Source organism: Pseudorca crassidens, chromosome 11, assembly GCF_039906515.1.
Source record: "Pseudorca crassidens isolate mPseCra1 chromosome 11, mPseCra1.hap1, whole genome shotgun sequence".
Classification (NCBI taxonomy): Eukaryota; Metazoa; Chordata; class Mammalia; order Artiodactyla; family Delphinidae; genus Pseudorca; species Pseudorca crassidens.
Window position 1 is genome coordinate 101420946 of NC_090306.1, and position 138107 is coordinate 101559052.

General features: G+C 55.6%; 1 protein-coding gene and 1 long non-coding RNA gene across 6 annotated transcripts; both read left to right on the plus strand.

The window, feature by feature from the left end:
- Window positions 1-34782: 34782 nt before the first annotated feature.
- On the plus strand, window positions 34783-86059 carry PRR5 (proline rich 5). Of its 5 annotated transcripts, XM_067698350.1 has the most exons (9): window positions 34783-34904; window positions 60504-60623; window positions 70425-70505; window positions 72938-72986; window positions 74490-74547; window positions 79246-79337; window positions 79759-79899; window positions 83387-83522; window positions 85098-86059. In XM_067698350.1, exons 2-9 carry the CDS (start codon window positions 60514-60516, stop codon window positions 85571-85573), a joined length of 1143 nt encoding a protein of 380 aa, XP_067554451.1. In that variant the 5' UTR covers window positions 34783-34904; window positions 60504-60513; the 3' UTR covers window positions 85574-86059. The 5 variants fall into 5 exon arrangements, with proteins under 5 accessions (XP_067554451.1, XP_067554450.1, XP_067554453.1 ...); XM_067698349.1 differs by lacking the exon at window positions 34783-34904 and having other exon boundaries at window positions 60218-60623; XM_067698352.1 differs by lacking the exons at window positions 34783-34904; window positions 79759-79899 and having other exon boundaries at window positions 60218-60623.
- A 9359-nt stretch (window positions 86060-95418) lies between these two features.
- LOC137202587 (uncharacterized) lies at window positions 95419-116654 on the plus strand. Its single transcript, XR_010932694.1, has 3 exons — window positions 95419-95498; window positions 110413-110992; window positions 112841-116654. It is a non-coding gene; the product is annotated as an uncharacterized lncRNA (long non-coding RNA).
- The last annotated feature ends 21453 nt before the right edge of the window (window positions 116655-138107 follow it).

Consider the following 138107-nt stretch of genomic DNA (forward strand, 5'->3'; position numbering starts at 1 on the left):
CCAGAACTGAAAACAAGCCCAATGTCCATCAAGGGGAGAGGGATAAATAATTATGGTATATTCATGCCATAGAATACTACAGCAAAAGGGAAAAAAAGAACTTCTAGGTGAAAGAAAAAGGGTGGCCCTTTTGAACATAGTGATGAACAAAAGAATTCACACAGAAATAACTCTGCTGTGTGATTCCAGTTCTATGAAGCAGGAACAGGCAAAGCTTTCTATGGTGGTAGAAGCTGTGGGACATCACCTGTGCAGGAAAGGTACTGAGGGGGAAGGAGAGATTCGGGCAGTTTGGGTTATAATGAAATAAGAAAGGAATAAATAAGTGAAAATAAATTTAAAAGAAAAGACCACACGTGTTATGGATTGAATGTACATGTCTCTGCAAAATTCATGTGCTGAATCCCTTACTCCCAGTGTGATGATTTTAGGAGCTGGGGGTCTCTAGGAGGTGATTAGGTTTAGATGAGGTCGTGAGGGTGGGGTCCCCATGATGGGATCGGTGTCCTTAAAAGAAGAGAAAGATCAGACCTCTCTCTGTCTCTCCCTCTCCCTCTCTCTCATGTGAGGACACTGAGGAGGTGGCTGTCTGCAACTCAAGGGGGGGCTCCTCACCAGAACCCCACCATGCTGGCACCCTGATCTCAGACTTCCAGCCTCCAGAACTGTAAGAAAATAAAGGTCTGCTGTGTAATCCACCCAGCCTATGGTGTTTTGTCATAGCAGTCCACGTAGACTGAGACCTAAGACAACTGCATTAGTCAGGGCTTTCCTGAGAAACAGAACCAATAGGAAAATATATGTATTGATATGTACCATCTGATATACATTCATGATATACTATGAGGAATTGGCTGTGTCGTCATGGAGACTGAGAAGGGCCACGGTCTGCAGGCTGGAGGTCCAGAGCCCAGAGGCCTGAGGCCCAAGGCACCCTGTCTGAGCGCGGAAGATGGATCTGCTCTCGGGGGAGGGGAGGGGTCTCTCCTTAAGACTTAAAGTCCCTCGGACCTCCAGCCTCCCCCTCCCAGGCAGGACTCCTTGTCCCCCATGTGTAACCTCAGCCCTCCCTCGCAGGCTGGCCGATGGCTTCACTAAAGGGAGGATGGAGAAGACAGCCCAGGTGCAGAGAGGAGCACGTTCAGGGCTGCAGAAATAGCAGCAGTTGGGCTGGACATGGATGGAGGTGGGTCCCCACGGCTGTCAAACACATTGCAGGGAGCCTGACCTGTCCCCAGGGACACCCGGGGTCCTGCTTCCCGAGCCCACCAGCCACAAGAGCACACCCCGGCCACCTCCAAGCCTTCGCCACACCCACCCTGTTGCACGGGCCAAGAAATGGGAAGAGGAAAGAGTGGCCAGGAAAGGCTCTGACCTCTGATTCTAGAATCTTCCACTGCCCCACAGACTCACCCGTCACATGGGAAATGGAAATCAGGACAGGAAGCACCCAGGCTCGGTTGGGGTCAGGGGGAGGCAGTGTTCCCCAGGGGGCCCTGTCCACACGGCCACTTCCTGTCCCCACAGGCCTCGACCTGTGCATCTCCCTTCCACATCTGACGCCACACTCCATGCACATGCACACGTGTGCACACGTGCACACTTGCCAAATATACACACGCACCACACAGGCGTGTATGTGCTCACATGCACACGCCATACTGAGACACAGACACCTTCCCATGTTCACACCCACTCTCACCCCAGATGCACAGAAAACACACGCGCTCACCCCAGGCTTTGGGGGGCAGCAGGAGGAGGTGTCTGCAGCTCTGCAGGGCCGACGACTGAGATCACGCTGCCGGGAGGCCGCTCTTTACAAAAGCCCTGGAGGAAGCTCTGTCCTTCCAGCCAGCCTGGGCCAGCGCCCCCAGGTCTCTGTGCTGTCTCCCTTCCCCAGCGTCCCCAGGCAGGCCCAGGCCTTAGGCCAACCCAGCGTCTGGGGCTTCCCAGTGTCCAGCCCCCCAAGCCCTCTCTGGGCCACCTGCTCCCTTGGGTCCGTGGGGAGGGGGGCAGGCCAGACGCGAGCCCACCGCTGGGTGCAGGGGCAGGAGAGGCCACAGCCAGGGTGGGGTTCTGGTTCCCTGGGGGGCAGAGGGGCCGTTCAGGACCAGAGGAGGGGCTCCCGTGTGGAAGTGGGGTGAGGACGTGGGAGAGGGGTGCCGAGGGGGGCCGCTCTCCGGATGGTTTCAGAGGACTGGGGGACTCCAATGGGCTGATGCCCCTTTGAGGCAGGGTGCCCACAAGTCCCCTTAAATGCTGGAATCCCAGGCTGGGGGAGGGGACTGTAAGAGTGGGTGTCTGTGTAAGTCTATAGTGTGTGTGTGTCTATATGCTTGCATGTGTCCGTGTGTGTCTGTGTGAGGTTGCATTTCTGTGGGCTGTGTGTGTGTGTGCGCGCGTGTGTGTGTGTGTGTGTGTACACAGGGACCACCTCCTCACAACACCCAATGGAAAAGTTCATGGAGATGGAGCCGGGCTGGGGGTGAACACAGGGTAGGGGGGAGGAACGGTGGGTCCTGGGAGGGAATCTGCTTCTCACGACCCATGTCCTCGTCCACAAGCCTCATGACGTTCAATAAACACCAAATGGCAGGAAACAGGCTTCACACTACCAGGCAGGGGTCGGGCAGGGGTCAAGCAAGACCACAGGCCCATCCTGCGGAAATGGAGGTTCCCACGACCCTCCGAGCTGCTACATGTGAGAGGTCTCACGCAGCACAGCAACAGGGCAATGCTGTTATTTAAAATGAAGTAAACGGAGGGCAGACCAGATGGCCCCAGCGGTCCCTGTCCTCGGCCTGACCCTCAGCTGCCCAAGTGACCCTGGCTGACCCTGGTGACAGGCGCGCTGTGCTGCTGGAGGGACCCGTGCACGTGGCCTGTTTGAGTGGTTGCTGGGAGGTTTCCATGGCAACTGATAGGGGCTGAGGGAAGCCTGGCAGCTTCACACAACCTTCTCCGCTGGTGGGAGCTGGGTCCCAGCAGCCCCTCCTGGAATCAGCCACCCAAGAGGGGCTGGGGGTGGCCGGACCCCCGCAGACCCATCATGCAGCCAGCACGCTGGGAGCCCTGGGGGAGCTGGAGCAGAACGGGCTGAGGCTGGAGAGCTAGCAAAGTGGGACAGGGGCTGCGGGAAGGGCGTGGGGGCCAGGCAGTGGTCAGGGCGCTGAGCCCCCCAGGAGGACACCTGCCCCAGTGAGGGGTCACCACATGCCGGCACTGCACGTCAGCTGGTCTAGCCACCCCTTGATCTTGTGACAAGGAGGCTGATCTTCCCTCAGGCCACACATAAGGAAACCGAGGCTGCGAGGGGAGAAGGGGCCTGACCCCAAACAGAGCTCCTTGGTTTGCCACCAGTGTGCCCAGTGCTGGCTGGGCCAGGCACCCCTTATGCCGACCACTTGTCCTCCAGGAGTGTGCTCTGACCACCCCCATCTGATGCCAGGAGATAGAAGCACAGAGAGGCCAAGGGCCTGGTCCCAGGTCACACAGCACGGTGTGCAGGGAGTGGGGAAGCTGTCAGGGCATGACCACCTGGTCCTGAGACACAGTTCAGGGGACACACTGACTTCGATGGGGGTGATGGAAAGTCATGTAATTAAACACCTAGGAAACAAAGCTGGGGAAGGGGGAGCCTAACGCAGGGGAAGAGGCAGCCATGCAAAAGAGGCGGAGAGAGCTGAGCCCGTCCTCAGTCCCTGGGGTGTAGGCTGTGCCTCCCATGCTCCCCACATGGTCACAGACCATCTCTTTGCTGTCTCAAAGCAGACTTGGAGGAGGCAAGCAAAGGAGGCCTGCACCCCATCACACAGGGAAACTGAGGACCAAAGAGGCTAAGGGACTGGCTGAGGTCACCCAGCTTGAGTGGCAGAACTGGCCCCCAACCCAGCTCTCCTGCCTCACGGCCCCACGAGTTTCCACGACACCCTCGTAACTCGTCCCCAAACCCCTGGTTGTGTGCCTAGCACCATGCCAGGCAGGAGAGGGATGGTCGGCCAAGAGTAGGTCTGGACGGGGCAGACACTTGTCAATGGGAAGGAAGGGCAGTGTCACCATCGCATTTGGCAGACGGTAAACCGAGACTCAGGGCGGGGGCACAAGGGAGTCGGTGGAGGAGGGAGCAGGGGGGCAGATCCCAGGGCCCCTCGCCTCACAGCCTAGGGCTCATCCCACAGCCCCCACCCAGAGAGAGGAAGAGCTCAGGAGAGCAAAGGCAAAGCAAAGCCCCAGGAGATGGCCTGCCAGTTGGTCAGGGCAGAGCCCCCGCCACTGCCTTCCCCTCCCCTCTTCTGCAGGTGGGGTGGTTGAGGTTTCTGCTCCCTCCAAGGAGATAGTGTTGCTATGGTGACCACCGTTACCTAGCAACCAAGTTGCATTGTCCTGGGCACCTACTGTCTCTCCTCCAGCTCTGTGGACACACGTGTGTCCAGAAGCCCCCTTGTCTCAGAAAACCCACCTGTGGGGACAAGCCAGGTAGGCCGGGGCAGGAGGGGACATGCAGAGACCCTCCTTGGTCTGCGAAAATCAGAAGTGGAACCATCTCGAACAAGGCTTTGGTTTTTTTCAAAACTGGGGATAATTGTATTGATTTATGGAATAGTAATAACATTGTAAAAAAAATTTAGCAATCCAGAAAAGTGTCCAAACGAAGTAAGATTCACCATCATCTGATTTTGGTGTCATCTCCAGGACATCCGTCTCCGCCAGCTGTACTGGGGGAAAAGGTCGATGTGGATCTAAGAAGGGACCACGCACTGCACAGCTCACCCCGCACGCCCACTTAGCACCTCGCTGGATGCGTTCCGGGGTCAGATGCTGCTGGGGTGCCTGCCCAGAAGTCCCGCTCAGGGCCCAGGCTGGGTACTGGGCTCCCGAGTTCTGAGTCCCTGTGCCTGGGGTGGGGGGGGCATGCAGGCTCTGGGCAGGGAGAGCTGTGACCAGCACACCCACAACCCCAACATGAGGAAGGGAGTACCCCACCCCATGAGAAGGGTCAGGCTCCACGGTGCCAGGCTCAAAGGGGAGAGAAAGCATACTCCACCAGGAAATTAGGGCAGGCTTCCTGTAAGAGGCCCCCTTTTGGCTGAAATTAGGAAGATGAAAGGGATTAGGAAATGGAAATAAAGTAGGAAGAGAAGAAGAAGGGAACACAAGCAAGAAAAGACTGCACGGGCAAAGGCATGGAGGTGGGCCCGTGCTGGCCACCAACAGAGTCCTACTGAGTGCCCTGACCTGCCCTTCTCATGGAAGCCTGGAGGGAGGGAATCAGGAGGGTCTGGGAGGGGAAGACAGGGCGCTGAGAGGTGGGGGTGAGGGAGGGAGAAGGGAGAGGGAAGACGGAAGAAGAATTGGGAACAGCTGATGTGTGGGGGATTTCCTGCTTACTGTCCCATTTTACAGTGCGTCAAACTGAGGGTCTGAAATTTCAGAAAAGCTTTCCAAATACAATGGCCAATGTGTGGTGGCACCCTCTCTGACTTCGGTCCCCAGAGCCCACTCTGGCCACTAGCTCAGGGCTGCCCTGCCCTGCCCCATTTGTCTCAGAAATATACCTACTGGGGCCCCAGGCATGCCAGCTCTCTCAGGACTGATTGTGCTTTGTAGCCGGGGACCTCTCTTAGGGACGTTTCCTTTTTTTTTTTTTAATTTTATTATTATTATCATTTTTGACTGCGTTGGGCCTTCGTTGCTGCGCGCGGGCTTTCTCTAGTTGCGCTGAGAGGGGACTACTTTTCGTTGCGGTGCGCGGGCTTCTCATTGCAGTGGCTTGTCTTGTTGCGGAGCACAGGTTCTAGGCGTGCGGGCTTCAGTAGTTGTGGCTCGCGGGCTCTAGAGCGCAGGCTCAGTAGTCATGCCACACGGGCTTAGTTGCTCCGCGGCATGTGGGATCTTCCTGGACCAGGGATCGAACCCGTGTCCCCTGCACTGGCAGGCGGATTCTTAACCACTGCACCACCAGAGAAGTCCTGGGACATTTGCTTTGTATCGGGGCCTGGGCTGACCACCTGATGCCCAGGACACAACTGATAGAGTGGGCTTGCCCCCCAGAGGTGATGGGCGGGAGGTGGCTTTAAGGGCAGGAGGTGGTCCGCACACAGAGGGAGGCCCTTCAGCGTGACAGATGCGAGAGCCATCCTGCAGCCTGACATCCATCACAGGCAAGAAACCTGGATGGCCAGCCTCCTTCCACTCCTTACGTTTAAATGAACATTTAGATTTAACCCATTTAAATGAGCACATAGTAGGTACCAGACTCTGGTGCGCTCAGTTCTCTTCAAAGAAGGGTTTCCTAAACCTCCCCTCCTCCTGCCCCCAGAGAATTGCCCACTGCCCTCTCCTGCCCACCCTGGGCTCTGCACACACATCTACCTGTGACTCTTGCAGCAATTTGCTCCCGCACTGAGCCATGAGCTCCCCTAGGGCACTATGACAGACAGGCACTGGGACTGTGGGAGCACAAGAAGGGCACCTACCACATTCTGGGCATCAGGGAAGGCTTCCTGGAGGAGGCCATCCATCTAAGCCCTTTCTGTTGAGTAGGAGTTGGCCAAGGATGGAGGAAGACAATCCTCACAGCAGGAATGAGGGAACAGCAGGTATAAAGCCCAGAGGCAAGAGAGGTCATTTCAAGAAACTCAGATGGTTCCAAAAGTCTGGGGTGTTGGGCGTGAGAGAAACAGCCCAACCGGAGGCTGAGTGGTCAACAGGCGCCCGGTCGCCAGGAGCCGAGCCACGGAGCTCAGACCCTCCATCGAGTGGCTGGAGGTTATGGGCAGACAGTGAAGCCGCGGGAGACCTCTCAGGGCTGCGGCACCCTGACCTGTCTTCGTGGTGAAACCGCAAAGTGAGTCCAGCTTCCAGAGGGACTGGAGGGCCCTCGTAGCCCCACCTGCCCAATCTGTGCAGGAGGGGAGGGGCCGGATGGGGCCGTCCCTCCAGCTGCTGGGCCGTCCCGGCGGGATGAAGGGCCCTAGCCAGCACGACTGCATGGCTCCTGGTCCAGGGGCTCTGATCCAAGGACCACTGGGGTCCACTCTCTCCATTAGCCCTGACCAGGGCCACAGTGGGGCTCCACGTGGAACCCTCCAAGTCTTCCACCTCCCCAGCCTTGGGGCTCTCTCAGGATGAACCGGGCCCCCCAAAGCCCAGAGGCTCCCACCGCTCAGCCCTGCACGTGCTGGTTGGAGTCAGGGAGGGGCCCGGAGCCCACCCCCATCTCTCCCCACACCCCACAGGTGCCTTCTTCCCATTGGCCCAGCTTCCTGGCCACGTGGGGTTTTTTCCATTAACAGACATCCCCCCACCTGGACCCTGTTTGAGATGGTAGTCACGGAGGCCAGCATGGAGGTGTCCCGAGCCCACCCAGTGCACTCCTCCTAGGAGAAGCGGTGCATGTAGGGGTGGGTTTGGCCAGGAGCTCCCACGGTGAGCGTGCCCCCTGCCCTGGGGCGCATCAGAGGTCTACATGGAGGGGGGCTAGGATCACCAGTGGGGAGCTCAGGCCCTCCTGGGGCGATGCCCACTGCCCCCTCTCATCTCCCGGCACAAACACACAGGCGTGACCGGGGAGATGGTGTAAAGCCCCGCTCACAGGCTCCTGAGGGAGGCCCAGCCACTGCGTCTTCCCACTTTCAGCCCCACCTGCAGGCCCCCATTTGATCTGATGAAGCATTCAGTAGGGAACGTTTCTGTTCCAGCCCAGAGAGGCTCTCCCTTCCCTTCCCTTCCCTTCCGGGGCCAACTGCCAACATCCCCGCAGGCAGCCTCAGGCAGCAGGGAGGCTGTGGCCCACGTCACCCTCCAATCCTCATGGCGAAATGGGGGCTTCGGTCTGGCAGGAAGCAGGCTGCCCAGAAGAGGAGGCAGGGGGCCAGCGGTGGGCTCACCCCCCCAGGACTTGGTTCACCGTTCAATCCTTTGGCATCCTCTGGGCATCTCCCCAAGGCCAGCAGCATGGAGGCCAGCCTCCTGCCTGGGGGAACACCCTGTCTGAAGGAGTGCTCAGGGCTGGAGAGAGGAAGCACCTGGGGGCCTGAGAGGGCTTCTAGGAGGAGGCAGTGCGGAAACCAGGCCTTCGTGACAAGCAGAGACAGGCAAAGGGGAGAATGGTACTAGTCTGTCTGTGGGTTCCCTAAGCAGGCTTTCTGCTGTGCCAGGCCTGGGCTGGTGAAGGGCACCAGAGCCCGCCCACAGACCCTCGGAGTGGGGAGGGGACTCCAGAGAACAGGCTGGGATGGAAAGCTGCCAATGCTGTTGGGGTGTGATGGACAGAGGCCCCTGCACAGCTGGCCAGGTGGGACCCAGGAGCATGTAGCCCTGGGCTGGGCCAGGTTCCTGGGTTCGGGCCAGCTCTGCCCTGACCAGTTTGGGGATTGTAATGGGTTGAGGTCTGCTTGGAGCTTGCAGGTAGGATGCCCACATCCTCAACCCAAGAACTTGTGACTGTGACCTTATTGGGAAAGTGCTTGTAAATTGGATTATCTGGTGGGGCCTGAATCCCAGGACAAGTGTCCCTGGAAGAGAGAAGACACAGAGGAGGGGCCGTGTGAAGGCGGAGGCGGAGGCCAGACAATTCAGCCCTGAGCCAAGGAGCACCCGGGGCCACCAGGAAGAGGCAGGAGGGACCCTCCCCTGGAGCCTCGGGAGGGGGCGGGGTCCTGATGACACCTTGATTTGGGGCTTCTGACAACCGGTCCCCCAGAGAATGCACTTCTATTGCTTTAAGCCACCCGGTTTGTGGCAATGTGTCACGGCAGCCCCAGGACAACCAACACAGCGACCTTGGGCGGCAGCAGCCTCTGTCCAGGTACCAGCCCTGGGAACAGCAGGAAGGTGACGGGTGGGTGAAGGCGGGCGAGAGGGGGTGCCCAGCCTGGCCGGCAGTGGCACAAGGAGAGCTCGACTCGACTCTAGAACAAACGCTCCTGCTGCCCGAGCCCTGCACACAGCCGCCACCAGGGCCGACACCCTCCGGCGCCGCCAGCTCATCCCGAGGTGTCACCCAGAAGGCCAGGCCCACGGAAACCACAGATGAGCCCGACTCGACGCCTCCAAGGACCCTTTCAGGCCTGGCCACTCTCGGGCCAACTGTGGGGAAAGTGGAGGCCCAAGGAAGCCGCGGGGGGCGGGGGCAGCGGAAGGGCCGTGGCCTGGAGTCTGGTATCGAGGCTCCCAACCCTCCGATGGGACAGAGGCGCCCCCTGCTGGCCACAGCGCCCTTCACGTATCCGGCGGGAACCCAGGACCCCAGTTACTGCGTCAGCCAGGATCCTGGGCCATCCAGGTTCTCAGCGTGTTACGGACCAGCACAGTTACCGTGTGTTTAAACAGCCACGTCACTGTGCGTCTCGTCCTCAGTATCTGCTGCACATTCGAGTGCAAGCACCTTCCTTGCCTTATCCGTGAATCCTCCCCACCCCACGGAAACAGGGATCTGGGGGCGGGGGGTGGGCCTGCCTGGGCCTGTTTCCTCATCTGTGAAATGGGCATCTGGACAGCCCCCGTCTTTCCCCGTACCCCCATTAGGGGGTGCTGTGAGCACGCTGAAGGCGTGGTAGGCGGGTGCTCTGCACACAGTCTCCTTACGGGGCAGGGGTGGGAGCGGGCCACCTTCTGGTTGTGCAGCCTGGGCAGTCACGCAGGTCCCCGTGCTCAGAAGGGCCAGAACGTGGTTTATGCTCTGCTGCCACCACCTTTAAATTTAACCATTTTTGAACAAGAAGCCCTCCCAGCCACGTGGCACCGTGCCCCACAGATCACGTCCTGGCCCTGAGTGTAGGAACCACCATTTGGAGCTCTTGAGCTGATAGATGCACCCCTCCAGCCCAGACTGCCGGGTGAGCTGGGGCTGCCCGCTGCCCCCTGTGCTCCCCGGCAGGTGGAGGCTGTCCCACTGCCTCCTGTCCATGGCACTGTGTCCAAGCAGCTGGGAAGCCTTCCCGGATCTCCAGGCTGGCAAGACGCCTCCCCTAGGCTCACTCACCCTGCGCCTCCCTGGGCGGGGTGCCAAGAGGGTGCAGGTGGGTGTCCAACTCTGCCCCCAAAGGGCCTAAACCGGGGGGTTCATCCTCCAGACCTGGATGGTGCCCGCCCAGGCCCAGGTCCTGAGGAGCCCCCGAGAGGGGCGGTCAGCTCTCAGGTCACCCAGCCACAAGGCGGCTCAAGATGAGATCTATAGCGCTCTGCTGCCATCTCGCGGCTGATTGGGGAAAGACCGCAGACCCACCTGGGAAGGTGGCAGGTGGGTGGGGCCGGCAACGGAGGCGGAGACCGGGACACCAGGTCGGGAGGGCCACCAAGATAGGGATGCGAGTTCCAGGGGGACGCTGTCCCTGTCCCAGCACCATTCTCCAAGTCACTGCTCTGTCTGCTCGCCCGGTAGACAAGGGACCAAGGGGAAGTGAACATGGCCATGACACTGGTGTGTAGCCGGGACCCCCGGGACTCCCAGGTGGGTGTCCATAAACCAAGCCCCAAGCCCCGCTATGGACAGGTGACAGGCTGCTCAGAGGACATTTGGGGTTTGGGGCCCCAGCCTCTCCATCAGGTCCTTCCTCCAAGCGGATGGTCCTCTCCTCTTTCCAGGTCTTCAAACGCAGCTTCCAATCCTCTTTCCTACCGGCCGACCCTCCTGCGTAACAGACAGGAGCCGCCATGGGAAGAGATCCCAGTTTTGCCCTCATGGATGCCCACGGGTGTCCAGGGGACTTGAGAAGTGAAAATAGACCTCTAATCCCACCTATTCAATGTACAGATGGCGAATGACGTGAGGGGGAAGGAGGAGGACAGGGGGATCAATGCTTAAGAAGAAGCATTTTGCCCTCAGACCCAGATTCAGATCCCAGCCTGGCCACCTACCCACCTTGTGATGGATTTCATCCACCTGCCTGAGCCTCCGTGCTCACGCCTGTAAGACAGGTGGAGGGTCTTACCTCCTAGGCCGACCTGGAGGATTAAACAACGTAATATTTATAGACTGCTTGGCCAAAGCTCAGGGTCAAAGACAAGCTCCACAGACCCCGCCGAGCACCTACCATGCATCTGGCTACGTAGCAGTCTGCTGGGGGCGAGGGTGGATGCCCACAGCACCCTCTCTGCCCCCAAGTGACACCCAAGTGAATGCCCCCCAAAGGCAGGGGTGTCGATGGGGTGCCAGGGAATACCTGAGACCAGCATCCACAATCCACAGGTTCACCCTGGAGATGCCGCTAAGCCCCCGTGGCCCCTGGGGGCCGCCTCCTGAACCACTGCTCAGGACAGGGCAGGTCCCGTCTTCCTCCCCTCATCTCCCAGAGCCCCTCCCAAGGTCAGATCATCTCCATCTCCGACGTGAATTTTAAACCATAAATCAGAGTCTGGGCTCCCTGCTTAAACACCCCGCGGTCGCTTCCCCTGTCCTGAGATAGACCCTAAACCCCTCTCTGGGCTCCAAAGCCCTGGACATTCTCTCTCCCCATCCGGGTCCTCTGCTCCAGACCCTCTGAGCTGTGCTGGGTCCCTCTCCGGGCCTTTGCATGGGCTGTGCCTCTGCAGGAGTGGTCTTCTCCCCGTGCACCATCACCTTCCCCCGGCCTCAGCAGAGCCTCTGTGACCCCCAGCCCTGCCTCCTCCCAACACTGCAGGCCAGCCCCCCAGGGCACAGCCGCCAGCTTCCCGGGGAGAGGTGTCCTGCTGGCATTTGCCCAGGGGTGCCCGGGTGGTCCCCCTTACCTGCCTTTTCTCAGCCATTCTCAGTGACAGCCCCACCTGTGACCCCTGCTCTGGGCTCCCCAGTCCTGCTGAGGGCTTCAGGGTTCATGCAGGAAGCCTGACTCTGGGTCCATTCCCTTGTCACCTCCACGTACATGTGCCGAATAACCCAGGACCACAGAGATGTCTCCTCTCCAGAGCCTCCAGGAGAAAAGACTCGTACCCAATGAACTGTATTAAAAGGCAGACCAACCAGAGGCAACCAAGACATCCCTCAGCAGGTGGCTGGATAAGTAAACTGTGGTGCATCCTGACCACGGACGATTACTCGGTAATAAAAACGGATGAGCTATCAAACCGTGAAAAGACATGCAGGAACCTTAAATGGATATTAGCAAGTGAACGAAGCCAACCTGAACAGCCTCCAGACTCTATGATTCCAACTCTATGACATTCTAGGAAAGGCAGCACTATGGAGACCTGTGGTTGCCAGGGGTTGATGAATAGGGGGAACACAGAGGATTTTTAGGGAGTGAAAACACCCTGAATGATACCACGATGGTGGATGCATGTCATCATACATTTGCCCAAACCCACAGAATGTCCAACACCAAGAGTGAACCCTAATGTCCACTATGGGCTCTGGGTGACAGGGGTGTGTCAGTGCAGGTTCACCGATGGTAACAAATGTACCACCTGATGGGGAATGCTGATATTGCGAGAGACTGTGCACGTTTGGGGGCAGGGGTGTATGGGAAATCTCTGTACCTTCCACCAATTTTACCGTGAGCCCACAACTGCTCTAAAAACTACAGTCTATCGATTACAAGAGTTTTAAGTCAGATTGAGAAGTACCATAAAGGAGGCGCAGAAGTCGGGGCCCAAGGGTGTGCGAGGGACCCCATCCCACCTGGTGGAGCCAGGAATCACCAGATGATCTATGGAGCCAGCAAAGCCAAGTTCAGTGTCTGCATTGTAAGGTGGGGACACCCCGGGATGGAGTCGCAGGAGTGTCTTGGAAAGGGGAGGTCAAGGGCGGGCCTTTGCAGGGTTGGGGGCTGGATTCGAGGGGAGACCGGCTGGGGCAGGGCCACGTTCCTGCCGTGGCAGGTTGGGGTTGGTGGATGCAGCAAGGGGCGGCTTTCCGAGCGCTTTTTGGCAAGCGGGCAGTCACTTCAGGATGAGGAATTTGCCCAGAGTTCAGATAAATGGATTTTCAGGAAGTTCCCCAAACAATAAAGTGCTTTGCAATTTCATCTTCCTGGGCAAGAACTTTCTGGAATGGTCATATTAACATCTTAGTTCTCTGTCCAATGAGACATGTGCTTGCAGACAGTTTGTTCTCAGACCCAGGGAAAGGGCCAGGGACCGACCAACAAGAGCAAAAGCTGAGCTGTGAAGTGCAGAACTCGTGGGGGTGGGTCACATGAGGCCTCAGCTTTCCCATCTGCAAAGTGGAGTGTGGGCCTGCATGGATTCACAAGGCCCTTCCAGCTCTACTGGGTGGGCCGGTTTGAAGCTGGGGCAGGGGGAGCCTGGGAAACTGCTCATGGGAGGCCACGGTGGGAGAGCAACAGGGGCAGAGTTGAATCCAGGTGTCCCAGCACCCAGTCCAGTCCCCTCCCTGTGCCACCACCCCCACCAAGAACCAGTGCTGAGAAGGGAAGGAGGTCAGGAAACCAGGGGCAGGGCTGGGGACTGGGGGCTGGGTCTGCTAGAGAGGTGACCTCCTCTCCCTCTCCTTTCACAGCTAACCAGTCCCAGGCCCTGACCCCTCGGCAGCCCCTCCATGGCATCTTGTCCCTCAGTCCCTCAGCCGCCCCCTGTCCCCATCTCCTCTCCTTACATCTCCTTGGATGGACCTAACCCACCTCCTCAAATCCCTTCTCCACGCTGAGATCAGTCTTCCCAAAATCCAAGTCTGCCCTTGTCACTCACCCACTCAAAACTCCCCCATGGCTTTCCGTGGCCCTCCAGATAAAGGACCCACCCTATCCAAATCCTAGCTCCCTGTTTTGCAGAAGTTGATCCCAAAATTCATATGAAAAAGGAAGGGACCCTAAAAAGCCAAATAATCTTGGAAAAGAAGAACAAAGTTGGAGGATTCCCACTTCCCAATTTCAAAACTTACTACAAAGCTATAGGTATTAAGACAGTATGGCACTGGCATAAGGAAAGTTGTATAGGCCAATGGAATGCAATGAGAGCCCAGAAACAAACCCACACGTTTATGGTCAACTGATATTCAACAAGGGGGCCACTGACAATCAGTGAAGAAGAACAGTCTTTTCAACAAATGGTGCTGGGCAACTGCACATCCACATGCATAGGAATGAAGTTGGATGCCTATCTCACACCATATACAAACATTAACTCAAACTAGATCAAAGACCTAAATGTAAGAGGTACAAATCTTTGTGACCTTGGATCAGGCAACAGTTTCTTAGGTACGACACCAAAAGCGCAAGCAACCAAAAAACAAAAAACAGAGATACTGGACTTCATCAAAATTAAAGCCTCTTGTGCTTCAAAGGATATAAAGAACTACTACAAGTCAACAATTAAAGAAAACAAATAGCACAATTTTAAAATGATCAAAGGATTTGAAGAGACACTTGTCCAAAGAACCGATACAGGTGGGCGACAAGCACTTGAAAAAATGCTCAACATCCTTAGTCATTAGGGAAATGCAGAGATACCACTTCACACCCACAAGGTTGACTTTACTAAAAAGAAAAAGAAAGAAAGCAGACAATGGCAGGTGTTGGCAAGGGTGTGGAGAAATTAGAACCCTGATCATTGTTGGGGCGAGATAAAATGGTGCAGTCATTTTGAAGAACGGCCTTGCGGTTTCTCAAAAAGTCAAACGTAGAGTTACAGTATGACCCAGCAATTCCACCCCTCAGTACACGCTCAAGAGAATAGAAAACACATGTCCACACAGAAATTTGTAGCCGCATTATTCACAGTAGCCAAAAAGCAGAAACAATCCAAATGTCCATCAGCTGATGAGTGGGTAAGAAAACGTGGTGTATCCCTCCCATGGACTATTATTCAACCATAAAAAGGAATGAAATACTAATATATGCTACTTCCTGGATCAACCTCTAAAACATGCTGAGTGAAAGAAGGCAGACACAAAAGGCCACACCTTATACGTTTCCATTTATATGAAATGTCCCGAGTAGGCAAGTCCACAGAGACAGAAAGCAGATCGGTGGTTACCAGGGCCTGGAGGGAGGAGAGAATGGGGAGTGACACAGCTTCTTTGGGGGGAGATAAAGGTGAGAATTAGATAGTGTTGATGGTTGCACAACCTTGCCAATATACTTAAAACCACATTGTTAAAAAAAACAGAGACTTCTCTGGTGGCGCAGTGGTTGGGGGTCCACCTGCCAATGTGGGGAACACGGGTTCGAGCCCTGGTCCAGGAGGATCCCACATGCCGTGGAGCAGCTAGGCCCGTGCACCACAACTACTGAGCCTGTGCTCTAGAGCCCACAAGCCACAACTACGGAGCCCACGTGCCACAACTACTGGAGCCCGAGCATGTAGAGCCTGTGCTACGCAACAGAGAAACGCCACCGCAGTGAGAGGCCTGCACACCGCAATGAGGAGTGGCCCCGGCTCGCCGCAATTAGAGAAAGCCCATGTGCAGCAATGAAGACCCAACGCAGCCAATAATTAATTAATTCATTACCCAAAAAAGCACACATTGTACACTTAAAGAAGGTGAATTTTGTGGTACGTGAATTGATTTCAGGGTTTTTTTTAAAGACCTCCCCAAACTCCTTATCCAGCATCTGGGACCCTCCAGGGCAGCCCCCATATATCTCCCACTTGAATCCCCCAGTCAACCTCCACAACCATAGAAAGTCCAGGAAGTCACATCCCAGCCTCACTGGGTACCCCTTGTCACAGCACTCATCACCTGGCATTGAGGTGGCCCCCGTATGCCTCCATCTCCCCCATCCCGATGTGAGTTCCCCAAGGTTGGGGACGAGAGGATACCCCTATGTACACAGCACCCAGCAGGTGCTCCACAGGGCAGGCTTCAGACAAGGAGCAGTGATGGGTGGATGGATGAATGGATAGACAGAGGGATTATGGATGGCTGGATGGACAGGCAGACTGATAGGTGGATGGGTGAACTACGGATGGATATGTGAATTGATGGGTGGATGGGTGTGTGAATGGATGGATAGATGGGTGTGTGAATGGATGGATAGATGGGTGTGTGAGTGGATGAATGGATGGATGGTTGGGTGTGTGAATGGATGGATGGATGGATGGATGCGTGTGTGAATGGATGGATGGATGTGTGTGTGAATGGATGGATGGATGGGTGGATGGGTTTTCAAGAGCCTAGAAAGTCTATCCAGTGACCCTGTTTGGGGACAAGGGAATGGCCACCATTCACTCCTGGGTCCTCTCTCTCCCTGCTGGTTCCAGTGGCTCCAGGCTGGACAAAGGTGGTGGGAGGAGATGGTCAAGCCAAATGAGCTAAGTTAAGGGGGGTAAGAGTCAGAGCCACTCTGCCCTGGATTTCACAGCCCAGCCAAACCTCCCCTGCTACGGGCACAGGCAGTGAGAGCAGGACCCATGGGAGCACCCTCAGGGCAGACAGGCCAACCCTGCTCTGAGCCAAGTGGAACAAGGGCCCTGGCTGAGCCGGGGAAGGCGCAGACTCAGAGTCACGAGCAGGAGAGAAGACAGACGCACCCCAAACTGGGCCTTAGCTGCCTAGATCCTCATAGATGCCCCCGCCTCCCCACACAGACACACACGTCCCATCCAGCCAAAGGACACTCTGGAGGGATCAGCTCCAAACCACCCCACCTCTACTCTCAGACTAGACCCCCACTACCTTCTGAGGTAGATGTGAGATCATAGAAAACATACATCCGTCTCTGCTCCCCGGTTCCTGGTACAGAGCTCCTGAACCCCCTGTAAATTCCTAAGTGATAAGAATACTAGGGGCGTCTCTTGTTCTGGGTGGACTCCTGGATGGAGGCTGGTCACCAGAAAGACCAGCCATGAATAGAAGCTTGGAAATTTCAGGTCCACCCCCCATTCTCCAGAGGGGGGAGAAGGGCTAGAAAAGGAGCTGATAATTGCTAACGCCCACGAGAGGAAGCCCCCATAAAATCCCAAAGGTAGGGAGTTCAGGAAGCTTCCAGGTGGGCGAACACATCCACGTACCGCGAAGGTGATGCACCCCAACTCCAAGGGGACAGAAGCTTCCAGACGGCGCCCTGTGCATCTCTTCACCGGCTGTTCATCTGTATCCTTGACCATATCCTTTAATAAACTGGTAAACGTGTTTCCCTGAGTTCTGTGAGCTGCTCTAGCAAATGATCAAATCGAAGGGGGAGGAGGTCACAGCAACCTCTCAGTTTATAGATCGGTAGCCAAGTCAGACACAGGTTGTGGGGAACCTGGGGACTGACTTCTTGTGATTGGCGTCTGAAGTGCAGGGGAGGCAGTCTCGTGGGGCTGAGCCCTCGACCTGTGGGGTCTGACGCCATCTCCAGGTAGTGTCAGAATCAAGTTAAATCGTAGGACACCCAGGTGGAGTCACAGAAATACTGGGTGTGGGGAAAACCCACCCACGCCCACACACAGTGTCAGAAGCGCTGTGAATGTGGCAGTGGTGTGAGCGTAAAGGGAAGACACAGGAGGAAGACTGTAGGTGAGGCAGGGTTCATGGTGCCCATTTCACAGAAAGGCAAACTGAGGTCCCACAAAATGAGTGGCTCCGTCTGGACTCCCACTCACTCATCTACATAAACCAAGGACCCCTTCAAAGGGAGCCCTGCAGGCATCTCCATCCCTGGGTGCAACCTCATCCATCCATCAGTGGCAGCAAAACTCATTTGCAGTGTGTTCCCAGGGCTCATCCTGCAGATGTTTCCTGAGCACCTACCATGTGCCCGGCACCTCGTCCCACACTGAAGGTCCAAGGAGCAAGAAAACCCACGCCGTGGGCTTGGGTTCCCTTGCGGTTTCCTTCTCACCGCAAGGCCACCATGGGGATGGGTAGGGCTTCCTACAGGAGGTGTTTTTCCATGTGAAACCCAGAAGGAAAAAGGGAGGCATCCAGCTAAGTGGAGCAGGGACGTGGTAGGGAAAGCGAGGAGAGGGTTGTCCTCAGAAGGAACAGCACGTGCTAGAAACCTGGAGTAGGTGAGGAAAGAAGGGCTGAGATTAAGGCGGGGTCGAGCGGGGGCAGGTCTTAGCATCCACACGAGATGAGGGCCCTAGAAGGAACCGCTGTAAAGCCTGGCTTTTAGGGATCAGAGCGTTTTCTTAAATGTTTTTAAAGATTCCACGTGACCAGGGTTTAAAAGCAAAATACACACGGCTATTATAATTGTTTGCAATTTGCTCACCTTCCCCCCCAGATGTCTAAGCTTCCTCAGCAGCAGAATCTGTGAAATGGGCTAACAGAGACAGAAGCCAGAGAGGTTGGGTTGATTTGAACTGAGCGGACCCAGCGGGGGAAGCCCAGAAGGGGCTCAGACCAGGGAGCTGGAGATTTGAGGAGAAAAAGAGGAAGAGTCTTGGAGCTGCTGAGATGGCAGCAGATCCTGGGCATGGGAGCGATGGGGAGACAATGTTTAAACGTTCAGCTGTGAGTGTGGTTCTCCATCCTCATTACGGCGCTTTGGCAGGAGACCGCAGCGGACGACTTGCTTCTCTGTTACTCTGGATATGATGCAAGACGGGTGGTTCTTTTCATCTGTGGCGTGGACTCTCCCGGTCCACAGAGTAACTGCACTTACACGTTCTGCCACAATCAAAATCATTCATATTTCTTACCAGATGTTGGGAACATGCTAATTTGGAAAACTAGCAAGAACGGAAACTTTCCATATTGTCAGGATCCAAAGGTCGCCACGGATAGCAACAGAGCGTGTGGCTTTGGGACCTTTTCTTCATCTCTGCATTTTGCTCCCTCTTGACGATAGCCCATGTGATATTTTGAATCTTAGTGGGGTTTCATTTAATATGATCGCATAAGCATTATCCCATGTCTTTAAAAGCCGTAAACCTAATTCTAATGGATGCAGCATATTCCAGAGGAAGGATGTGTAGTCACTTCATGATTCATTTTTGCTGGGCATTGACATGGCACCTGTCTTCTTCTTCTACAGATAATGCTCTGACAAAGAGTGGGAAGGTTTTCCTAAGTTCTGGAATACTTCCTTAGCATGGGTTTCCAGATGCGGAATTATTGAGTCAGCTCACTTTCTGAAATAAACAGGCAGATTGGGCTCCAGCAAGTTTGTAGACGTTTATCAATACATTCCCCCCAGAGGTACCACGCTTCCCCTGCCAGCATCTCTCATACACACGTGTTATCACCTGTGATGTTGCCGACGTGAACCTGGAAGGTGCTCCCCCAGCCCGAGAGCCATCCTCCGACCACCCTCAAGGATAAGAGTGTGTCTCTCGCCAGATGTTCCTGGTGCCCAGGGCATCGTCTGCTCCAGGCATCACTGCTCCGGGCCTGGCTGGGGTCAGGGGGTTAAGGGACTGCGGGTGGACACTGCTTGCTTTGAGAAGCCCACAGATCCAGGTCTATGGCCTTAGGCAGTGGCACCCTAACCTGTAAATGGGGACACTGGGAGGGTCACAGGAGGGCACGTGCACGGCGGGCACAGACGCTGAGAGGCCACTGCGTTATTGCCTCTCGCAGCCTGTCCCCTTGCAGGCCCGCTTCGGGGGGACGCACCATTCCCTGGTCCAAAGCCACTCTTGCCTCTTCCCAGAACAGCAGCAGATCAAATGCACGCACGGGGCTCCTGGACTTCATTAGTCTTCATTAGACTTCTTATTTATTTCTCTTTGCCTGGCAGAAGTTTCCATTTAACAAGAGAAACCTTTTTTAAATTACACGTCCCTTCCACCAGCCACGCGGCTTGGAGGCTGAGACAGATGGGGTTTGTCAAGATCTGCAGGTCTCAGAACCTCTTCCTACTTCGGAGGTCCAGGGCCCCGTTTTGGGGATGCCCACCCCCGCTTCCAGAAGCTTCCCCCAGCCCGGCTGCAGAGCCGGGGGCCCGGCTCAGGGAGGCCCCAGCCACTCATCTGCTCACTCATTGACCCTCTTTCCTCATGTCCTCAGCAGTGGGGCTGGCCTGGGGCTGGGGATGGAGAAATAAGTCAGACCAAGCCCTCTTGCCAAGTGACCGTCAGGCTCTAGAGGAGAGATGGGCGCCGGAACATGTGATTACACTCAGACCGTTGTTGAAAATCTATTTTCTGAGCACTTATGGGAGAGCCGCATTGTAAGAATTCTGTGAGCTGGGGACTGAATTTGTCCCAGGTCCTTGCTGGCAGAGACAGATAAACGTCCAGTGAGGGCCAGGGCTCACCCAGGGTCAGACCCAAGCCACCAGCAGGAGCCCAAGACCAGCCTCTCTGGCTCCCCGATGTTCCAGTGGGGCCGGCAGGGAGGCCAGGATGTTTCTGCTTCCAGGCTTCCCTGAGGGTCACCGACAAGGGCCCCCGAGCCCCTGGGGCAGGGTCAACCTGGAGAACATGTGACAGCACCTGTCCTGGGGGAGACGGGGAAGGCTGGGTTTCTACAGGCAGCCCTGGCAGGAAGCAGCTGTGGGAAGCTGGGAGGGGGTGGGGCTGCGATCACCTCCACAGCCCACCCTCTGCTGGGGAGAACCCAGGGCAGAGACTCTGCTGCCGTGTGGAAACACAGTGGCTGAGGCCCAGCCCGGCTCCAGGACCTGACGGTCCCCGCTGGTCAGTCACTGCCCCATTCTTGACCTGCTCCAACCCAGTGGCCACAAGAGGTGACAGCTGGTGGACACGGAGGCTGTGAGCCCCTCTCAGAAGTGGCTGTGTACCTGTGTCCGGTCCTGGAGGACGAGATGGAGATTTCTAGGGAGACAGGGTGCAGGATACAAAAAGACAAGCCCACCACAGAAATACCAAGGCCAGCTTTTAAAGAAAATGGAGTAAGAGGGAATTCCCTGGCAGTCCAGGGGTTAGGACTCTGCACTTTCACTGCCGAGGGCCCGGGTTCAATCCCTGATCCAGGAACTAAGACCTCACAAGCCGCGTGGCACCGCCAAAAGAAAAGAAAAGAAAGAAAAGAAAATGGAGTAAGAATTGGCAGGGTTTCTTCCCTAACTGACTTCCGTGTGTGCCAGACCCATCTTCCTGCCTTAATTCTGTTCCCAACTGAGGCGCCAGCCTCCAGCCCCCAGGAACCCAGTCCCTAGGTGGAGGGCCCAGCTGAGACAGCAGAGGAAGACAAGAAAGGTGGGCAAGAAAGCTCCTTTTCCAACCTGAACCCCACAATGAGAGCTCAAGCGACAGTTGAGTGTAGTGAGCCCACCATCTCTAGAAGCAATCAAGCTGCTCCTAGACGCTCAGGGGCCAGAAAGCCAAGGAAGGCACCTATAAGTATGGGGGCAGTGTGTGTGACAAGGTATCAAGGGGTTCCCTGTGGGCAGTACTGTGTGCGGGGACCAGAGTCCTCTAGATAGACCAGGTGAGGACCCCAGGAGCCCACCCAGGCACCGGAAACAGCAATAAAGGGTGAGCAACTGCCACAGGCCTGATGCTACGGCAGCCAGGAGTTCTGCTGTCATCTAAAACCATGTCAACACTTGCAGAGCATGGATTACTCTCCCCACTTAACAGATGAGGAAATCGAGGACCAAGGAGGTGTCGACTAAAAAATTATTCACAACCTAAAGTTGAGAGTTATGTTTTATTCGGTGGGAATTTTTTAGGACTTCAAGCCTGGGAGGAAGCATCTCAAGTAACCCTGAGAGAACCGCTCCAGGGAGGCAAGGGGGGAGCCAGGATATATAGGAGTTTTGCAACAAAGGGCAGGTAGTCTGAACATCAAAAGATTATTGTTAATTAAAGAAAACCAGATATGTCAAGTGAAGGAATGTAGTGCTTTTCTGTGTATGCGAAGATGGGAGAGTCTGGGCTCACTGAAATCATTCCTTTGATATGCACCTCAGCTATCTGGGGCCAGTATCCTGTGTTTTCACATCCTGAGTTTCCTCAGGGCTCACCAGCTCATAATCGATGGCTACAATCGATGATGACTGTGACATCCTTTGTTTACTGATAAGGCAGGAAGTATTCCATTTATCAGAGGTAAATGAGTTTCTCTAGATCACACAGCCCTCTGGGGGCAGAGCCAGGATGTGGACCCAGGTCTGGCTGACCCAGCGCTGGGCGGAGCCCTCCTCTTGCAGCCATCATTCAATTGAGAAATCTTCGTGGAGCGGCTGCCCAGTGCTGGGTCCCAGGAGGACGTGCGTCCGTGAGGGAACCAACCAGGTGAGGCTCTTCCTCCTGTCCATGAGCCAGGCTCTCTCTTCACTGACTTTGCCAAAGCATTTCACATGTTTGCCTAGGTTGCTGATGTCTTTACGTTTTCTTGTATTCAACAAACTTTGACCAGAATATTCAGTCCATTTCTCTCCTCTTTCCTAAATTGCATTCGTTCCGTCACTGACCCAGGCCCAGGGGTGAGGGCTAGGAGTTGACCAGCAGCTAAATCAGATCCTGGGACCACAGCCCCAGAGGAGTGATGATGCTGGGCTCCAGTGAAGAGGGGGCCCGAGAAGGGCCTGCCAGGACTGGTGCCAAGATTGGAGCACGCAGCAGCCCTATAGAAACCCCGGCACCCCGGACGGGCTCCACGCCCAAGTTGGGGGGATTGTTACCCCATTCTACAGCTGAGAAAAGTGAGGCATCAGTTTTTCATCTTCTGCATTGAATGTTTGTCAAAGCATTTCACACCCAATAACCAGTCAGGGACCAACAACAGCTATATGGAGTCAGTAAGGAAGCAAGAGGGAGGCTTTGGGCAAGGGCTGGCTCCACAGTAGGTAATCATTCCTGTCCCCAGGAGATATTTTGCTCAAAACTCAGAACATCAGAATCAGACAGAGGCCATTGGGTCCAAATAATACCCCTGGAGCTCTGGGGGTCCCAAAGGTGGAGGAAGCAGGCAGGGGGTTCTTGGGTCCCTCTTATAGCGAAACAGCTCCTCTGGGCCATGTCACATGTAAGCCAGAGGCCAGCTCTTCCCAGGTCCTCCAGCTTTGGGGGGCTCACCCTATGCCCACGTCCACCTGGAAGCAGATTCTAGCCCCTTCTCAGGCTCGCTGCCCTCCCTTCCCCCCACCCCAACCCACTCTGTCCACCTGCACACTAACACTAGTGAGGGTGAGAGCTTGACTGAGACCTGGGGATGCCAGCAGGGGCTTTGCATTGCCTGCCACTCAGCTACGGGGCTGCCTCCTTGGGCACCTGGCCCCCCAGGCCCTCCTGGGCAGATCTTCACAGGGGCATCCTCTTCTCCTTTCTCCTCCCAGGCCTCACCTTGCTGCATCTTCTACTCTCTTCCTTGATTCTCACCGCACGATTTGCACACCCCCTTCCTCTGTATTATGCTGAGCCATTCACTCAGCTGGAAGTTCCACCCCGTCAGGAACTGGGACAGTTGGAGATTTACCCTACTTGCAAGCTGACAAGTGAGCCGCCACAGTTCCATGGAGGCTGGAAAAGACGTGAGATGCCTGGATCAGAAGCAAAGGATGGTTTGCGACTCACGGCAGCAGCCAGAGCCAGCTATCAGCATTGTCACGGGCCTGGTCCCCAAGCTCTGAACCCCACGGAGGGTCAGACGGCACCTGCGTACTCAGTGGTTGTGTTACAGGAGAGGAACCCTGACCTCAGGGACCCTGAATCTTTCCTGGGAGGCAGTAAGCATGCCTGCCTCTCGCTCTGGAGGGAGAAAGGAGCTCTATATTTCCAGGCTGCTCACTTACACTATGTTGAATAGCATCTTTCCAGAATTCATGTCCATCAGGAAACTGTGAACCTGTTCTTATTTGGAAATAGGGTCGTTGCAGATGAAATCAAGTTACCATGAGATCATACTGGACTAGGGTGGGGCCTTAATCCAATATGATTGGTGTCCTTGTAAGAAGAAGGAAGTTTGGACATAGACACAGAGAGGGAAGGCAGCCATGTGAAGACGGAGGCAGAAATTGAAGGGATGGTGCCACAAACCAAGGAGTACCAAGGACTGCTAGCCATCACCAGAAGCTGGAAGAGGCCAGGAGGATTCTTCTCTAGAGCTTTCAGAAGGAATGTGGCCCTGCTGTCACCTCGATTTGGGACTTCTGGCTTCCAGAACTCTGAAAGAATAAATTTCTGTTGTTTTTAATCCACCCAGTTTGTGGTAATTTATTACAGGAACCATGGGAACAAATACATCACTGCCCAAAAGCCTTGAAAAGATGGTCAGGAACAAAGGGCAGTGGTGTCTTGACCACAACACACACAGAACCGTGGGGAACCCACAGAGGGTCGTCTCTAAGGCCCGTGATGCTTTTGATCATCAGAACCGAAGACCCACCTACCTTTTCTTGCCCTTGGCGGGGGTCTCACCTCTGTCCCAACTGTTCACCGTGGCATTCCCGCCTCCTTGTAAAGGAAATTTTTTACCAGCTAATAAGAAAAATTTTAAATGCTTATATCGTATCATTGCTACATATGGGATTTCCACCGAAGATTGTTTGAAGAAAAGCTTCTGTGGATTTCAAAATTTTTAAAGCTGGAAAGACTGGGCCCAGCCCTCTCAGCTGGCAGCTCAGAGAAGGGCAGGGGCTTCCCCAAGGCCAAGAGTGAGTCAGAAGCAGGGTTAGTCAGTTTGCCGAACTGCAGCCCTAGGCACGGCCTCCGGAGTTCGGCCCCAGTTTCCGCTGATCAAAGAGAGGTCAGAGCAGAAGAGAGAGAGGTTGGGCAGAGCAGGAAACGTGGACGTTGCTGGGGCCCAGAGGGGTCTGGCAGGGCTCACGCCCCTGCTGCCGGGGACAAAAAGCGTGTTGTTCACAGGCAGCTTCCTTCGACCATCTCCTCCCGTCGTCTCCTGTCTGACGGCGGAAAACTCAGCCACATTTGTAACACCGTCCCTCCTATCCACACCACTTCCCTCAAGAGCTCCACCATCGTCTTAAGAGCTGTCGGGCCAACACGTTACCTAAACAATCCTGTTGAAAAGGGGCCACCCCTTCGGTGGGAAGGCAGGGATCTCATCCGTCTTGCTCCCCAGGCTGGCAGGTACAACACAGGATGTGTGTGTGACGGCTGTGCTGGTGCCGGGGACCACCAGCTCCACTCAGCCGACCCACCCACTCGTCCCACACGCTCGAGGCCCTCACCAGGTGCCAGACACACTGCACCAAAGGCTCTGCAGCCGGGATCTGGGTTAATCCCCATGACAAGGTGACATCTGCCCATTTTGCACGTAAGGAGCCAGAGGCTCAGAGAGGCAGATCTACAGCTCGAAAGTAGCCAAGCAGGTAAAATGGGGGTGGTATCAGGGCGGGGTGGGGGGAGTGGGAATCACTAGATGCCCTTTCAAGAGATGGCTCGGTATATTCTAGGCACACTAGCTAATCCTATAAGCGTCTGTATCTTTCATTTCTTGGAGCAAGTTCACAACTCTGTAAGTTGTAAAAAACTGATAGTAACGCCAAGATTTTTATCCATAAAGATGCAAATGAATTTCATCAGGTGGAGGGATGCTGGGTCCCCTACCCCACGGAAGTAGCCAACTTTGCATCTGTTAGCAAATTCAATTCTGCCTTCCTGATTTCCTACACACGTGTCTGCTCTTGGCTTTTTCCTCTGAATTGATTGTAACACCTTACTGGTCTCCTCACTAATTAATGAGCTAAATACAATCTTTGGCGCATGTTCATTTAATATTTGTATGAGAGTCGTGTGTTTACCCTTCAACCCAGGGGCCCCCTATCTAGCTCCAGGCACCACCTCAAACTGCAAGTGTGCCTCGGAATCCCCTGAAGGCAGGGCCCCTTACCACCCAGACTGTGGCCCTACCGGACACTTCTGATTCAGAAAGCTGGGTGGGGCCTGAGAGTCTGCATTTCTTTTTTTTTTGGCCGCACTACACGGCATGTGGAATCTTAGTTCCCTGACCAGGGGTCGAACCCGTGCCCCCTGCAGTGGAAGCACGGAGCCCTAACCACTGGACCGCCAGGGAAGGCCCAAGAGTCTGCATTTCTAACAAGGTCCCGGGACTGGGGCTGCAGACATTGAGGACCACACCTCTCCCCTGAGCTCACCCTGCTTCCTCCATCTGACCCACCCTGTCCTGCCCTCTCCTCTGGGGTAAACCCCTCAGCCCTCTGGCAGAGAGGATTCTGAGTCCTGTCGTCCCCCCCCTCCCCGCAGAGGCCCTCTGGGATAGACAGAGCCCCAAGCCTGGTGTTGGTCCTCACATCCAGGGGCTCACTCTGTCTTGGGGTTGGGGTATGGCTCAGAGGCAGGGCTCCTGTCTAGGGATGGGAGACCAGCAGAGGTGGCCCAGGGGGAGGCCCAGGCAAGCAGAGCCAGGGCGTGAAGGACAGGAGCCTCACCCGACCTCCCTGCAGCTGTTCCCATGGCCCCAGCATGGCAGCGCTAACCCTCCTGAGCTCCCTGAGCCTTCAAACCTGACTCCCAGGACTGGCTTGGAGGGGCCAGCCCCGCCCCCTGCCCATCTAGGTAGGGGTCGGGGCCCCGGAACTCAAGCTGCATTGCCCTCTTAAAATTCTCCCGATTGGCTTCTGCTGGTGGCTACGAGGATGTTTCCACCTGAGTCTACTTTTCCAGCTCCTGTGCACCAGGGAAGGACATGGGGGGCCCCAACATCCAGCCCCTGCAGGCTGAGTCTGGGTGGCTCAGTGGGGAGTCTCTGCCCGGGGTCTGGCTCTCCGCCCAGTTCTCCCAGGTTCCTCCCATCCCACAGGCAGGGAGACCCCCTCCTCGAGAGGCAAGCGACTTGCCCCTGACCACACTGAGGAATTCTGGCAGAGGTGACATGGGTGCCCACTAGTCTCCTGACTTCTCCTTCTGGACTTGACTACACCGCCTGGGCTTCTTGGTAGATAACCAGGCGTGTGTGAGGGGGGTTGCCAGGAGCTGCAGTGACACATGCCAGCAGACAGATGGGCACAATGAATGTGCAAAGCCTCTGACAGCCCAGGCACAGAGCACCCCGATAAAGCTGCTGGGTTCACCCCTCCCTTCTCCAGGAGAGCTCGTGTCCATTGCTTGGGGACAGGAGCTGGGCCAGGAGGACGGTGGAGAGACTGGAGCCAGGAGAAAATGGAGGCAGAAAAGGAAGGTCCCTGGAGAGAAACGCTGCCCACATAAAGCCACATAAAGTCTTTCAAGTGCTAAATAAGAAGATGCCTGTTATTTGAATTAGAAATAGAATATGTAAACCTCTACTTAGGCGTTAAAAATACAATAACGCTAAATAAAATAACGTAAGATAAAATGAGGAAAGCATTAGAAGTGTCGCTGGCTGGTTTTCCATACGGACATTTTTATCCACCTTGAATAAATTCAAGCCCCTCCCCATCCACTATGGACATCTAAGAAAATGGGGCTCTGAGGGTGGGCATATCAGAAAAGACCCTGGACTCCAGCTCTGGCAGCTAGCGCTCACACCACACCAGGCCCACACTCAGGTGCAAAAAAAGGGACACCTCACGATGCCTCTGTGTCTCACAGATTATTTTTTGCATTTCAGGTAAGTGTATTAGGGGCTTGATATCCATCAGAAAGGGTGGAAGATTCATCTAAGGAAACGATTCTTGTCTAGGGTTTGATTTAGGGTTTTTGGTAGGTTGTTGATGTCGTTTTGGTTTTGCACTTATTTATACTTTTTTAAAAAGTATTTTAACAAGTTAGAGTTACACTGATAACAAAACGTGGCAAGGACCTTATAAGAAAATTACAGACCAGTATCACTTATGAACATATATGCAAAATCCTCAACACAAGTTTAGCAAATCGAATCTAGCAATATACACAAAGGATAATGAAAGTGACAAAGTGGGCTTTTCTTCACAAATGCAAGGTTCGTTCAATACTCAAAATCAATGGGGGCTTCCCTGGTGGCGCAGTGGTTAAGAATCCGCCTGCCAATGCAGGGGATGTGGGTTTGAGCCCCGGTCCGGGAAGATCCCACATGCCGCGGAGCAACTAAGCCCATGCGCCACAACTATTGAGCCTGCGCGCTAGAGCCCACGAGCCACAACTACTGAGCCTGTGTGCCACAACTACTAAAGCTGTGCGCCTAGAGCCTGTGCTCTGCAACAAGAGAAGCCACCACAATAAGAAGCCTGCGTACTGCAACAAAGAGTAGCCCCCGCTCGCCTCAACCAGAGAAGAGCCCGCACACAGCAACGAAGACCCAACAGTCAAAAATAAAATAAATTAAATAAATTTTTAAAAAAAACAAAAACAAAATCAATGGGCTTCCCTGGTGGTGCAGTGGTTAAGAATCCGCCTGCCAGTGCAGCAGACACGGGTTCAAGCCCTGGTCCAGGAAGGTTCCACATGCCGTGGAACAACTAAGCCTGTGCGCCACAGCTGCTGAGCCTGCGCTCTAGAGCCCGCGAGCCACAACTACTAAGCCCACGCGCCTAGAGCCCGTGCTCCGCAACGAGAGAACCCACCGCAATGAGAAGCCCACGCACCGTAACAAAGAGTAGCCCCCGCTCGCCCCAACTAGAGAAAGCCTGTGTGCAGCAACGAAGACCCAACGCAGCCACAAATAAATAAATAAATAATGATTCACGTAATTCACAGAATAAAGGATTTAAAACATCATATGATTTCAATAGATGCAAAAATCACATGATCAAACTCATTCATGCTGAAAAGATGTTTTTAATTTTCATCAATGCAGGAATAGGAGGGAACTTCACCAACCGGATAAAGAAACTGCAAGAAAAACTACCCCTAACATCACAGGGGAAGCGGAGAGACTGAGGCTTTTCTCAAAAGACCAGGAGGGAGACAGGATGTCCACTGTCCCCACTTCCATCCAGCTTGGCCCATGGTCACAGCCCACCTCTGTGTACCAGCAACATGGTAGTCCACACTGAAAACCCTGCAGAATCCACAAAAGGCCTCTCCCCGGTGAGGGAGGTCCAGTCCTTGCATTGAGTCGGGGGAACCCGGGAAGACTGAAGCTGGGGAGAGGGCCGCAGGCGCCTTTTCTGCTGAGTTATTTCAAGGCAACTTGGGCCTGCGTTTCCTGCGGAGGCCAGGCTTGCTCTCTCTGGGAAATCCGAAAGCAGCAATTGAAGACAGATTCTTGGCGGGACTGCGGGGTTGCACTAATTCTGCTCGCCAGCCCCGGGTGCTTCGGCCGCGCGCAGGGGGCTGGCTGCCAGCTTCTCAGAGTGTGCATTGGAGGAGTGGGGTTTTGACAGCTGGCTGCGTGTGAAAGGCCTCAGCCCAGACCCTTTCATCGGCAAGTTATCCCCGCCCAGGGAGGGAGTGTCAGTTGTGTGGTCAGAGCTGTTCCCAGAGGGAGGGGTGAGAGAGAGGGTCTCTGGAGGAGGAATCTGGCCCACAGGGCTGGCAGGCTGGGTCCTCCGAGCCCACCCTCTCAGGCACCCCTGCCTTGGCTCAGCGCCTGGACCTGAGCCCTAGACCGTCACAGGCAGGATCAGGCCTGTGGGGTGTTCAGGTGGCAGCCTGCAGGACGCACATTCATCCCAGAGTCCCGAGCCGGGCTCTGCCCTTGGTGGGTGGGAAGCTTCCACTCAACTCCCAGGAGGGGGCGCGGGGGGTACCTCCAGTTCCAGCTCCCAAGACCCTTTCTGGGCTTCCAGTACTACAGTCCTCGGCCACCACCTGGCAGAATTGGTTTCCGGCTCTGGTTCCCCTGCCTCCACCTCGGAGCTCCCCAGGGCTCCCATGTACAGCCGGGCCCAAACGCAGGGCCTAGCACGGATGAGACACGTGGAAACACTCCTTGAACTGAACCGGACTCGGGGCACAAACCCGCGTCCCCAATATCGGCAGGTGGACTCTCAACCACTGCCCCACCAGGGAAGCCCCGGAAGCCTCGTTTTTGATCAGCTCTGTCTGGTGTTCTGTGCAAATGCTTATGTTCCATGGGAGCACACGCTGTTTGTTCTGGAGAGGGAGGGCTCCCCAGGGAAGGGGGAGGACTGTGTGGAGCAAAAGTCCCCTTAAATGTTCAGGAAAGTTCCTGAAGGCCCCTCATGCTGGGGTGGGAGGGCTCAGGTGTAGGTGAGGCAGAGGGGCCAAGCCCTGCACTGATGTCTCCCAGGGCCCCTGGATCTCCTGTAGGGCTCGGGAGCCAGGAAAAGGGACTGCCAGGCAGTGTAGCAGCCGCCCGGAAGCCCCAGGGACCCTGGGTGGACAGGCCAAGAGGCAGGACTGGGCATTCCCAAGCTGAGAGGTCCGAGGTTCGGTCACTAGGAAATAGCCTCTTGACACAAGCTTGTCAGGGTGGGTTCCATTCGGACCATGAGCCCTGGGATGGAGCCGGCACTTCCAGAGTCCAAAGGAAGAGTCTGGAACCTTCTAAGAGAGACACAGTCAAGGGTGAAGCCTGGGCTGCGGAGAAGAGTGTCAGGTCCTCAGGCCTGACTGAGTCTGGGTCCTTCCTACTTGCCAGCCTGTGCCTGGTACACAGGTGTGATGCCCAGATGTAGGGCCCAGGTGAGGCATGCATTTACCAAAACGTCTCTTGGGTGCCGACTTTGCCCCGCTCTCTGCAAGGTACAGCCATCATTTGCCATTCACTGAGCACTTACGATGGGCCAAGCCCTGCACTGCACCCTAGGGACCCAGAGTTGAAGGCCAGGCTCCCTGCTTTCGAAAACTTTCCAGTCCAGGGACGAGGAGGAGGTAAGGAAGGGACCCCAACAGTTACTCCTGTTTATCAAGGCTGCTCGGCCACGCCAGCTCCGTAGCGAACAGGCGTCTACCTAGGGGACAGGAGGATCCGCGTGCTCCCGCAATGCCATCAACGCAAGACCCAAGACAAAAGGTCAAGTCTGAGAAGCTAAAATGCAAGGTGAGGGCTTCCCTGGTGGCGCAGTGGTTGAGAGTCCGCCTGCCGATGCAGGGGACGCGGGTTCGAGCCCCGGTCCGGGAGGATCCCACATGCCGCGGAGCGGCTGGGCCCGTGAGCCATGGCCGCTGTGCCTGCACGTCCGGAGCCTGTGCTCCGCAACAGGAGAGGCCACAACGGTGAGAGGCCCACGTACTGCAAAAAAAAAATTCCTTTTGCCATGAAAGGTAATATCCACAGGCTCCGGGGCTTAGGACGTGGACGTCTCTGGGGAGCCATTACAAGCCTGGCACACAGGGAGACCTGAGGCAAGTCACTGCACATTGCTGGCCTCCGTCTCCCTGTGGGCAGTCACTGGGTAGATGTCTCCAAGGGTCTTCCCCATGGAGTAGAGGCTCAGTGAGCCCTTGGAATCTTTGGGCTATTACCCCATCCCACAAGGGCACCAGAGCCCCTCTTGGCCAAGTGGGGTGTAGGAGACCCCAGAAGGGACCCCAGATCCACAGGGGCAGTGTTAGAAATAGGCAGACTCACCCGTCAGAGAACTGAGCTTGGCCCAGGGCCTTAGATTTGCAAAGCGCTTTTCTTACATGCCGGGCAATGAGCAAAAGCTCACTAAATAATGTTCAGTGACTCAACCAATGAATAAATAAATAAAAGAACAAACTTGTGAAACTGGCAGGTATGACCATCCCCACTGTACGGACAAGGAGCTGAGGCCCAGAATGGATGGGTCACTTGACAAGGGACTCAGCCTCGGTCTGCTAGCTGCAGAGCCTGTGCCCTTCCATGCTGGGACAGTCCTGGCACACAGTGGGGCTGCCCTCCACCAGGGCGCAGGGAAGGAAATAGGAAGTTGGCTGCCACTGCGGGGCTGGGGCCTCCCCTGAACCTCCCACAGTTTCCCACAGTCTCTCGTGACCCGCAGAGCGGCTCGGAGGTGACACATGTGCGTGCTGGGGTTTCCTGCCAGGCCCGGGGACACACTCAGTTCTCACCCGGTTGCTTGGAGGATGTGGATGGGGCTCTAGGGTTCAGTTGCCTCTGCATCACCTGCATCCCCTTCACGTTTACCCCACCGTCCTGGGCCCCTCAGAGGAGAAGAGCTCAAAATCCCCCAAAAGCCAGATATAGACTTTAAACCAGGGGTCTTGGGTTGGGACACTGGCTCTGTCGTTCCTCACTGTGTGGTCCTGGACATTTTTTTAAGACTTTATGTTTTTGGAAGAGTTTTAGGTTTCCAACCAAATTAAGAGGGAGGTACAGAAATTTCCCATATACACCCTCCCCCCCCACAATGCATAGCGCCCTCCCCCACTATCGATACCAGATGCCTCCTTGTGGCACATTTGTTACAACTGGTGAACCTACACTGACACGTAGTTGACATTAGGGTTCACTCTTGGTGTTGGACATTCTATGGGTTTGGAGTAATGTATAATGACATGTATCTACCATTACAATATCATAGAGAAGTTTCACGACCCTAAAAATCCCGTCTCCACCTATTCACCCCTCCCTCCCTCCACCCCAACCCTTGGCAACCTCTGATCTTACTGACCCCATAGTTTTGCCTTTTCCAAATGCCATAGGGTTGGAATCATACAATGTATAGCCTTTTCAGACTGGCTGCTTTCACTTAGTGACCTGCACTTACTTTCCTCTGTCTCGATGGCTTAATGGCTCACTTCTCTTTAGCGCTGAATAGTATTCCATTGTATGGCTATACCACAGTTTTTCCACTCACTTACTGAGGGACACCTTTGCTGCTTCCAACTTTTGGCAAATATGAATAAAGCTGCGATAAACATTTGTATGCAGGTTGTGCATGGAAATAAGTTTCAACTCCTTTGGGTAAATACCAAGGAGAGTGATTGCTGGATCGTACATATGGTAAGAGTATGTTTAGTTTTGTAAGAAACTGCTAAGCTGTCTTCCAAAATGGCGGCATCATTCTGCACCCCCGCCTGCCGTGAAGGAGAGTTCCTGTTGCTCCACATCCTCGCCAGCATTTGGTGATGTCAGTGTCCTGGATTTCGGCCATTCTAATAGGTGTATAATAGTATCGCATTGTTGTTTTAACTTGCATTTCCCCAATAACGTTAGATGCAAGGTATCTTTTCATATGCTTCTTTGCCATTTGTATATCTTCTTTGGTGAGGTGTCTATTAAGATCTCTGGCTCGGCATGTTTTATAACCTCTCCATGCCTCCGTTTCCAATTCTGTAAAGTGGCAAAAATCATATCTATCTGTTTCAGTCACGGTCCAGCAGAAGACAGAATTTACCCCAGGTGGTCCAAATAAGGCACGTGACCAAAGGGACTGCTTACAGAGGTGCGGGCAGGTTCAGGAGCACCCAGAGACTGGCAATGGCGGGAAGATGCTACCATCCCTGGGGCTGGAGGAACTAGCAGAGGAGATGATGCTTCCAGCGGAAGCTGGTGGGAGCTAGAGTCACAGAGGGCCTCCCGGCAGGAGCTGTGGTCATAGAGAGGTGAAGCCGCATCCAGCCTCTGTCCCCAGACACCGAATTAAATCTCGGAGACAGAGTTTTGGGTGAAGTAGAAAAGAACAGCTTTATTGCTTTGCCAGGCAAAGGGGGCCATAGCGGACTAACGCCCTCAAAACTGTGTGTCCCACCTTGGAGAGGGTAGTGAAAAGTTTTATAGTAATGGTTCAAAGAGGGTGTGATCCGCCTGTGGACATTCTTCTGATTGGTTGGTGGTGAGGTAAGTCGGAGTCAGCATCATCAACCTTCAGGTTCCAACTGGTCTGGGGTCTACTTGCTTGTGGGCAGCATACCTTGGTCAATTGTTCACTTTTCCCACCTGGAAGGGGTTTCAGTATCCGCAAAACAGCTCAAAGATATTGTATGCATATGTTGATGGGGACCCAGGACCTTGCCCCAAGGCTGCCCTATTGTTTTCCTTGACCGTTTGTTTCTCCCTTGTCTCCCATCCCTTCCCTTTGGCTCCCCGTCGGGAAATCGAACCCCGGTCTCCTGCGTGACAGGTGGGGAGCTCTCTTTGAACCATTACTATTAAACTTCTCACTACCCTCTCCAAGGTGGGACACACAGTTTTGAGGGCAGGAGCCCGCTTGGCCCCTTTTGCCTGGCAAAGCAATAAAGCCGTTCTTTTCTACTTCACCCAAAACTCTGTCTCTGAGATTTAATTCGGTGTCGGTGGACGGAGGCTGGATTCGGCTTCAGGGGCACCGACAGTGTCAGTGTACAGCACATGGCAGTGGGAGGAAATGCCCCATCCTCTCTCCCTCTGATCTCCAGCTGTTGCCCCCACTGGCCAGACCCAACCACGCACCAGTGGGGGATGCAGCCCACCAGGGTCGGCGCAGAGCCAGCAGCGGATGGATCTGGGGGGCAGGGGATGCCACAAGTGAAAAGTGACCAGCGCTGCTCAAGATGGGGCCATTCATCCACGTGTTCTTTCAACAGACAAACACTGTCTTAACCACTGGGGACCCTCTGGGGGAAGAAAAGCAACAAATCCCCCACCTCAGGGAATTGACATCCTACTATGGGTGTGGGGCATGGGGTGTGGGCTATTTCCACCAGAGCAGAACTTCTCAAACTTCACGGGAGCTTGGGAATCACCAGGAGGGCTTGTTAAAACCTAGATTCCCAGGCCCCATCCCCAGTTTCTGTAGGTCTGGGGAGGCCCGAAAATTTCCATCCTACCAAGTTCCAGGGTGCTGCCCATGGAGCAGTCGCGCCACCCTTTGACAACCATGGCCCTGGGATATTCAGATGCTGGAAGCGTTTGTTTGTCCCATCCCTGATCCCTCGGCCTCCCTCAAGACCCCAAGCCCCAGGGCAGGGACTGAATCTGAGTGTCTGATTTTTCCTCCGGGCTACCGGCGACCCCCACAGGCTGGGGCTTGGGGAAGGGGCGCTCCGTGGGCGTTAGAGGGCCGCGGAGGAATGCTTACTGGCCGGAGAGCCGATCTGGGCCGCCAGGGTGGCCGGGGACACCCCCTTCCCCGGCGGGCACCGCCCACAGCCGGCGCAGTACACCCGGGTGGGGGGACCCCGGGAGGGCGCCCCCGGCCCCCGGCTCCCAGCTCGGCCGGGCCCCGGTGGGTGGGCGTACCCGCGACCCAGGTGGCTACCTGCCGCGCGTCTCCAGCAGCCCAGGAGTCCGGTGGCTCCGGCCGCGTCGGGCGCCCTACGCGGGCCCGGGGGGCGGGGCGGGGCGGGGCCTCCGAGGCCCCCTCCCCCGGCCCCGGGCTCCGGCTCTGCGCGGTGGCAGCGGCGGCGGAGGTGGCGCGGGGACCAAGGTGAGTGGCGGGGACGGGTCCCGGAGGCCCCGTCGGAGGAGGGGTCCGGGTGGGCAGAGGGCGGCACGCGCGCCCCTCGGAGGGCGGGAGCCCGGGCGGCGCCGGCGGAGTGGCGTGTGTGCGCGCGCGCGCGCGCGTGTCCCCGCCGAGTGCGGGGACATGGGTTGGGCGGGGGTCGGGCCTTCCCCTTGGTTGGGGGTCCAGCCCCTCCCACCCCCGTCTCCTGGGACCTCCGGAGCGCATCCTCTCTCGCAGTCTCTCTCTCGCCCACGCCCCGCCCCCCCCGCCCCCCCTTCTCTTCTCTGTCTCTGAGTTTTTCTCTGTCTCCGTGGGTGGGTCTCTGCGTGTACGTCCGGCCGCTTGTCCAGCTGCCTTGTTTCCTGATCTTCCCCTCCCCCGACACTGCCCCTCCCCATCGCAGCTCCCCCCTGTCTTTCCACTGCCCCCCCCAATAGAGCGAACAAAGATGGTCAGAAGGGAGACACCTCCTTTCTGAGCCCTGTCCTGGCTCGGCGTGCGGCCCCACCCCTCTGGCCTCTGGCCTGGGCCGCCCGCCACCTTCCTGCAGGGAGCTGGCCCTGCAGAGCTGTGCGGGTGCGTTTGGGGCAGCAGGCACAGCTGAGGGCAGAGGCAGAGCCTGTAGAGGTTCGTGCCCTCAACCTGGTGGGCCCCCTCCCATCCCTTGAGAGGTGGCACACGGGGCAGGTCTGCCCGGTCCGGGGTGTGGGCTTCTGGCAAAACCTCATCATGCAGAGAGCCCGTTCACATGAGCAGCGCCTGACGCTTTCTAAGGTTTTCTCTGATGGAGCCAAGGTAGGGGAGAACTTGCTGGGCTGGGGGAGGGTCCCTGGCCCGAAGGTCGCAGGGTGTGGTCTCAGCCCTGCTCGGCCAGGCCACTTCCTGAGGGCGAGCTCCATTTTCCCGTCCGTGGCTCAGGGCAGCCCTGAGAGCTGTGTGCAGCTGCTGTGAGAACCCAGCGTGTCCAGGTGATCAGCGATGCTCTTGGCTAGAGCGTGGCTGTGCCTGAGTTCCCCGGGATCCCAAAGGCCGGTCCCTGGACTGCATCTGGAGGGGGAGGGCGAGCTCTCTGTGGCCTCTCAGACCTGCTGCACCAGGCCCAACCCAAGACCCTCCCTGGAGGGGTAAGCTGGGGGCTCTGGGAGAAGAGCCTGGGACCACCAGACTGTCCTCTTTAATGACAGGGCTTGATACAATGCCGATTCCTGGACTCCTATCCTGACCTCTGATGGGGCACCAGGAATCTACATTTTATCACTCTCCCCCCCTTCTGGTGCTCATTCAAGCGTGAGTGCCGCTGGCTGGTGGCATTGGGTGATCGGACAAGGTCATATTAGCTCCCTCTGGCTGGCAGGCAGTGAAGCGGACCCAAGAGGAGTCCATCCTGGGTGCATGGCCTTGCTGTGTCCCTGGGCAAGCCACTTCCCCTCTCTGAGCCCACGTCCCCGTCAGTCAGAGGAGATTAGGGCCTCCCTAGGGTCTTTCCTGCCAAACGGTCTGGGATTCTGAGCCATTTGTTTAAATGGTGGTAAGGGGTGGGTGAGGGCTAGAGAAAAGCTGACCTGGGTTAGCACCTGGGTCAGCATCCACCACTGGCTGGCTGTGTGGCCCTGGGCAAGTCACTGCTTCTCTGGGCCTCAGTTTCCTTATCTGAAAACTGGGAACCTTAAAATTACGAACTCCTTGTGGGTAGTCAGGATCCAAAGAGGCACAACGCCCAACATATCACAAGCTCACCGCAAACTGGCGGTGGGGGTGGGTACCCGTTTTGAGAGTGGATGGCACTCCGTGTGTCTCGACTGTTTTAACTCTCTGGTGATGGGGACAGTCACATGAACTTAATTTCTCATCAGCAGGGAAAGTGGTCTGTGCAGAAACATTTGGTAGCTGACGGATGTTTTGTTTCTAATGGGTGGCTTAAAAGGCCTGAGGACGGGCACGTGGAATTGCCTCGCAGCCTCAGGCGGCATTTCGTGGCATCCGGCTGTGCGCCAGTGCCAGCTCTCTTGCTCAAGGCAGGCACTGGGAGACGACACCCTTGTTCCCCGGCGACTCCCGGCAGATTCTGGAGAGGCTGGGATGGGAGAAGGAAGGCGAAAGCCCCGGGCCCTCACCAGGTTCCCCAAATTGTGGACATTCATGGACGTGAACAAAATCATCTTCTGGGACATCTGTAAGGAGAGCAGAGCTCTCGTGACGCCCAGAGAGGAACGGGAAAGTCATTCATTCATTCATTCATTCGCTCACTCACTCGTTCCCCCAGGCCTTCTTCAGGCCTGGAGGATGGCAAGCGTCCCCAGGGAGGCAGAGGGACCCACGCAGAAAGGGGGAGGCCACAGAAGCAACCTGGATGGGGAGCTGTTGGGTCAGACGTGCTGTCAGTGGTCCTCCAGGTCAAAAGCGGAGTCAGGACGTCCTGCTGCGGGACTCACCCCATAGCCCAGGGTGGCCCTCGGGGGTACATTTGCTGAGGAGGACCAGAGTTAGGGTCGGGAGGAATGAATTAGGACCGTGGGCTGTGATGAAGACATGGGAGAGTGAGACAAGGAGGTGACTTCCTGGTGACAGTATAACCTTCTTTTTTTTTCTTTTAACCACATCCCTCTTTTATGTCTCAAAATCGAACCTCAGTGGGGGAGCACCTAGAGGCACAGGGACTTTGAAACTCTGTGTGAGCAGAGTTCTAGTGACTCAGGAATCCAGATGTCTCGGGGGAGCAGCCCGGGTGCCGCTGCATAGAGTACTTGGCTCTAACCTCAGACCCTGGACTCTGGGTGGCCTGGAAGGGGAGCCAGCAGGGGCCAGGGAGGGGCCGCAAAGGCTGGAGAGCCCAGAGTCAGGTCCACCTGCTGAGCTTCAGTGCTCTCATGTGTATAGAGTGGATTGGAAAACACACTTAGGTGATTAAGACCTGGGTTCTGAAGCCAGGCTATTTGGGTTCGAATTTCAGCCCCACCTCTCACCAGCTATGTGGTGTTGGCAAGTCACCAACGTCTGTGTGCACCTCGGTTTCTTCATCTATGACGTGGTGATTATCGTAGCACCTACCACATAGGGTGCTTGTGAGGACAACGTGGCTTCATGGGAGGTTTCCAGAAGGACGGTGCCCTGTGTTGGTGTGGTAGAGTGGTCGTGCAGTGACGTGTGGTCTTGCAGTGACAGTGGCTTGCGGTCAGGCTGACCTGGCACCGGCCCTGGAGTTCTTATCAGTATTAGCGTTAATGTTGTTGTTGGAAACTCACTTGTGGGGTCACGTGATGACTGGGTGAAGCCATGTACAGGGCCCCTCGGTGCACAAGGAAGCCCTCAGGTGATGCTGGCGCCCATCTGTACCCTCTAGGGAGAGCAGAGGACAGAGGTGACATTTGTTACTGCATTACCACGTACTACACCCAGGCGCAAGTGGGGAGGGGCCAGGGCCAGCTCCTTTCTGAAAAGATTTTCAGGAAAATCTATGTAGTTCATTGCAGCGGGGAGTACTGCTCTCCTCGGTTCTGACTCCAAAGCCTGGATTTACCTCTGGAAGGAAGCAGGGGACAGCCATTTCCTGAGCACCTACTGTGTGCCAGGCCCTGTGTGAAGTCTTCCCCAGGCACCGTCCCACTTACTCCTCCCAGCAGCCCAGAAGGTGATCGTGGCCATGCCCAGTTAACAGATGGGCAAACTGAGGCCTGGAGAGGCCAAGGGCTGCCCAGAGACACAGGGCGGCAAGGAGCAGGGTTGGGGCTCAAACACCAGGGTCTCTGGCATGAGGTGTGCGCGCCCACTTTCCACAATGCTACATGCCTTAAGGTGAGGGAATGTCACCAAGATGCCTCACTGTCAGGAACTGCCACCGTGGGCTCCTCTGACCCCAGCAGAAGTCCTGCTCACTTTCTGGAAGGTTCTTAAGGTTTTGCTTTCTGTGCCATCAGCTGGGCTGGCTAAAGGCCTTCTTTGTGTTGCCAAAGCAGTTTCTCCAGCAAAAACAATCAGCTTGGAGTCACTTGCATCCCTTTGAGTCTGAGGGGGGTGACTCTCTGTGCTTCAGTTTTCAAGTCTGTGAAATAGGAATTTTTATTTCTGTCCCACTTAGCTCCCACAAGTGGGTAGGTAAAGCTGTGAAATAATAATAGTCCTGGATAGGCACCTGGAAGGCATCTTACATATTTGCTCTCAGTTAACCCTCTGAGGCCTTATGAGGTCATTGTATGATCCCATTGTACAGATGAGGAGGGCAAGGCACAGAGAGGTCAGTATCTTGTCACACAGCTGGTAAGACTTTGGGTCTCATTAAGATGGACTGAAAGACAGCCATTGAGGCCACGTCTTGGTGGAGAGACATGACGCTCCTTGCTTGGTTATTCCCATGACAGGGAGCTCACTACCTCGTGAGCCCCTGTGATTGTGAGTCTAGGACTTGAGTAGGTGGTGGTGGTGGTGATCCCTGGTACAGTTGACTTAACGTGGGAGAACATCCTGAGCCTGGCTTTGGCTGTGCTGGGTTTGAGCTGCTGACAGGCCCAGTCATGGAGAGATGGGGAGGGTGGCCCCAAGTTCTTTGTTACTTACAATGGTGTCCATCTCATTCCTCCCACTGACTAGATCTGAGGCTGAGAGAGGAGAAAACTCTCAGCAAGGGAGGGCAGATACTAGGTGCTCAATAAATCCTTGTGGTGGACCAATCCTACTTCTTTTTTAAAAAAAATTATTTATTTTATTTATTTTTATTTTTGGCTGCGTTGTATCTTCCTTGCTGCACGCAGGCTTTCTCTAGTTGCAGCAAGCGGGGGCGACTCTTCGTTGCGGTGCGCGGGCTTCTCCTTGCGGTGGCTTCTCTTGTTGCGGAGCACGGGCTCTAGGTGCACAGGCTTCAGTAGTTGTGGCTCACAGGCTCTAGAGTGCACAGCAGGCTCTAGCTGGGCCGCATGGCCTTAGTTGCTCCGCGGCATGTGGGATCTTCCCGGACCAGGGATCGAACCATGTCCCCCGCGTTGGCAGGCGGATTCTTAACCACTGCACCACCAGGGAAGCCCCCCAATCCTATGTCTAAGGAAAATTTCAAATTATAAAACCGACATAGCCACGTTGTACAAAGTCTGGAAAATAGGCTCCGATTTTACCCGTAACCTCAGCCTCTGAACATTATCATCTTGTGTATCATTTCCAGTCTTTTTTGAATCACTACATCTTGATGTAGAACTATTTTCACAGGATGTCATCACAGCACACGCAGTTCCGTATCCTCTTCCTTTCCACTTGCTGTAATACTGCTAGCATTTCCCCTGTTCCCTCAATAGTCCACTAGCTCCTAAAGAGCAGTGACGATTTTTCACTGGCTGCACCGTATCCTGTGCATCTTCATCATTTGACTTGGACCATCCCCCTCTCAGTGGAGCCCCCACGTGGACAAGGATGTGAAAAGCAGGTGTTGACCCCGAGGGCACGCCCCAGAGGTCCAGCAGGACAGCTGGTCAGCCCCCCCAAGCTGTGTGACCTCAGGCAGGGTCCTACCCCTCTCTGAGTCTCAGGTTCCTGCCGTGCTGTGAAATGAGGGTGGGAACCTCATATCACAGGGCTGCTGGGAGGAGTAGACAAGGGGATGTGATGTCAATTATCTGGCAGTAGTGGGGGCTTGAAATGTGGTAGCTGTTATTACTGTTGCTGTTATTATTATTAGTAGTATTATTATTATTATTTATTATTTATCTCTCCACAGTTAAATTGTGGAGCCCTGCAAGCAGGAGCCAGGCTCTATATATTCCTGTGTCCCACCCCTAGACATGCCCTATGATATTTAATGATTTGATTCCAAATGTTCAGGTCCCTCCAAAAAGAATGAGTCCATGTGGGCAAGGAGCTGGGAGATCCTGTGTTTATACAGTCTCATCTGTTCCACCATGAGTGGGGACCACCAGCCCCATTTTAGAAACAGGCTCAGAGAGTGTGATGGGCCTGCCCAAGGTCACACAGTGGGAAGGAAAAAGCCAGGAATACTTCCTGGAGGAGGTGGCAGTGCTCTGGGCCAACAGGAAGGGGTGTCTGACCAGGCCAAGGTGCAGAGTGCTGGTGTTCTGGGGGCAGTGCAGAGGAGCCTGGGAGCTGTCCAGGGCAGAGTGGAGCCCAGGACCCGCACAGTGCAAGGCAGATTGTGGCTGAGGCTCAGGGGCGTTTGCTGGGCTGAGCTGACCTGAAGTGACAGCAGGGCAGGAATGAGCTAGCTGTCTGGGCTCCTGACCCCACCGGCACCCCACCCAGCCACTTCCTTCTGTCCAGGCAGGAAGGGGTGCTCTGTGGGAGCAGAGGCTGCAGGCACCTTCCTGGGGCCTGCCTGCTCTGTGAGCAGTGATAAAATATTTATCAGAGATGCCGGCAGCCGGGCTTCCCTGCACAGCGTATGGCTGGGGGCACTTCCCACCCCAGACCTGCAGCCTTGACAAGTTCCGCTGAGTCACGCGCGAGCCCGAGCCCTCCTCAGCCCCTCTGCCCTTTGGCCACGTGGATGCCTCGTAATATGTAAGCCATTCGGCTGCACACGGGGCCAGGACATCCAGCTTGGTCAGTGCTGAGGGTTTCAGAGCTCATTCGGCGGCCAAGGTCATAGGCAGAGGAGGCCAGAGGGACGGGATCTCCCCCGCACCCACCCCCGCGGGGTCCCAGCTCCTTAGTCCTCACTGCACCCACCCAGCAGGGTAGGTCCTCAGCACCTCCGTTTAGTGACGGAGACACCGAGGCTCAGAGCAGGGGCACGACGGGTCCAGTCTCACGCTGTTAGTGGCCGAGCGGAGATTTGGTCCTCAGCCGTCTGACCCCTCCGCCGAGGTGCTGGACTCTGTTCTAGTCCGGGGTCAGGGGCTGGGGGTCCTGCCCGCCCCGAAGCGACACAGCTGTGAATTCAGGTTTGTGCGTTTGATTTTCAGAGTGACAGCAACAACAAAACACAGTAGCAGACGGCTCCTTCCTGCTGCCGGAGGTGTGGGTGGAAGGACAGGGCTTTCGGATTCTTTCGTTCACTCATTCATAAAATACATTCTGGGTGCGCTGGCCAGGGCCAGCGTTCCAGGCCCTGGGGACCAATGGGGGACACTTAGGCCGTGGCTGGGGGCGCCCTCGGAGCCAGAGAGGGCTGGCCTCTGCGCCCGAGCCCGCTTACTGCTTGCGTCCGTGCTCTGTGACCTCTGGGGGGTTGGTCTCCAGTTTGTGAATGGGGGCGTAGAATCTGCTTTCTCAAGTGAGGATCACACCTGTGTCCTTGTTCTCCGTCACATCTTCACGTTGGCCTGACGGACATCGATTGGCCTTTGGGACAGGTCTGGTTTCCAGAGAGATCCCAGCAGGCCTTGAGGTTGGCTCTCCCAGGAAATAACCCGGAACCACTGCCCCAGGAGCCTTGCAGGTCTGATGGTTGAAGGTGGAAGTTTTTGCCAAGCTTGGTTCTGAAGGGAACTGGCCTCTGGAGCCGCACTGGCTGCCCACAGCTGTGAGAGGGAGCCCTGTGGGTGGCCCGGGTCATCTCCCCGCTCACTGCCTGCAGGTCATCTCATATTCCTGCTTGCTGTCCGCCTTTCCCTCCTCTGGACCCTCCTCCTGCCATTCCTCTATCTGGAATTCTTTTCTTCCCTTCCTCACTGGGGGCTTTTGTTGGTTCTTCAAGCCCCCGCTGGAAGATACCCTCCTCTTCCAGGAAGCCCTCCTGGCTGCCCTGTGTCCCCCCCAGGCAGCGTGGGTAGGCGCCCCTCCCGTGCCCTTTACCCTGGAATCTTTGCTCATATCTTTGATCCAGTACTGGATCAGCTCCCCGGTCTCCTCCCCTCCAGCCTGGGGCTCCAAGGGTGGAATTCTGCTCTATTCATCTCTGGGTCCCAGGGCTCAGCTCAGGGTTGGCACAGAGTGGAGCCCCAAGGATGTCTGAGGAACGAGAGAGAATGTCGGACATGAGGGCGGGGCTGGGGTTTTAGGAACGTGTGGTAAGGGGCAGCCGCAAACCTGTGAGGTATGCTCCACGTGTGAACTCCCTGTGTTTCTGTGAGGGACCCCTGTTTTCTTGGTCTTCACAGACAATGGACGTTCAGCTAGACAGCGGGAAATAAGGGCTTCTGGGGCTGAGACTCTTGTGGGGCAGGGGGTGCTGAGTCCTGGGGGTCGGGAGGGCTGGGCCCCTCCTCTTGGAACTGCATGACCCCAAGCGACTCAGCCCCTCTGTCAGGCCTCACTCCCATTCTGCAAACCCAGCATTTATTTGTGGAAGAGAAGCGGACAGGCGGCAGGCTTGCGTTCATGGTGCTCACGGGGATGTCCGACGAACACTCACAACTGGCACAGAAAAACGGCTGGAGGGAAGTGCACCAAGATGGTAGCAAGAACTTTCTCTGGTGGTTTGTTTCCTCTTCCAACTTTTTTGTGTTTTTCCAATTTTCTCAAGTTCATTCAGTGACTTTGCATGGGTGTTGAGAGCCTTGCGCTGAACCCTATGAGGCAACAGAGCCCGTGCTGCTGGAACGCTCAGTCTGATAGAGAGGTAGCCCCTCTCCAACAGACTGACCCTACATGGTCTGATGGACCCATGGTGTGATGGAGCTGTCCTGGTGGGAAGCCCGGAGGAGGCCCCTGGCCCAGCCTGCAGGCTTGTGAAGTTGGGACCTTGCTGGGGAGTAGGGGAGGGCGGGGGGTGTGCAGGGGGTGGGTTGCTAGGGAGGCCGGTGTGCTGGGACTGGGGAGTGGTCTTTGGCTGGAGACCTGGATGACGGTGAGGTGAGGATGGTGAGAGACCCTGCAAGGAGAGGGTCTGGACCAGATCCTGAGGGATGGGGGGAGGGGGTGCTTCTGTTAGAATCACAATGGCTGCATCCCCTGAGGGTCCACCCACCAGCCTTTGGGGGGTGGGGGGAGGCACTGTGCTCTAAGGAGCCCAGGCAACCCTTACCCCTATAGGGACCCTATGGGACTGGCACTGCTGTATCCCCACTTTACAGAATGGGGAAACTGAGGCCAAGTACAGTGAGTGACCAAGCTGCACTTCAGATCCAGGTGTGTTTGTCCCCAGAGCCCAACCGGGACCATCTGGCCTCTCCTGCAGCCCTTGCTTGTCGCTGAGCCTTGGGGCCTCTGTTTTGTCATCCGTAGAGTGGGGATTAGAACCTGACATCTTAGACCAAATGAGCACCCTTCCTATAACTGTCAGGTCCACCCCTTGAATATTTGCTGAGTTCATGATTTCTGTCATCTATGGTTAGAGCATCGCCCAGGGTGGCAGGTTAGGGGGACGAGACACAAGCGCAGGAGGCGCCTTGGGGACAGGGCTCTGAGGAGAACCCACAGAAATGGGAAATGAGTTTGATTTCACAAGACCAACCGGAAGGAACTTCAAGCAGCCAAAAGGAGGTCAACGTGGACAGTCCCAGGACCGGCCCCGGGGGAGTGTGGGCCGCGGGCCCCGGGGGTGGCAGAAACAAAGCAGGCCGGTGGCGAGGGAGCCGGTTCAGAATGCTCTGGGCCGGGCCAGCTGAGGACTCAGAGGCAGGTGGGGAACACAGCTGCCCACAGAGGGGGCAGCCCCCGTGCAGGTAAGGTGTCCTTTGCTTTACCTGAAGCTGCAGAGAAGAACCAGCCAGCGAAGGGAAAAGGCCTCCGTGCTGATGGTCAAGGTCACCGGCCATCACCTTGGTCTGTGGGCTGCTGGCCTTGGTGCTGGGCGAGGTGTAGGGGGGATGTCACGAGCTCAGATGGGTTTCCTCCCTGCATGTATGCTAATACAGCGGGCTCTGACGGGTGCTGTAGGCAGTAGGTGGGCGAGAGGGGAGGAGGGGGGAGGGAGAAGCCCGCCCAGGCCCCAGCCAGGGCCCACCATTCTCTTCCCTTTGCTTCACCAGCAGAGGGTGAGGGGCCCCTGCTCTCTGTGGGTTTCAGCTGGGTGGGCAAGGTGGGCAGAGAAGGCAGTGTGCGGTGGCCCCCCAGGGGCCTGGACGTGTGCCCAGTGTGGGCCTCTGTCCCCCGCTGGAAAAATGAGGACAGCCCCCTCCCTCCCCCACATTCTAGCTTGCTTCCAGAGCAGTTATGAGGCCAGACAGACACTGAGGCTGCCATAGGGTAGAAGATTTGGCCAAGGTCAGGTTCAAATCCAGCGCTTAGCTCAGGGCCTGGTACATATTAGATTCGCATGAAATACTTCCTGGAGAGAAAGTGCACATGGCTTTTGGCAAATTGTGTGGCCCTCTGAGTCCCTGTGTCCTCAGGGAAGGGGGCTGCCGAGGCCCACGCCACCCAGGAATGTTGTGCAGACAGGCCTGGTGCGGAGGGGAGTACTAAGCTGCTAGCCAGGTTAGGACCACAGGAGCCAGCTGAGGAAAGAGACAGGAGCATGTCCTTAATAGTGAGGGATCTCACTCTCTGAGCTTCCTGGGGGAAAGTGCCACTGCAGCAGGTGGCCTGGGCAGTACTGTCCTCCAAATGCACGGGTATGTGTGGTCGGGTGGGGCTTATGGAGAAGGCTTAGGTGGGTGACGTCACCCTGAGCAGGGTTTTGCAGGATGAATAGGAGTTGGCCAAGCAGCCCAGGCTTAGGGAAAGGTTATCCCAGACGGTGGGACAAGGGCAAGCATGTGGACGTGAACTGGGCCTGGCCTCCAAGGACTGCACCTTCCACCAAGAAGCTGACTTCTGCTTTCATTTGTTTGGGAGGCTTCAGGAAGGCTATTGGCTCCCTTTCGTCTCCCTTCAGACAACCCATGAGCTGACGGCCTCCCTGTAAGGGGCTGGGAGCTTGTGACTGACTGCTTACCCTCTGTCTCATCCCTGCGGCAAAGCCCAGGAGACCCCGCTCCTGTCACCTGCCCCCGAGTCTGGGGAAGTCCCGTGGGCCCGACCAGTGCAGGAGGTACCATGCAGCTTTACAGTGGAGCTGGCGGCCTCAGCTCCCAGGCAGACTTCTCACCTCGGTCCCCCCCCCGCATCTGCCACCCACACCAGCAACCACAGAGAAAGAGCCCAGGCCTCCATGACTCAAAAACAGAAACTGCTGAGACCTGAGCTGCTTGGGGGTCAGGCCGGGGACTGGGCAGGGCCGCCCTCCCACGCCCAGCACCCCAGAGGGGGGCTCCAGGGAGAACAGGTGCCAGGACGCTGTGTCCCCGTGCCAGCTCCTGGCCCTGGCCCTGTCAGGCCATTGATCTGCCCAGGCTCTGTCACTTGGGTGACTTATGGGCCCGCGGGGAGTCCCTTCTCTGAGCCCATCCAGCCGCGCCCCAGGACCCCTGAAGGCACAGTTTCGATACACTCACACAAAGAAAGCAAAGTCACAAGAGTCACTACTTACAGATCCCAGAAATGGGGCTGGGGGAGCATAATGAGGGGGGGAAGGGGGAAGGGCAGCCCGTCCCAGGTCACCAGCAAGAAGGACACGTGGAGAGCAGGGCGGCAGCCTCCGTGACTTAGAAGGCGTCTGGGGCGGAGGCCACTGGCTCTTCTCGGCCTCAACTCTAAGCGCCGCGGGGAAAGCAGAGCCCCTGGAAAAGCAGAGCGGGAACTCCGGGCGGAATCCTAAGCTCAGGCCCTTCCTTATCTACTGTCCGATCTCTGGGCGCGAGCCGGGTGGTCACACTGTAAAATCCCTGGGCGGCAACTCGGACTCGTCACGGGGTCTTCCTGAAACCTTTCCCCCCAAACCCCCTCATGCACCCCGAGGCGGCATCGTGGCACCCACTGTCCTCCCAGCCTTTGGGGCCTGCCTGGTGGCCTCACACCCTTCACAGCCCCTGGAGCTCTGGCTCCCGCCTCCCCGGGCTGCATCTCCCGCCTCTGCTCTGTGTGTGCTCTGCCCTCCCTCTGTGGTGCCCTCCCCTTCGGCCTGGAGAGAGACCTGGCCCATCTGAGCACCAGCCATGGCCCATCCCCAGACGCCCCCCACCCAGATGCCCCGGGCAGGTCAGGGGCCTGCAGCTGCAGGGGGCTGAGGAGTGCTGAGGAGAGAAGGGGAGGCCAGAGGGCCACCTCCTGCCTTTGCCCTGACCGTCCCCTCCAGAGCCCAGAGTCTCTCCCGGGGACCGCTGAGTGCAGGGCCTGTCCTCTATTGATGGCTCAGCCCGTGTCCTCATCGATGCTGCGGTCCGTCCAATTCCTGCCACCAGGTCTGCAGCCCGCCCCGGCCCTGCTGGGCGAGGCCATCCTTCCAGGCTCGTATGAAATGTCACTGCCTCTGGAAGCACTTCGGAGCTCCCCAGGGCAGTTGGTGTCCTCGGGGTTCCCATAACCCTCCACCCATTGCCTCCTCTGTTCCTGGCCTCCTGCGACTCCAGGGAAGGGGAAACGTGGCCTCCCCTGGGGACAGGTTCCAGCCTGCAGCAGGTGCTCACAATCACTAATGACTTGATGGGGGCAGAGGGGGTCCCCCGGAGTGACAGCGTGTAGTGCAGGCCCTCCAGGTTGGACCTGGGCTCGATCTCAGCACTGCCGTGCAACAGGGTAGGTCAGTTCCCTCAGAACCTCAGTTTCCTCCTGAGAAAAATGTGGGTGGAAATTCTGACCTGGCTGCCCCAGGAGGGAGGGAGTGGGGGGGTCCCAGCACCCAGTAGGACCTCAGTATTTGCTCTTTTCACCACACATTAGGACAGTCCTGCTCTGTGTGTGACCCTGAATGTCCCACCCCTGCTCCCGGCCTCCGTCTTTCTGTCTGTAAAATGGACAGCTGAGCTACATGAACTCCGGGGGCCTTTGGACCTGGCCTCCTGTGGGAGAGAGTGGGGTGCAGAGGGCCTGGGAAGCGGCATCATAGCCAGGCCATCCCCTTCTCTTCCTTCCCCCTGCGTTTATTGTATTGACCGGCCTTTCTTGTAGGAAAGGAGGGCCAGATGGCTTTTGTTAAATGCTCTTTCTTAGCTGCTTGTGTCAGTTACCAAACTTAAACCACATTCACGGCCAAGAAAGTGTAGGAACTGCAGACTCAGGTGTGTGAGGAGGGGAGAGTAACGGAGGGCTGGAGGGTCCGAGACTCCAGGGTCCTGGGTCCCTTCCCTCCAGACACCTCTAGGAGTGGAATCCTCCCAGTCTCCTACTCCCCCTACCCCCAGTCCACCCCTGCCCCCAGCCCCTCCCGAGACAGCGGAACCTGATTGCTGCTGCTACCCTGCTATGCAGGCTGCCCAGGGAAATGCCCTGTCTGAGGCTCCACTGCTCTGATCTCACCCTCCAGGTGCCGCGGGAACATCACCGCCCCTCCTGCAGCTTCATTAGCCCTGTCTGCAGAAGCGGGAATGGCGATACCCGTGTGAGAGGGTATTGGGACTGTATGATTGTATGGTACACCCTTCAGGCCTGTGCTTGGCTATTAGGAAATGCTTATAATGTAATAACTATGGTTGTGTTATTGCTATAATCATTATCAAGATGTTCCTGGATTTTAAAAAACAAAACATGCTAGGAGATCTAGTACATGTGTGAGATATGGACTGATTTTTTTTACTCTGAGCTTCCTGGCAACAAAAGCAAAGAGGGAAAGTGGCTCACTCACTAGATTCATAATGCCCTTAAGATGAAAACACAGCCTTTCCTGGGAATGAAATCCAAGGGATGATCCTCCTAGGTGCCCTCCTAAAGGGCTCCCTGTGTGATGTGGTGAACAACACCCTGGCTTGATCCAAGGACCTAGTATCTGGAGCAGGACCCTCAGGCTTTCCTAACTGCAGGGAAGATGGAGAGGGGCATCCTCAGGTGGTCTGCAAGGGGGACCCAGTGAGGCCCATAACCTTGAGATGACTGAAGCTTCATGTGTTATCTTCAAAATCCGTGAGGATTTCACCTCAGTCTATAATTAAGGCATCTGTATTAACTCTAAAAATAATGTTTTCCCTCCTTTATTCAAAATCTTTGGGTACCACAGACGTTCCCTACAGATGGGCCATGCTCATTCCTTGGCTTTGCCGTAAGGTGGGGTCCCAGCCCTTTTAGGGAAGCCCATGAAAGCCACACTCCTCTCCCCAACAAAAGGCACACTCACATTCAGGAGCTATGCAGACAATTTCAGGGTTTCACAGATCCTGAAAAACTCCCAGGCCTCCAGGACCCTGGCTTGACAGGCTCTGATCTGGGGTGACAGGGGTAAGTGCATATCTTCTGAACCAAGCTCATGAGAATTTTTTCTCCCAGGTGGGCTTCTGTTAGACATGGAGCAGCAGAAATCTCCAATTGATCTTGAGGCTGTCTACTCTGTACAGAGCCAGATGTTTTCACTGTGGCCCAAACAGGAGTAGACCTGGTGCCTAACAGCCTCCTGGACACGCCAGGCACTTGAGTCAGTGAGGACTTTTGCACTGACTGCAGAACACCAGGGAAGGACAGGGAAATCAACGCTGAGACTGCGTACGATGCTCCCTTGTCCTGGGTCCCATCCCCTTTTTTTTTCTTTTTTTTTTTTTTTGCGGTATGCGGGCCTCTCACTGTCGTGGCCTCTCCCGTTGCGGAGCACAGGCTCCGGACGCGCAGGCTCAGCGGCCATGGCTCACGGGACCAGCCTCTCTGCGGCATGTGGGATCTTCCCAGACCGGGTCACGAACCCGTGTCCCCTGCATCGGCAGGCGGACTCTCAACCACTGCGCCACCAGGGAAGCCCCCCATCCCCTTTTACACCTGGGTGGGTGCCCAGTAAGCTGGTACCTGGCTTTTATAGCATCTTGTTATATTCATGCTTTCTTTTCTCTTTGAACTTGATTAAGCAAGTTCACTTTACAGTCTCTTTCCAATAGTTTCGTGGCTGAAGTTTTAGGAATGTCATCCTGACATTTGTAGCGTTTGCTCTCCTTTCCCGCATAGCGGCTGTTTCTCCGTGTGTCGCATAATTTGAGATCATGAGTTTATTTCCAGCCAGGCTTTATCTGTGGAAACCCCAGGAGGCCTGGCTTGTGCGCTTACCCTCCAGAGCATCTCTGTGGTCGCTCTGCTTGGCAGCCTAGGGCTGTCACAGCCCGGGGCCACGTCTATGTTAATCAGTTTAGGCTCTCTCCACCCTAACCCAGCAGCCTGTGAAGGTAGGCTCTTGGCTACCGATTTTCAGGAGCCCTGCATGCTTTTTCCTACCTCGAGTTCAGGTGGTCAGAGACAAGTTTTCTTGTCATCTCTGTCAATGGGGAGATCTTTCTCCCGGCTACCCATTTATTAGGGGTGCAGCCCCTCGAGACCCCTGGCTTTCTGTGAAGAGCTCAGTTGCATCTCCCATCGTCCTGCTTGCTGGTGTCTTATCTCCCGACTGCTGGGTTTAACCTCTCTGTCTCGATATCCCTCTCCCTACCCTACAAGACACCTTCATTTAACGTCTGGGTTTTTAGTTCACAGTATTTTCCTGTGACTTAAATGTTATGCTAATTAGAGTACAGCTAGTAGAGTGTAATAGTTAAGAATACAGACTCTGGAGCTGGACTGCCTGGGCTTGAATCCCCGCTCCACCAGCATGAGATGTGCTCAGTTTCTTCATCTGTGAAATGGGAATAGCAGTAGTTGGGGTTGCTGCAAGCGCTAGAGGGCGTTGACGGAAAACAGTAAAACACCTGTTATTTTACCAGCAAAAATGGGTTTATTCGGGAACGGCAAAGAATTGCAATTCGGGATGCACAACCTATAGTGAACCACAGGCGAGTCCAGGGTACCATTCTTTTATAAGAGAGAAGGGGAGCTGGGAGGGGCTGTTATAAACAAAGAGTCCATTGGAGGAAACTGGGAGTTTGAAGTGTAATGGCTTTTCATTGGCTGAATTGTACCAGTCTCTCATTGGCTGGGCTGTTGCCAGGCGAGGAGAAATTCTTCCTTCCTCCTGCTGGCAAGGAAAGTAGTAACCTTCTTCCTGTTGGAGCTGCAAAGGTATGTCTCTTCCTGTTGGGTCTGTAGTTGACCAGGAGTGATGGGGTGTGAGAGCTCCCCCTTCTGGCCTCCCAAATCCATTTTAAATGAGGTTTCTGTTTATTAATTTTCACAAGGGCTTGATACATTAAGACAATTGAGAACATCGCTCCTTATTGAATTATTGCATATTGCAAGCATTATACTGGCCTTCAGTAAAATTAATATTAAATATGACATAAGTATACTGATAAGATTATCTTAATGATAATCCTAATATTATTCTGGCCCCGGTGATCATCCTCATTTTCTTACTAGCTCAGTTATGCATTGAGATGTGTGTAATTTTTTTATCCAGCATTTCTAGGCGCTGTGTAGGAAAGAGCTTTCAGGTTGTGTCGTTCTCTAAATTGACCTTTCAGTGGTTAATGCAACATAATGATCATACTCTCCAGGTATTACTACTTCTTACCAAGCACTTTCAGAGCCTGTAGATACCTGTCTAATTCTCCTAGTAAGTTGCAGGCCACCTTTGGAGTCCGGTGGAATCCAGCTCAGCCGCATACCTGCCAGCTCTGTGACACATCTGTGACACATCTTGGGGTCTGTGCAAATCTTCCATCCTTTATCCGACCGACACCCCCAGGGCCAGATGTGACTTTGGAATTCCTACTGTTTTTGAATGATAATACAGTCTGTTGCTGCCCTGTAGAAGGGATCAGGGAGGCATCCTGGGGAAAGTATTGCACAGGATCTCCACTAAGTAGGGTAGACAGAGACTCTAAGTAGCCTCACTTCTGGTCAGGTCAGGTTTTGTGGCCGAATGAGCCCTGAAAAATCTGAGTTTTCAGAGCTCTTTGCATTTCTGAATCACAGATGGAGTCTTGCAGTCGGGGCGGGGGATTGGACTTGACTGTCACTCCAACAAGGAGAAGTGGGGATTTATAGCCAAGGAGCGGGGCGGGGGTCAGTGGATGGGAAAGTAGGAAGAGGAAACATCTGGGGAAGGAGGATTCTTGCTGACCCACTTAGCCAAATCCTTGCTCAAGGCGAGCCAGGGTGGTGAGACGGCGGGGGGGGTGGGGGGGCAACGAGGGGGGTCTGACAGTGGCGGGTGGAGGATTTTCACTAAACTGACTTAGGATTCTCACAGTGGATCCTACAAGGACAGAGAGGGAAGCCCAAGGTCAGGCCTCGTCCAGCAGAGGCTCCAAGGAGACTGGTTACAGTTAGGTCAAGAAGAAAGTTTTTGTCCGTGTCCGCTGGGCGTTTGCCTCTCACCTCAGCTTGCAGAAGCCTCGGCCTCCGAGAGCATCTGATGGAGAAGGTAGTCCCGAGATCCTAACGCAAGACAGAGGGAGGACGGCCTGGGGGTTGTTGGCTGAGCTGGGTCGAGGGGAGAAAGGTCTGCATCACTGGGGTGGGGACCCAGTGCCCAGGGGAAGCCAGAGGACTGGGAGTGGAGAGCGGGAGGCCAGCTGGTGGTAATGGCTAAGGCTGCTGAGGACCTACTGTGTGCCAGGCCCATCCTAAGCACTGGACGTCTCTGAATACATTTACAGCCTTGAGATCTCCCAGGGAGGAAGGTGTTATTCTGACTCTCATCTTACAGATGAGGAAACTGAGGCACAATTCAACAGAAGTACTCAGCCCCAGGTGGTCAGCTGTCCACTAGTGAAGGCACGTTCCAGCCCAGGCCATCTGGCTCCAGAGCCCATGCCCCGAATCACAATTCTTTACTGCCTTTTACTACTAATACAATCCCTGAAAAAGAAACTAGTTGGAGGGAAGGGAGGAAGGGCACCCAGGCAGAGGGCAGAGGCTGGGTAAAGGCCCGGAGGTGGGAAGCAGGCAGGAGGGCTGTAGGACAGTGGTTGCTTTGTCTCCTCGGGGGCTGGGGGTGGCAGGACGGGGCCTGGAGGGGCTTCGTGGGAGACGCAGCAGAGATGGGAGGATGAGTGCCGCGCTCAGGCTGCGGAGGTCTTGGACACCTTGCCGGAACCGTGGAGTTCATCCTGCAGGCGAGGGGCCCCGGCTGAAGCCGCTGGGCAGACGGACAGGTCACACCTGGGTGGCAGAGTGAGCGTGCCAGCAGCAGGGTGGAGCCCCGTAGGCTGTGAGGCCAGGAGGCCGTGTCTGGGGCAGGGGAGGTGGTGAAGTCTGGAGCCTTCGAGGCCCAGAGGTGGGCAGGCTCCAGGGACAGGGACGGGGCCTACGCTAGCTGGCCCTGCAGGGGCTGGGGGACAGCAAGGGGGTGCTACCTGCCCAGGCTTCGGGCGGGGAAGGCCCCAGTCTCCTCCAGGAGCAGGCCTGGGTTCAGCCCACGGCCCACCATGGAAGAAGCCCGGGGACTGGAATAGGGACCCCTGCATCTATGCTGGCCCTGCCTCTCTCAGCCTGTGACCTGGTAGGTGACACAGGATCTGTGGCCTCGACGTCCGTCTGCAGTGGAGGAAGAGGCAACCCAGCTGGCAGGGTTACCGTGGGGACCATGGGCCAGGCTGGCCGGGGTGAGCGCTCAGTAAGGGGTACCTCTCACCCCTAGGAGGAGACGCGCCCCCCCGCCCCCAAACCTTACAGCAAATCTCCGCAACCGTTTCTCCTGCATTAAATGCATCCCTTCGTGGACTGTGAACTTCGTCCTTGGAGAAGCGGGAGGATGGCGACTGGAGCGCCGTCCTGGGGGGACGCCCCTCCCCTGGGAGCGAAGCCTGAGCAGAGCCCAGCTGACCCCGCATCACCTCCCCTCTGGGCTCTTTGGGCTTTGTTTACAAGGTCAAGAACACAGCCACCCACCCCCCACCGGAGCTACTCATTCCTGCCTCACGGGGCCGTTTGGAAGAATACGTGAAGCGGCACTTCCAAAGCTCCCACGGCCACCAACCTGGTCCACGAGCTCAGGCTCCTTCTCCTGGGGCTTTTCATCATCAGTGTGAGCTCTGCTGTCCTGAGCGGTACTTTTCTTTCCAAGGATTCTTCTAAGAAAAGGCTGCTGGCCAGGAAAGTGCCTAGGGAGGATATAAAGCTGGACATCAAGCCCAGTCCGCCCAGCTCTGCCCTGTGTGCCCTCAGTCCACCTATCTGCACAGTGGGGATGGTGGCAGGGCCGCCTTGCGGGGCAGCTGCATTTATCCAGGGCAGGAAAGGCAGATGCGGACCCGGCTCTGCTATCGTGCAGGGCCACACCACGATGCCTTCGCCAGAAGTAACCTGTCACCGCCCGTCTCCCGGAGTTTGCGTGCTCCTGTTAAAGAAATCGGGAGTAGGGGGATGAGGGTGCCTCCGGTGTGCTGAGCTTTGGGGCCTGGCCTTTCCACGTTTGGATGTGGGAGTTTTCTGGACGTGGAGGTCAAAGCCGGAGTCTGGGGGCGTGCAGGCCCTGTGTGGGGAAAGGCAGTATACTGGTGTCTTAGGACTGCTTTCACCAGTCGCCACAAACTGGGTGACTTAAAACAGAAGTTGATTTTCTCACAGTTCTGGAGGCTGGAAGTCTGACATCAAGGTGTCAGCAGGTCAAGGGTCGCTCCTCGTCTCTTCCAGCCTCTGCTGGTAGCTGCCACCACGTCGCTGTCTTCCCTCTGTGCCTGGATCTCTGTGTCTTCAGGTGGCCTTCTCATAAGGACAACAGTCACTGGCTGCAGGGCCCACCCGACTCCGGTATGATCTTATCTCAGCTTGAGCACAGCTGCAAAGACCTACACCCAAATGAGTTCACAGGCACCCGGGGTTAGGACTCCAGCGTGTCTTTTGGGGGCAACGACAACGGGTGAGCAGTCTGGGTACCCCAGGACTCAGCCCAGCGGGCAGATTGCTTCTCCTGTCTTCAAGTTGATGGTGCAGAGCTGGACGGGGCAGGTGGGGTCCTTTTCCGAACAGGAGGCACCTGGGTGGTGGTGGCCCCCCTGCGTCAGTGTTGCCTCTTCTCGTGACGTCGCTGAAAGGAAGGAAGTAGTGGCTGCTGCTTTCTCGGGGCCTGCTCCGCGCTGGGTCCCAGGCAGACATGCACATCCTCATGAGTGTAGGAGGTCACTGAGCAAACGTCCAGACGCCGAAGCCAGCTGGTTTGAATCCCTGGCCAGGCCGCGTGACCTTGGACCCATCGCTTTTTCCAGGGGCGCCCCTGGCTCACCTGTAAACTGGGTTGATGAGAGCAGCTCCCTCCCGGTGGAACTGCTATGGAAATTGAAGGGCGGGTGCCGCTCACGCTAGGAGGGACATTCTGCAGAGGAGTCCAAGGCTCAGGGGGCTAAGGAGCTTGCAGGGGAGGTGGCCGAGCAGGGAGCAGACCCGGTTCGGGGGCCCGTGGAGCCTGGCATCTCTGCTGTGCTCTACTCCCCTCACTGTGCCACGGGGCACCTATTTATAGACCAGAATCAGGGTTACACAACACCCGCCCGGGAGGGGCCTTGAGGACTGATTGTTTGAGACCTCGTTTACAGATGGGAAACTGAGGCTTGGAGAGTCTCCTGTGGATGCCCTGTGGGATCTAAGAACAGGGACCTCTGCTGATCCGAGCCCCCTGACCCACCCCAGGAGTGGGATCCAGAGTGAAAGGAAAGGGGAGTGTTCTGAGAGCAGAGGACAGAGACCACTAGTGTGGGGAAGGGACTCCAGGAGGGGTCCTGGTGGCCGTGGGGTGGGAGTCGGGGCTCAGCTGGTAGAGAGAATACTTGAGGGGACCATGAACATGTCAGGAGGTGTCGGATGACAGAGCTAGGATGGGACGGCGAGCTCACCCCATGACGGCAGAGACCCTGTCTTTCCTGTCCCCTGCTGTATTCCCGACACCGAGAACAGCGCCAGGCATGTAGTAGGTTCTCAGCGTTTATTAAAGCACTGGGGAGGTGGGCTTCGTCCCCCAGCAGCACAGTGTCCCCACTCCCGCACTTTCTAGCTGACAGCTCGAGCAGGTAGCTTAACCCCACTCAGCTTCACTGTCCCCATCTGTGAAATCGGGGTGATAACGGTTGGCACTGGCTCTGAAGCCACTGGAAGGGACTTTTCCTCCGGAGCACCGTGAGGGTAGGACCCACCCACCTTTGGTGTTGGTGCCCCCAACCCAGGCTTGGCACGGGGAGCATCTATAAGTCCCCCCAGTCACGAAATGCCACACATGTTGCTTCTGGTGGGCCGACGCCCATCCAGCCTTGGAGGAGGACCGGCCGTGCAGCCTTGGGACGGAACCGGCGCGTTGCAAAGCGTTCGGAGATGACCAGGCTGGAGTCACCGAAGGTGACGTGGGCTTAGCCCTGACTCAGGAAGCTCTTTCTGCAGTGCGACCGTCACAGTCGGCAGTAAGCAAGCCCTTGGCGTGCACCCCACGACTACGTGAATGGTCTCGTCCCACCTCGGCCCATCGTGGGGCAGGTGTGTCCCCATCCCTGTCCATCCCAGAGAAGGGAGGGATGGGCCGAGCACTCCCCGCATGGCTCCCTGCCCCCGGCATATTGCCAAGCCCTTGCCTGGGTGTCCAGGCCCTGGGGGTCCCCAACCAGGAGGAGGGACTTTCCCAGGCAGCTGTGGGGAGCACCAGCCTTCGCCACCAGGGGGCGCACGTGCCCCTCAGAGTGGGCAGGCCTGGGGCGGGCAGGGAGCGGCCGGCTGAAGTCAGCACCCGAGAGAGGGACAAGAAGGTGACAGAGCTGGCGGCTGTCTCTTCCCCGCTCGTGTCCTCACCCCGGTGGCCTAGAGGTCTGAAGGCCTGGGTTCCAGAGCTGCACGGACTTAACGGCAGTCCTGTCCCCAGGCGTCAGGCCGTCCATCCGTGACGTGAGGGGCTGAGCCAGGCTCAGGGGTTTGCAGACCCCACGGAATCACGCAAGAGTCCCCGAGGTGCTCCTGAGAAATCCCAGGTCCCACTCCCAAAGGTCCTGACTGGGGTTTTGTCCCAGCCCCAGGGGACTTCCTGATGCAAAGTCCCAGTGCCTTGAGCCCATCCTAAAGGTCACTGCCAGTCCTAGAGCGGTGCCCGTGAAGACAAAACCTCTGGCCAGCTCCTCAGCACAGTCATACTTCAGGGACCAAAGACACCTAGGTCACCATCTCCTGCCACATCTACGGGGAGCACGTGGCCTCTGAAAGGCTTTATGGGGTCTCATTTCCCCTGTCCCTCGACCCTCAACCCCATGCATCTTACAGATGGGCAGACCGAGGCCCTAGAGGTCATTTGACTTGGTGGCAGGGCCAGTGGACCCCAGTTCTGGCCCCCCAACCGAGGGCTCCCTCTCCCAGCAGAAGGAAGAGCCCTGCGGGGGGCGGTCCCGCTTAGCGACCAGGGTCCTGTACCAGCTCCCGACACCCCACTGGTCGGGGAGGGGTTGGAATGAAGTTTGGATCCTGAAGGAGAGGACATGGTTGATGCTGTCAGGCCTGGCACGGTTCTCGGGGCAGGGCTACTCTGGCAGCTTTGGGGGTGCATCATGGGTACCCCCGTCTCCCATTCCCTTGAGTGGAGGGCACTTCCCATCCCTGAGTGCCAGACACACACGGGCCCAGCGCAGCACCCCCTCCCCCCGTACGGTTGCTCGATCCCCAGCCCCCTGTCTGGCCTGCAAGGCTCTGTGAGTGAGTGGGGGCCCGCGCCTGCCCGCGGGGCAGCAGCTCAGCCAGGGCGGTCACGCGGGGCCTCAGGCCCCGGAGGCCTGGTCATCTGAGGCTTCCCAGGAAGCCAGAAATCAGGGTTTCTATGTCAGCCTCTCCGTTGTAAAACCTTGGCTGCATGCAGTTGGGGTTTTTTGCTTTCTTTCCCCGCACTGCCGGCTGTGCGGAACACGTTTAAGGGCTGGACTTGGCCATCGGCCACCCAGTTGCCCCCTGCTTTGGGGGGTGGGAGGGTTTGTCTCCTCCTGGCCTCGGCCTCAGATTCTGGCCCTGGGGGCTGGCTGCTCCCCTGGCTGTCCAGCCCCCCTCCCCGCCCCGTGCCCCTCCCTGCCTGTCGCCAGCCCAAACACAGGGCGGCGGCACCTTTGCCTGGGTCTCCACTACACCCCCAGTACTGGGCTGTTGGGTGCAGACGGATCTTACAGAAGTCTGCGGCGGGCTTCAGGGGGCAGCTAAAGCTAATTCCTTAACACTGAGTGTGCATGGCTTTTAAATCCCTCAGCCGTCCCCACCTCTGGCATTTCTTGCTGGCCTCTTCTCCCAGCCCCTCCTCTTCTTGTCTTCTCCTGCCCTCCCACCGTGGGCTGCCCTTACCACGCACCTCCATTTTTCCCTTGATTCCCCATCCAGAGCAGTCCAGCCTCCCTCCGCACTCAGCTGGCCGCTCTGGCCAGCAAGGGCCTCCCGGTGGTTGAGTGTTTCGCACCCGAGGGTGCCAAGCAAACGCAGCCAGCCCCTCCCCCGCGAGTCTGCCTCCAGTTCGGGAAACCATCCTTCATCCCGTCCACCCGGGGTCTGAGCCAGTCCCGGGGGTTCTCTGCTGCATTTGCACCAGAGGCAGTTACAGTGGTTCTATCTCTGTCCAGTGTGGTACCTTTTACAAAGCATTGAATCCCTTCCTGCCTGTGAGACAGATGCTTATCCGTCCATTTGACCAAATATTTACTGCGTGTCTACTGCATGCTGGGCTCAGGAATGTAGTGGTGAACCAGTTAGTACAGTCCCAGCCCTCCTGGCTTATGGCATCGCATGGAAAACTCACCAGATGACCAGAGGGCAACCCTTTAGCCTAACCCAGGGTGAAGGCGGTCAGAAGGGGGAGCCAGGAGAGGCAGGGAAGGCCCTCCAAGCTCTGGCTCTGGACTCCAGGCTCTGGACCTGATTCTCGGGGCAGTGGGAACACGCAGGAGCTCTAAGCACAGGGGCGTGTGAGTGTGCACTCCAGCCACCACCCAGAGGATGGGCTTGTCCGGTGACCTGTGTGGCCCCGGGGAGAGAGGTCAGGGAGTGTCTGTTGTCCTGGCCTGGGAAGGTGACAGTGGAAGTGGAAGGAGTAGACGGGGTCCACAGAAGTTTCTAAAAGGGCGAGAAACCACCAGGGGCTTCACTGAGAGTTCAGTCCTTCCTGGTCTGTCACTCACACCGGGTCACGCAGGTCTCGGCCTTGGGCATTATGGGTTCTGGGGGAGTCAAAGGTCTCTGTTCCCTCGATTTGGAGCTCAGGGTCAGGGGGTTTGCCGGGCATGACTCTGCCCCCCTAGGATGATGGTAATGTCTGGCACGCAGTAGGTGCTCGGAAAATGCTGGTTGATTTCACTGGACGTCTCCTCACCAGGGTCTCATACACCTTATATGAGGTTCTCCTGGTTCCTGGAGCCACAAAACAGGCTCATTGGCTGCTCGGCCTGGCCTTGGCAACCCACCCTGCCTGGGGCATTCGGCAGAAAGAGCCCCAGCCGGGGGGGCTGAGGCAGGCCCCCTGCACCACCTCCTCCACACCGAGGAGCAGATCCCTGTCTCTGAGTGGGGACGATAACGTCGACCTATGCTGTGTCAGACTGAATTAGCAAGCCCCACAAGGCCCGGGGGGCAGGTGCTTTGATTCTGCCCTTGGGGAGGAGCATCTCATGCACACACCCTGGCATAGAGGACCCCGGGAACCCAGTGGCCTCTGGGCCTCCGTTCCCTCTTCTGTACAGCATGGTTGGGGGGCCTCTGAGCACACGTCCCATGCTGAGGTTCTAGGATTGGCCCCTCCTCTCCCCCTCTGATTCACGCAGGAAGCATTTATAGGAAGACATGAGGCCCGTGCTCTGGTGACACAGGCATTGCTTCAGGAAAGAAATGAAGGAAGTAGGGGAGGGCGGCAACACTGTCTTGCTCTGTCTGATGGAGGGGGGAGGGGGGAGGGAGCCCCACGGGGACCCCGGAAGCTGGAGGAGTCCCCTGCCGTGTGCTCAGGAGGCCTGAGTTAGGCCCAGCCTTGCCATTGGTCGATTGCATGACGTTGGGCACGTTCTTTCACCCTCTGAGCTTCAGTTTCCTCAACTGGAAAATGGGCTGAAGACCTCGACCCAGTCTTCATGATAACCACGGAGGAGTCTGTGTCCACGTGGCGGGGTCCTGAGGGATCTGTGTGGGCACAGCCTTTGTGGAGAGGGATGGCAAGAAGGGGAAAGATATCCACTGCACTAGGGGTCTGGGAGCGGGCGCGAAGCTGAGCACCGTGTGGGTGTGGCCGCAGGAGCCGGCGCTGGGTGGGTGCTTGGGGTTGGATTGTGCGGTCGTCCGTGTTGATTTCCTGTGGGCACTGGTGGCCCTTGGAAGGACAGAGGGGGCCAGAGTGCGACCCCAGGAGGGCGGACTCGGGTTGCCTGGGGGAGGGGCGGGGCGAGTGGGATGCGGTGGCCGAGGCCGCGGAGGCCCCGGCCCCGCCCCCAGCTCGTGGCCCCGCCCCCAGCTCGTGGCCCCGCCCAGCTTGGTCCCGCCTCTGCGCACGCCCTCTTTCTTGAGGCCCCGCCTCGGCTCCGCCCCTCTCCTGCTCCGCCCCCGGGGCCTACCATGCTCCGCCTCCAGCCCTGAACCCCGCCTCCAGCCCTGAACCCCGCCCCCGGGCCCGTTTAGCGCTGAGTCCGCGCTACTGGCAGCGCTCTGGGAGCTCCACGTTGCGGCCGCTCCGAGCAATGATTAACCTGGCGGGGCGGCCGGCGCGGGGCCCGGGGCGGAGGCGTGGGGCCGGGGCGGGACCCTGGAGGGCCGCTCGGCTTCCTGCTTTTGCCCAAGTCTCCTCGTAGAGGGCGCCGCAACGGCCGGGGCCCGCGGCGCGGCGTGGCGCAGGGCGAGGTGCCGGGCGCGCGTGGGCGCGGAGCCTGTCGCCGGGGTCACCATGAGGACTCTCCGCAGGTTGAAGTTCATGAGTTCGCCCAGCCTCAGTGACCTGGGCAAGAGAGAGCCGGCCGCCGCCGCCGCGGACGAGCGGGGCACGCAGCAGCGCCGGGCCTGCGCCAACGCCACCTGGAACAGGTAAGGCCGCGCCCTCCCGGCCGGCCCGCGGGCCGCTGGCCCCGGGTGCCAGAGCCAGGGAAGGGGGAGCCCTGGAGCAGGTCCGCGGGCGAGGGCCGGCCCCCAGCGAGGAACTGTGCTGGGGGGCAGCGCGGCACTTTACAGTTTGTAGAGAACTTGCTCCGCCGGAGTTGTGCGGACGGGAAGGGAAGTTTAGTGCAACGTGTTTCTAGAACGGAGGGACGAGACCGCAGACCCGGGGCTGGTCCCAACGCGCCCAGCTGGTGGGTGGTGGGCCGGGCCTGGATCCCGAGAGCCAGCCTCCCCCGCCCTCCCCCCGGGGTCTTCCCACGTCTTCGCTCCAGTGCTCATGGCAACCTGGGAGGTAAATAGAGCAGGAAGTATTTATCCCATTTCGCAGATAAACCTCGCGGGCGCAGTCGGTGGGTTGCCGCTGCGCTTCCTGTTCTGCGTTTAGGTCCCTTTGGTCGGCAGTGGGCGGGTGGCTTTCCCTTGAGCGGCCCCCTGCCCTCCCAGCTGTCAGCAGGGGTGCAGCAGCTGCCCGGCATTCTTTAGACGACCTTCCCCCCGCGGGCCCTTCCCAGACAAGCAGGGGCGTGGGAAGTCCCACCACTCCCTCCCACTTGGTTTGAAGAGCAAGGCTGGGATCTCCGGAAAAGAGACGATTTATTTAGTGGGATTCCCCACCGTGTTTGCTCATGAGCCCTTTTCAACAATAGATATTTCCACCAAAGGGAAAATGGGAGGGCAGGAGAAGAGAGTAGGGCAGGCTATCCAGGGGGCTGTGCCCCCGTCACCGCACACACCCGGCAGTGAAACCCTGCCAGATGCTCCACCGTCTGTGGTCTTGGCCATCGGAAAACCAGCTGTCAGTGTGGACACTCATTTATTCTGTCCATCAGTCGTTTCATGAGCGTCATGGTGGGCACAGGGCTTCCAGCCCGAGACCCTCCTCTGTGCACTAGGCAGGACGCCGTCGTCCAGTCGCGTGCTTGTCTTCTGCCCCCTGCCAAGTTGCGAATTGCTTGAGTGCTGGGACGAGCCTGCCTCAGTTTCCCTATCGGTCAGCGGGCGTACACATTCCTTCTTACAGGACCGGTGTGGGGACAGAGAAGGAAGGACTCTCGCTGGGTAATATCATCAGCTCAGTGACTGCACACTGCCTTCAGAGGCGTTTCCTCCTCTCGCAGAATTGCGGAGAGAAGCGGTCTCCCTCCTCGTTTCTCTGCCGTGGTTTAGCGCAAGGAGCCAAACAGACTTAGTTCAAATCCCAGCTCTGCCTCTTCCCTGCTGCGTGTGCTTGAGCAAGCTGTTTAGCCTCCCTGGTCCTTAATTTCCTTTTCTGTAAAATGGGCCATTGTGGGGATTAAATGTGAAGATCTGTATTGAAGTCCTCAGCACGTGCCTGGCATGTGGTAGGGCCCCGTAACTTATATTTCAAGCTCCAACTCGTGCTGGGGACAAACTCGTGTCAGGGAGGGCCTGTAGGGACAGGGTTTGGGGGGGCCCTCAGGCGTCTGCTGGTCCCTGAGCTTTCACCACCAGCAGCTTTCTCCTGCTGAGGGGTTCTCCAGGCAGAGGTGGGGGCACCCTGGAGTAGGCTCGGAGTCTTCTGGAGCTCAGGGAGGTGCCTGTAGGGAGAGGCCGCCTGGGTCCCCCCCACTGCTTCTCACTTAAAGGAACTTTCAAACTTCAGTGCCATCCTGTGCCTCGGCCGGGCAGACTGCAGGGCAGCGGCCCGGCCCACAGCCAGCGTCTCTAAGGCCCCGAGCCGCCCAGCCCTTGGACCCACGAGCCCCGCTTGCCATGCGGCACTCCTGCGTGCCGGGCCCCTTCACGGCCCTTGGTGCCCTTCGTAGCCCAGGGAGGGAGTTATGACTACCACGCCCCATATAGAGGTGCAGAGGGGGACGCAGAGAGGACCAGGAAGCCTGCCCGTGTGGACGCCGCAGAGCGGAGCCACCGCTCTCCCTGGGCAGAGGGGGCCCTGAGCCAGGGAGGGGCAGTGCCTTCCCCGCCAGCGTTCCGCAGGTACCACGGGGAGGTCGGGGCCTCTTCTGGTCGCTGCCTAGCTGCCCAGCCCCGATCCTCGCAGTCCTCCCTGCCGGGGCCCCCCAGGACACAGCCTTGGGGGGCGGGACAGTACAGGTCCTGCCTTGCTAGGTTGTAGACTCCTTATTTTGAGTCCAAGATGAACCCCCTTTTTCCACGTGACCACGTTAGCTTCCTGGGGCAACCGTAACAAATTGTCACAAACTTGTAGCTTAAAACCACAGAGGTTCGTTCTCTCACAGCGCTGGAGGCCGGAAGCCCCACATCAGGGTGTCGCCAGGGCCTCGCTCCCTCTGGAGGTTCCAGGGAAGGCTCCTTCCTGCCTCTTCCAGCTCCCAGTGGCTCCTTGGCCTGTGGCTGCATCACCCCGTTCTCCGATTCTCTCTTCATCTGGCCACCTTCTCTGTGTCCAACCCTCCCTCTCCTTTCTCTTAGAAAGTCATTGGGCCCCCTAATGTAGCGGCTACCCCAAATCCAGGATGACTTGGTCTCAAGATTCTTAACTAATTACATCTGCAAAGACCCTGTTTCCACATAAGCTCTGGGGTAGCAGGTGGACATGAATTTCTAGGGGACACTGTTCAACCCACTACAGTGGACCCTGGGTCCATCCCCTAAATTCCTTGTGCCTCTGTTTCCTCATCTGGACATGGGGCAAAATACGTAGCTTGCTCCCGTGATAGTGGAATCCGTGCACTCACCTAGCCACTCGCTCATTCGTTCATTCATTCACTCTCCGGCACTGGTCCGAGCGGGTGGTGTTGAGCGCTGAGGGGAGGATTAGCTGGGGGACCGCGGGTGCTGACCACACACAGAGGGGGCCCGGGCTCCCTTCCGCACGTGCGCAGGGCAGGTCTGAGTGCTGGGTGCCGGGCTGCCGGCCGGCTGGGCCACACTCACAAACCGGAAACTAGAACAGAACCGTCAGAAGCTGTTTCCTAAGCCCCTGCTGCTGCTTTACGGGGCGGGTTTGCCCCCTGTGCCTGGCCCAGGGCACTGCAGGGGAGGGCACAGGGCTGGCTTAGAAGGCTAACCTGTCACTCCCACCTGGAGCCCCTGATCCCCTCCCTCCCGAAGGGCCCGGGCATGGCATGTTGTGTCCCTGTCTGTCCCTGTGTTGGCCCCAGTTAGCTCCTCGCCGGGTGTGCACCCCACGCGTGTGCAAGGCCTCCAGCTGCACGAAGGTCACTGAGCTGAGGGGCCCGCTGGGGGGCGGGCAGGAGTCCCATGTACCCGCGTTTGGGCCAGAGGGTGTACACCATTATGGAGCCCTACTCCTTGCCAGGCCTGGATCTGCCCGAATGCCTGGGGCTTGGTGAGCCTGGCGCCCACCCGCCTTCTGGCTGTGAGAGCAGAGGCCCTGCGCAGGTGGAGCGCGCGCCCTCTCGTTCCCACGGGACCACCTCCGAGGCTGGGCTGATGGTCCTTAGCATCCAGATAGAGAAACTGAGGCCAGAGAAGGAGAGGGACTTGGCCAAGAGCCCCTGCTCACGTTGAGTCTGAACCCTGGCCTGACTTGAAGCCGCTGCCCAGGGACACGTGTGAGTTGGTGTCTGCTGGGGCCGGGCGAGGCGGGGGTTGGTGGTGAGAGCCCGAGGTGCAGCCCTCCCTCCTCATCTGCTCGTCCCTGGTCCTGGACGGGGCCACTGCTGGCCAAAGCCCACAGGGCGTCCTGCACCGGGCCTGTGATTGCTCTATCCCCTGGACGGCGGTGCCCACCAACCCTGACCTGTGCCGGGCCCTGTCCCAACCCCAGGCGTGGAGAAGCTGCTTTCATCCCTGCAACGGCCTTCAAGGTGGGACTTGTTGCCCCCATCTTGCAGATGGGGATACTGAGGTCCAGAGGTGTGGGCACTGCCCAGGTCTAAGTCCAGAGCTTCTGCCACCGCCTCATGGGGTCTCAGGGGCCGGAGGAGGTGGGCTGAAGCCCTCAGGGTGACCGGTTGGTTGGGAGTTGGGGGGTGGAGGCCAGTGGGGGGCCGGTGCTTGGCTTCCCGGCCAACCCTCACGGACAACTTGCTCTGAGTCGGGCCTGGGTCCTGAGCCCCCTGCCGCTCTGAGGCGGTCTGGGAGTGGCCAGCAGAGTCACGGCCCTCGAAGATGTCTGGGAATCTGTGAATACGTTCCCTTACACGGCAAGAGGGACTTGTCAGATGTAATTAAGTAAATGACCCTCAGATGGGGAGATGGTCCAGGTGGACCCAGTGTCACCACAAGGGTGCTAATGGGAGGGAGGCCCAGGGGTCAGAGTTCAAGAAGGAGACGCGAGGATGGGAACCGAGAGGCTGAGGACACCGCACTGCTGGCTGTAAGGATGGAGGGAGGAGTCCTGACCAAGCTGGGAAAGGCCAGGAAGCAGACTCTCGCCCGGAGCGTGAAGGAGGCGCACCTTGATGCCAGCCCTGTGGCACTGACACAGCTTCCGGCTGCAGAGCTGTCAAAAGCCAGCCTTTGGCTGCCTTGCAGCCGCTGTGTGTGGGCCTTGGTTACAGCAGCCAGAGGACACTCGTGTGCTGGGCTTCCCTCCCTCCCCGCCCTGGGCCCTGGGCCCTCACTTCTCCCAGCAGTCGGGGCTCAGGGCCATCCGCTCTCCACCTCCCGGCCCCCAGCCCAGCGTCCAGAACCTGCCCTCCAGCTGGACGGGTGGGACTGTGCGGCCAGGCAGCCATGGGGGCGGCGTGGGCACCCTGCTGTCCCCCTGCAGCCTGTCGGGACGGGGGGTCAGCGCAGTCAGGCGTCTGCCTCCCTGGGCAGGTGGGGCTCTGGAGAAAAGCTCTGAGTTCTTGCCTGGAGCCCAGTGAGGAGCAGGGCTGGGAACTGGGGGCCGTGTAAACCAGGGCCAGGGCACTGAAAGCAGGGTGAGCGTGGGAACGGCCCGCAGGCCTGAGAGTGGTGCCCTCAGTACCCGCATCTGCCAGAGGGTCACCTTGAGGCCCGGAGGGGGTCGGATTGGGTTCCGAGTTGCCTGCCTCCCCTGTGCCTTCACTGGGCGTGAAGAGGAGGCCCGTGGGTGTTTCCCCCGGGGCGACCGGGGCAGAGCGAAGCAGGGCTTCCTCTCTCAGGGCTGGCCTTGGGCCCCTGGGATAATGATGAGGATGTTGGAGGCCCCGGGCCCGAGTTGCACTTCTGTCTGGGGGGATACGTCACATGAGGGCCTCTCCTCTGCCCACCCCACCTCCCCCCTCTCCGGCGGCTCACAGCAGGGCTTTTTATCGACCCAAGGGTTGATCACCCTTGGATGGACAGAGCAGAGGGGGGACTAGAGCCTGGGCTGTCCGGGGTGGGAGCCCAGGCGGGCACACCGGTGGAGCCCAGCGCCTCCGCCCACCCTCGCCCACCCGCGCCCACAGGCCAGCTCCTGAGAAAGAGCCAGGCCTCGACAGCAGGGGGAGGGGCTCGAGGAAGCGCTAACCCCTCTCGGGGTCCGGGTCGCCCTTCTGGGGACACCAAGTGAGAGGGTGAGGCGGGCACCTGGCGGAGGCCTGCCCCCCTCTCTGATTTCTGAGGCTCCAGAGGCAGCGCCAGAGCAGGGTGGGGCCTGAGAAAGGGCAGAGCTCCACCTCTAGGCCTCTCCGCCTCTCCGAGGGTTCCCGGAGGTGTGTTGTCTGTCCCCCCAGAGGCCAGGCTTTGGGGTCCCCCACGCACTCTCTGCCGGACCTTCCTGTGTGGGCAGGTGGGCAACACTGAGACCGGTGACGGTGGGCCAGGGACCCGCCCCGCTGGGGTCCCACCGGCTCGCAGCACCACACCGGCCCCAGCCGAGCCGGGGCTGCTACAGGCGGGTCCCCCCAGAGGCCTCACCATCAGCCCTTCCCCCCCAAGCCTGACCACAGGGCCCCCGGCCCCCCTGGTGGCAGCAGGCCTTGGCACCGTCCTGCATGCCGTGGGTCCCCACTAAGGGTTCTGGCATCTCCCCTCAGCCCGTGCTCAGGTGACAGATGCTGAGACTTGTCACTGCCCTCCTGTCTCCCTACATGGGCAGAGCGACAGGCCCGGAGAGAGGAGGTGATGGGTCAGCTGCTGCTCGGCCCTCACCCAGAAGTGCCCCGGAGCGCCTGCCGTTTCCAGGGGGCTGCTCCCAGTGCCCCCGGCTGGGCCTCGGTGTGGGAGGCCCCGGGCCGGAGTTTCACTTCTGTCTGGGGGGATAAGTCACATGAGGGCCTCTCCTCTCCCCACCCCTCCTCCTCTCTCTCCCACGGCTCACAGCAGGGCTTTGTTATTGACCCAACTTGGACTTTGGAAAGAAGGCTGCAGAGAAACGGGAAGGAGCGGGGCCTTGCCTGTCCACCAAGCCCAGGTTGAGCAGCTGTGGGGGGCAGGAGGACGGTGGGCCCCGGGCTCCCTTCTGGCCCTGCCGGGCATCGAGCTGTGTGACTCTGGGCCGTCCGCTGGCTTCTCTGAGCCTCAGTGTTTCCTTCTGCAGCCTGGGCTGTCACAGTCCCCACCTCATGGTGTGGTTAGAAGGAGATGGAGGAACCCCGGGGCAGATGGTTGGGCCGTGGGATGCTTCCGGGGGCACATATCCTGCCCCCCCACAGTCACTGCTGATGATGCCGTGGCACACGGAACCCCACAAGGGCTGCGATTGAGTCCCATTGTATGGAGGGGGAAGCTGAGGCACTCACGGTCCAGTCTCCAGAGGCGGGCAGCAGGGAAGCCCAGAGCTGGGATTCAACCCCAGGTCCGCACCTGAACGAGCCTCGGGGCTGGAGGTGGGAAAGGCAGGGGCAGGGTCCACCAGGGTGGAGGCCGGGCTGGGTGGGGGTGTGGATAGGAGAACTCAAGGGTGACCCTAGGGCTGGCCGGGGCGCTGCTCAGATACACGTAGGGTGGTGCGAGACCCGGGCTGTGGGGAGCCAGGCCTAAGTGGTAAACCAAATAGACCTCCCCTCCCCGCGAAGGAGCTGGGATCAAATGCTGTCTGCACACAGGTGTGAGCAGGGAGGGACCTGACGTCACAGTGAGCCTCAGGGAGAGGGAACAGCAAGGATGATGGCCCTGAGGCAGAAGGAGGCCAGCACTGCTCAGACCCAGGGGTGGGCGGTTCAAGTGACACAGATGGCGATGGGCCCCTGAGGGCCTCGGGGAAAGACTTGTCCAAAGAGCCCGTCTTCCCATCCAAAACTGTGGGTTAAGGTGCCTCCGGGCCGGGGACCAGAGTGGGCTGCGCTCCCTCCGGAAGGCTTACTGGAGGAGGAGGGAGAAGGGACTTGGAAAGGCTGGTGAGAAGAGCAGGGCCAGGCCTGGGAGGCTGACGAGGGTCCCCCACGCTGTCCCCTCGGCCTGGTGGAGACCTGGTCCCCAGGGAGGACTTGGCAAGGCCCCTCTGAGCCTCAGGAGGGGCCGGGCCCCCGGGGCCATGCTCAGGACGCCCCATTTGCCAGCTCCCAGGCTCCTGCAGGTTTGGGAGGGTCTGACCTCTGCCCCCAGCAGCCCCCAGGCTGGGCACGAGTCCGCATCTGTTAGGATTTCAGGGTGGCAGCCATTAGACTTCCCGTCAGACTGTAAATGGGGAACAGCCTTACTGTAGCTGTTCGCCGGAGCCCACCAGGCACTTTTTTTTTTTTTTTTTTTTTTTGTGGTACGCGGGCCTCTCACTGTTGTGGCCTCTCCCGTTGCGGAGCACAGGCTCCGGACGCGCAGGCTCAGCAGCCATGGCTCACGGGCCCAGCCGCTCCGCGGCATGTGGGATCTTCCCGGACCGGGGCACGAACCCGCGTCCCCTGCATCGGCAGGCGGACTCTCAACCACTGCGCCACCAGGGAAGCCCTCACCAGGCACTTCTGACAGAGCCGAGCACAGCCCCGGCCGTGACCACACCAAGGCTCGGCGCCGGCCGGGCTTTCGTCCTGACAGCAACCTGGGGGCGGGCACATTCGCGGCCTCCATTTCACAGGCAGGAAACAGAAGTTAGAGGGCATGTGTGCCTGGACATGCGAATAAGCAACATTTCAACACCAGGTGCCTGGGTAGTCAGGCGTCGTCGGGTCAGGTGACAAGGCCTCTGGCCTGGCCTGGTCGGGACCAGCTGTGGACCCCTGGGGCGCGTCCCTGCACTGCTCAGAGCTGCCTTCACCCACCTGGGGTGCGGGGCCCTGCCCCTGCCCTGCCCCTTCCAGGGTGCGGAACTGGAAGCCCTGCCCACACCTGGCTCCGTGGGGAGAGGGGGCAGCGGTTGGGTGAGCTATGTGGCCTCCCAGAGCTTGGTCCCTCTGAGCCTCAGTTTCCTCATCTGCAAAGTGGGCGGCCAGTCCACATTGCTGGGAAGGGTGGAGCTGGTGAGAGCAGACAGGGGCAGCAGGAGCTTGGGGGCCCCCACCTACTCCATGATGTGAACGGCAGCACGTGTCCAGCTGTCCCTCTACACCAAGAACCACACAGCTCGTCTGCAGTGGTGAGTTTAGAGCAGCAACCCAGTCCTGAGTGGAGGGCGGTGGAGCCCCCCAGACCTGGTTCTCCCCCTTGGGAGCTTATGGCCGGTGGTGAGGGCTAACATGAAAGTAAATCGGCAGAGTGCCGGGACCTAAGTCTGCACGGGGAAGGGAGGCGGTCAGGAGGGCTTCTGGAGGCAGTGGCCTCTGAGCCAGGGCTCCAGTATGAATAGCTCCTTGCCTAGTAGATAGCATAAGGCCCCCCCACCCCGCCCCAGGTAGGAAGGGCAGTGGGTACAGAGACCCTGAGCTGTGGCTCCCCTGGCGGCTCCAGTACTCTGTGAGCATTGGGTGCCCAAGAATGCGGGGAGGGGCCATTCCAGACGAGCCTTGAATGCCACATTCAGGCCTTGGGCTGTACCTGCAGGGCCCAGGGCAGGGGGCACTGAGTGCATGAGGAGGTGCCTGTGCGATCAGAGGCCAGGCGAGCATGGAGGAGAGAGAAGCGTGCGGCAGAGCTCTAGCGGGTAGAGATTGTTGGGGCTTCAGGGTCTGTAGGACCTGGAGGGCCAGGGAGAGTCAGGGTGCATTTCACCAGATAACTACCAGGCTGCTCCTTTGAGCCAGGTGAGAGCACACAGTCATAGACGGCACAGGGCCCTGTGCGCCGAGGTTTACAGATGGCCGTGGGAACCAATCAGTCAAACGAGTCCCGGATAAACATGTAGGTGCACACTGACAAGTGCTGTAAACGCTGTGACCTCTTGTGACCTGAAGGAAGGATCCACGTAGACAGGCGTGGGGGGTGAGGGTGGGGACCAAGCAGAAGAAAGGACATGTGCAAAGGTCCTGTGGTGAGGGCAGCTTCCCCAGTGGGGCCAGGTGCAGATAACACAGGTACCCAGTTCAGTGAGGCAGGCGCTGGCTCACAGGCACCTGGAAGCACAGGGTGAGAAAGCCAGTTGGACTTGGTTATGTGTGGGGGTGCGAGAGACCATCAGAGGGTGTCCCCTAGTTTCCAGCCTGGAGGCAGAGGGTTCAAGAACATGGGAAGGGAGGCAGAGTGTGTGGAAGGTAACCCAGTGACAGCCTGGAGAGGTGACCGGTGGCAGGCCTGGGGCTCCAGGGAGGCTGGGGCTGGGAGCCCAGGATCTGGCGCTCAAGATGGGAATTGAGGCTCTGGGGCGGATGGGGTCCGATGGGGCGGCCAGTCCCTGTGCTCCAGGCCTGCCTTCGAAGCGCAAGGACTGGCGCCCTGCTTCTGACCGGGCCCCTTCTGTTCCTCGAGGAGAGCGGGAGGGGCTCAGTGGGAGGGGGAAGGAGGGGAGGAGTCTTAGGGCGTCTGGACAGCAGCGCTCGTCTTCCGTCCCCCACGCAGCATCCACAACGGGGTGATTGCCGTCTTCCAGCGCAAGGGGCTGCCCGACCAGGAGCTTTTCAGCCTCAACGAGGGCGTCCGGTGAGTGGTCGTTTGTCCCATCCAGGCCTGGGTCTGTAAGTGGTGGGAGGGCTGTGCCAGGTGGGAGGCCTGCCCCCCCCACCCCGTGGGTCCACCAGCCTCAGGTTCTGCCTTTGGAGCCCAGGTGGGCAGTGACCACCACGTGGACCTTGACCCCAGGCCCTGTCCTGTGGCCTTCACCCCCACCCTCCTGAAGACTCCTTTTCAGGGGAAACAGGGAGGGACTGGGACAGTGGCTCAAGATAACGCCCACATGCCCCGCTGGTGTTAAGCATCACAAAGCGTATTTGTTCTGTTAAAAGAGGAAGGACTGGAACTTCACTGGTGGCACAGTGGTTAAGAATCCGCCTGCCAACGCAGGGGACACGGGTTCGAGCCCTGGCCCGGGGAAGATCCCACGTGCCACGGAGCAACTAAGGCCGTGCGCCACAACTACTGAGCCTGCGCTCTAGAGCCCACGAGCCACAACTGCTGAGTCCGTGAGCCACGACTACTGAAGCCCACGCACCTAGAGCCCGTGCTTCTCAACAAGAGAAGCCACCGCAATGAGAAGCCCGTGCACTGCATCAAAGAGTAGCCCCCGCTCGCCACAACTAGAGAAAGCCCGCGCGCAGCAACGAAGACCCAACGCAGCCAAAAATAAATAAAGTTAAAAAAAAAAAAAAGAGGAAGGACCCACCTGCCTAATGATGGGAGTGTTGTTCCCAGAAAAGCAATCACAGCCCCGCCGAGTACCCCTCATTTCCTGTGAATAGCTGAGAATTGAGCGCTTGTGAAGGGGCCCAGCATGGACCAGCTTTGAGGGAATCTGCGGAGCCGAGGCATTAGTCCTGCGTTTTAGTGGAGGAGGCTGGAGCTCAGAGAGGTCGAGAGACTTGCCCGGGGTCACAGCTGCCGCAAGGAGGCATTTCCCACCTCTGTGCTCTTTCCCTCACGCCCTGGCCTGTGCCACCCTGTCCCTACAGCAAAAGAATATGCAAACCTCCTCATCAGCTTGGGGCAGGGTCCCCCCACTCCAACCCTAAATGGCCCTTACAGACAGATAAACCGAGGCCCAGGGAGGGAAAGGGGCTGCCTGCGGTCACAGCAGGGGCTTGTAGCCTCTCCCAGGCCTGATGTGTGTGACCGTTGCAGGGGGTCCTGCTTTTTTTGGGCTCATGTGGCCACTCAGGGGTGGGGCCCCAGGAACCCCATTTTCCTAATATGCCTCTGCATCCCTCGGCTTTGCCCAGCCATGAGAAGGGCCGGGGATGGTGCAGGGTAACAAGGCTCTGATGTCTGGCCATCATTCTTGTTTTCTGCCATTTTATACGCGTGTGTGTGTGTGAGTGTGTGTGTGTGTGTGGTTTCGTGTATTCACAAGTTGTGCAACTGTCGTTAATTCCAGGGCTTTTTCATCACCTCAGAAGGATACCCCATATTTATAGACAGGTAGTCCCCATTCTCCTCTCCCCCCAGCCCCAGGCCACCACCAAATAGGCATAGCTTTTGTTTTTTTAAGATACAGGTTGTCCTTTTACAATGTACAGTTCAGTGGTTTTTAGTACATTCACAAGCTGGTATAACTCTCACTATTTAATTCCAGAACATTTTCCTCACCCGCCCCAAAAAAAGCCTGTACTCCTTAACGGTCTCTCCCGGTTACCCGACCTCCCCCAGCAGCCTCTGGCCGACACCAGTCAACTTTGTCTCCATGGATTTGCATATCCTGGACATTTCATATAAATGGAGTCGTGCTACGTACGTGTGGCCTTTTGCATCTAGCTTCTTTCACAGCGTGATGGTCCTCCACACTCGGGGGTCATCCAGGCTGGGGCAGGTGTCAGCGCTTCGTTTCTTTTTATGGCCAGAGAATACCCCGTTGTGTGAAAAACACCACTGTGTTTATCCAGTCATCTGTTGATGGACATTTGGGTCGTTTCCACCTTTTGGCTGTTGTGAGCAGCGCCGCTGGGAGCATCTGTGTAGGAGACCTTGTGTGGATCCGTGTTTCCACTGCTCTTGGGTCCGCACCTGGGGCGGAATGACTGGGTCATATATCGGCTCTACCTGTAATCTTTTGAGGAACCGCCCAGCTGTTGTGCACAGAGACTGCACCATTTTACGTTCCCACTAGCTGTGAGTGAGGGTTCGATTTCCCCACTTTCTCACCGACACTTGTTACTGCCCGGCTTTTTTCTTTTCCGCCTGGGGTTTTGATTCTAACAGCACTAGTGCAGGTGAAGTACCATCTCGGGGTTTGGGTTCGTGTCCCCCTGGTTACTCACGATGGGGCATCTTCCCACACGCTTATTGGCCATTTGTGTATCTTCAGAGAAATATCTAGTCACGTCCTCACGTCACTGGGCTAAGGGGGCGGGTCTCCCGCTGCAGGCGGCCCCCAGCCCTCACTGGCACCGTGGGGTCTTTGACTCCTGCCCTCCCGCCCACAGGCAGCTGCTGAAGACGGAGCTGGGGTCCTTCTTCACGGAGTACCTACAGGTGGGTGCTCTGTGCTCTCCTGAGGGGTTGCTTCCTGAGCTGGCCAGAAAGGGCGGGGGTAGGGGCCACTGGCTCCCGGTGGGTACGTGGAGCTCTGGGTTCAAGGTCTCCGCCTGGCCATGACTCAGTTTCCCCCGTCTAGCCAGTGTGGGTTGTTGGGTAAGTTATACGGTGAGATGCAGGTGAGGACTCACCACCCTGCCTGGCACGTGGCGCGGCTCGAGGTCAGTTTTGTGATTAGTTGTCCACCTCCTCCTGGAGCATCGGGGTGGGTCCCCAGAGCCCACGGGTGGCTCATCTGCAAACCCCAGGGCCCTGAGCCGCGTGGTGATGATGTTAGCGTGGCACCAGTGTCGCCGAGGCTGAGCTGTCCTAGGCGCTGCGGCCGCAGGCTTGCAAAGTGGATGAACACATGGAACCCTGGGGCTCGGGGAAGGGAGAGGACCCCCGAGGTCGCACAGGCAGGAAGGCAGAGATGCTGCAGGCAGGGGCGTCCTCACGCAGCCTCGGAGTATCGTGCCCGCCCTCCCGGGGGAGGGCGAAGTGAGGACCAGCCTGCGGCTCCTCCCATCCTGTGGGTTTAGGGTTGGTTTTTTTTTAATTTAACAGCTTTATTGAGGTGTAATTCACCTAACCATACTGCACACCCACTGAAAGTGTGCAGTTCAGTGGTATGCAGTGTATTCACAGAGTTGGGCAACCGTCACTGCTAATTCCAGGGCTTTTTCATCACCCCAAAAGGAAACCGCATGTTTATAGCTGGGTAACCCCCCTTGCCCTCTCCCCCAGCCCTAGGTCACCACTAGTCTATTTTCTGTCTCTGGATTTACCTGTGTGGACATTTCACGTCAGTGGGATCTCACAGCGCGTTGCTCTTTGTGTCTGGCTTCTCTCGCTGAGCACAGAGTTTTCGAGGTTCGTCCATGTTGTGCCCGTATCAGAACCTCATCCCTTTTTACGGCCAAATAGTATTCCACAGTGCGGCGAGACCACGTCTTGCTTATCCATCCGTCCGTCTGTGGTCCCCGGGTTGTTTCTACTCTCGGGCTGCTATGACTGCTGCTGAGACCACGGGGTGTCACTCAGCCACGCCCAGGGTGAGAGTGCAGGGGGGCTGCCGTTGGAGCCTCATGGCAGTGGGTGATGGCAGCGCTCAAGCCAGGCCTTTGGTCCCGGGGCCCCTCTTGCCCGAAAGTCCCTCCTTCCTTGTGGGATGCGGGGGCAGCTGCCTGCCCGCCCGCTGAGCCTGAAACAGGAGGCCCAGGCCTGGCCTGTCTCTTGGGGGTGGTGAGGGTGGGGTCCCCGCACCACCTCCCATCTGGGACAGCCTGGTTGGGTCAGTTGCCCACGTGCGCCCGGGGAGCTGAGGTTCCAGCTCTGCAACGACTGGACCGGGATGTCGGTGAGTCCTTCCCCCTCTGGGCCTTGGCTGCCTGTTGGCGGAGCCTTGGGGGCCCTGGGTACCCCTGGGGCGGTGACAGCATCTCCACGTGTGCCTTGCAGAACCAGCTGTTGACAAAAGGCATGGTGATCCTGCGAGACAAGATCCGCTTCTACGAAGGTGAGTCTGGTGGCCGCTGCCGGGACCGGGTGCCGGGCCACGCTGCTCGCGGGGTGGCCGCTGGGAGCCGTGGCCTTACATGGGCTCCACCTGGGGCTGTGGGTGGGTGCTGTGGCCCTTCTGGTCGAGAGAGTCCAGAGGGGCAGAAGCAATGCCTCAAGGGCAGCAGGGCTGAGATCTGACCCCGGGAGGGGACCCTGCTGGGAAGAGCATCTGCCCCCCATCTTGCTGGGGCCCAGGAGGGCTGAGGGATGTCTGGGAGAAGGCCCCTGCTTCACCTCACTGCCCACGAGGGCTTCTGGCCCCCGTGAACCCTGTCCCAGCAGCCTGGGAGAACCCCCATCAGGATCTTTGAGGACCGGAGGGGAACTGGCCTAGACCCGGGGGAAGAGGTAGAGCTGGAAGCTGCCGCCTGGAGGACCAGCGGATGTGGGCTCCCTGCCAGGGTTTGGGGCCCAGGCTTGGTGCGGGGCTTTCTGGGCAAATTTTCTCTTTTAATGCTCATACCTACCCTGTGAGGCCTTTGGGTCACTGTACCCATTTCACAGATGGGGAACAACGCAGCGATGGCCCTCAACGTGTCCATAGCCACAGTGCACGTAAGGGGTGGAGGTGGGATTCGAACCCAGGGCATCCCGACTCCAGAACACACCCCCTTTGCCCTTCTAGGGGCAGGCCCACAAGTCACAGCTGGCCTCGCTGCCCAGCTCGGGCCCCAGCAAGGAGAGGGAGGTCCTGGCCGGCCGCTGTCTCCTTCTGCCAGGCCCAGAGCCCTGGCAGGATGTGCCCGGTCCCGGAACCCTTGGGCTCCCTGTGCCCATGGGCTGGGGGTGACAAGTACTGTGTGTACACTTCCCGGCAGGAGTGAGTTGGTGTAGAGAGAAATCAAATTATGGGGGAAACGCAGCTCAAACCGGCACATCTTGCTACGGGCCCACTGTATGTCAGGCCCTGTGCAGGTCACGACCCTCCCTCTGTGTACCAGGCACCAGCCGCCGCACGTCCTCACCCTGTGCTGGGCTTGCCCCAAGAGTTTCCATTGCCTGACTCCTAGATCACCCCACAACCCTGTGAAGAAGCTTCCATTGTTGTAGCCACTGAACACTTGGGGAAACTGAGGCACAGAGGGGCTGAGTAACTCGCCTGAGCCCCACAGCCCTACCTGGCAGCCTGGCTCCCGAGCCTGCACTCCTCTCTGTACTGCTCCAGGTTCCTCCTCGAGTTCTCAGTGACCCCAGGAAGCACGGGTCGTAGCCCATTTCACAGAGGCAGAGACCGAGGCTTGGGGTGCTCAGCGTAACTCAGAGCCCCGTGTCCTGTGTTCCTCCTGCACCGCCTCTGCGTGTGTCGAGGGGAAGCAGCCAAGGCAGGAGCCTGAGAAGGGCTGTGAGGACCACAGACGTGGGGGCAGGAGGCACAGGCCGCTGGGCTTCCTGGAGGGGGCAGCACCGAGCCAGCAGGCTCAGCACATTCCTGCAGTGCCTGCCCTCCCACCAGCTCCGGCCCAGGGGAGCTGGGACCTTAGCAGAAGAGGCGCTTTGTGTGGCTTGGTGGAGTCCTGCCCACAGTGGCCGTGTCCGCCAGGCCACCCAGGAGGGAGCACCGACCCCATCCAACCGCCCTTGGCCTCAGGCACAGGCACAGAGCCCCAGGCTGGGGGCCAGGGGGCCCGGCCTCCAGTTCCCTTCCAGCCACAGACTGTCATTTCCTTCTGTCCCCACCTTAGCACAGGGGGTTAGACAGGCTCCACCCATGTGCTCACTACAGGTCAGGCCCCAGGTAGCCTTTGGGGACCTGGAGATGGACCTAGGCCCTGCCTGGCAGGGGCTCACAGCCCAGCTGGGGACACAGACATGGACCAGACAGTGAGAGTCCACTGTGATGAATGTCAAAGTGAAGGGAAGCCCTGGGGAAGGAAGGGCTAGTTCCACCTTGGCAGTCAGGGAGGGCTGCGTGGAAGCGGCAGCCTTTGAGTCAGGCCTCGAAACATCGAGAGGACATCTGCCCCCCTTCAGCCAGTGCAGTGGGGACAGTGGCTGACATCACACCCCGAGGAGCTGCCTTGGGAGCCTCCCCGTTCTGCCTACTACCGGGTCCCAGGGAGAGCTCTTCCTTAAGACTACTCCCTGCGGCCAGCCATGTCCTCAGCCCGTGCCTCTGCTGGAGGTGGTGGGTAGCCCTACGAGGGGCAGCCCAGGACATGGCCACCTGCCCCCCTCCAGCCTCCAGCAAGACCTTGAACCCGAGCACAGTGATTCCTGGAAGTGGGAGGCCTGGAGGGGCCTTGAGGTGGAGGCCTCCCTCCCTGGGGCCACATTCAAGGTGGTGGTTCGGTGGGCTCAGCTGCAGCGGGGGTAGCTTCTCAGCAGCCGGACGCTCTGGGACTCCGAGGGGGAGCCCAGGGTTTCTGCAGGCTCCGGGCCCTGGGCTCTGCCTGCCCTGCAGGAATCCCAGCCTGTTAAGGTCAGGCCACCAAACTGCACTGCGACGGCCCTCACACTCTCTCCTCCGAGCCTGGCCACCCTCCTCCAAGCTCCTGCTGTGGCCTTTCCGACTGCCCTCTGGTCACCACTAAGATCTGAGCTAAGATCAGCCTGGTGCATTCCGTCTCCAGGGCCTGCACAGTCGGAATGAAGAAAGGAAGACAGACAGGCTGACCCACGCCCCATCCTGGGAGATCCAGCTCAAGGGCACGGCCGCTGGGTGGCGTGTGTCCTGAGCGTCGGCGCGGCCTCAGACCACGCGGGCCCGCTAGTCAGCGCCAGGCTAACAGCTGAGCACTTGCTACAGGGTAGCTTTTGGCCTTTGAGTGTGGACACGTTGATCACGCCCATTTTACAGAGGACCACACTGAGGCTCGGGCTGAGGGACCCCCTGGGGCCCCAGGGCGGTACTTCGACGCCGTGTGCTTGACTCACCCCTGCCGACCCTGGTGTCCCCAGACCGCAGTTCCCAGGCAGCAGAGAGCCCAGCCAGGACACGGAGCCGAGCTTCCTGGCCCCTTGGTCGGCGTGTGGCTCTGGCGGGGCCTGGACTGTACGACATCCCCTTTCCGCCCCGCGGGCTGGAGAGCAGCCTGCGCTCCGCAGACGCCGCCTGGCCCACGCCCAGAGCCGCCCCACGGCCGCCTGGGGAACTGAGCCGCCTTTCTTCTCGCCGGTGACGGCGGGGACCTCAAGGGACCTTTGTATGCAGGCAGAGCTCCTCGGGTGGTGGGCACCCACCGTCCTGGGTTCCATAGAGCCTGCTGTGGGCTGTGGGCCCCCGGTCGGACCAGGAGCTGGCCGCCAGCCAGGGTGCTCCAGTGCCGGCAGACGGGCTGCATGGAAAGGTGGACCCGCCCTCACCACAGTCACCCCCACCAGGCTCCCCTCCCAGAGCCCGGCACCCACACAGACCCGGGGGCTTTATGGGGGGGAGGGGTTGGGGGGCTCAGAGCCCAGGAAAAGGGAGCACAAGAGGCAAAGGCCCTTGACCGACCTCCTGGTTCCCACGGAAACCTTGAGGAGTCGGGCATGGGCGGTGCGCTCTGGGAGGCTGGCCAGCCCGTGGCCCTGGCCCCTCCACTCCTGGGGATGCCCGCCACCACGGCCGTGTTTCTCCAGCCAACCGCCAGTCTGGCTTCCAGGTGGGGTCCCGCCAAGCAGCAGAGGCCTCGGCGACATGTCCCGGAGGCCTGCTTATCCTGACCCAGCAGCCTTTCATCGCAGCTCTCCGCTCCTTCCAGGCAGAGGGGCTGAGGGTTCAGCACTTGGCGTTTCCTGGGGGAGTGCAGAGCCGGCTGGGGGGCACCTCAGCTGTCCCCACCCCCAGGGTCTGTCCACCTTGTGACTGGCGCTGCTGCTTCCCCAGAGCCGGCAGAAAGGCCCACAGAGCTTGTCCAAATGCCTGCTTTCCACACGTGTACTTCCATGGTTCATGTGCCAAGGGTTTCAGTCCACCAGGCAAAACGGTCCTCCTGAATTAGCTTGGATATCACCTCCTCCAGGAAGCTCTCCCTGCGTGACCCCCTCGTGCCTGGGACCATTGCTGCTGTTGGATGCGGTTTCCCTGGCTCCCCAGATCCCAGCCCAGGCAGCCTGGGTGGTGGGGACGCAGGCCCTCGAGGCAGAGACCCGCACCTCTGAGGCCCAGGCACCTCATCTGCCCGCTGGGGGTCACTCCTCCCTCGCCAGGGTGGCTGTTCACTGTCCCGCTGCCCTGTCACGTGGTGAGACTGGAGCAGTTTTGGGCTCAGCTGGGTCCCCAGTGCCAGGCCTGGCACAGCATAGCTGCTGTGTGAATGTCTGTCAGGTGGACAGAGGGACAGACCGATGGGTGGGCGGAAGGAGGGGGAGGGTGGATGAGACAAGGGTGTGAGTGGAGCGCCTGTCGGGCTGTGCCTGTAGGGTTTGTGTGCAGAGGAAACGGACCCCCTGGCACCTCTCTGCCCCAGGCCCTGCTTCATCTCCTTTCCTCCTGTCGGCTCTGAGGGGTTCGCCCTGCTACAGCCCCGTTTTATTAGTGGGGCAGCTGAGGCTCAGGGGGGTGAAGCTGGGCATCCGGGCCCATTACCCTGGCAGGTGGGGGGGCCTTCCAGGGCCCGGCCCTCAGCTCCCACGTCCTCCTGCTGCCAGGAGAGGTGACTCGCGACCTGGGAAGGCGGGAAGCATCTGCCGGCGCCCCTTGGGGTAATGGTGATGGTCCCTGTGCCCACAGGACAGAAGCTGCTGGACTCGCTGGCAGAGACCTGGGATTTCTTCTTCAGCGACGTGCTGCCCACGCTGCAGGCCGTCTTCTACCCGGTGCAGGTGAGCGGCTCCTGGGCCACAGGGACAGCCGATCCCGGCCTGGGGGTGGGCACACCTCTGCCCTTGTTGCCACGTGTGGGCCATCTGCGCCTGCGCTCGCCCCCGGACCTCCCAGAACCTGCTCCCCACCCCCAAGACGGGCATAAGGACAGCTCCATGCTCAGAACCTTGGGAAGCCCTTAGCAGCACACAGTGGGCCGTGCCCTGCCCGCAGTAGGGGCTCTGTGCGTGACAGCCACCCTTCCCTTGCCTGAGGGAGCCGCGTGGGGCCCTCTCTCCGCAGAACGAGGGTCATCTGGGGAGGAGGATGGGGTGGAAGGGGATCTGGGGGTCAGTGGTCCGTCCCTGTATCTGGCCCCAGAACTGGTGGGGGCAGGGGAGCAAGGGTCTCACGTGATAGCGGCGGCCCCCACGTCTGCAGGGCAAGGAGCCGTCGGTGCGCCAGCTGGCTCTGCTGCACTTCCGGAACATCATCACCCTCAGTGTGAAGCTGGAGGACGCGCTGGCCCGGGCCCGCGCCCGCGTGCCCCCCGCCGTCGTGCAGATGCTGTTGGTGCTGCAGGTGCGCGGGGCCCGTGGGGGCTGCGCTCAGCCCGGTGACGGGCACAGGCGGCATGTCCCAGGCTCCCCAGGGACAGAGCCTGAGATGTGGGTGTGGGGCCACGTGACTTCTCAACGGTGGGGGAGGGCGGGGGTGGGGAGTGACTCCCAGGAGAAACCTGGGAGGGAGAAGGAAGCAGCGGGGGCTGAGAAGGAGCTGGACGAAGGTGTGGGTTCGTTCACAAGAAGGCCGGCCCGGGAGCCCACAGGGAGCCCAGGAGTGTGGACAGAGTGTCCCTCGAGGGCAGCGGGGCCAGGCCTTTACTCCCCCATCGGTCAGTCACTGAGGTTGGGGGCCACCGCCTCCCGCTCCCCACAGCAGTTCCAGACATTTCCGAAGGACCTTTCTGCAAACTGCCGCGCCCCAAGCCCTGTGGCGGGCACGGCACCCTACAGTTTGCCAGCCTGTCTCACTGTCACAGCCCCAGGATGAGCACCGTCAACCACCCCATTTTACAGGTGGGGAAGTAGAGTCCTCACTTGCCCGGAGCTGTGATGGCTGGGAGCCTGGCCTTCCCTGAGGCTGACAGGCTCCCAACCCTGTTCACTGTCCTGAACCCACCCGTGCACGTGGAAGTCCTTCTAAATTTATGTCTGTGAGGTTGGTCCTGGGGCCCAGGGCAGCTGGTTGAAGATTCCAGAGCAAAGAAGGGGCTGATGAATGTGGACGTTGGAAGGGTTGAGGGGCTACACTCGGTGGGAGCCAGTGGTCGTCCTGGCGGCCACGCAGGGCAGCGACTGGCGGGACATTGCATCCCTCGGCCTGTTTCCTCGAAGGATAACGAGGAGAAATCGACACAAAGTCCTCCGTGGTGCACTTCCCCTTGGGGGCGGGAAGTGACGAGGCTGGGATTTCAAGCCAAGGCATAAGGTCTCATCTTGATCCCTTGAACAGCACCTGGGTGGCGGCCAGGCCGGGGTGGTGCTGCCCCCTGGTGGTCGCTGTGCCTCATGCAGCTTCTGGGCTTGGCCCCATTTTCCCCCAGAGCGTCCTTCTACCCCTCGTGGGTGCGACCCCTACCCCCAGCCACAACCCTTTGCTCTCGCCTTGGCCTCCACTTTGAATGGCCTTGTCCCAGCCCTGCGGTGAACTTGTCCCCACTGTTTTCAAGTCCCAGATGGACCTGAGGTCACAGCTACTGGTCAGCATATCTTTTGAGGGCCTACTATGTGCCCCATGCTTCACGTGCAGAATCAAAGCTCCTTCTCACCGGGGTCCCAGAAGCTGAGTGTCAGCCCTGCATCTGAGTGTGGTACACAAATAATGCAGCCCCGGGGCCCGCATTTCCTCACCGGGCAATGGGGAGCAGAGACCAGACACCAGAAACAAATGCTGGGAATGAAGGGACACAAAGTTTGTGAAACGCCCAGCGCAGCTCAGCAGTAACGCCATCCTCATCCACGGCACTGTTGCTGGGGGCGGGGACGGCTCCTCCAGGTCCATCTGGATGACTTCCGGGGGCACCCCCTCCTTGTCCAAACACAGCTGGATCCGTGGGTCTGTAGTGATGTCCCCGCTTTCGTTTCTCACGTTAGTCGTTTGGGTCTTCTCTCTCTCTTGTCTGCAGCTGGTCTGGCTAGAGGCTTGTGGGTTTTATTGATCTTTTCAAAGCTTTTGGTCTTGATTTTCTCCATCCATTTTTCTGTTTTCAATTCCGTTGATTTCTGCTGATTCTTATTTTTTTTCTTCTGCTTACTTTGGACTTAATTTGCTCTTCTTTGTCTAGTTTCCTAAGGTGGAAGTTTACAAGACTGCTTGTAGACTTTTTATATTCTAATGTATCCATTCAGTGCTATAAATTTCCCTCTAAGCACTGCTTCGACGCATCCTGATAATTTGGACGTTGGCGTTTTCATTTTCATTTAATTCAAAATATTTAAAAACTCTTCTTTGACCCCTGTGTCATTTAGAAGGGAGTTGTTTAATCTCCGTGTGTTTGGGGGTTTTCAGTTATCATTGTGTTACGGATTCCTGGTTTAATTTCTTTGTGGTCTGAGGGCAGACATTGTACGATTTCTGTTCTTTTAAATGTGTCGAGGTGTGTTTTATGGCCCAGACGTGGTCTGTCTTGGAGGATGTCCCACGTGAGCTTGAGAAGAATCTAGATTCTGCCATTGGACAAGTTGTCTATAGATGTCAGTTATATCCAGTTGATTGATGGTGGTGTTGGGTTCATCTGTGTCCTTCCTGATTTTCTGCCTGCTGGATCTGTTTCTGAGAGGGGTGTTGAAGCCTCCAGCTAGGAGGATGGATTTCTCTGTCCTCGCAGCCCCGTCACTTTTTGCCTCCGTAGTTTCCTGCTCTGTGTTAGGTCCGTACACATTAGGGATTGTTATGTCACCTCGGAGAAGTGACCTCTTTACCATTAGGTAATGACCTTCCTTATCCCTGATAGATTGCTTTGGTCTGAAGTCTGTCCTGTCTGAAATTGACATGGCTCCTCGTGCTGTGATCTGTGTTATCGTGATCTGTGATCCGTGTTCTCACATACAGTCCTGCACTCCCTTACTTCTCGTCTGTGTGTGTCTTTAATAGTTTAAGTGGGTTTCTTGTAGGCAGCACAGAGTTGGGTTCTCGCTGTCTTGAATCGTCATTCAATGTTAACCTGGGTGTATCTTGCTTCTTAACTGCTGGCAGCCCCTTGGGGATGATTCATTCGTTCAGAGACATCATTCGTTCAGCAAGCACTCGCTAAAAACCTGCTGTGGGCCCGGCCCTCTGCCGGGGGCGCTGGGGACCCAGAGCTTGCCTCCTGGTCAGCTCACAGCTGAGTGGGCAAGGCCACGGCTGTCCTGTGGGCAGCCTCATTTTCCAGGCTTTGGCTCCAGTGAAATGGGAGGGATGGAAAACCCTTCAAAGCTATGAATGAGGGCAGGTGTTGGGAGGCGCTGGATGGTGCCTGGCCGGGGAAGCAGTGTGGGAGGGGGAGGGGCGGCTCTATCAGATGGACGGGCCTTGATCACTCAGCTTAGATACAGACCTGGACCTGGGCCTGGCCCAGGGGGCAGCCTGTCCTGCCTACAGTGCTCCTTGGGGCGAGGGAGTGAGGGTGCGGGTCCAGGTGAATGAGCTTGGCCCCCCAGGACTGCCCAGAGCCTCTGGGAAGCCAGCTCACGGAAGGGGACACACAACTGTCCCGAGGGGGAGGTGCAGGGTGCCCAGCCTAATTTGGCCACAGACCCCTTTACCGCAGGCATCATGGTCTCCCAGCCACGCGGGCTCCTGTGTGCAGCGGGCAGCCACGAGGGCGTTAAAGCAGGAGGGTGGCTCAGAGGCCCCAACCCAAGAGATGGCTGGGAAGGGAGGGTGCGGGGCCACCGCCATGGGGGCCAGGACCCCGGGGGAGGGGGAGGGCGCCGTTCGTGGTGGCCTTTGAGCTAAGCACGGCTGGGCTAGGGAGGCAGGGAACAGGCCGACCAGCGGACCCCCGCACCCCTCCCTCTTGCAGGGGGTGCACGAGTCCCGGGGAGTGACCAAGGACTACCTGCGCCTGGAGACGCTGATCCAGAAGGTGGTGTCGCCCTACCTGGGCACCTACGGCCTCTACTCCAGCGAGGGTGCCTTCACACACTCCTGCATCCTGGGTAGGCGTCGCCTGGGCGTGGGTGGGAGCAGGGTGACCCCTGGCCCCATCCACCTCTGCCCGGTCGGGGGCCCAGGCCTCCCAGGGGGGTCATGCAGAACCAGATGTGCAGCCACGGCAAACCTGACCTAAGCATCCACCGGCCGTGCTGTGTGCGGGGCACCGGGCAGAGGGCGGGTCACGTGGGATCCCTCCTTCAAGGGCTGACGTCACAAGTGGTGCTGCAGTGACTCCCCTGAGAGCCCGGCAGAGACCCCCGCACCCGCCACGGAGGTCACATCCGAGCTCAGTCCTGAAAGTCAGGAGTTGACGAGGGAGAGGACCCAGCATGTGCAAAGGCCCGGAGCCCAAGAAGTCCTGGCTTATTTGGGGACTCACGGGGGGTGTGGAGGGGTTGTGAAGTGGGCATGGCTGGGCGTCCTGGGGCTGCCTGGCCCCATCGGTTCGTTCAGCACTGTAAACTGAACACCTACTGTGCGCCAGCCCCTGTTCTTGGTCCTGAGGGTTCAGCAGAGACCAAGCCCCACACTCATTTGCTCTTGTCCACCAGGGGAGGCAGACCAATGAGTAAACCATCCCCAGATGAGCGCCCAAGGGGACCAGTGCCCAGGTGACATGAGGGCCATGGGCGGGGAGCTCAGGGAAGGCCAGACTGGGAGCTGAAGGGCAGGGAGGATCCAGGCCTGGGAAGAAATGCATGAAGAGAACCAAGGGGACAGCGGTACGAGAGCTCATCAGGAGTGTCCCCTCGTCCAGAGGGCCCACCCACCTGCAGTTATAAAACCTGCCCAGCTAGCATGTCCCAGCTCCGGCGGGGCTCCAGCAGCTGGAGGAACTTTGAGGTCTGTGTGGCCCTGGACACCGAGACCCCTGCCAGGCAAAGAGGGAGCCTGTGTCCTGTGGTCCAGGACAGCCTCTGGTTCATCCCGCTCAGCCCTGCCACCTGGTGGTCAACTCTGGAACTGCAGGGTCCTGAGTGGGAGCCTGAGACCTGCCCCTATATCCGTCCTCCCCCACCCCCGGGGTCACCCCCCACACTCAAAATAAACCCCAGCCCTGACCTCATGTGCTGCGCCATCCGGGCACTTGCCACTGCCCGACCTGTGGCCCACCCAGAGGAGTTTCTAGTCACACACACACACAGTAGGACTCCAGCTCTGAAGACAGGGTCTGTGTCTGCCTAAGAAAGTGCTGGCCCTTAGCAAGTGCTTGGGTTTGTTGACTTTCCGCAGGTGAGGAAACTGAGGCACGTGCACAGGTCCCTGGCAAGGTGCATGTTTGAACCCAGGCGGTTGACTTGAGGCCCCCCGCCCCCATTCCAGGCTGAGAGGCCAGACCGAGGAGAGAAGGAGGTCACGTAGGGCTGGACCTAGTATCAGCTGGGGTGGAAACCCCAACTCCCCTCCAGGCTGCCCCAGCAGGATCTACACCGGTCGGGCTTTTCCCTGTAGCGGTCCCTTCCTGCAGAGCTGGGCGCAAAGTAGGTGCTTGCAGTGGGTGTTCCCTAGCATCTGGCCAGCCCCACCCTGGCCCCCTGCCTGATGCTCTGTCTGTCTGTCTGTCTGTCTGTATGCAGAGAAGCACTTCCTGCGCCGCTCCCGATCGGGGGACATCCTGGCCAAGAACCCGGTGGTGCGGTCCAAGAGCTACAACACGCCACTGCTGAACCCCGTGGCGGAGCACGAGGCTGAGGGTGCGGTGGCCGGCGGCACGGGCATCCGCAGGCACTCGGTCTCCGAGATGACGTCCTGCCCCGAGCCCCAGGGCTTTGCTGACACACCCGGCCAGGACCCTGCTGGGACCTTCAGACCCTCCCCAGCGCCCCCATCGGGGCCTTGCCCCAGCATACTGTACCCTCCAGCGCAGCCCCCTGAGCCTGGCCCAGGCCCGGCCCGCAGCTCACCAGCCTCCTCCAGCCCCGAGAACCTGGTGGACCAGATCCTGGAGTCGGTCGACTCGGATTCGGAAGGGATCTTCATTGACTTTGGGCGGGGCGGTGGCTGTGGGACGTCTGAGTCTGAGGGGGCAGGGGGCCGGCAGAGTGTCGTGTGACCCAGGCCTTGTGTTTTTACTGACCCCGCGTGTACGCCTGTGCGGTGCGTGAATGCGAGAGTTTTCTACTCTGTCCCGTCCAGTCCCCCGTCGGCCTCAGCCACTTTGGCATTCCTGAGTCTTTGTCGAAAAGACCGTCGCCGCCCGAGACCCCGGCACCTTTGTTCTGGGGCGTCAGGGGCTCAGCAGGTGCAGGGCAGCCTCCTGTGCGTGGAGCAGACCTGGCCGCTCCCTGCACCCCAGCCTGCTCAGCCCTCCAGTGTCCACACCATGCAGACTGTGAACCCCTCAGCTCGGCCAGGCCTCCAGAGAGACCCCCCCCCCAGGGTCAGTGGCAGAACTGCCTCCCCGCCCCCCACTCGCCTCGGGCCACAGCGTGACCTCCTGTGTGCACCTCTGTCCCAGACGCTCCACGCAGCCCGTCCTCGCTCAGCCTGGCGTGGCTGTGGGTGGGAAGCGGGTGGAATAAAACTTGTCTGCCCGGCTCTTGAGCTGTGTCTGCGATGCCAGGCCCTGAGGACGTTCTTCCAGGGTCCTCACCCTCGGGCTGCACCCGGCCTCACTGGGGTCTCCTCTTCCCGCTCCCAGAGGGCTCAGGTTCCCAGGGCCGGCTCTGGAGGGGGCCTTCCGGGCTAGGCGGGGAGACCCCCGACCCCGTTCCCAGGGCTCCCCTCTCGTGGAATTAACCTTTGGTTGGAGGTGGGGTGTGGGTGCCCTACGGGCAGATAACAGGACAGACCCAGGGCGCGTGAGCCGGTGATTGGCGGTTGCTGGGAGTCGGGTGGTCGGGGAGGGGAGGTGGGCGCCTGGTGAGAAGCGTCAGCCCACGGGGGTCTGCGGGGGGAGCCACCTGGGGGGACAAGTTCCTCCTGTCGAGTGGGAAAGCGAGCCAGGAGCCCCTGCTCCAGCCCAGGGAGGGGTGCGCAGGGGATGGCAGGGTAGGAGCGAAGCTTCGTGGTCTGATCTGGGACGTACTGACTGCACGGGGCCAGCGGGAAGGTGCCCAGGGGCGTGGCCGGCAGAGCGGAAGTGAGCCGGCCTCGGAGGAGCCAGGGTGGGGGATGGGGCCGGAAGCCCGTCCCCAGTCTGAGGACCAACGAGCATGTGGCCACTCAGCTCCGCTGATGGGGCTGAGATCCCTGAACCGCCCTGCTTGGCTCCCAGCTCCCTTACGGAACCCGGGATAGGCCTGGGACCGGCTGAGCCTGGGGTGGGGTGGGGAGTATTATGGGCAGGGTCCCCTCGAGACGGAAGGACCAGGCAAAGGGCAGAGGCTGTAGCAGGGGGCTGTCTGCCTGGGCTCTATCCGCCCCCCACCGCCCCGGCACTGGGCCCTGTCCTGCCCTCACCTCCCGAGTGTCGGGGGCTCTATCGAGCACTGCCACCTCGTGGGCTGCTGGGCCTGCTCTGATACCTGGGGACTCTGCTGGCACACGGCCCCACGCCCAGGCATGACCTTTGTCTGTGGGGGACCCTGAGCTCTTTTTTTTTTTTTTTTTTTAACCCTGAGCTCTTTGACCAATCCCTCCACCCCGGGCGGAAGGGGAGCCCCAGACACCGGCCAGCCGTGCCTTCCCAGCAGTGGGGAGACAGAACCCGGGGAGGGGGTGGCTGCTGAGCCTGGGTCCCGCAGCAGCTCCAGACACCCAGGCGGGGCCTCCAGCTGGGGCTGCCCCCGCTCCCCCATAAAGGGGTATCCCATCAAGGTGGGCTTTGAGCGTGTCCATGTGTTGAACCCACTCTTGTTCGAAAAAATGTTTGAGGAGCTCTACATCAAAACATCTTGCTATAAATTGGTAAATTATAAATGAAAAATCAGGACCAGGGAACACAGAAATTTGGATAGAAAACCAGCTATAGCTGGTCTCCCCAATCTACAGAACCGCCACGCGCAGCCGCATGGGCCTTGGTTTAAGATGCAGCCCAGGTGTCCCAGCCGAGACCCAAACCTTGCAATGAAGTCACATCACCGACCGTGTCTCACTTTGGCCACCAGGGAGCTCAGGCCAAGCCCAAGCTAGCTGTGGCCAAGGCCGGCCTATGGCCCTGTGTCCGCCCCACCGGCCTACCCGCCTCCCACCCCCGAGTCCTCTCCCCACCTCCTGTTTCCCCACCCATTCACGGCACTTGTCACTCTGTAATTAAGGGTGGAAACAGGGACTGTGCGGTCGGAAGCTTATGTGGTGCGGTTTTCTTTCAGAGCAGAGTGGAAAGAGACAGTGGATAAGGGACCAGAGCCCGAGAGAGGCTCGGAGGTTTTAGCTCATGGGAGACCCCTCTGGAAGAAATGAATTTGTTATTAGCTTTTCTCCCCACTAGAAGGCAGCCCCATGTGGCCAGGAGGCCCCCCTGCCCTGTTCCCACTGAGCCCTCAGCCCCAGGTCAGTGCCCAGCACACGCTGGTTGCTCAGTTAATTGAAGGTTGATCCGGCCTCAGCATGAGCAGGGGAGCCTCTTCAGAGGATGGTCCGTCTGCATCTCCAGGGCTGAGGTGCAAGAGACCAGCTCACTGTTTTTGTCTTTTTCTGTTTTTTTTGCTGTAGGTCTTCCAGGGGACCCTGATGACCACGCTCGCCTTTGCCTCTCAGATGCAGAATCTCAGGCCAGCCCACGCCTGCTGATGCTGGATCTGCATTTCAGCCAGATGCTGGGGGTCTGCGTGCTGTGAGCTGTACTGGCTGTGCTCGGGGTCTGAGGCGGGTGTTCCGAAGGCATCTGGAATGGAAGGTCCCGCTAAATAATGAAAGTCAACAGCACTTCAGGCGAAATAGCCAAAAAGCAGATGGCAGAACATCCCTTGTAGTCAGAGTAGGACGTCTGTCCCGTCCGTCCAGCAACCTGCAGCAGGGGTGCTCGCTGTGGAGAGGATGTGCTCACGGTGAAGGGGTTACGAGGGGCCCCGGAGAGCTGCACGTCCAGGAGATCTGGGGGAAGTGAAAAAGATGTTATTTAAAAAACACACTTGGGGACTCCCCGTCAGCACTGAGCGGGGGCCATTCTCCACCTCGGGGGGGTCTTGACCTGCCCTGTGTATCTCCTTCGGGCGTCCCGGGAAGCCCAGGGACACAGTCTTAGAATAGTGTTTTCACAATAAAACGCATAGGATGACGAGGAAACCAACTATGCTGACGTACAACCTTGAAGGTCTCTTTAAAATGTGTGACTGGTGGTGCCTTATTAACTCATCAGTAGACAGATCTCCTGCAGGTCACCTGCTGACCGGGGTCGGGGTGGCGATGAGTGGAACTAGCAACCGCTGGGTGTGACGTCAGCACAGTCCCCACCTCTGCTGGTGACAAGCCGATTTGTCGCAGAGAGGCTGACCGCCACTCCGAGGTCAGTTAGCCAGCACAAAGCCGTCGCTTTTGCCAAGTGCTTTCCCCAGGCAGCGGGGAGTCCGAGAGCTGCACTCCAGACCCTGCCGCCCACCTCCACACTCCCCTCCGCTGGGGCCTTGTAAGCCCTCCAGTGTCTGCTGGCCTCCTCTCCCCACCAGAGGAGCTGGACTCAGCCCTTCAGGGAGTAAAGGGCACACAGGATACAGGCTCCCTGCCCACCACCCTAGAGGCCCACAGTCTCAAGGGATAGCTGGTTCCAGGAACATTGCTGGTAGAGTCGGGAACTCCTGCCGGGTTGGGGGGGAGGGAGGAAGGGAAATTGGCTGTTGGGGGGTGTGTGTGTGTGTGTCCCCAGGACCTATATTCTTGCGAACACAGTCCTTGATGTGATGGGACAGCAATGAAAACTATGTATAGATGCAGGAGGGGAGGGTGTCCATCAGTGGATGGTGGCTAAGCAAAATGTGGTCCATCCATTCAATGAAATATGACTCAGCCTTAAAAAGGAAGGAAATTCTGCCATGTGCTACACCGGGGATGAACCTTTCTAAGTGAAACAAGCTAGTCACAAGGACAAATATTGTAGGATTCCACTTACATGAGGCACCTAGAGGAGTCAAGTTCATCAAGACAGAAAGTAGATGGTGGGGGCCAGGGGCAGGGGGAGGGGATGTGGAGTCAGTGTTTATGGGGACAGAGTTTCAGTTTTCTTTTTTTAAAACATTTTTTGGTGGGGGGTGCGGGGAGCACACCACACGGCATGTGGGACCCTAGTTCCCCGACCAGGGATCGGACCCGCATCCCCTGCATTGGCAGCGCGGAGCCTCAACCACTGGTCTGCCAGGAAAGTCCCGAGTTTCGGTTTTGCAACGTCCGTGTGCTTAACAACACTCACTGTAGACTTAGATGTGGTTACGACAGTAAATGTTATGTTACGTGTATTTTACCACATTAAAACACGCACGCGTGCACACACACAAGAACGAAAGGAAGAAGGGGGGAGGGGGGATGAAGAGTTCCCTTTCTCCTTGCAGTTCCGCAGCGCTTGCCTTGGGGAGTGTGGGCGGCCCGTGTGGGCCCCTCTGCAAGGGCCCGAGTGGAGGGGAGCAGCCTTCCAGCAGGGAACCGTGTTCCCAAAGCTCAGGCGTGTCTGGCAGTGGAGTGGGCAGTACTCTTGGGGAGGCTGGGAGAAGTGGGGAGGCTGCTGGACAGAGGAGCATGTGCCAGGGATGCAACGGGCACAGACTCAAGATAAGTCCCGAAAATCACAATGGTCTCCTGCTCCCTGCTTCCCGAGCACACAGAAGGGCCACACTTCCTGGTCCCCTTGGGGCTGGGTGGGGTGCTGTGACCAGCTCTGGCCAGCGACTTCTGAGCAGAGGGCCCCTCTGGCGTTGGATCTTTTCATTGCCAGGCAGAGACCCTCCAGAGCTCTCCTCTTCTCTGTGTGGTGATGGGCACTCTCCAGATGGGGCTGCTCCGCCAGGCTGGGTCCCAGGGGGCTGTGGACGGGCAGCGTGCATGAGAAGTAGACCAGTTTGGTGTAAGCCCAGGAGACTGGGGATATTTATTGCTGCAGCATAACCTGGCGTGACTAACTGATACACTCCTCTTTCCCAAACACTCTAGAGGAAGGTCATCTGCGGATGGGGAGAAGGCTGATGTTGGCATATGGCATTTTATTTATTTATGTGTGCTGCATACCCCTCGTGGGCAGAGCCAGGACCCAGGGTTCTGATCCTGAATTGGTCACTACCTTGCTGTGTAATATTGGGCCAGTCACACATTCTCAGATTCCTCATCCATAGTGAGGATCTTTCCAGATGTAATATTCTGTGACCGATGATATTTCTCTGCTAGTCTGTACACTATGGACACAGGCAGAGCAGGGGCTGTAAGATCACAAACCCCGAGATACCAAACATCCTTGATTAAGAAACTCTGTGCAGGGCTTCCCTGATGGCGCAGTGGTTGAGAGTCCGCCTGCTGATGCAGGGGACGCGGGTTCATGCCCCGGTCTGGGAAGATCCCACATGCCGCGGAGCGGCTGGGCCCGTGAGCCATGGCCGCTGAGCCTGCGCGTCCGGAGCCTGGGCTCCGCAACGGGAGAGGCCACAACAGTGAGAGGCCCGCGTACCACGAAAAAAAAAAAAAGAAAGAAACTCTGTGCAGATGACAATGTATGGGGCCCGACAAGAACTTAATGGATTTTGACCTGAAGGTGATAATGACTTAATAAACTGATGGTTTCACCCAAGAACGCTTCCGCTCATTGACAGACATGTTTGCAGAAAACTCAGAACTGCTTTAACAGACTGCAAAAAGCTATAAAAATGTAAAGCATCATCGACGTCATCACGAGAAGAATTTCTCACGTTGGCATTTCTCTTTTCACTACGGGGATTTACGTCAGCCTGTGTTTGGCAGGGGAGGAGGGACAGGTTTACGTCAGCCTGTGTTTGGCAGGGGAGGAGGGAGAGGTAGCGCGAAATAGGAGGGTGCAGAGGATAAGGCAGGGCTCTTATCTGCAAGCAATGGCGGCAGATTCTGCTGATTACCCAGAGAAGGAGTTTATTGAAGGATGTTGGGAGTTCCTAGAGCTGTCAGGAGGTGGGAGAGCCAAGCTCGAGGCTTACCTTCCAAATGCCTCAAACTGTCGCATATGACAGGCCTGGTGGGAAAACTGCCACTACCACGCCACTGCACAGGGATACTCACACCCCACAGAGATACTCCCATTGCCTGGAGAGGCTGCTATGGCACAGAGATGCTCCCACCACTCAGAGATGCTTCTACCACACAGGGATGTGCTTACCACATAGAGATGCTCCCACCACACAAGGATGCTCCGGTTGTACTGGACCAAACCCACAACTGTCACCAGCACCAATAGCAATCACGTCCCAGGTATTTAAACTTGTACCCACTGCAGTGTCAACCCCACCCCCCACCCCCAGCTGAACATCCGAGGCTGCCCTTTCCCATAATAAATTGCAGGGCCACCTCCTCTCTTAAGGTGTAGGTTGCAATGGTGGAGCCTAGTCAATGTCTGGGTCCTGACTGCAAAGGACTCTGGGTAAACCCGTGGTCTGGCCACCTCGGGTGGAGAGACTGGTAGGACAGGGAATCCCAATAGAACAAGGGCATTTGAAAGGTGCACGGTGTCAGGGGACACAACCAGCGTTCCAGCCTGATGTCAAAAAGGCATCAAGAATGTCACCTGCTCAGTTTCAGATCAAAAGAGTTTCAACAATTAGGTCCAAGCAATCACAGAAGACATCGTGGAGTGTGCATGTGGGTTGTACTCAGTTTGCAGAGAAGTGGTTTGCCGTTTGCAGTCGACGCTAACAACCAAATGCATTTGCTCTAAAACTTGGACCAGGGCACATGATAGGAGGCCAGGGAGTCGGGAAACCTGGTTGGGGTTCCTGGCTTGGCTACACAGCAGCAGAGAAAACCCCTTACCTCGCTGGTCTGCGCCCTTAAGGGGGAGGGTTGGAACGCGATCTCCCAGATGCCTTCTGGCTCAACCTATTTTGGTTTCATGGTTTTAATAAGGTTCAAAGCAGACCACGTCTTGGCTCAAGCAGCTGGCAGGGAGAGTTAATTTGGGAAAAAACAAATGAGAAGTCCAAGACCAGGGACCAGGGGTCTTTCTTTCCTCCTTCCTTCAAGTTCCCATCCCCCACTGCTTATTGATGTGGAATTTGCTGCTTGGGGGAAAAGCAGCTCTCCGACTTCATAAACATTTGTACCGAGAGCAAATTTAATAAAGCTGAGAATAATACCATTCAGATGTAATTCCTTCATTTTGCATTATTATTCTTTCTTTTCTATCGCAAAGCATTTGAAATGCAAGGAGTTATTGTTATAGCTACAAAAGGAAATGACTAACTGGTGGGTTATTGATTAGACGTGCTTGGGGAAAAACAGAAGAACCAAAAAGGGAGCTGGCCTGGGTCTCACAGTTTCTTTCTACTTCTTTTTCCTTTTATTATGAAAGGCAGGATACACCTGCATTCTTTTCCTGACAATCATTCTGTATGATTGCTTTATTGTATATATTTAAATATCACTAAGCTATGGTAGTGGAATTTGTATGAGATTTTCACAAAACACAAATGCGAGGAGGGTGGCATTCCCCCTGACATGTCTTGATACCACGGAATTACTCTGCCAGCCATAGACCATCTGGGGCGTGTTTTCTCTTACTTCTGTCCAAAGTCGCTTTTTGAACCAGAAAACCTGCAAATTGTCCGGCTTTCATGAGACCCATCTGACACTGATAATAAAAGGTGTTTACATTCCACAAAAGGAAAAGAGAAACCAGCGCAAAGCACTAGACGAAACCCATCAAGTGTGAGTCCCTGGCATTAGGCATCCTCTCGATTTCCTTGTCAAGTTTTGAGAGGGAAGAAGAGTTTCGACCCAGAAATAGGCCCCCTTCCTGATCCATCGAGGGGGGCTCAGGTATGCGTGAGACTTAGAGGTCAGGCAGTACCATAGATGCTTCCGCTTTCTCACCACCAAAGTCCACTGGGAGCAAGGAAGGTACAAATAACATGCAAGTGTGCTGCGTGAGGTGAACAGGCCCATGTGCTAGGATGGTTACAAATTCTTTGCACAGAAACAGGCAGCTGCTTGAGTGACGGTAGAGAGAAACAGTGGTCATTCATTCATTCATACTGATTGGGGATAGTGGCTACCATGTGCCGGACCCAGGGCTAGACACTGGAGATACTGCAGCGAGCAAACAGCCTCATGGTTCATGGCTACCATTAGCACAACTGGCTTGAAGCTGACTGTCTTGACTTTGGGGAGGATAAAGTTTTGGTCTGTCTAACTCCCTTCCTATCCCTGGAATGGTCATGTGTCTTGGGCTCAGTCATCCAGGGCTTCCCTGGGCTTTTTTTTTTTTTTTTTTCTGCTAATGCTGTCAGGAGAGAAACTCTTTGTAATTTAGCTAAAAGGTATAAAGATATTTTATCAGAGGGCATTTTGGTTGTAAGAAATAGAAAATTCAAACTAGTTCAAACAATAAGAGAATTTATTGGTGCATTTAATGAGGAAGTCTGGAGGAAGTGTGGGCCCCCTGGGTGGGTTTGATCCAGGGGCTCTGCAAGGTCACCAAGGACCCAGTTCCTTGCCATCTCTGTTTTATCCCAAGCCTTGATCCCATTGTGGTCACAGGATGGCTTCTTGCTATTCCCAGTGCACTAAGCTTCTCATCTAAGTTGGGGGAGAGAAAAGGACAGAGCAGGATTTGTTCTTCCCCAATCTTCCAGGCAAAGTCCAGCTCCTCCCACCAACTGGAGTGTCCTGAACTGCTCACTGTGGCCCAGCGAAGGCCTGCGTCATTGGCTTGGGCCCAGTGACTTCCGGAACCGGAACCAGTCACTGTAGCAGCGTGTGATATTATGCCAGCTGGCCTCTGCAATCAGATCCCCCCTCTAGAAATGGGGAGGGGTCAACACACCTGATTGTCTTGGCTGCTGTACACAGGCCACTGGGGACCACAGAGCCCACCACACGTGATCCCAGAGCTGCCAGCAGCCGTGCCACCTTCCACGCAAGGCAGCCTAGGATTGTGCAGCTGCTAGCGCCAGCCCCCTCCCCCAAGAGCAGGAAGGGGGAGGGACACGAGCAGGGGCAGGGCAGGATCGCATGGAAGGATGCCCCTGGCTGCTGTGCTAACACAGATGGAAAGGGGCAAGGGCAGAAGCCAGGAGATGTATTAGGAGGCTCTGCTGCACTGAGCCACGTAGAGATGCTGGTGGCCTGGACCACTTGGGCCAGCGTGGGTGGACAGAAGTGGTGGCACTGTGACATGTTTTGAAGGAAAAGCTATCGGGGCTCATCCAGGGACCACGCATGGGGTGTGAGGGAATGAGGGGAGCCAAGGATGCCCCGACGGGTTTGGAAGGGGCTGGTGGAGAACCGGATGGGAAGCCCAGGAGAGAAGGCCACGTGGACGTGTGGGGATGTCAGGTGGGCAGTCAGAGGCAGGAGGCTGGAGTCGAGAGACAACGCTTGGGGATCATCTGGTACAGGCTGTATTGAAGGCAGGAGGCTGGGGAGTAAATGAAAAGAGGTGCAGCCCCAGTCCCGGGCGCCGACCTTCAGAAACCAGGGAGACGGGGAGGAGGCAGCGGAGACAGAGCTGCAGCCAGAAGGGGGCGCCAGACACCGGGCCTGATAGCAATCCACCCTTAGAAGTCACCTCCTGAGTGGCTCTCCGGGTGGGAATGCGATCCTATCGGAGGACCAGTCACCCTCTTGCCTGGGGCCCCGGAACGTCAGTGGCACCTCTAGGGGTATCTGGGCCCCAGCCTGGTCTTTCCTGAGTACATGACCCCCGCCTCAGGGCTGGAACGGTGACTTTGCCCATGCGCAGAAATGCAGGCATAGCCCGCAATGACTCTGGGCCACTCAGGTCCTGTGCTCCAGGGAAACAGCGCTGGCTGGGTAGCGCGCGGGGCGGGGCGGGGCGAGGGGCGGGGCCTGCACGGAAGCCACGTCCGGGGCGGGGCCAGGTGAGTCGCGGGCTGAGCCGAGCCCAGGTGAGGCACGGGCGGAGCTGTAGTCAGGTAAGGACCATTGTCCGCGGGAAGGAACCCGCCTGGGCCCAGGTGGGGACGCAGCGCGGGTTCTGGGGCTGGGCCCATTGCTCAGGCGGGCAAGCCGAGGCGGGGAGGGGGGCGGGGCCGCATGACGCGGTGCGGAGACGGGCGGGGACCCCGGAGCCCGCGCTCGCCGCCGCGTGTTCCCGGCCCCTCCCACACCCCAGCCCCTACCTTACCCCACCCCCGTTTTGCACGAGCGCGCGCTCCTCTCCCACTCCTCCAGTCCTGTTCCCCCGCACCCTCCCTGTACCCCCGTCCCCTCCTTTCCTGCTCCCTCGCTTCTCCCGCGGCTGGGCCGTCTCAGCCCAAACTTTCACCGTTCCCCCATTTTCCTCCCCAAATTCAGGGTCTCCGATCCTGCCGGGTCCACATCATTTCCCTCAGCTCCAACTTGGGAGGCAGGAAGCATCGCTCCGCTTCACAGATGAGAAAACTGAGGCTGCGCAGTTGTTACGCTGATTCAGACTCAGAGGCTCCGGCTGGGGGTGCGGGCCCGCTCATCACAGGGGATGGACCCCCAAGACTTAATATGCCCAAAACTTAAATCAGCCTCCAAAATCGCCAGTTAGGGGAGAGGCCCTGGACGCTTTCACTTTTCCCAAACCTTGGCCCGGCGCCACTGTCAACAGCACTGGCTTGGGGGTTCCCCAGGGCCTGGCAGGTGTGTGAAGAGTGGAGGCTAAGGCTCCCGGGGAAGGAAGCAGGGTGGGAGGGGAGGAGCTCCTCAGTCCTTGTCGGCGGGGTGGGGACCTGGCCTTGGCTGTCTGGAGGCCGCAGACTTTGAGGTTTTGTGACGGAGGCTGTGTGGATTCCAGAGAGCACGCGGTGCTTATTGACGGTGAAATGCAGTGTTAACATTTGTCCTGGTGAGAGCTCAGAATCTAAGACTCAACAGTAAATATCCTTTGGTCTCTCTCTGTTGGTGGTTTTAGGGTCTTGTTTGCGAGTTTCTCCTTTAATGCAGTGATGTTAAACCATTTCTCAAACCAGCAGCACGGCAGGGGCCGAGGGGTGAAGACGGACAGAGTGCACTGGGCTGAGCCGGGCTAGTCCTTGTGGACAGCCACCTCCCCAGTCCCCTGTCCACGGAGGACTCAAAGTCTAGCCTCTGTGTGACAGAGGGAAGCCAGGGGCTTGTGGGAAGTCAGGGAGGGCTTCCTGGAGGAAGTGACCGTTGAGTTGGAAGATGGGTGAGAGATAGGCAGGGAAGGGTGTGGCACACTGCGGTTACACAGAGGCTGGGGGACTGTAGTTGGCTGGGGATAAGTCACATGTGAGGTGGGGGTAGAAATACATGCGGAGAACCTGACAGGTGGTCAGGTAAAGCCGGTAGGAATTTACTTGGTTGATGTCACTGAGTTGCTGAAGTGCAACCTCAGTGAGATGTTTTGTTTGTTTGTTGTATTCATTTGTTTAATATTTAGATTGCGCATATAAGTGAAAAAGTATTTGTCTTTCTCTGACTTACTTCACAAAGCATGATACCTTCCAGGTCCATCTGTATTTTTGCAAATGGCAATATTTGATGCTTTTCTTTTTATGGCTGAGTAATATTCCATTGTGTATATATGCTATGTCTTTATCCACTCATCTGTTGATGGGCGCTGCAGCGAGATGTTTTAAGGTCTGGAAACTTGACTAAACATCCCATGGATCTTGGCATCTCCCTAACAAGCCAGTCCCAGCTGAGTCGGTTGTGGGCACGCCATGGATGGTGGCTTCCAGCAAGAGCTCAGCCACCTCGGAAGTGCCTGGCATGCATACCCATTCCCTGATTTTATCCTCTTTTACCGATGGGGAAACCAAGGCACAGAGGCAGCAGGAGCGGGAGAATGAACCACAGAGGGAGTCAGAGACCTAGTTTTGGAGCAGGTCACTTTCCCTCTTGGGGACTCAGCCTCCTGACCTGTAAAGTGGCCGCCCTTGGCCATCCTTCCCCCAAAGCATCACGGGCACCTTTGCTAATGGCTCTCAGGCCCTAACTGTCCACTTGATTGGATCATTCCTCACTCACACCAGCCTCATGAGGCAGGGGCTGTTACTGTCCCCTTTTACAGATGAGGAAACTGAGGCAGGGATGTTTAGATGACTTTCTGAGCTCACATGGCCGGTGAATGGAGAGCCAGGCCCGCTGTGCTGTGGCTGCAGCATTCGCGCCCTCCCCACCGGGCCAGCCGCCTCCCAGGGCCCTGAGGTCTGTCTCCTGGGTGGAGACATTCCAAGCCTGCCAGTGACTGCCCTTCAAATCTAAGTGAGAATAGCTTTGGGATATGAAAATGATGCTTTCAGTTTCTTTTCAGATAAATTACTTAACTTTTCCCTCAATCCTTTGATTAAAATTGATGCTCACGGAAGATGCGCCACATGTATCCAGAGGCTTCCCGGGCCGCCCAGGGTACATCTGAGGGTCCCCTTCTGGGCCCGGCACTGAGGGAGGGGGATGACCTCAGAGATGTCCATGTGGGGCTCTGCTGCAGGGTCCCGTCCCAGCCATCTGCCTGGAGGCTCCCAGAGCTGCTGGCAGCTGGATCTGGCCACTGTCCCGGTTTCTGGGTCCCTGAAAGGCAGGAGACCAGGCTGAGTTGGGTCCTCGTTTTCTCACCTCTCAAATGGGCATCAAGCAGCAGGGTGTTCTGAAGCTCAGAGGGAATAACTCCTCAGAGGAGAGGACCCAGGGTCCCCCCACCCGACTGGTCTGAGTATGGATGATGGAGATTATGGCAGAGGCCCCAGCTGTGTCCTCTTCCGGGACAGAGCAGCCTGGGATGGCAGACAGTGGAGCGAGCAAGGTGGGCAGTGGGAGTGACCTGGGGCAGGGGGAGGTGTTGGAGAGATGGGCCAGGAAGGCTTTGAATGCTAGGCTCTGCTGTGTACGCTTTGCCTGCTCTCTTGTTCAACAGACACCCCAAGTTCCTTTCAGGTCCTGGGTTGGATGAGTGCTGGGGCTCAAGCGTGAGTCAGAAATGGCCCCGGCTGTGAGGGAACACACGGTGATGGGTCAAGAAGGACACATGGACACCTGGTGAAGGCTGATGAGGGCTGCCAGAGTTTGGAGGAAGCCCCTCTCCCAGCCTGTGGTAGGTGTGGGGTCTGGGAGCATCCTAGCGCTTTTGACTGTAACAGACAGAAAACCCAGCTCTGAACCAGCCCAGAAGTCCAAGCGGCCATATTGGCCCATGTAGCTGAAATGGTCTGGAGATGCTATGGAAATCAGGTATGGCTTGATCAAGGCTGAGCAATTTCCTGCCCTTTTCGTGGGCTGCTGGATCTTCGGGGTGGCAGCAGATTGGCTCCAGCCATTCTAGGCCTCATCTTTATACACAGCTATGTGAAGAGAAACTGCTCCAGTGGCCCTTTCAGGACAGCAAGGGATTTTCTTTCCCAGAAGCACCTGGAAAGCTTTTCCTGGTACCTCACGGGCCTGAATGAACCTATATCTGTGGCCAGGAAAGTTGCCGTGTGCTGACTGGCTCAACTTGGCTTCCTCAACAAACCTTTGAGAGGGAAGATGGGCTTCCTCTTAGGTAATCAGGCAGGCTGGGAGGTGGGGTGGGTCAGCTCCTTGCAGCTGGAGGGCTCTGCAGGTGAGGGTTGCACACCTGAGCGAGCACCTGGGTTCCGTGGGCAGGGCCACAGGGATGCTGGGGAGGGGAACGGCCCCAAGTCTCGAGGCTGGTGTCTACAAGAACCACAGGTCTCTCTGCAGACCCCCCTTGTCTTTTCAGAGTGCCCGCTGTCCCTGGGGCTTGTGGGCAGGCCCCTGACAAAGTCCTGTAGCAGGTCACAGCTCATTTGCACCTTGCTGCTGCCACCTTTGGGTGTCACGCCCAGGTTCCAGTGGCTTCTGGCCCCGCTACCTGCACAAGTGATCTACATCTGCCTTCTCACCAGTGTCGGCGACCCAGTGGTGTTTGTGATAAAGAGTGGGTAGTGGGGTCTGTATAAATAAATTTGTGACATAGCTGAGACAAAAGGGTGAAAATGACTCTTCATGGGGTGCAACCTGGAGACTCTGGAATCCCAACTCAGGCGGCCCCCTTCTCAGCCCCTGCCCCTCATGGCTTGACTTTGACCCCCCCACCCAGGTGGGACCCTGTGCCAGCCCCCTTCTCTCTGGGTCTCCGTGACCTCCCTGTAAATACAGGGGTAGGCCTGGATGGCCCTGAGCCCGCCTCTCTTTCCCGCAGAGCCCTGTATCAGACGCCCCATCCTGAGCCTAAAGCCGAGAGCCAGGTCCTACAGATACGGCCGAGGGCTCTTGCTCTGTGCGCCCCGCACATCGTCCGCGCCACTCAAATTAAATTTGGTGCTAATTTGCCCGAGGTAAGTAGGTGATAATTTGTAGCTGCAGCATTAAGATAATTGCTGTGAGGGTCTATTTGTGTAATGTGCAAATATATTTTCATAGCAACAAACCATTTTGCTATGAATTATACATAGAACTGTCGGGTGATTTGAAGCCTCTTTTGCGTGCCGGCTGTGTTGCGCCTGCCCCGGTCCGTGGCTTTAGCCGGCGCGGCCTCGCGATGCTGGTGGCTCCTCAGTGCCCACGTCCCCCATCCGTGGGCCACGGAGCCTGGCTCAGAGGGAAAGGGCTTAGCAGCAAGAGGTTCAGGAAGGAGTTGAGGCGTGTGTGGACTCAGGTGGAGAGCAAGGCAGGTCGGGGGTGATGGAGCTGCTGCTCTGAAGCCCACTGCCGAGGAAGAAGGGTCCATTTGTGATGTCTGGTTGATTCTCATTTGATTTCGGCATTTACGGAGGCCCGTATATGCCGGGCATGGTGCTCAGGGATCCCGTTTGATCGAGTCCAAGCCCCACCTTGTGGGGGTGGTGAGGGAGCCCCCCAGTCATGTTAACTAAAGGATCACAGAACCATGTATCCACTCGTACCTGGTGGAGAGCTGCAAATGACGGGTACCAGAGCTGCGAATGATGGGTACCAGAGCTGTGAATGATGGGTACCAGAGGGATGAATGATGGGTACCAGAGGGGTGAATGATGGGTACCAGAGGTGCGAATGGTGGGTACCAGAGGGGTGAATGATGGGTACCAGAGGGGTGAATGATGGGTACCAGAGGGGTGAATGATGGGTACCAGAGGTGCGAATGGTGGGTACCAGAGGGGTGAATGATGGGTACCAGAGGGGTGAATGATGGGTACCAGAGGGGTGAATGATGGGTACCAGAGGTGCGAATGGTGGGTACCAGAGGGGTGAATGATGGGTACCAGAGGTGCGAATGGTGGGTACCAGAGGTGCGAATGATGGGTACCAGAGGGGTGAATGATGGGTACCAGAGCTGTGAATGATGGGTACCAGAGGTGCGAATGATGGGTACCAGAGGGGTGAATGATGGGTACCAGAGCTGTGAATGATGGGTACCAGAGGGGTGAATGATGGGTACCAGAGGGGTGAATGATGGGTACCAGAGGGGTGAATGGTGGGTACCAGAGGTGCGAATGGTGGGTACCAGAGGGGTGAATGATGGGTACCAGAGGGGTGAATGATGGGTACCAGAGGTGCGAATGGTGGGTACCAGAGGGGTGAATGATGGGTACCAGAGGTGCGAATGGTGGGTACCAGAGGTGCGAATGGTGGGTACCAGAGGGGTGAATGATGGGTACCAGAGGTGCGAATGGTGGGTACCAGAGGTGCGAATGGTGGGTACCAGAGGGGTGAATGATGGGTACCAGAGCTGTGAATGATGGGTACCAGAGGTGCGAATGATGGGTACCAGAGGGGTGAATGATGGGTACCAGAGCTGTGAATGATGGGTACCAGAGGGGTGAATGATGGGTACCAGAGGTGCGAATGGTGGGTACCAGAGGTGCGAATGGTGGGTACCAGAGGGGTGAATGATGGGTACCAGAGGGGTGAATGATGGGTACCAGAGGGGTGAATGATGGGTACCAGAGGTGCGAATGGTGGGTACCAGAGGGGTGAATGATGGGTACCAGAGGGGTGAATGATGGGTACCAGAGGTGCGAATGGTGGGTACCAGAGGGGTGAATGATGGGTACCAGAGGTGCGAATGGTGGGTACCAGAGCTGTGAATGATGGGTACCAGAGGGGTGAATGATGGGTACCAGAGGTGCGAATGGTGGGTACCAGAGGGGTGAATGATGGGTACCAGAGCTGCGAATGATGGGTACCAGAGATGCGAATGATGGGTACCAGAGGAGTGAATGATGGGTACCAGAGAGGTCGGGACTAAGTGCAGGGCAGGGCTGATGTCCATTGGTGCCGTCATAGCTCTGTTCTAAGCCAGATCTCCCCCAAAGAGTTTTCAGAAATGAAGTTCATTTTCTTGTGCCACAACCAAAAAGAAAAACAGTGTGGGCTTGATTGTTTCATTCTCTTAAAGTAGAGAATACCGAGGAAGATTTCATTGTGTTTCAATACCACTGATCTTTCAAAGAAAAAAAATCAGTGCTCGTTTTGTTACAAGTGACAGGTCATCTATAACCCAAACTGGCTTAAGCAGAAAAGAGGGTTTATTGGATCTTTGCACTCAAGTACAGCTGGATCCAGGTGCACAGTGTTTTAGGGACATTTTCTCCATCCCTTGCATTGTCTTCTGCCATGGGCTTCATTTTCCTCCAGTTCCATGTGGTGACCTTGGGTAACTCCAGGCTCACATCCTCTCAAGTTTGGGTCCAGTAGAAGAAAATTTAAAAGTATCTCTTCTGGGCTTCCCTGGTGGCGCAGTGGTTAATGCAGGGGACATGCGGTCGAGCCCTGGTCCAGGAAGATCCCACATGCTGCGGAGCAACTAAGCCCGTGCACCACAACTACTGAGCCTGCGCTCTAGATCCCGTGAGCCACAACTACTGAGCCCACACGCCTACAGCCCGTGCTCCGCAACAAGAGAAGCCACTGCAATGAGAAGCCCGCACACCGCAACGAAGAGTAGCCCCCGCTCGCCGCAACTAGACAAAGCCTGCGCGCAGCAACGACGATCCAACGCAGCCAAAAATAAATTAATTAATTGAAAAGATAGTGTTGATTTAAATATTTTAGGGAATTCCCTGGCGGTCCAGTGGTTAGGACTGTGCATTCTCGCTGCCGAGGGCCTGGGTTCAACCCCTGGTCAGGGAACTAAAATCCTGCAAGCCATGCGGCACAGCCAAAAAATAAAATAAAAAATATTTTAAAGAGTGGTGGTCACCTTCTGAAGCTCCAGTCTGGGGCTGGGGCTGTGAGCTGAGAGGCACATTAGATGTTGGAAAGCAGGGTGGGCAGAGGGCAAGTTCCGCCCCAGGATCAGAGGCGGTGGGAGGTATAATCTTAGAGGTGAGTGGCGAAGAAGAGAGAACAGAGGGACATGCCGGCCTTGGTTCTGCTGGGTGACTGACAAGACACCACCTTCACAGCCAGAGCTTCCCTCACAGCCATGCAGACCCCAGCTGGGATTTCCTGCAGGACACAGACAAAACGAGTCTTCAAATCCCATTTCACTCATGCAAAAAACAGTTAGCAACCTTAAAATAAAAACCTAAACAAACTCCCACATTAGTCCCAGTGAGATCGCTGATGCCTTTATTACGCAATTTTTTTTTTTTTTTTTTTTTTTTTGCGTGACGCGGGCCTCTCACTGTTGTGGCCTCTCCCGTTGTGGAGCACAGGCTCCGGACGCGCAGGCTCAGCGGCCATGGCTCACGGGCCCAACCGCTCCGCGGCATGTGGGATCTTCCCGGACCGGGGCACGAACCTGTGTCCCCTGCATCGGCAGGCGGACTCTCCACCACTGCGCCACCAGGGAAGCCCCTTTATTACGCGTTTTAATTGTCCTTCACTCTCTGGAGCCGATGATGGATGGTGGTGGGCGTGTCACGGGTCTCAGCTCAGGGAATCATTCCTTTATGCATAAACAGGGCTTCTCCTGTCTCGGAGACAGCGAACAATGTCGTGTTGTAAACAGCGAGGGGAGAAGAAGGGGTCGTGAGTTAAACCGATGCCTTGTAGAATCTGCATTTTATTGATAGTTTTCATTTCCTCCCACGTATCATCATCTTGGAGCCCGTTTCGATACACTGGCCTGTGTTGCCGGCGAGCGGCAAGGGTATCTACTCATCCTGACCGATGTTAACGCAGATGCCCGGCGACTGTTCAGTGAGCGGAAGGGCTGGGGGTCCTGGGGCTCCTCACGGCTGCGGAGGAGGCCTCAACGCAGGGGCTACGGGAGCGCGAAGGCCTCCCCACCCGGAACGTGGGGTCCCAGGGGCAGAGGGGGCCGTGGAGGCCGGGCTGGGGGTGCTGCCCTTGAAGCCAGCTGGTGGCTCACTTGGCTTCTCTGGGCCTCGATTTCCTCACCCGCAAATGAAACGGCACACCTGGAAGCACCCACCCTCCTGCCGGACACGTGGTAACGGGTCACATTTATTGAGCATCTGCTGTGTGCCATCTCTGCATGGCTTAATTCAAGCTGTGGATTTGGTCCGTCCTGCTCCCCGCGAAGTCAGTTCTCTTGTCCCCACGTTGTAGACGAGCAGAGAGGCTGGCCCAGGGCTGCCCGGCTGGTGCGCGGGGCAGGGGGTTCTGTCCCGACGGGCGGAGCGCCCAGCCTTGACTCTTCCTCTCTCCCTCCCTCCTTTTTCATTTTTTTTAATGGAAATTTTCCAATGCATCGGAGGTAGAGAGAACAGCATAAGGAACCCAATGTACCCACCGTGGCACTTGTTCTAAGCTGCATAAAAGTTTGTCGAATCTGAATAATGCTGTGGTATTAGTTCGGCAGGACGTTTAGAAGTCTGTTGATGTGGAAGGAAAGTGCCGTGAGTTGGCCTTTCAGTTTTGGGGGAGGTAAAATGCCTTCAAGAGCAGCTGGCCTTCGTAGCTCAGCCTCGTGCAAGTGCATGGGCCTTGCAAGCAGTACGCGCTCAGTAAGTGTTTATCGAATGAAATCAGTGCTTTTTGTAAACAGGATGCTCATAGGGGAAAGGAGCCAGGCCCGACGTAGGCGCTGGCCTTGCATCCTATACGTCCCTGCCTCCGTGCCTTTGCACATGCTGTGCTCTGCCCAGGGACCCTCCCTACTTTCGTTTGCAGATGGCAGGAGGGGCTCACAGCCTGGCCAGAGCCCCTCCTACCCCATTGCTGGCTGAACTGAGTCCAGACTCCTCGGGGGGGCGGGGGGCGGAATTCATCATTCTGACCCTAACCTGCCTGTTTTGCCCTTGTTTCCAAACCCCATCCATTGTCTGGGCAGGAGCACGTCCCCTCGCCTGGCCAGCACAGGGCCCCCTAATCAGCAGTAGGTCTGAGGTGCCTCTCCCTCCGCCACTGGACAACTGAGAAACTGTGGGTGGGAGGGAAGTGGGGCCCGAGTGTATGGGGAGGGCACTGACCTCTGCTGGACACCTACTATGTCCTGGCGTTACCCAGAGGGATCTCATTCTTGGACACCGGGTTCCCCGGGTTTTCTGAGAGCCTGACGTGCTACTTCTTGTTGGGAATTTCCTGCTGCTCACCCTTGGCCTGGGGGTGGCCATGCTGCCCCTCACTGGCAGGGGCATCATGTCCCCATGCCCGTCCCCCCATCTCTTTGAAGCTGTCCACGCCTCCCTGGGTTCTCCGTGTCCCTGGGGCGCTGGGCTGCTCTGTTCCCAACGTCTCTCACTGCCATGGGGTGTGGGCGTTCAGCTGCCCGCCTCTTCTCAGGTGCCCGCCTGAGGGCAGGGGCACTCGACTGCGGCCAGCAGGACACTGAGAGGACGGAGGGTGGGGGGTTTTGGTCAGTGAACCTCACTCTTCCCTGCGACCCACCGCACTGAGCAGCTGCTCCCCAGGCCCACCGGCCTCCTGGCCCCTCGTCCACCGCCAGGCCGCCATCACTTCCCTGAGGGGTCCTCGGTGGAGCCCCAGCCCGTGTCCACAGCCCCACCAGGGGCCCCCTCCCGCCTCCTCCTGTGTTCCCTCCCCAGTGAGCGGCCCGGCCACCCATACTCCGCACGGGCCTTCTGGCTCCCCACCCCCCATCGCTGGCCTGCAGGTCTCTGTCTGCCTCCCCCCACTTCCTTTCACCGGGCAGTCTCCACTCGGGACAGACACCCTGCCGTTGGCCGTCCTCCAGCTGGCACCGGGGCGGGCCTTCCAGTGACCCCCGATCGTGTCCCTACCCTCCTTGCGGGCTCCCCAGGGTCGCTCGCCCTCCGTGTCACAGTAGGTCTCGTTCCCTTCTTCCCACCACTGTCTCTCGTTTGGGCCCCGAAGCGGGGAGTGGTGTGTCGTGTCGGTGGTGTGCCCCATCCAAGGCCCTGGCTCCTGCTGCTTCTCTCGCTGCATCTCCAGCCTGGTGTGTGGAGGCCCCTCTGGCACAGCAGACAGTGGGCTGGGGTCAGGGTCATGGGACACTGCAGTAAAGGATGTGTCTGGCCTTTGTCCCGGTTCCCAGGAGGTAGCCTCTCGATCCTCGGAATTTCCCGAGTGATGGGAGTATCTCAGTGATTCGTGACAGTTTATGTCAGGGGGTGACTCGTGCAGGACCCCTAGATAGTCATGCTCACGAGACGACTCCGGGTGGGGATTCTGTGCGGGAGAGACCCCCCCATGTGACTAGAGGGTTTGGGCTTTGTGGCCTCGGGGGCACTGGAGACCAAGCTCAGTAAACCAGCTCGATGATTTAATCAGCAGTACCCGTGGATAGAATGGACGGATGGATGGATGGATGGACAGATGGACGAATGGACGGACAGATGGACGGACGGACGGATGGACGGACGGACGGACGGATGGACAGACGGATGGACGGATGGACGTGTGGATGGATGGACGTGTGGATAGATGGGTGGATGGATGGATGGATGGATGGATGGATGGACGTGTGGATGCATGGGTTGCTGCATATTGATTGGACCGTGGTTCGGCCAGTCATGCCTATGGAATGAAACCCCAACAGTTGCGCTGGACACGGCGGCTCAGTGGAGCTGTTTGGTGGTGATGGTGTGTGGTCGATGTCCCGACTGCATGGGGAGAGGGCGCACAGGTTCCATGGCCAGGACCCCCGACCCTCCACCCGACTCCCTGTGCATCTCCCTTCTTGCCTGGTCCTGATTTGTATTCTTTATAAGAAAACTAATTGTAAGTATAACGCTTTCCCGAGTTCTGTGAGCCAATGAATTATCGATTGTGAGGGGGGTAGTGAGAAGCTCCGAGTCTGTAGGCAGCTGGTCAGAAGCAGGGTGGCCTGGGGACCCCCGACACGTAGCTGGTGTCTGAAGTGAGGGCCGGCCTGGTGCGGACGGCAGCCCCCACCTGTGAAGTCCCTGCAGATGTGGATGTGGCTGATAGAGCCCTGGCTGGTTCTCAGAGGGGGGCTCGCAGAGCTGGGCAGACACTCCCCGCATGCCGTCCCTGTCCTCTCCCCTGGACCGTGGGGCCAGGCAGGGGCCATACCTGGTCTTTTCGCTCCAGAGCTGGGCTTCCGTTCACCAAACCACTTAGCACGTCCCTGAGACTCTCCACTTGGCCTGATTCCAGTGCTAAAAATGCTCCTCAGTATTTTGTTTTTGACATTTCGACGTGGATGCTGACTTCCCTTTCAGCCCCAGGGTCATTCAATTCCATGTTCCTTCAGTAGCTGCACAAACAAGTCATATCTTCAGAAGCAAAGTCGTCCTTTTCCCTTCCCTCTCGCAGATGAGCACAGGCTCAGGTGAGCCGGGGAACCCTGGCCTCCAAGTTGGTAGAAACACTGTTTGGAAAACACTTTGTACTTCCCAGGCGTAGCCGTCGAACGTTTTTGTGCCCGAAAATGCCCATCTGGCAAGGGAAGCAGATAAACGTGTGGGTTCCAGGGCAGCACTTTCAACGGGAGCTTTCTAAACAAACAGAAACCATGACCGGAATTCTCAAGGAACCTGTGAAAAGGCCGCCGTCTTTGGAAACCGAAACGACTGGCAAATTCTGAACGTTCCAGTGGCTTGCAGGCTCCCGGGAGAAGCCGACGTGTCATAAATAACAAACAGCTGTCCTGGCCGGGCAGCAGGCGGGACTCCGAGGGCACGTGATGTGTTGTGTCTGCACGTGTGAGTGTGTGCGCGTGTGTGTGACCTTGACTCGCCCTTCAGAGCCGGCCGGTGATGAGGATGCTCTGCTGTCACTCTCCTCATTTTAAGTAAATGTCTGAGAACAGTTGTAAATACTTGTTCCCTGTGAGTTAAAGTGAGTTCGGAATCGCGGACGTTTCTGGAGGAGCACCCTTCTATTTTCTGCAGCTTCTGACACTCTTCCTATAACCAGTCCGCCCGTCAATCAGTAAATGATTGCTGGACGCCGTCCGAGCCACAGGCACGGGCAGCAAGCGGGTCCTCTGGGGATGCCCGTGGTGGTGAAGGTGACCTTGGCTAAGGTACCCAGAGCGTCAGGTAGTCGGTGCCCGTCCGGCAGGTGCTGCCACCACCTCAGCGCAGCCTCCCGTGCCTCTTGGCTCAGGTGGGCTGGTCCAGAGGCTGCTGTTTTTGGGGATCGCCCCCAGCTGTGGCAAGAGACAGCAGCCTTGGGTGTCGGTGCCGGGACCTCCTGCAGGGGAGGACCGCCTCGGAAGCCGAGTCATCGTGCTTTGCTGCTGCCGGACGCGCCCCCCCTTCGCGAGCCCAACCACAGGCGGCTGCTGGGCTAAGTCTGCCCTGTGCCCCCTCCACGCCCCCCCTTGCACACACCCCTCCGTAGGCCGCCGTCCCCAACCCACTCCCGTGTGTGTCCCCCTCCCTGTGCAGGTGCCTCTCCGTCACTCTCAGCGCAGGGTGGATGGGCCAGGTCACAGGCTAACGGACAGACTGACAGGTCGTCAGGTGGATGTCACATCAGTGCCAGGTCACCAATCCCACCCGCAGGACTGATGTCTTCCCCCCGCCTCGGGTGGCTTTAGGTCCACAGACTTGAACTCTGGACTCAGGGCCCTTTTATTTTTTGATTAATTTATTTATTTGGTCTCGCCATGCGGCTTGCGGGATCTCAGTTCCCCAACGAGGGATTGAATCCCTGGCCACAGCAGCGAAAGCCTGGCACCTTAACGACTAGGCCGCCAGGGAGCTCCCTCAGGGCCCTTTGAGGCCTCCCCCCTCCCTCCCTCCCAGCCTCCCTCTTAAAGCCACGCAGGCCGCCCTCTGCACTCGCCTCATTTCCTGCTGCTCAGAAGGCAGTGCCCCCCACTCACTTGCCGTGGCCTCAGCTGCCCTCACCCCTCCCCCACCCTGCCCCTCTCTGCTGGAGCTGCGCGCTCTGTGCGGCCACGCTGCTCCCGGGGCCTCCTCCCTGGCTGGGTCCCTCGGGTGTCCTGAGAGCTGCCAAAGTCCCGACTGCAGCCCAGAGTCAGCCGGGTGAGCAGGCGGCCTCAGGTCTGGTGACAAGCGTGGCCCCGGGAGGAGGGCAGCTCCTGGTCCAGGGCCACCGAGGCTGCTTGAGGCCAAGCGAAGTGCTCTCCTGCCCAGCAGCTCTTGCTGGGGGTCAAGTCCTCTCAGGCTCCCTGCAGAGGCCAGGCGCCCGCGTGACTCGCGTCCCACGTTGGGGACATTCTTGTGCCCGAGGGGCTCGTGTGCTCCGGGCCTCGGACTGTGGTCCCTGACAACGTGCCGATTGCATTTCACTCAAGCAGCCTAACCCCGGCCCGTGTCTGGGCATCCCTGGAAGTGTTTGCGTCTCCTTGTGAGGGACAGAGAGGCGGAAAGGCTGGCCGGGGGCAGACTCGTCCACTGCTGGGCCGGCTCGGGGGCCACAGCGCCGGGGGCTCTGCCAGGGCTGCTTCCAGACCCGCTCCCCTCTCGACCGTGGAAGCCCCACTTGCCCACCCACAGCGTGGTGCCCAGCGGCCGTGGCCTGGGGCCCGCGGCTCAAAGCGAACAAAGGCACAGTTGGATCATAGGAGCATCTGGAAGCCTTTGGGCTGCTTGTTTCATGAGAATACCCCTGACCCAGGCATCCAACCTAGTTCGTTAAAGAATCTTCCAAGAGATGCTGGAGATAGAATGGCGACAGCAAGAGCCTTGCCGGTAGCGGTTGCCCAGAGGGTCTTAGCCACTACTGCTGCCGCGTGATGGGCTTGGCCGCGGAATTCGCGAGGCGAACCAGAATCCCAGGCAGCCCGTTACCCCGGCCGGTGAGCTGCCCTCCCCGGAGGCGCTCCGCACCCCGTCCTCCTGAGCAGCTGACGCTGCTCTCAGCCCGCTGTGTGTTTACGGAGCACACAGGACAGAGGATGCCCGACCCCGGAGAATTCGTCTCCTGCGGTCCTCTGAGATTGGGCACGTTCCATTGCCAGATTATTCCTTTTGCAACATCAAATAATCCATGACCTGTGGGTCAGCTCTCACCGAGGGTACCACTGCTGGGCCAGGGATGAGTTGAGGATTTGTTTTCTTGTAAAGACAGAAGTACCCCCGACAGACAGAAAGCAGGTGGGGTCACTGGCAGTGGCGGGGCAGGGAAGGAATGACTGCCTAATGGGTGCGGACTTTCTTTGGAGCAATGAGAAGGTTTTGGAACCGGATGGAGGTCGTGATTGCACACTGTTGTGAATGTACTAAGTGTCACTGAATTGCTCGCTTTAAGATGGTGAATGTTAAGAATTTCACCTCAATCCAAAAAAAAGTACCTCTGACAACAACGGATACATTGTGCTCTTTCCAGGCACCTGCCTCAGAAACCTTCACCACCAGATGGAAGTGGTAAGCATGGCCGCCGTGAACAGTTGTGTAGGTTGTTCACTGCCCAAGGGCATTGACATGAAGGGCTACTATCAAGCGGGTCTCTTCTCACCTTGCGCTGGAAGGCGTCTGCCTGGAGGAAGGAGCTCCCGTTTCTACTTGACTCAGAGGTGCTCTATGGGCTTCTCGGCCATGACAGGATGAGCCCTAATGCTTAGTCTTTTTCATGGCTTTTCAGGGAAAAAGTGACACCATGGACATCATCCTCCGTCGCCCCATCCAAGCGGGTGGCTTTCCTGTGGCCAGATGTGCGCTCCTACCTCTGAGATGGGTAAAGAAATCAGTCCTTGTCCTTGAAGCTCAACCGTGATTTAGTTCATGACTTCCTACGCTGAGCGCGCACGCAGACGTGTTGAGATCCCAAGAAGAACTCGGCACGTTGTGGGCAGACCCCGGGGGCAGGGGAGAGGCGCCTGCTTTTACCACAAGTGTCCAGTGTGGATAAGGGAGCCGGGCAACGACATCTTCCTATTTCTCCTTTCCTGAAAAAGTTGAGAAATGCAAGAGCGACCATCCTTTCAGGAATGAGGAGGCGTTCTCAACGGCTCAAGGACTCTCTGTGTGAAGTCACAGACCTCCATCTGGCTTCCGTCCGGGGAAGTGTGGGCTCAGTGAATTGTCCCTGAGGGCTTGGTCCAAAGGACCTGTGCCCGGGAGGTCTGGGCATTGAAGTTGCTTCCACATTGCTGAACCCAAACCACGTACTGCGTGAGGTCAGCTTCGCATCATTTTCACAGCAAAGCCGATGATGGCTGGGGGTACGTGGCTTTCTGGGGGCAGGACAGTGTGGGTCAGAGGGTGAACTCCGGAGCCGGGCTGCTCCCTTCGGATCCTGGCTCTGCCCCTTACTGGTTCTCCTCTGCCAGCCTCAACTGACTCCTCTGTAAAATGGGTATGTTAGTACCTGCCTCATGGGGTTGTTGTGAGGATTATATAAATGGGTAAATACGTGTAAGGGCCTGCAGGTCACATAGTCAGTGCTTTGGGTGGAGGGTACTCTGAGGTTGTTTAGAAATCAAACCAGCTAAGGAGACGCTGACATCCTTTTGAGCAAATGAAAAGATCCCACTGTGTCATCCCGGCCGTGCAGGCGGCTGAATGCTGGCAGGCGGCGGGGGCTGCTGGGGTCTTCTCCTCGAGCAGTTCTGGGGGTGCTCGTCCACCGGAGCACCTAGATGGGCTGCGAAGAGGCCCTTCTCTGGGTGTGAGAGGCAGGAAGGCGGCCCCGCCTGCATCTGCAGAACCTGGTGTCCAACAGATGCCTGGCTGGCTTGGGGTCAGAGGGGGAACAGGCAGAAACGCAGAGAGAAAGCTGAAGGGGGCTCCTGTGTGGGCGGGAGTTTGCACGAGGGGCTTCCCTGCAGCTCTAAAGCCGACACCTCTGTCCCCGCAGCCGGCTCATGCCAGGCACCCTCTGTCAGGGCTGGTGGCTAGGGGCCTGGGCACCCGGTCTGACTCCCCCCTCATGCACTAGGGGGAGCTGGTGCCCGTGGTTCGGCCTCCTGTGGGCTCTGGGCTGCAGCGGGTCTCAGATAAGACAGCTGTTTTGGTTATGCAAGGTGAGGAGGTTCTAGAGAACCTGCAGGACAGAGGAGAGCCTGGGCTGACGATGTGTCACACACTTGAGGTGTCCTGGAGAGGGTGCATCTCGTGTCGTGTTCGTATCACACACACACACGCACACACACAGCATCGCACATGAAGGGGCACAAGGAAACCTTTAGAGGCAATGGTTGAGCCTGTTACCTGGTTGTGGTGATGGTATCACAGTGTACGCACATGTCCAAACTCACCGAATGGTGCACATGACATACATCCAGCTGCGTGCGTGTCAGTGACATGTCAGTGAAGCTGTAAACGGCGGAGCAGTCAGGGGGCGGCCGGTCACGAGGCGCAGGCTGGGCCTGGCGTCGAACTTCTCACCCAGCTGAGCCTCCTGTTCTTCTCCCCACTTTTCAGCTGGGTAAACTGAGGCTCCTTACTAGTCATCATCCCGGGTCGTGATGTCTACCAGGTGTCAGGCAGTGGACAAGTATATGTAAATAGTCTCACTGCTTGTGCAGGAGAACCCCTGCTTTCAGGGGATGTGAGTGAATTCGGCCAGGACTTGCCTGCATGTGCTCCTTTGTGGGCCCCAGGGTTACCGTCCTGGGGAGACATCAGAGGGTGTCTTGCTTGGTCCCCACAGTCATGAAGATGTGACTCGCAGAGAGATGTTCAAAAGTGAAGCCACTGCCCACCCCAGAAACCGGGCCCCGCGAGCCCCTCTGCGCGCCCCTCCGGGAGCCGTGGGCACAGGGCTTCCTGGCGCTGCGCTCTCCTACATCTGTACAAATTCACGGCCATTCAGACTGGAAGCAGATATTTATTTTTATGCAGATGAGATTCTCAAGAGTGTGTGATGCATCCGAGCTCTTATGAAAGCGGAACATCTGCAGACGTGCGCTGCTTCCATTATGTTCTGGGTTTAGGTTGTGTCAGCATTTATGTTGCCTTAATATGAGAAATGCCAGCACTGTTCTTCCAGGGCTCCTGCTGCCAGCCCCCTCCCCCCGGGCCCCCTCATCTAATCATTTTTTTTATTCTCTTGCTTCTGTTGTTTTTAGTCACAAGTTTGGGAAAAAAGTCACCTATTTCAGCTATCTGAGTGAGCTCCATGAACACCGCAAATACGACCAGCTGACCATCCCCCCGGAGGTTCTGCAGTGAGTGAGACCCTGTCCTGGGAGGCGTGGGCTACGCCCTCGAGCTTCCTTGGGCCTCCGTCCCATCCCGTGAACGCTGAAGGCTTAATTTTCAGACGTGTGCCCGGCCAGATCTGGTTCCGAAATCTGCGGCCTCAACAAAGATTCACAGTGAAAGATGCTAACTGCTGACTCAGAGCAACGAGGCTGAGGATGGCTGTGTACACGGATGAGATGCGTTCCTCACCCACCACTGCAAAACTGATTAACAAAAAAAAATCAGCCACGGCGGTAACTGCTGTTCGCTGCCTTGGCGTTTACCATTCTTGCTTTGGAGCAGAGAACGGGGGCGATTTCTTGGGTGTGTGGATGACACCGTGGACAGCATGAAACGTTCCCAGGCCCATTGCAGGTGTTCTGGAGGACAGCCCACCTGGTGCTTCCGGCTAGAGGCCTAGTTAACGTGTCTGCTGCTTTGCTTTATACAGCAGTGGTCCCCCACTTGGACAGGGCGTCAGGTGGGCGGAGGGAGCCCAGGAAGGTGTGTGGTCGGTCCTGGACCCACCGTTAGCTCCGGGTGGAGCTCAGTCTCTGAGCCCTGCCTGAGCACCCTCTGCCCTTTGCATCACCCTCTCTGGGGGCTCAATGGAGCCCCCAGAGCGGGTGCAGGGTCCTCGCCAAGCTGCACGCAGGTGAGGCCGGCAGCCCCGCAGGGGGAGTGGAGATGTCACGCTCCCTCTGGGCGCCAAGTCACAGGCGCTGGGGATATTAGAGCCGTGTAGGGAGTGTGTCTGCCCACAGGACACTCGCAGGGAGTGGGGCCACGAGTCGGTGACAGTAGGAGCCGAAAGAGGGGCTGAACCCAGCTAGGGAGGGGACCGGTGAAGAGGGGATATCAGGGAAGGCTTCCATGAGGAGGTGACTTCTGAAGTGAGTTTCAGAGGGACTGTTGGCTAGATCGAGAGTCCAGGGAAAGGTGTTTCCTGCAGAGGGAAGCTCTTGTGTAGACACGTGGGTGAAGTATTGGCCAGGGGTTGGTAAGAGAGCCTGGACGCTTGACAGAGGTCGGATGACCCTTGCTGGCTTGTGTGTGTTCCCGTGTGTGCATGTGCAAGAAAGCCATAAGGCACGTGGGCCCAGAAGGACGGGACACTCAGGTATCCTGCAGACCTTTGTGGGGCATCTGCCCCCAACAGCACCTGGAGCCGGCCCCTTGTGGCCCGAGGCTTCTCACCTGCAGGGTCACAGCTGTGCTTCCTCTGTGTCCACAGATACAACTAGGAGCTTCAGAACCTGCACGCGGGCAGGCTGCCCCCTCCCACAAAGACGGCCCTGCCGCAGCCCCTCTGCCCACCCAGCGGTTTGGCGTCAGTCTGCGATAGTAAGTGAGCCTCCCCGTGGCCTGCCCTTGTTTCCTGGGAGGGTCGGGTGCTTCCGTGTGCCGGGGAGTTCTCTCCAGACCTTGGCCTCTGCATCCGAGCTTAACCCTGCAGGAAAACTGAAGTGTGAGCTTGGCACTGAGGCCGGAGTGCCCGCCGCTGTGTGTGTCTGTGTGCAGAGGACCCAGCCGTGGGCGGGGAGGGGACGACCCCCAGGCCACGCTGGGATACCTCCCACCACCTGCCACGTGAAGTGTGGCCACGTGCTTCGCTCTGGCCAAGGAGACAGGAGTGGCCGCGGGGCGGATCACCTCCTGGAGGGAGCTTCAGGGCCAGTTCATAGTTCGCCTCTCGTGGTGACGGAAGCCGGGTGGAGATGGTGCCTCGCTGGCCTGCGTCCCTGAGTGACCACAGAGTGCCTCCCACTGACACCCACGCTGCGGGAGGGCACGAGTGAGGGGTGAACTTCCGTGGGGTTCAGCTGCCAGGATTTAGGTACTCTTGTCACCACGGTGTGTCCTACCCTTCCTGCCTGATCTTACCCTTATTAGGCCACATGACCTTGAACTCACTCCCCCTCTCAGCTTGTTTCCTTATTTCTAAAATCAGCAAGTTGGATGATGTGATCTTTAATCTTCACTCCTTGGAAACGATTCTGGACCAACTGTCCATGCCAACTTTGTCTCTTTTAAGACTCATCTCACCTCCTCCAGGAAGCCTCCCCTGATGCTCTAGACTGCATACAGGGCCCCCCTCTATCGCAACCCAGATCTGAGCAGACTGCTGTGGGGAGTCCCGCCAGCTGCTTTCCCTGCTCAGCGACGAGCCCCTTGTCCTCCTCCTATTTTCTGCTTCTGGCACCAGGCCAGGTGCTGAGGCACCTGAAATGATGGAAGATGAAGGGGTTGTTTTAACCGTACAACCACCGTTGGGCACTTGGGTCTGAGCTACACGATGTACAGGGCCTGGAGGGTGGAGGATCCCGGAGAGGCGTATGCTCAATTTCATTTGTTAGTAGCTTCTTGTTAGAAACTTGCATGTGATCTGTTTCTACATAAAAATCTGATGATCTTTAAGACCCATGTTGGATTTTTTTTTTTTTTTTGGTTGCACTGGGTCTTTGATGCTATGCGGGGGCTTTCTTTAGTTGCGGCGAGCGGGGGCTGTTCTTCGTTGTGGTGCATGGGCTTCTCTTGTTGTGGAGCACGGGCTCCAGGCACATGGGCTTCAGTAGTTGCAGCACATGGGCTCTAGAGCACAGGCTCAGTAGTTGTGGCGCATGGGCTTAGTTGCTCCACGGCATGTGAGATCTTCCCGGACCAGGACTCGAACCCGTGTCCCCTGCATTGGCAGGCGGATTCTTAACCACTGCGCCACCAGGGAAGTCCCCGCGATTGCCTCTTTAAATTAATATTTTATGCTGTTTCATTGCAAATGACTATCATAAAATTGCAATAAACATATTAAATAAAGCACCAAATATGTAATTTGTTTGGACTATGAATGAATGAAAGTCATTAAAATTCATAAGCAAATCCTATTCACAAGCGTTAATTCGCTGAAGTTCAAAAGCACACAACAGAAAGCCATCACCTTGGAACAAGCTAATTAAGGCAAAATATTAAGGGGAAGTCAGAGATTCAAGAAGTCTTTGCCTGCCTGCCGTCCCTGAAGTGGGACAATGGAAACGGACATGTGCATTTTGTGCAGCCCCATCTGGGCAGCTGCGGGGAAGTGGAAAGAAGGAGGGGCCTCCTTAGGGCAGAGGAGAGGCAGCTCACATCCCAGCTCTAGCTCTTTCCAGCTCTGGGAAGGCAGTCTTGTGGCTTAACTTCTCACCCTAGTCCCTTCCTGTGTAACCGTAGGTATAACCCCGCCCTCCGCACCCTCCAGGGCCACGGGATCTTAATAGGGTGTGCAGACAGTGCGAGCCAGTTCCTGCTGCCCAGTGCTTTTCCTACTCTGTTCCTCCTTCTGATCCCCTCCTCCAGGAAGCCTTCCCTGATGGCTCCACACAGACGGGAATCATCTGTTGAAAAGACTATTCTTTCCCCCATTGAATTGCCCTGGGACCCTTGTAAAGAACTAACTGACCATACACCTAGGCGTTAATTTCTGGACTCTCAGTTCTATTCCACTGATTTGTATGCTGGTGTCACACGATCCTTATTGCTACAGCTTTACGGTGAGTTTTGCAGTTGGGAAGTGTGATTCTTCCAACCTTGTTCTTCTTTATCAAGATTGTTTCAGCTCTTCTGGGTCCCTTGAATTTCCGTATTTTAGAATCAGCTTGTCCATGTCTGCAAAAAAAAAAAAAAAAAAGCAGCTGGGATTTCAATAGGGATTGTGCTGTCTCTGTAGGCCAATTTGGGAAGTATCGCCATTTTAACAATATTGCCTTCCAATTCAAGAGCATGGATAGCTTGCCAATTTTTTGAATGTTTTAAATTTCTTTCAATAATGTTTTATAGTTTTCAGTGTACCAGTTTTGCACTTTTTTGTTAAATTTGTCAAGTATTTTATTCTTTGTGATGTATTGTAAATCAAATTGTTTTCTTAAATGTATTTTTGATTGTTCATTGCTAGTGTATAGAAGTACAATTGATTTTTGTATACTGATCTTACATCCTGCAACCTAGCTGAATTCATTTATTAGTTCTAATAGGTTTGTGTGAATTTTTTTTTTTTTGGTATTTTCTATATCTAAGAGCATGCCATCTGCAAATAGAGATAGTTATTCTTTTCCAACCTGGATGCCTTTTATTTCCTTTTCTTGCCTGGTTGCACTGGCTGTACTGTCTGGTACAATGTCGAATAGAAGTGATGAGAGTGGACATCCTTGTTTTCTACCTGATCTTAGGGGGAAGCCTTCAGTCTTCTAACATTAAGTACGATGCTAGCTGTGGGTTTTTCATAGACACCCTTGATCAGGTTGAGGAAAATCCCTTCTGTTCCTACTTTGTGGAGTGTGGGTTTTTTCTTTCATGAAAGGGTGTTAGATTTTGTCAAATGCTTTTTTTGCTCTATTGATCTGATCACATGACTTTTGTCCCTTATTCTATTAATATGGTGTTACACTGATTGATTTGCATATGTTGAACCAACCTTGTATTCTTGGGATAAATCACACATGTCCATGGTATGTAATCACACATGTCCATGGTATGTAATCACACATGTTCATGGTATGTAATCACACATGTTCATGGTATGTAATCTTTTTCTATGCTGCTGGATTTGCTTTGCTAATATTTCATTGAGAATTTTGTGTCTATTCATAAGAAGTACTGATCTGTAGTCATCTTGTCTTCTGGTGTCCTTGTCTGGTTTTGGTAATACCAGCCTCATAGAGTGAATTGGAAAATGTTCCCTCTTAGAAGGGTTTGTTCAGGATTACAGTTAATCCTTCTTTTTACATTTGGTAAAAGTCATCAGTGAAGCCATCTGATCATGAGCTTTTCTTTGCAGGAAGTTTTTTTGACTATTAACTCAATCTGTTTACTTGTCAATCTATTCAGATCTTATATTTCTTCTTGAGTCAGTTTTGGTAGTTTGTGTTTTTCTAGGAGTTTGTCCATTTCATCTAGGTTATCTAATTGGTTGGTGTGCAGTTGTTCTTAGTACTCCTTTGTAATCCTTCATTTCCGTAACATCACTGGTAATGTGCCCCCTTTCATTCCTGATTGTCGTAATTTGAATCTCCTCCCTTTTTTTCTTACTCTCGCTGAAGCCTTATCCATTTCAGTGATCTTTTCAAGGAATCAACTTTTGGTTTGATTGATTTTTCTCTATCGTTTTTCTATTCCCTATTAATTTCCACTCTCATCTTTAATATTTCCTTCCTTCTGCTTGTTTTGGGTTTAATTTGATCTTCTGTTTCTAGTTTCTTAAGGTGGAAGTTTTGGTTATTGATTTGAGATCGTTTTTCTTTTCAATGTAAGTGTTTAGAGCTATTAATTTCTCTGAGCCCTGCTTCAGATGCATCCCATCAGTGCTAGTATGTTGTCTTTCTATTTTTTTTTAATATCTTAATTGGGGTGTAATTGCTTTAAAATGGTGTGTTAGTTTTGTCTTTCTGTTTTAATTAATCTTAATTTGTTTTCTAATTTCCCTTGTGATTTTTTTTTTCTTTGACCCATTGGCTTTTAGTAGTCTGTTGTTAAACGTTCACGTATTGTTGATTTCTCACTTCATTTCATTGTAGTTGGAGAACTTACTTTGTATGATTTAATTCCTTTTAAATGTATTGAGATCTGTATGATCCAACATATGGCCTATCCTAGGGAATGTTGCATGGGCCTTGAGAAGAATGTATACTCTGTTTTTGGGTGGAGTGGTCTGTAGATGTCTGTTAGGTCTTATTGGTTTGCAGTGTGGTTCAAATCTTCTGTTTCTTTGTTGATATTCTGACCAATTGTTTTATTCACTATTGGAAGTGGGGGAGTAAAGTCTCCAACTGTTATTATTAAATTATTTCTCCCTTCATTTCTGTCAGTTTTTGTTTTATATATTGGTATTTTTGGGGCTCTGTTGTGAGTTGCATAAATTTTTATAATTCTTATGTTTTCTTGATTGATTGACCCTTTTTGCCTTTATAAAATGGTATTCATTGTCACTAGAATACCATTTTATAACGTTTAAAAATTGTCACAACAATTTTTGACCTCAAGTCTATTTTGTCTGATATTAGTATAGCCACTCCAGCTCTTTTTAGTTACTATTGGCATGTTGTATCTTTTTCATCCTTTTACTTACAATCTATCTGTGGCTTTTAATGACAAGTATGCTGCTTGTAGGCAACATAAAATTGGATCATGTTTTTGCCCCGTTTTGCCTTTTGATTAGAGTATTTAACCCATTTACATTTAATGTGTTTGCTGGTAAGGTAGGTTTACATCTGCCATTTTACTACTTATCTCTATGTCTTGTCTTTTTTGTTCCTCTAGTTCCTCCATTCCTACCTTTCTAGTGTGCCATTTTAATTCTCCTGTTTCTTTTGCTATATATTTTTTAGTATTCTTAGTGCTGCCCCAGTGATTAGAATTGACATCTTAATTTATAACAGTCTAGTTCTGATGAATAATAACTTAAGTAGGATACAAAAGAAATTGTGCTCCATTCCTTCTCCCCTCCTTTGTGCCATTATTGTCATACAAATTACATCTTTATTTTATGACCACTGGCACCAATATACAATTCTTGCTCTATGCAGTGGCCTTTTATATCGGGGGGAAATAGAGTTGCAAACAATAATACATGTACACTGTCTTTTATGTTTACCTCTGGAGTTTCCTTTACCTGTGCTTTTTATTTCTTCATGCAGAGGTGAGAGGGTGGGTCGGGGGAGAAGAAAGAAATAGAAGGACTGTGCAATTTTCAAACACTTTGGAGAAGTGGGTGTGTGTCCCCCTCCCCACACCTCCCCTGCTTCTTTCCTGTTTGGAGGAAACATCTGATGGTGACCGATTCAGGGATACTCTGGGCTGTTCATTAACGAGCAGTGCCGCACGGCTGTTTCTGCTTCTGTGTCTCTCCCAGAGCTGAAGTCTTCGGCTGGGCCAGGACCCACTTTTGCAAAGAAGGAGAAGATGGGCATCTGACTTTCTGTTCTCTTTCCCTGCCAGCTCGAGATACACTCATCTGTGGTCTCCTGCATGGATGTCTGTCTGTCCAGAGAGCATAAGCTCCTGGCACTTGTGAATGGCCTCAGGTAGGGAGCAGGCTTCCCCAGGCTCTGGTTCTAGGTCACGTGAGCCAGCCTGACTTGCCAGAACTCCCAATCCCATTAGCGTTTTGGGGACTGGTCTAGCTGATGATACAAAGCAGTTTCTTATTCTTCATTCACCCCCCAGAGAGGGCCAGCTGTGCAGAGGTGGGATTGCAGACTTCCTGGGCCTTGTCGCCACAGATGACCTCAGCACCCCCATCTCACACCAAGCCCCCGACTCAGAAAGAAGGGCTGTGGTCTGCTCCAGGTACAACAAGGGCTTCGGAGTCAGATTTTGATTTGAGCCCTGGCTGTGTGACTTCAGATAAAATAATTTGTATCTGAGTTTCAGTTTTGTCGTCTGTACAAACAGGGGCACAGTGATGAAGCCAGTGGGCTTAGGAGCGCGGCCAGCGCACAGTAGGTCCTCAGCACACGGTCTTCCTGTGATTGTCTACGTGAGCTGCTGGGAGGGGATGTGAGACGAATGACCGTCTCAGAGGGCTGGGAAGAGCTGGGGTGGCCAGTGAGGCAAGCCTGGCCCACACTCCCTGTTACCACTGAGATTTCAGGTTGTTGGTCCTCCCTCACTGTCCCTACTGTCTCTAAACACCACAGTCCCTCCTTATTTGTATTCTTTGCATGCACAACCAGAGAAGGAATTCATGCTGTGAATTACTGTAAGCGCATCTCCCAAGGTGGGGGATACAAACAAGAAGATGTGCCGAGAATCCCCAGTGTCCTCTGGGGGCGGCCGACTGGTCGAGAGCGAGCTGTGCTGACGGTGATTTGCGCTCCGTCTCTGAGAGCACCCCCGCCCACTGCGTACCCCGGAACTTCAGTTCAGGGTCTGGCCCTGGGCCACAAACGTGGAGACAGATGCACAGGAGGGATGTGGTGTGTTAGGATTCACCCCTGCCCTGGGCATCCCCACACAACCAGGATGCGCACCCTGTTTTTAATCCAGAGTTCCTGGGGTGATTGCCATTCTCTGCACTGACTCTGTCAGTCCATTGAACAAGCCTGTCTCTCAGCCAGCAAGCAGGGGCTGGGGAGGGAGGAGAAACCCAAATTGAGGGTTTCTGCTCTATTGAAAGCAGTGATTTTATGCCAGGGCCCCCATTCTGCAGTGAGCTGGATGTCGGCTCCTTAAGTGCTTGGACAGAGGAGAGCGTGCTCAGCTGGGAGCCCTGCGTCTGTGGGCACATCCCTCCCCTTCTGCGACCTCAGTCTGCCCCTGATCCTCCAGGCCCCTTCCTGCTCTGGAAGTCTGCTTTCAAAAACAAAACGTGGACTAAGCTATAGGCAAAGAGGTCTTTCAGTAGCTCATGGGTGTGCAGCCTTTGGGAAGGTCTCAGTAGAGCCCCCTCCCCAGGTTAGTTATAGCAACTAACCTGGGCTTCAGAATCAATAGACCCAGGCTCTCTGGCTGTGTGACCTTGGGTAGGTCACTGCAGCACACTGGGCCCAATTCCCCATCCATTAAATGGGCCACCTGTGTCTGGCCTGGGATGTTGCCCAGCCCTTGGCATTCCAGTGATTTTAGTTATTAGTGCCTTTGACTTACAGCTTAAAGCCTTTCCCATCGTTCACTGTTTATGACTTGCAGCTCCCTAGAGGAAGGTTGCCAGCATCCCCACTTTCCATGTGGGAACACTGAAGCTGGGGAGGCTCAGAGACAGGCTGAGGGTCACCCAGCTCCTAGGACAGGGCCAGGACTTGTGCAGTCTGTGTGGTTCCCAAGGAAACGGAGGAGAAAGAGAGACTGCAGCTTTGGAGCGTCCTGGGAGAAAAGGACCCGTCTGCCATGTCCCTTCCTCCCAGGGGTGCAGAGGGAGACCGCCTGGACACTGCTTGGGCCCCAGGCCACCTCCTCCCTCTCAGAGGGGACACACAGGAAATCACGTTGGGGCAGGGGTAGGGAGGGTCCAGGTCACATTCCTGTGGTAGCATGGCCTCGTGAAGGCAGTGACGGTGCCCAGGGCCCCTTTGCCAAATGGACCGTCGTTTGGTGTCCCGGACGGGCAGCTTCAGTGAAATCACCAGGAGGGACTTCCCTGGCCGTCCAGTGGTTAGGACTTTTTTTTTTTTTTTGCTGCAGACGTCAGTAGTTTATTGTTTGTTTAGTCCAAACACATTCAAGATGGAAACTCAAAGAATGCTTTCCACCTGAAACAATTAAACTAGATACTGCTAGCATATAATGCTTAACACATTACAGCAATAAAGATGGTAATCCATTGTCTTCTATACCTACTAAAGCCAAGATGGTGAAGCCAGTTTCTGCTGAAGGCTCGGGTTCAATCCCTGGTCGGGGAACTAAGATCCCGAAAGCCGCGCGTCCAAACAAACACAAAAAACAAACCATAAACCTAAATGTAAAATTCAGAACTATACAAATTCTAGAAGATAGCATAGGAGAAATCACCAGGAAACCCAGCTTCCATGGAGATTGGGACATGCAAAGGCCTGTCACTACTGGTGATACAGTTTTAATTGTATTCACGTGGACCAGATTTGGGGCGCTCTGTAAATTTCAGAGTAAAATGGAAAACAGGACGGATATCACGTCCAGCCGATGAATCGCTACAGAAGGAGCATAGATCTGGGTCATGGCCGGCCTTGCCTCCAACTCTGCCACCTCCCAGCTGCGGAACCTCAAGCTGGTCGCCTGGACTTTCCCAGTGTCCATCTCTGATCCCTGATTTGGGCTAACAAAAGTACAGTGGAACTTAAATAGATAATATACAAGAATGAAGGTTCTAGACTCAGACGCGAGGGTCTGAGTCCTGGCTCTGTCCACTTGTGACCATGTTTTCCCATAATCTGTTGCTGTGTCAAAAACTCCCCTAGCACTTAACAGCTTCAAACAACAACCTTTTTTTTTTTTTTTTCCTGTGGTACGCGGGCCTCTCACTGTTGTGGCCTCTCCCGTTGCGGAGCACAGGCTCCGGACGCGCAGGCCCAGCGGCCATGGCTCACGGGCCCAGCCGCTCCGTGGCACGTGGGATCCTCCCGGACCGGGGCATGAACCCGTGTCCCCTGCATCGGCAGGTGGACCCCCAACCACTGCGCCACCAGGGAAGCCCAAACAACAACATTTTGATATGTATCCTGATTTCTGTGGGATAAAGAGGGACATTTTGTAATAATAAAGAAGACAAAATAACCCTCAGAATTTATGGACCAGTAACAGCTTTAAAATACATGCAGCAAAATCTGGTAGAACCAAAGGAAAAACAGATACACGATCCTACTGGGAAACCTCAGTACCCTTCTCTGTGTAGTTGATGGAACAAGCAGACAGAAAACCAACACTCTAGAAACACAATCAATCAAATTAACCTAACTGACATTTAAAGAACACGCACCCTAAGAACAGCGAAACAGGGCTTCCCTGGTGGCGCAGTGATTAAGAATCCGCCTGCCACTGCAGGGGACACAGGTTCGAGCCCTGGTCTGGGAAGATCCCACATGCCGTGGAGCAACTAAGCCTGTGTGCCACAACTACTGAGCCTGTGCTCTAGAGCCCATGTGCTGCAACTACTGAACCCACGTGCCGTAACTACTGAGCCCGTGTGCCGTAACTACTGAAGCCTGCGCGCCTAGAGCCCGTGCTCCACAACTAGAGAAGCCACTGCAATGAGAAGCCCACGCACCGCAACGAAGAGTAGCCCCCACTCGCCGCAACTAGAGAAAGCCCATGCGCAGCAACAAAGACCCAACGCAGCCAAAAATAAATTTAAAAAATTAAAAAAAAAGAAATTGTACACTCAGCACTACTAGAAAATGATATTTCATTGTGTTCAAATCTATTAAAAAAAGAAAGAACAGCAAAACATATTCTGCTCAATTAAAAAGTGGCAGAGGGCTTCCCTGGTGGTGCAGTGGTTGAGAGTGCGCCTGCCGATGCGGGGGACACGGGTTCGTGCCCCGGTCCAGGAAGATCCCACATGCCGCGGAGCGGCTGGGCCCGTGAGCCATGGCCGCTGAGCCTGCGCGTCCGGAGCCTGTGCTCCGCAACGGGAGAGGCCACAACAGTGAGAGGCCCACGTACCGCAAAAAAAAAAAAAAGTGGCAGAGCAGGATCCCTGTCAGGCATGTCTGACTTCCAGCAGATGAGGAAAGAGAAACAGACGTGTTTAGTGGGAGCCCAGGGGTCCGTAGAATGGATCACTGTGGGCAGCTCTGGCTTCAGATCCTGACTCTGCCAGCTGGGGAGGGGTGTGGTGGGATGCGGCTGGGAGGGTCATTCTTTTATATTAGTACCCGTGTTTGAAAGTTTCCTTATGTGAATCTCTGTATCAAGTGAGCACATGAGAGACTGTTGACAGCCTGTCTGAGGCAACATACTGGGTTTTCACGAAGCATCCTTTTTTCATCGGCCACACCGCACGGCTTGCAAGATCTTAGTTCCCCATCCAGGGACTGAACCCGGGCCACGGCAGTGAAAGTGCCAAGTCCTAACCACTGGACCCCCAGGAATTCCCGAAGCATCTTTTTTGATTGATCAGGTCTCCTGGTTCTGCTCTCATGGCCAGATCTTCTCAGGCCCCTGGGCCTTCCTTTGTATGTTTCCTTCTGTCTGGAATGCCCTTCCCTCTTTTGTCCTCTGCAAGCTCCTACTCATTCCTCAAAACCCAGCTCTGAAGTTGCCCCATGTGGAGCCCTTCCCAACTCCAGATCTCCCCCATAGCACATGCATCCTTCTGGTGAAACGCTCAGACGACGCACTATCATTTTTATTATTTCTGCCTCTCTTTTGGTCACCTACTTCCTTAGGGTCCAGGCCGTATCTCTCTCTCCCTGTACGGCATCTTGGTTCTGTGTTTTCACAAAGGTGTGGTGAGGACCAGAGCCCTGTGCTTGTCACGATCTCCCATCATACCCAGGTGAAAACCATTGCTTTCTTTTCTCTCCCTTCAGCCTCAAAGACAAAAATCAAGGTGAACTCACCCCCCTGTGCTGAGGTACACAGTGACATACCTGAGAGAGAAAGGTGAGTAAGAGCTGGCTCCAGCCAGGGGAGGTGAGGGCTGCCAGGTACAGCTCCTCAGGAGGCCTCTCTGGGATTCTGAGTGCCCCACAGGCCAGGGAATTGGAGGAGCTGGAACCTGGGCAGGGAAGGTGATCGGGATGGGCAGGGCTTGGGCACAGTGGCTCCAGCCATGGGCTCTGACCCTACTGTCGGGGTTTGAATCCTGGCTCCACTGTGTGCTAGCTGTGTGGCCTCAGGTGAGTGACTTACCTTCTCTGGGCCTCTGTTTCCTCATCTGTCCAATGGGGTTAATAACAGTATCTGGTGCACGGGGTTGTCGTGGGGCCTAAACGAGGTGAAGCGTGTGTGTTGCTTCTCACAGCACTAGTCTGCAAGAGGCCCACCATGGAAGGGACTCCTTTGGCATGAGAGATAAGCTTGGTTTGTAGATGCCATTGCCAGTGGGGTGGGTGCCCTCAGTGACTTGGAGATGAGAGCCCTGTGGCTCCTCCAAGACTCCTGAGGCCAGAGCTCAGATACACAGGGCAGGTGCATGGAGGCTGTTTCTACCCTAACAGGAAGAAGATGATTGCCTCGGAGGAATGGGCTGCCAGGGAGGAGTGGCCCCCTGCAGGTGCAGGTGCAGGAGCTGCAGGGGGCGGAGCATCAGTCAGGAAGTGGCGTCCCTGGGAGTGGTTCCCAGTGTGCCCCAAGAAGTGTACGTTCAAGGCGTAAAAAGTTCTCTGAGACAAGGCTGTCGGGCTGTCGGGTCTGTGGTTGTCATTTGGAGCTGTCTCTCCTTTGACATTTGTTTCTACTTTTCATTTGTAGTACTGCCCGTTCTGTTATGTATTTCAGGAATGGAAAAAAAGCTAGTGTATAAACAGTTTCACAGAAACTATGAAAGGGAGTCTTCCTTTTTTTTTTTTTTAACATATTAATTCCTTTATTTATTAAAAAAAATTTAACAAAACAAAAAAACAGCCCATAGTAGGAACTCACTATATATTTGTTGGATGAATATGTGAATTAAACACATATTCATTGGGCACTCAGCTGTATCCAGCCCGGGTCTAGGCACTGGGGTTGCCATGGTGACCGCAACACATAACCTCTGCCTTCCAGGGGCCTGTAACTGTGACAACCACAAACTCACAAGCACAGGGATGAGCTGGTCATAGACGTCAGGGGAACCTGAGCTCTGACGCCTGGGCTGGAGGTCCCTGTATTAGTTTCCTGTGCTGCGTAACAAATAGACACAAACTTAGGAGCTTAAAACAGCATGAATTTATTATTTCTAAAGTGTCTGGAGGTCAGAAGTTCGGGCGCACGGGGGTTGGATTTTCTGCTCAGGGTCTCACAGGGCTAAACTCAAGGTGTTGACCAGGCTGTGTTCCTTTCTGGAGGCTCTGGGCAAGAACCCACTTCCTTGCTCATTCAGATCGTTGGCCAAATTCAGTTCTTTGTGGTTGTAGTCCCAAGATGCCTGTTTCCTTGCTGGCTGTCAGCCAGGGGCCTATTTCTGTTCCTAAAGGCCCCTTGCTTTCCTTGCCGTGTGACCCCTCCCTGGAGAAATTCCCACACCTGTAATCCCTGCCCCCATGCTGTGAATCTCTGTTGCCAGGAAGACCCCAGTCCCTTTAAAGAAGCTCACCTGACTAGGTCAGGCCCACCCGAGATAATCTCCATATCTTGAGGTCAACTGCATTGGAACTGAATTCCATCTGCAAAGTCCCTTCACTGCAGTATCTGGATTAGTGTTTGAGTGAATACCTGGGACCCCAGGGTCTGGGAATCTCAGAATTCTGCCTACTGCAGTCACTCAGCAAAAAAGAGAGGGACCAGCCCCTCCCCCCTCAGGGAGAGTGAACGGCACGTGCAAAGGCTGAAGGTAGGAAGGAGCATGGAGCCAACTAGAGGCTGGACGGAGGGGTTTGTCTGCCCAGTGTTTACAACAGCCGAGACTGGGAAACAACCTAAGTGTTTCTCGATGGATGAATGGACAAAGAAGATGTGATTATACATGCAATGGAATATTATTCAGACATAAAAAACGAGGAAACCCTACCATCTTTGACCACATGGATGGACTAGAGGATGTTACGCTAAGTGAAATAAATCAGGCAGAAAAAGACAAATACCATACGTTCTCATTTAATATGTGGAACAAAAACAAACAAAAAACACCAAACTCATAGAAAAAGAGATCAGATTTGTGGTTACCAGAGACAAGAGGTGGGGGGAATAGGAACTGGAAGACAGTGGTCAGAAGTTACAAACTTCAGTTATAAGATAAATAATACTAGGGATGTAACGCACAACACGAGGACTGTAGCTAACCCTGCTGCATGGTACATAAGAAAGTTGCTGAGAAAGTAGATCCTAGGAGTTCTCGTCACGAGAAGATTTTTTTCTTTTTATTCTGTCTGAGCTGATGGCTGCCGACTGAACCTATGACGATAGTCATTTCACAATATACGCAAGTCAGACCATCGTGCTGTATGCCTTAAACTTACACAGTGGTTTATGTCAATTATTTCTCCATAAAATTGGGAAAAAAGATTTGTCTGCTGCCACACTATATTTTGGGCATTTCCTGGTTGTTCTAGAACCATCTACATCTTTGGGTTAATTTTTTATTTATTTATTTAAATTAATTAATTATTTATTTTTGGCTGCCTTGGGTCTTCGTTGCCGCGTGGGCTTTCTCTAGTTGTAGCGAGCAGGGGCTACTCTTCATTGCTGTGGCTTCTCTTGTTGCGGAGCACGGGCTCCAGGCGCACAGGCTTCAGTGGTTGTGGCTCGCGGGCTCAGCAGTTGTGGCTCACAGGCTGTAGAGCTCAGGTTCAGTAGTTGTGGTGTACGGGCTTAGCTGCTCCGTGGCGTGTGGGATCTTCCCAGACCAGGGCTCGAACCCGTGTCTCCTGCATTGGCAGGCGGATTCTTAACCACTGCGCCTCCAGGGGAGCCCCCACCTTTGGGTTTAAAATATGTCTTGGTTGCCCGGATGGCTGTCCACACTCCTCCCTCCGTGTGCCCCGCCCCCTCCACACCTCTTCAGCCCCGTGTCCTGGGCATCTGGGGGGCGCCCAGGGTCTGCTGGTCTGAGTGGTATCGCCTGTCTCCTCCCAGCTCCCTCTCCCTCACCGGTCTCTCCGCACCCCCCGCTTCCTGGTTCTGGTTTTGCTCCCCTCCCCCTCCGTCCATCTTCTTTATCTGTCTTTGCTGTTCCTTCCAGCTCTTCCTCTCTCACCACTAAGCCGGCCAGAACCATCCTCTTGTACAACTTGAAAAGTGATGATTGTTTCCTTTCTTTTCTATTCTGCTACAAAGCGTTTTTTTTTTTTCCTCTTTCATTCTTTTTTCTTTTTTTAAAACACCCTCCAGCTCCAGCCAACCACAGCCAGGCCCTAGGGGCCCAGCCCCCAGCCCAGAGGGGTTCAGTTTGGAGCCCGAGGCAAACCCACCGCCTGTCCCCCCTGGCCCCAGCCTCTGGAAAACCTGCCTGGCATCTGCCCCCTGCCCCCAGGAAGGTGTCTTGTTCTCATACAATTCGGAACAACCCTGAAACAGACTCAGAGTTCTGTTGCCAGGAAAAAGAAATCTGAAATAAAAATGACGGCTCCCCTAAGAGCACAGCACTGTGAACACCAGAATTAACAACGACATTAAATCAAATCTCATGCATTATGCAGAAAGGCTTACAGTGCGAAGCACATTTGTGAAATATATGTTTCAAATTTTCTGACTCCGAGAGGTGGCCCCAAGACGTTCTCCTGTGGCTGCTTTGATAACAGTCTCCCTTTCACAAAAGATAATTGTGGAATCCTAGCTCCAGCAGGCGTGGCCCTGTCACCCTTCCCTTGTATCAAAGCACAATTTCCACAGCCAAAGAAAGCGATTACGGTGATAACGTGTTGGAGACACATGCGGTGCGTATCAGCCTAAAACAATGAAACATGATGCAGAAATGAGGGCTCCAGGGTGTCTCTATTGACAGGACGTGTGAAAGAAATTGTCCAAACATTCACTTTTGCAGAAATGACGGAGATTTTAAGTGATTTGGGAGATTAGACTGGCTGCCCAGAACTTGTAGCTGACATCTACCAGGAATGAATGAATCCTGCCCAGAACAGAAACGTCTGTAGGCAAAGCAAGTGGCCAGTCTACCCTGAAGGGATCCAGCCTGCCGTCCCTGGGGGAGCAGGCGGTGGGCTCCCCGCTTCCGGTACAGCTCAAACTCACAGCCGTGTGACCCTAGGCAAGTCATGTCACCTAGCGCGGGGGGTTCAGAGTCGAAAGGCTCAGCTTGGGTTTCTGTCCTCCACGGTGGGAGTGAGGCCGGGGTAAGCTCTTTGAGCTTTTTCTTGTTTGTGTAATGGTAGGGCAGCCTCCACTCTGCGGTTCCCTGTGTGCTTTCAGCCTCTGCTTTGTGCCAGGCAGTGCCAGTCTCACAATTATAGAAGTGAGGGGGATACACTTCCTGCCTTCAAGGGGCTTGCAGAATACTTGGGAAGAAAAGCAAATAAATGCACAAACTACGTCTTTTTAGAGCTACTGCAGTATGCACAGGACTCAGGCAGGTGCGGGGAGAAAGATGGGAGACAGAGGAGAGTCCCGGGCAGCTCCCAGGCTTGAGCTATGTGGGCCCCTGAGGGTGGGGTGGATGGGATGGAAGAGGCAGGGCGAACCCTGCTGTTGGTTTGATAACAAAAAGCTTTACTGTTTTGTTATCGGAAAAATAATTGCTCAGGGAAAAAAATTCACTGACAGAAAGTGCAAACAAAGTGAGCATCCTTTAACATTTTACCGTCCAGCGAGAAGCATTGTTAATATTTGGAGGCACGGGCACTTTCCTACACTGCTCGTAGAGATGTAAATTGGTACAGTCACAATTTAGCAAGCTGTTGACGTTAAAGCGGATCTGGCAATTGTAAGTCCAGGGAAATAACCAAAAACGTAGGTACAGAGCGTTTCCGCAGCATTGTCGTCAGAGCAGATAATTAGGGGCAGCCTGAGTGTCCATCAGGACAAGGAATAGCAGAGGAATGAAAGTTACATCCACGTGATTGAATCGTGTCCTGCAGGTGAAACGGATAAACTGGATCTGTATGTTTCCACATGGCTAGACCTCCAAATATTATGCTGAGAGGGGAAAAAGTTGCAGAATGATAAATACAGGGCGCTATCACTTATGTAAAGTGTTAAGACTCCCCAATCCTATATATAGTTTATGAATTGAAAATATTACACTTTTGGAACAACATACAGAAGGAATTTTTTAAAAGTGAGTAGGAAGGAGACATACCAAATTCCTCATGGAGGAGAAGAACAAAAGGGTCTTTAACGTTTGTTTCATTCTATCTAAGTTTTTCTAAGGATTCTTACTATATCTAAGTGTTCTGCTTCCAGTATGGCTGAGTAACTCTGTTGGGATTTGACTTACCCACAGACAACATCTATAAACTCCAGACAAAATACAAAAGAACAAAAGTAAACAAAGAGAAAACCAACAACGACTGAAAGGCACTGGAGAATGAACCAGGACAGATTCTGGAGGGAAGTCCACACTCGTAGAATGGCAGGGGCTAAGGTTACATTATGTGGCTTTTAACCCAAGCCAGGCCAAAGCTTCAATTCTGATAGAATGGCTATGTCAACAGGAGAAAATGACAGTCTTTTTGGCTTGAAGAACAGAGGACAGAATTTGGGACAACCAGAGTCCCTAGAAGGTGGATAGAGGATTCCAGACAGGAGAGAAGCAGACAGGGAGAGCCTACACTTTGTGCATAAACTCTGCTCAAAGTTCTGCCTGATCCCAGAGCCACACAAGCAGGACAGACACCAGCTAACAATAAACTGAGGTTTGAGCTACCGACTGACAGAGCTTGCAGTCTGAGTTCATCCAAGTTCAATGCCTGCTAAAGCAAAAAAACCCAGCACTCTTTAGAGAACTATAACAGAACCCAGGGTCTCTACAATATAATTCACAACATCCAAGATACAATTAAAAAGTTTTCAGCATACAAAGAAATAGGAAAATGCAACCCACTCTAAAGCACTCAACAGAGCTCAATCTTAAAATGATGCCGGTGTTAGAAATTGCAGTCAAGGATGTTACAGTAGCTATTACACACATCCTCAAGTATATAAGGGAAAATATGATTAAAGTAAATGAAAAGATAGGAAATCTCAGTGAAAAATAAAAAGCATTAAAAACACAGGGAAATTCTATAAGAGCAAAATACAGCATCTAAAATTATTTTAAAAAGAAAAGGAAAAGAAACCCATTGCTTGTATACAATAGGAGAATGGAGTTTATAGTATAGAGTTATCTGGAATCTAGACTAATAGAAATTACCCAGTCTGAATAACAAAAAGTAAAAGGATTGAAAGAATCTGATCAGAGCCTTAGGGACCTGTGTGACAATATCAGAATGTCTCACACGCACACATAATTGGAGCTCCAGAGGCAGAGGAGGGAGAGAATAGGGCACAAAAAAATTTTGAAAATTAATGGCCAAAAAAATCCACAATTTGGTGAAAGACATAAATTTTCAGATTCAATAATCTCAACAAACCCCAAGATAGATAAAAATCAAAGAACAATACACCTAAACACACTATATAGAGACTTCTGGGAATTATGCAGAGAACAAGGAGACATTGCATACAGAGGACGAAGGATGGAAGTCAGCTGACCTATCAGCAGAAACTCTAAGGCCGAAAGACAGTAAAACAACATCTTGTTCCAATACAATAAAGGCACAATAAAAGGCCAAAGGAGGGCTTCCCTGGTGGCGCAGTGGTTGAGAGTCCGCCTGCCGATGCAGGGGACACGGGTTCGTGCCCCGGTCCGGGAAGATCCCACATGCCGCGGAGCGGCTGGGCCCGTGAACCATGGCCGCTGAGCCTGTGCTCCGCAACGGGAGAGGCCACAACAGTGAGAGGCCCGCGTACCGTAAAAAAAAAAAAAAAAAAAAAAAGGCCAAAGGAGGGGAGAGGTTTCAAAATAGAATTCTATATCAGCCAAAAATACTCTTCAAGAATGAATGTTAAATAAAAACTCTTTTTAAGTAAAAGAAAACCAAGGAACTTCTTTCACTGGCAGATCTTCATCACAAACAAATGCCGCAGGAATTTCTTCAAGGTGATGGAAATGACAACACATTGAAACCGGGATGTTTAGGAGGTAATAAAGAATGTTGGAAACAATAAATAAAGAAGATGTGGCACATATATACAATGGAATATTACTCAGCCATAAAAAGAAACGAAATTGAGTTATTTGTAATGAGGTGGATAGACCTAGAGTCTGTCATAGAGAGTGAAGTAAGTCAGAAAGAGAGAGACAAATACCGTATGCTAACACATATATATGGAATTTAAGAAAAACAAAATGTCATGAAGAACCTAGGGGTAAAACAGGAATAAAGACACAGACCTACTAGAGAATGGACTTGAGGATATGGGGAGGGGGAAGGGTAAGCTGTGACAAAGCGAGAGAGAGGCATGGACATATATACACTACCAAACGTAAGGTAGATAGCTAGTGGGAAGCAGCCGCATAGCACAGGGAGATCAGCTCGGTGCTTTGTGACCGCCTGGAGGTGTGGGATAGGGAGGGTGGGAGGGAGGGAGACGCAAGCGGGAGGAGATATGGGAACATATGTATATATATAACTGATTCATTTTGTTGTGAAGCAGAAACTAACACACCATTGTAAAGCAATTATACTCCAATAAAGATGTTAAAAAAAATGTTGGAAACAATAAATATCTGGGTTAAACAAAAGAGTACTTTCCCCTCTTAATTTAAAAGAAGTAAACAGGATTGTTTGAAGCAAATATATATAATATTGTCTGATAGGATTTATAATATATGTAGGCGTAATACATATGACAGCTGTAGCACTGAGTACAGCAGCAAGGGACTTATATTATTTCAAGGTTTCTACCTTTTACATGAAGTGGTACAATATTAATCCTAAGTAAACTGAAAAGGTAAGGATGTATATTACAATCCCTAGAAAACTACTAAAAAATAATGCAAAGAGATATAGCTTTAAAAATAGCTAAGTTAAAAGTGACTTCTTAAAAATACTCAGAAAAGTTTAAATAAGGCAAAAAAGGATAAACAGGAGGAAAAAAACCACAGGGAACAAAAGGAAAAAAATAATATAAACGGTAAACCTAAATCCATCTGTATTGATAAAATTATCTCTAGTGTTAATGTACTAGACTCTACAGTTAAGGGGCAGATATTGTCCAAATGGATAGAAAAAAAAAAAAAAAGGGCATAACTACATGCACTTTAAAGATAGGTCAAAAGTAAAGGGATGCAAAAATATATACCACGCACACAGTGAGCGTCAGAAGTCTGGGGTGTCTATATTAATAATAGATTGGCTTTAAGACAAAGAATATTACTAAACATGGGTGACCTTTTATAATGATAAAATGGTCAATTTATTTAGAAGACATAACTATCATAAATATGAATGTACCTAATAACATAACTTAAACACATAAAGCAAAAAGCCCACAACAGATTTAAGGGATTTCCGTAATTGTAGTTGGAGATTTTAGTACTATATTGCATCAACTGAAAGATGAACTAGATAAAAAGTTGGTAAAGTCATAGATAGTCTGAACAACACTACCACCACCTTGGCCTAATGGACATTTATAGAGTGCTACACTCACCAACAGAAGAATATACAATCTTGTCAATGGCACGTGATATAATCACCAATATAGACCAGATTCTGGGACGTAAAACAAGTCCCAATAAATTTAAAAGAACTGAAATCACGTGAAGACAACAATGAAATCAAATTAGTAATAAAAAGCATATCTAGGAAAAACCTAAATGTGTGAAAAAAATTTGGGGAAGAAAAAGGAGGCACATTTCTAAAGAATCCACGTGTCAAAGAAGAAATCATAATGGAAGAGAGAAAATAATTTGAACTGAGCAGTAATGCAAAATATCGACAATTGGGAAACAGAGATAAAGCAATACCTAGAGAGAAATCTAAATGCTTATTTTAGAAATAAATAAAAATAAAAAAGAACAGTCCAAAATCAATGACTAATGCTCTGCCTTAAGAAACTATACATACAGGCAGACTTCGGAAATATTGTAGGTTTGGTTCCAGACCACTGCAAAAAAGTGAATACTGCGATAAAGTGAGTCACATGAACTTTTTGGTTTCCCAGTGCATATAAAAGTTGTGTTTGCGCTGTACTATAGTATATTAAGCGTGCAATAGCATTATGGCTAATGAAACAATGTACATACCTTAATTTAAAAAATACTTCATTGCTAAAAAGTGTTAACCATCATCTGAGCCTTCAGTGAGTCATAGTAGTAACATCAAAGATCACTGATCACAGATCACCGTAACAAATATAATAATAATGAAAGTTTGAAATATTGTGAAAACTACCAGATGTGACACAGAGACACGAAGTGAGCAAATGCTGTTGGAAAAATGGTGCTGATAGACTTGCTCGATGCAGGGTTGCCACAAACCTTCAATTTGTAAAAAAAAAATGCAATATCTGTGAAGTGCAATAAAGCAAACTGCAATAAGGCAAGGTCTGCCTGTATATATATTTGACGCCACCCTTTGGACACAGCTGATTATCCAGGCCTGGGGTCCTCAACCTACTGGGCCTATTATATATATATGTGTGTGTGTGTATACACACACACACACATATATATACACAAATCAGTAGAAGGAAGAAAATGATAAAGAATGAAATAATAACAAAAAATAGACAGCTACAGAGAAAATTAACAAAGCCAAACTTTACTTCTTTGAAAAGATAAATAAAATTCATGAATCCCTAGCCAGATATATTAAGATAAAATAAACCACAAATTAAGAATGAGAAAGCAATGATCACTTTAGAGTCTACAGAAGGTAAAATGATAATTAAAATATTATGAGAAACTTTATACCAAAAATTCAAAATAGGTGAGATGAAAAATTCCTTGAATAATTCAACTTAACTGAAAATGACACAAAATGAAACATAACATCTGAATAGTCTTGTATATTAAATATGTTGAAATTAAAAATAAAGTCTTCCCACAATGAAATTCCTGGCCCAGATGGCTTCACTGGTGAATTCTAACAAATATAAAGATGCTCTTTCAGAAAATAGAATACTTTCCACTTGTTTAATAACATAATTTGACAGACACTGCAAAGCAATCTATAGTCAATATCCCTCACAAACATAAATACAAAAATACTTAACAAATATCAGTAAATCAAATAAAGCAATATAAAACAGATACTACATCATGACTACATAGAGTTTACCCCAAGAATTCAAGGTTGGTTAAACATTGAAAATTGATATAACTCACTGTATATAGAGAACAATGGAGAAAATCCACGTTTTTAAATAAATGTAGTATAAGCACTTGACAAAATTTACTAACCATTCATGATTTAAAAAAAAAAAAATGGGGCTTCCCTGGTGGCGCAGTGGTTGAGAGTCCGCCTTCCGATGCAGGGTACACGGGTTCGTGCCCCGGTCCGGGAGGATCCCACATGCCGCGGAGCGGCTGGGCCCGTGAGCCATGGCCACTGAGCCTGCGCGTCCGGAGCCTGTTGCCCCGCAACGGGAGAGGCCACAACAGTGAGAGGCCCGAGTACCGCAAAAAACAAACAAACAAACAAAAAATGTAAGCAAACTAAGTATAGAAGAGAACTTCCTCTTTCTATTAAATAACATACGTAATGGTCAAACTGTTGAAACTTCTTCCCTAAAATCAGAAACAAGACAAGGATGCTTACGCCCACCACTTCCATTCAAGTTATATTGGAGGTCCTAGCTATTGCAATAAGGCAAGAAAAATAATAGGCATAAAGATTGAAAAGAGAGAAGTAAAACTGTCTCTATTTGCAGGTGACATAATTGTTTATGTAGAAAGCCACGAGGGATCTACCAAACAGCCATGATAACTAATAAGTGATTTAACATGGTTTCAGGGTATAAGGTGTTCAACCAGGAAACAGAAACCACACAATAATTTTAAAAGGAAAAGTTTGGTATAAACAATCACTAAGTGTAACAGGGAAGTAACTATGAAGGTATAAAGTGACCCCTAAAGAACAGTGCAAGAGAGTGTACCCAAGGAAGGGACACCTGGAAGGAAAACACCCCTCCCCAAGGCTAGGATTCAGACCCCTTTGGAAAAGTGTGGTTGCAGCCCTCTGGAGGCTGAAGTTTGCTGTGTTGCCTGGGCAGAGCTGATCCACCGTCACTGGATATACTGGAAACACCCCAAGGGTTGCAGGTAAGCGGAAGCTGGTGGGTGCTCATACAGAGGGAACTGGGGCTTTAAATACTTCTGTAAGTTTAAAAAAAGAAAAGAGATGGCTCCCAGGTACTCCAGCTTACGTGGACCTTGAGTACCAGATTCTTCTTTCCTGATGGTGTCAGTGAAATTCCTGGGGAGCTCTCTCCCTGCATGGCTTGGGTCGTGTGGCCCATCCTTTAACAAAACAGCATAGCTGGGGTGGCCCCGGCAATCTGAGTTTCAACCAGCCCCTCAGATGATTCTGATTCCCACTCAGGTTTGAGAACTGCTCCCCTAGAATTACATTAAAGGCATACCTTACCTCCAAGTTTTGGATAATTTTTCTTGATCCCCCAAAAAACTGGTCAAATTACATTTTGGTAGTATTTGGCCAAACTCATTCACATCAGTGCCGGAAAATGTGTTAATTAACACATATCGGCCTCCTTGTGAAACTGTTGCGGTTTAGAGACATACGTTTTTGGTGAACTGCTAAGACCAGAGAATTTCCTTCTGTCTGGAAGTTTTGTGAGGAATCTAGGGTTGCATTTTCAAACCCATCAACTTTGGCTAATGCTGGACACAGGTTTACTTTGGACCCACCCTCCTCGACTTCTCTCTCATCTGCACACGTGTACACACATGCATACAGAGAGCAGTCTGCTTCTACATGTTTAACCACTGGCTCTCTAGGAATGTAAAGCCCCGATTTGTGGCATTTGCAATTTCCATGGTGTAAATACTCCCACCATGGCCAATTATGAACTATCAACATGAAGTCATGGACTTCCCTGGTGGTCCAGTGGTTAGGACTCTGCCCTTCCACTGCAGGGGGCACAGGTCGATCCCTGGTTGGGGAACTAGGATCCTGCCTACTACACAGTGAGGCCAAAACAAAAAAAAACCATGAAGTCAGTGAATGAGGATTTGGAAGAGACACACACAGTGATTCTCTGGGGCTGGCGCAAGCCATACTTCCAGAGGTGGCCCAGCCCTGGCTGGGCCTCCCCTCCACTTCCGGTCAGTGCCTCCATGGCACCAGAGCCTCAGCAGTGGAGGCCGTGGGGACAGCTTCTCCTGCTGAGCTAACTCCAGGTGTGGGAGAAACTGGGGGTAGAAGCACATCTGCACACACCCTCTGGAGCCAGCCTTCCTCAGCCTGGTTTTCTCACCCCGCAGGGACCTGCGGGCCGCTACTAGCACCAGTGGATCTCTGTCACCTGACAACAATAGGGACGCGTTCGGAGCTGCCCCGCCGGTAGGTGGGAGTCCTTCCGTTCTGTTCGGAAACCGGGGATCCTTGGGGATGGGTGCTGGGGCCTCGTCATGCAGATGGTGGCCAGTGGATGTAGCAGCAGCTACGGCCAGCACCCAGCGCTCTGTGGGTCCTCCCAGGGGACGGAGCAAGCAGGACAGGGTGTGGACGGTGTGGCCTGGAAGGTGGTCTCACACCACTCTCAGATGGCAGCCACCTGCTCAGACTTCTCCCCAGGACGCCTTGGGAGTCCCTGGGGGAGCCCCCAGTCACAGTCAGAGCTGCTGCTCAGGGGAGGGCGGGACATCGAGGTGGGGACCAGAAACCACCCAGTGGCATCCCCAGAAACTGCAGGCACTGTTCTCGGGGAGCCATGGGGGAGTCTGAGAGATGGGTTGGGGGCAGAGCAGAGTTTAGTTAAGAAGCCCTGCGCCCCCCCCCCCCACCGTGGGACACGCAGTCTGGGCTGAAAGAGTGGGGAAGGGCAGTGTGTGTCAGTAGCACTTGGCTAGCCTGTGCTCCCTCATCTGTCCCCTCACGCCTCGGT

Excerpts from the sequence above, each read along its gene's own strand:
- PRR5 (XM_067698349.1), top strand. The coding sequence starts at position 60,487 with ATGAGGACTCTCCGCAGGTTGAAGTTCATGAGTTCGCCCAGCCTCAGT. Across the intron at positions 60,624-70,424 it reads GCCAACGCCACCTGGAACAG|CATCCACAACGGGGTGATTG; the intron begins GTAAGGCCGCGC and ends TCCCCCACGCAG. Across the intron at positions 72,987-74,489 it reads TCTTCACGGAGTACCTACAG|AACCAGCTGTTGACAAAAGG; the intron begins GTGGGTGCTCTG and ends TGTGCCTTGCAG.